This window comes from Chiloscyllium punctatum, chromosome 9 (genome assembly GCF_047496795.1).
Source record: "Chiloscyllium punctatum isolate Juve2018m chromosome 9, sChiPun1.3, whole genome shotgun sequence".
NCBI lineage: Eukaryota > Metazoa > Chordata > Chondrichthyes > Orectolobiformes > Hemiscylliidae > Chiloscyllium > Chiloscyllium punctatum.
Genome location: NC_092747.1, coordinates 14743304 through 14887482, shown reverse-complemented (window position 1 = coordinate 14887482; position 144179 = coordinate 14743304). Strand labels below are relative to the sequence as shown.

The following is a 144179-nucleotide window of genomic DNA, read 5'->3' as shown; positions in this document are numbered from 1 at the left end:
TCCTATTCATATACCCATCCAGATGCCTTTTAAATGTTGCAATTGTACCAGCCTTCACCACTTCCTCTGGCAGCTCATTCCGTAGGCGCACCACTGTCTGCGTGGAAAAAGTGCCCTTTAGATCTCTTTTATATCTTTCCCCTCTCACCTTAAACCTATGTTGTGTAATTCTGGATCCCCCCACCCAAGGGAAAAGACCTGGTCTATTTACCCTATCCATGCCCCTCATGATTTTATAAGCCTCTATACAGTCACCCTTCAGCCTCCGACGCTCCAGGGAAAACAGTCCCAGCCTGTTCAGTCTTAAGTCTTCCGACCCTGGCAACATCCTTGTAAAGCTTTTCTGAACCCTTTCAAGTTTTACAACATCTTTCCAGTAGGAAGGAGACCAGAATTGTACACAACATTCCAACAGTGGTCTAACCAATGTCCTGTACAGTTGCAACATGACCTCCCAACTGCTGTGCTCTATACTCTGACCAATAAAGGAAAGCATACCAAACGCCTTCTTCACTATCCTATCTACCTGCAACTTCACTTTCAAGGAGCTATGAACCTGCACTCCAAGGTCTCTTTGTTCAGTAACACTCCCAAGGACCTTACCATTAAGTGTATATGTCCTGCCCTGATTTGCTTTGCCACAATGCAACACCTCGCATTTATCTAAACTATAGTCCATCTGCCACTCCTTAGCCCATTTGGCCCATCTAATCAAGATCCTGTTGTAATCTGAGGTACCCTTCATTACTGTCCACTACACCTCCAATGGTGTCATCTGCACATTTACTAACTGCACCTCTTTTGCTCACATCCAAATCATTTATATAAATGACGAAAAGTAGTGGACCCAGCACCAATCCTTGTGGCACTCCACTGGTCACAGGCCTCCAGTCTGAAAAACTAAACTCCACCACCACCCTCTGTCTTCTACCTTGGAGCCAGTTCTGTATCCAAATGGCTAGTTCTTCTGTATTCCATGAGATCTAACCTTGCTAATCAGTCTCCCATGGGGGAACCTTGTCGAATGCCTTAATGAAGTCCATATAGATCACATCTATTGCTCTGCCCTCATCAATCTTCTTTGTTACTTCTTCAAAAAACTCAATCAAGTTCATGAAAGATGATTTCCCACGCACAAAGCCATGTTGACTATCCCGAATCAGTCCTTGACTTTCCAAATACATTAAATCCTGTCCCTCAGGATTCTTTCCAACAACTTGCCCACCACCGATGTCAGGCTCACTGGTCGATAGTTCCCTGGCTTGTCCTTACCACCTTTCTTAAATAGTGGTGCCACGTTTGCCAACCTCCAGTCTCCGGCACCTCACCTGTGACTATTGATGATACAAATATCTCAGTAAGAGGCCCAGCAATTACTTCCTTAGCTTCCCATAGAGTTCTGGGGTTCACCTGATCAGGTCTTGGGCATTTATCCGCCGTTATGTGTTTCAAGCCATCCAGTAATTCTTCCTTTGTAATATGGACATTTTTCAAGATGTCACCATCAATGTCCCTACACTCTATATCTTCCATGTCCTTTTCCACAGTAAATACTGATGCAAATACTCATTTAGTATCTTCCCCCATCTCCTGCGGCTCCACACAAAGGCCACCTTACTGATCTTTGAGGGGCCCTATTCTCTCCCTAGTTACCCTTCATCCTTAATGTATTTGTAAAATCTCCTTAACCCCATTTGCCAAAGCTCTCACATATCCTCTTTTTGCCATCCTGATTTCCTTCTTAAGTAGTAAAGTTGAGAGGAAGGCTAAATACAGAAAATTCAGAAGATGTAAAAGCAAATATAAGTAACACTGAGGGATTAATGGAAAAGGACCAGAAGCTAATATAAAAAGGAAATTAAAAGCTAATGGTCCCCAGCAACACAGATTCCAGCCTTCAACCAATTTGATTCACTCCAAGTGAAACATTCCAACTTCAAGAAACAGTTGGAAGCACTGGATATTGCAAAGGCTAAGGGCCTTTACAACATTCTGGTAATATACTGAAGGCTGTGAAGGCTTTCCCTTTGTCATACTGGAAGCTCCGTGACTTGTCACATGCCTAGCTATTTATACCGCAAGATCAGAGTGAAAAGCACGATTAAAACGTGATGTCTTTTTCCCCATCCCATGCATTGAACAATTTTAAAAATTTAAATATTTTGGAAGGACAAATCACAGAGACAGTGACAGTTTGTTTTTTTAACAACTGACTATAAGCAGCCACCACATGTGTGTTTTCTACCAATTCTCAGTGTGTGACCATCATCGTCAAGTCCAATATTTAGTGCCCACGCCTAGGTGCCCTGAGAGAGCATGATAGTGGGTCTTGTTCTGGCAGAGGGGGCTTTACAAATGTCCCCAGCCTCAACCCTGATGAAAACCCAGAATGTAAGAGCAAAGGTACGCATTTGGAACAAATTTCAGCCAAAGGTGCCAACCAGATGATCTGTCTCAGCTTCCTCCAGAGGTTCCCAGCATCACAAATGCCAATCATTAACCAATTTGATTCACTCCACCTGCCTCAGCTGATGCATGCACTCCAAACTCTCTGTGTACCTCAACACTGCTCAGGGTCCTTCTAGTTATTATACATTCCCTTGCCTTGTTTGTTCTTCCCAAATCACAACAACATACTCCTCTGGACTGAGTTCAACTTGTAACTCTTTTAGCCACCTAAGCCTATGGAAACCTTTGCACAGGGATGGATGCAGCTATGTGACTCATATTTGGATCATTTGCAAACTCCTTCATCGAGCCAACAATATCAAGTGCCATGTATGTACCTGAATACAGCATACTGAATGGTAGAAAGAAAATTATGAAGCAATTTTATAACTCCGTCCATGGAAGCCAATAAACTTGAGTCAAACAATCTGGGCATGATTTGGTAACATTTCATGATACTTGTTAGAAGATTGATGAACAACTGCAAGATGTAACCTAGTATCCCATTCTTTATATTGGCTGGGGATGCAATGCTTAGTATTACCTGTAATAATGCCAGTTAAATGTCAATGTGTGATAGTAAGCAGTGTGCGTGACTGTGGTAAAGTGAAGGCAACAGTCATTATTTCTGATCTGACTTCCTTTTCCTGCAGGCCATTATTGTACAAACCAACTCTCCTCTGCAAAGAACCCACATTGGTCACGTTCACCGTCACAGATCATAGCTATCATGTTAGATCAGGAGTAGGCAATTTTGAGTTTCTTCTATGGTGAGTGGAATTTGCTATCTAGTTAGAGTTAGAGACATACAGCATGTCCATGCCAATCAGATATCCTAAATTTATCTAGCCCCATTAGCCAGCATTTGGCCCATATCCCTTCAAATCCTTCCTATTCATAGACAAATCCAGATGTCTTTTAAATGTTGTAATCATACCAACCTCCACCACTTCCTCCTATTCACTCATTCTATACACGCATCAAAAGTCGAGAAAGTTAAATCACATTTATTACACTCTCTCACACTAGCCCCTTGTATCCTTACTCTCCACTTTCTTTTTGAAATTCTTCAGTTTGGTTATGCACCTATAGGCTTATCGAACCATGGTTTCTGGATTCGGACAAAACTCTGCCTTTAAACATCTATGATTGAATTTTAAGATTTTAAAAACAGAGACACTTCTTCCCCTACCTCGCTCCCTATTTTAAATAACTCAATTACACATCCAACTCAGGTTGACACGTGGTTTGGGCTAAATAGTCTCATTCTGCTCCTACAACTTATTGTTTTGAGAAAATGTGTAGCTCAGGTCGAGTTTCTGGATGTAGATTTGCTCACTGAGCTGGAAGGTTCATTTTCAGATGTTTTGTCACCCTACTAACATTTTCGGTGGGCCTCTGGGTGAAGCACTGCTGATAATTCCTGCTTTCTATTTAATTGTTTAGGTTTCTTTGGGTTGATTATGTAATTTCCCGTTCTTTTTCTCAGGGGGTGGTAGATGGGGTCTAACTTGATGTGTTTGTTGATAGAATTCCGGTTGGAATGTTATGCTTCTAGGAATTCTCATGCGTGTCTCTGTTTGGCTTGTCCTAGGATGGATGTGTTGTCCCTAGTATCACTAGTATCCTTACATACAGATGAGAAAGGACACCACTTCGATTGGGACAATACATCGATCCTAGGACAAGCCAGACAGAAACATGCATGAGAATTCCTAGAAGCATGGCATTCTAACTGGAACTCTTATCAACAAGCACATCGAGTTAGACCCCCATCTACCACCTCCCTGAGAAAAAGAACAGGAAATGGCATCACCACTGGAAATGACATCATCAACCCAAACAAACCCAAACATATAAATAGTAATCAGGAATCATCAGCAGTGCTTCACCGGGAAGCCCACTGAAGATGTTACCAAGTAGGGTGACGAAACATCTGGAATTGAACCTTCCAGTTCAGCGAGCAAACCTACATCCAGAACTTATCGTATCTAAGGGAAGGGAGTTTGTGGGCAATAATTATCTAATAAGAAGCCAACTTTTTGTTTTAAAATTCACCACCAAATCACCCACTCTATACCAACTGAACAAAAGAACAATTGATTAACCTCACCAGAGGCAGCGCAGAAACAACACAAAACAAACATCAGAGGGGAAACCCAAGGGAGGGGATAACCAAAATATTGTGGGAGGTCCCCGTGGTGCCCACTTCTCTCTCAAAGTTTTGAGGATGTTGGCATGTGCCCTCTCGAAGGGCATCCAAGCATAAACGTGGGACTAAGGCAGGAGTCAGGAACTATGCCCCTGTCTCGTCTTCAGCCCATTGCCTGGAAATGATGGAAGCTTATTCTTTAAAATAAACCAGCAGCAAATCACCCACTTGACAAATTAAACGAATACTTCACAAGCACTGCTCAGAAGGGATGGTGTAACAACAAGGAGAAAGTGAGGACTGCAGATGCTGGAAATGAGACTCCCACCTTCATCTACTTATTATATTCTCAGCTACCCTTCCCCAGCCCATCCACCCTCTCCCATTTATCTCACCGCCCCCTTGGGCCACCCCCCTCATTCCTGATATAGGGCTTATGCTTGAAATGTCGACTCTCCTGTTCCTTGGATGCTGCCTGACCGGCTGTGCTTTTCTAGCACCACACTCTTCGATGGTGTAACAGCTTCCAAAGATAGGGAGAGTAAAAGAAGAGAGAGGGGACTAAATTAGGTGAAGTTTCAGGGGGAAATGAACCACTCCACCCCAGCACGGTGCTCACCCATGAGCACAGCCCAGTCCATCACACAAACCAGCCTTCCATGCAATGACTTCATGTGTAGCTCCTGCTGCCTTGGAAAAGCAGCCAACTCAATCAAAGACCCCTCCCAGCCCAGTTATACACTCTTCCATTCTCTTGCATCAGGCAGAGATATAAAAATTTGAAAACACATCTAAATAGATTCAAGAACAGCTTCCTCCACTGCAGTAATCAGACTTTTGAACAGACTTCTCAAATTTAAATGCTAATCTCTCTGTCTGCACCTTCTCTGCGGCTGTAACACTATATTCTGCACTCTGTTTCACTAACCGGATGCACTTTGTATGGTATAATCTGCCTATCGAGCACACAAAACAGCACTTTTCACTGTATTCCTGTACATGCGACAACAATAAATCAATTAACCTCTCCGACAGGACTGGAGGCCACCACATGCTCCTTCTCCTGAGCCAGGCTAATGAAACCTGGCACCGGATGGGCCATTCTCCCTAAGGTGGAGTAAGATAAGTGCAATTCTCGACCTCACCTCCCCCAGCTGGAGCAGATAGGGGAGGAGGCCCTCACTGGCCTATAGGATAGGACATTCAATATCTCAATCCTCCAAATGATCAACCAGTAGGTATGTCCTGTCCATGAGGAGCTCCTTCTCGAGTGCCAGGTGCACTGCCTGTTCGGTTCTAAGGACATAGTCCCACTTCCCAAACATTTTAGATGTGGCAACAATAGCTGCTAGGCCAACAAAGGCCACCGATGCTTTCATGCACACCTCCATGGTCATGTCAGAGTGAGCATACCTTCTCAACCCATGGTTTTTGGTCATCATGTGGAAAGGTAATGGACCTGCTGGACACTAAGGGACTGAGGACGCTGCTGTGACCCTCCCCCACCCTCACACTGGTGCCAGTGATTACAGCGTTGCGAGTTCTTGCAGAGGCAAAGTTACCCCAGTTCTTAAACCGAATGTCCAACAAGTACCTGCATTTGATCAACTCTGGAGCTGGAGGCCGTAAGAACTGCAGATGCTGGAAGTCTGAATCAATAGATGTGACGCTGGAAACGCACAGCAGTTCAGACAGCATCCGAGCAGCAGGAAAGTCAACGTTTTGGCCCAAAAGTAGTAAATGATGGGTGCAGAATAAACCAATGGGAGAGAAGAACAGTTGGACAGACAAAGGAGTGAATAAACAAAGGAGCTTGGAACACTAGCCACAGATTGACATATCCAACAATGATGAAATGATTCACATTGTCATTACCCAAAGTATTCTGCTTTCTCTGTTTACCCTATCATCACATGTTTGTTTCCTTGGAGAATGGCCTGTTCGAAGAATTTTGCAGACTGTAAAAAACAGACATGTGCCTTTTTTTTTAAAACTCACTTGTGTCCAGTGCAGGCCATTTGGTGTAGGTACAGTCACAATGCTGTTCGGGAGGGAATGCTCCTGTGTTGACCAAGGAAGGGTGAGCTTCAACGCAGGGCCTTGTAGAGCACAAAGAGTGATGGTGGTAGTTGTTGGGCACTCATCCAGCACATCTCAGCTGGAGCCCCTCAGGGTAGATATTTTCTCGATGAACCTGTTCAGCAATGCTTTGACACCCCTCTGGAGCAGGTAGAATTTGAAATCAGGCCTTTTCTTGCCCAGAGGTAGAGACACTACCAGCACACCACAAGTGCCCTATTCCTCAGGGTTTTTAAAAAACTTACCTATTTTTCCAATCAACCTGTTCAGAAATATTATTATACACATTTAGAGAAGGTGGGACTTGAACCCACGTCTCCAGTTCCTCAGGGTAGTGTCCTGGGGCCAACCATCTTCAGCTGCTTCACCAATCTTTCCTCCTTTATAAAAAGCCACTGTCACATGGTTTGTTCTGTTGGTTCTATGTACTGCTTTTCCTGTTGGTCATAGGAGGACTGGAGGCACTGTTTTTGAGACCCTGTTTCTTTATAGTTTTTGGGTTTTTTTAAACTGTTAACTGTTAGTGTCAATTTGTATAAGGTTGACTAAAAAAGTAAAGGCCACTGACCATGATTCTTTTGTCAGGAGTCAGGCATCTTATGGACACTTGCAAGTCCACATTTATTCATCAAGTAAAGTGCACAGGGTACACAGAATGGAACAGTAGAATACAGTGTTACAGCAATGCGACCGAATTGCATGGAATGCTTGTAGCCGCACAAAAAGAGGTAAAAAATTGAAAGCATGATGGGTGGGGAACAGGAAAGATGAGTCATAGGCAGAAAGTAGAATGGAAAAGAAATCTGACTCCAACTCAACGTCTGCATGCATTTCTTCTGCAGTTTCAGGTTGCGGCTGAACATTTCTGCCATTTCCAACAGGGGCAGCAAAACCAACAGTGCTGAAATTCAGCAACAATTTAACTGAAAAAGGATGACCAACATAAAAACAAAATAATTTCTGCTACACAGATATATGAAAAGTATTTGAATAGAGGTTTAAATGAAAAGTCATCACCTTCAATTGATCAAGAATGAGGGGACCCAAGATTTAAAATGATTTGCAGAAGTAGCAAATGAGATGGAAGAAGAAACCTTCTTGCACAGTGAGCAGCTCTTATCTGGAATACACTGCCTGAAAGTGTGGTAGAGACTGTCATAGGCAAACAAGACGGCACTGGATTATTATTTTAATAGAAATAATGTGGAAGGTTATGTGGAAAAGGCATGAGAAATGGCACAATTTAAGATGCTCGATCAGAGAGCCAGTACCCAAACAGCCAGCTGAATAGCCTCTATCTACAGTGTGATATAATAATGGACTTGGTGCCTTCCTATTGCTCACAGCATCATGGAAATTATTAGCTGTAACCAGGGCAAGGCTTTGGCCAGGACTTTGGCACTAGGATCAGATTCCAAGCCCCAAACTTGCACTGTGTCACCAACAGTCAGCTGACATAACAGGGGAGATGACAGCCTCATGGTATTATCGGTGAACTACTAATCCAGAGAGTCAGGTAATGTTCTAGGGGCCCAGATTCAAATCCCACCATGGCAGATAGTGTGATATAAATTCAATATTAAGAAAAATCTGGAGTTTAGAGTCTAATGGTGACCAAGAATCCATTGTCGGGAAAAGCCTAACCTGTTCACTAATGTTGTTCAGGGAAGGAAACTGCCACCCTTATCTGGTCTGGCCTACAGCAATATGGTTGACTCTTAACTGCCCTCTGGACAATATGTAATGGCCTTGCCGGCAACTCCCACATCCCCTGAATGAATAAAACAAACTAACATTTATCATAATGAGCAATATAGGGTAAACTAGGGAAACAGCATCCCAGCTGGAAAAAAGACTATTAATCTAGACAAACAAAAGAATTGCAGATTCTGGAAATGATGAAGAAAACAGAAATTGCTGCTGCATCTGCTGGGTTTTTCCAGCACCTGTGGTGAGAAAGCAGAGTTAACATGAGGGGCAGACAAGGGTGGTGTTGTTGTCTGGCGTACTGACCTCTATATTGCAGAGGCTGAGTGCCAGCTCTCAATACGTCCTCCAATCTTCCTCGGAGCTTGACCCCACCATGGAACACCAGGTTACTGTCCACAACAGCCTCATTTCATCTGGTGATCTTCCCCCGCTCCTCACAGCCTCCAAAGCTCAGTCTTACCCAACTCCGCATAGCTCACTTCTACCTCCGCCTTTCCAAAATCCAAAAACAGGTCTGTCCAGGCCAACCATTTGTGTCTGCCTGCTCCTGCCCAACAAAGCTCTTCTCTTCCTATCACAACTTCCCTTTCTACCTACATCCACAATTCCTCTGACATTTTCTATCCGTTTGCAGGTTCCAGCTGCCTCCTCTTTATCCTGGACATGCAGTCCCTTTACACACCCATCCCCCACCAGGATGGTCTCAGGGCTCTACATTTCTTCCTGGAAAAAGGCCTGAACCATCCCCACCCATTCTGCCTGGCCGAGCTCATCCTAACCCTAAACAACTTCTCTTAATTCCTTTCACTTTCTTCAGGTCAAAGGTGTGGCCATGGGTACCCACATGAACCCCTGTTATGCCTGTCTCTTTGTGGTTACGGGAAACATTCCTTGTTCCAGTCCTATTTCAGCCCCCACCCAAAACTCTTTCTCTAAGATAATCAATGATATCACCAGTGCTGCTTCCCTCTCTTGTCCAGCATTGGAAAGGTTTCTCTATTTCACTTCCAATTTCTACCCTGTTCTCACCATCATCTGGTCCATCGCTTGTCGAGGTCAGTCCACCAGACAACATCAGCACCATCTTTGTCGGCCCTTATTGTTAACTCTAGCTTTTCCCAGTGTCTGTGGAGAGATTTAGCATGTGTGGCAGCGATTTCTGTTTTGTAATTTCTAGCATCCAAAGTTCTTTTGGGTTTTTTAAATCCTTCTTTCCTCGACATCTCTGCATCCATTTCTGGGGACAGGTTGGCCACCAATATCCACTACAAACCCACTAGCTTTCACAATTACCATCCTCCCACCCTACTTCCTGAAAAAAACCCTATTCTATTATCTTAGGTCCTCCATCTCCATCACATCTGTTCTGATGGTGCTCCTCAACCTTCTCTGCTTCAAAGGACACAACTCAAGCCTATCCAGCTTCTCTTCAATCACTGAAATGTTCCACCCCAGGCAACATTCTGATGTTTCTCCTTCGCACTCCCTCCAGTGTAATCACATTCTTCCTATAGTGTGCTGACCAGAACTGCACACAGTACTTCAGCTGTGGCCTATTTGAAGTTCTGTACAGCTCCAACATGACCTCTCTGCTCTTACAATCTATGCCACATCGGTGCACCAAATCACCATTGGGTCAAGTACAATTCGCATTGAAATGGAAATTTGTACATTTCACAAAAAGAGCAGAGGAAAGGTACTAATAACAGAGAATAATCTCCATAGAGTGCAGGGTTTCTAGCATTACCAAGAGAAACAAAATGAGATTAACAAGTACAATATCACAGTGCTGGAAATATGGAAACCCATTGAAAACATGGTGAAGATTAGATTAGATTCCCTACAGTATGGAAACAGGCCTTTCGGCCCAACAAGTCCACACTGACCCTCTGAAAAGTAACCCACCCAGACTCATTCCCCATATATACCCCTGACTAATGCACCTAACACTATGGGCTTCACAGGAGGCTCCCAAGCACTAAGGATGTCACCTAGACAGGGGACGAAACGTCTGCAACACAAATTCCCAGCTCGGCAAACAGAACCACAACAACGAGCACCCGAGCTACAAATCTTCTCACAAACTCTGAATGGGCAATTTAACATGGCCAATTCACCTGACCTGCACATCTTTGGATTGCGGGAGGAAACTGGAGTATCCAGAGGAAACCCGCGCAGACACGGGCAGAATGTGCAAACTCCACACAGCCGCCTGAGGCAGGAATCGAACCCAGTTCCCTGGTGTGAGGCAGCAGTGCTAATCACTGGGCCATGGTGCTGCCCCACATACATCAGCATCTGCAGCACAGTCAGGTCACTTTAGAGATTCAGTCTAACACTAGAGCGAAGAAATAGGTTAACACAAAAGGTATAGGCTTCTCTGCAGTCCATCTCTTTCTCACTCAGTCACAAAGCTGCTTCTCAGCTTCGGTCAGCATTAAAGGCGACCTTATTGAAATAAAGGATGATCATGGGGCTTGACAGTGGGATGTGGAAAGGGCTTTCTCCCTCTTGACAGTCTCAGACCAGGGGTCATCATCTCAGAATTAGGGGTTACATATGAAGATGAGGGGGAACTTCTTCTGTCAGAGCATAGTCAACCTGTGGAACTTCTCACCACCGAGGGCTATTGAGATTGGGACGCTAAGTATATTCAAGGGCAGAATAAAGAAATGTAGTCAATAAGCAAGTCAAAAGTTTTGTGGAGAATGCAGCAAAATGGACAGAAGGATTCTTTGCAAACTCAGTGGCCCAAATAGCCTCTTTCTGCTCTGACCACCTATGGTTTGATCTGCTTAGTTACATCCAGGTGTTGCCCACGAGTCCCCCTTCTTCACTATCGAAACATTGGCACTGGTTGAAACTGTATGAGAGACTGAGGTCAGCTTGATTTAGCCGGAACACTCTGCTTCCTGAGTGAAATGGTTTTGGATTCAAACCCCATTCTGGAATGAATGGTTGACTGCAGCGCTGAGTAAGTGCTGCATTGTTAAAAGGTGCTGTCATTTAAATAAGACCTGAACTTGAGGGCTGTCAGTACTTTTCAGATGGATGTAAAACATCCTTTGACACTCTTGGAAGAACAACAGGATACTGTCACAGGACCGTAGACAACTTCATCTCAGCAAATACTCCTGCAGAGGCTATCAATGAATTTGTGATCGGATGGGAGCCTACTGTGTGATAGGCTGTAACTTGCCTATATTCCAACATTTCAAAAGAATTTTATTGACTATTATCCTTTACGGTCTTCTAAGGTGATAAATGGCACATTAGAATTGGAAGTCCTTTTTTCCCCTCACTTTTCTAGCTTTGTTCTTCACCCCTTCTATTCCCTAATCGATGCTTTTAAGATTGTGGTTGTGTCATTGGATTTGGCATCCAGAAGCAGGGGTAAATAGTCTGAGGATGCAGGCCCCAATCCAAAGGGCAACTAAAACACTGAATCCCATTCGTTAGCAAATTCAATTGATTAATAAAGAATTGAAAGTTAATCTCAGCCATGGTAAGTCATAGAGGTTTAGTATGTGGAAAATGTCCTAGAGACTACGACAGTGAAAACTAAACCACTTAAACTATTCTAACCCTATATTTCAGCATTTGGCCCATAGCCTTGTGTGCCTGGGCCATGACGGTTGTTGAAAACCCCACCTTGTTCACTAATGACCTCTTGGTAAGGAAATCATCCATCTTAATCTGGTCTGGCCTGTGTGTGACTCCAGAGGCCTTTGTGGTTGTCTCTTCACTAGGCCCCCCGAAATATGGCCTAGCAAGCCACACAGATGAAGGCCAATTGATTAGATTACGACAGTATGGAAACAGGCCCTTCAGCTCAACCAGTCCATACCGACCCTCCAAAGAGTAACCCACCCAGACCCATTTCCCTCTGACTAATGCACCTAACACAAAGGCAATTTAGCATGGCCAATTCACCTGACCTGCACATCTTTGGACTGTGGGAGGAAACCGGAGCACCCGGAGGAAACCCACGCTGACACAGGGAGAATGTGCAAACTCCACATAGACAGTCGCACAAAGCTGGAATTGAACCTGAGACCCTGGTGCTGTGAGGCAGCAGCAAACCACTGAGCCACCATGCCGCCCACTAGGATGAGCAACTAATACTGGATTTGACAGAGTAACTCACATCCCATGATTTAACAAAAAAAACCGTCTCCCTGCTGACTCACATCAACTTATCATAAACAGTGCTGCATGCGTCTGTAGTGATTGGAACAAGGTGGACCGAATAGAAGATGCACTCCCTGACTGGGGCTGTTAACCTGGTCCAATCAGGGAGCCTTGGCTGACAGATATAAGCAGGAGTGCTTCACTGTGTCTCACACCTGCACACACACAACATGGGTGCTGGGGAACAAAAATAAGAACTACCGCAGTTAGGCAGTAGTGTGGTGGGTTTAATATATTAAAAAAGTGTCAGAGGTTCCGCTCACTCTAGAAAAAAAATTAATAAAATAAACAGGAGGGTCAGGGATTCTAAAAAAAAATAAGCAGGAGTGTGACTGGGAGCTGGGTGGTCAATGACTAGCCTGGAGGAAAGTAGGCCTGGGGAGGGTCAGTCAGTACTGGGGGGGCGGAGGGGGTGCGGAGAGCATAAGGCTGATGACTGCCCTGTAGGAAGGCTTGCCAAGGACGGTTTCATCAGTATGTTGTGCGGACAGGTGTCAGTTAGGCAGTAGTATGGGGGAAAATTTTAAAAAATATATAAACAGGAGTGTCAGGGGTTCTGCTCACTCTGAGAGCTGGCTCTGAGCTAGCTAGGACAATGTCATGTACTGTGCATGTGTAAATGAAGGGTCACTTGGTGACAGGATACCGGCCTTTTTGGAGTTATCTCAGTGTTCTCACCCCCAATCCCATTCTCTTGCATTCCACTAATTCCTTGTGATTCTGCAAGCTCACACCCACGCTTCTCATCCTGGCTATCAAATTCATCTGTCACCTTGCTACACCCAACATTAAGAGGTCATCTTCAACCCCATGTGCTTCCTGTAATGCTGGACTGCTTCCACCCTTTTAAAACCAGTGACCATCTCCCAAAAGGAACATCAAATTCAAAAGATTGCAAAACATTAGCACTGTGGTAAAAACAATGACTGCAGATGCTGGAAACCAGATTCTGGATTAGTGGTGCTGGAAGAGCACAGCAGTTCAGGCAGCATCCGAGGAGTTCCTCCTACCTTCTCATTTCCAGAGCGTGCGTGATTCTGCTATGCCCATCCATATCCTTTTTTGCCATCCATCTTTTGCTTCTTTCATCTTCTTTTTGTCATTTAACTTCCTTCTAGCTGGGTGGCCTTCGTATACCTTACTCCCACTGTCCCTTCTGCTGGGAGGGGGGCTGCTTAAAATCAGTTACCTCCTTGAGTTTATGGAAAATGTGTCTGAAGTGTTGCTTCTGCAGAAGTCAGATACTCAGAAATCATAAAGACTCAGTGTGCAGAAGTGATAAGACCCAATGTTGCATCAGCAAAAGTAATAAGACTCAGCTATCAAGAGGGGGTTGCACGCTAACAACAGGCCACAGACAGATGTGGTAAGCCAATTAGATTAGCAGCTGCACAGAGCAATACAACTGTCACATATGAGGTAAAAGGGGAGGTACAGGGAGGCTCATAGAAAACTGTATAAATGTGAAATGATATTATTCAGAAGTGTAAGGTAAAAACAATGACTGCAGATGCTGAAAACCAAATACTGGATTAGTGGTGCTGGAAGAGCACAGCAGTTCAGGCAGCGTCCAACGAGCAGCGAAATCGACGTTTCGGGCAAAAGCCCTTCATCAGGAATAAAAGCAGTGAGCCTGAAGCATGGAGAGATAAGCTAGAGGAGGGTGGGGGTGGGGAGAGAGTAGCATAGAGTACAATGGGTGAGTGGGGGAGGAGATGAAGGTGATAGGTCAAGGAGGAGAGGGTGGAGTGGTTATTCAGAAGTGTGTCTATGTGGTCACCCGGGCTTGCAAGAACGTATGAATAAAGACTGCTTCAGAATTTGACTCAGACTAAAATTATTTGGCAGTGAGCTTCGTTTCTCACAAGTTTTGCCTGTTTCAATCTGACACATTAATCTGAAACCTGCTGAGCATTTCCAGACATCTCTGTGTGGATAGTCACTCGCTGCAAATGTGTTGCTGGAAAAGCGCAACAGGTCGGGCAGCATCCAAGGAGCAGGAGAATCGACGTTTCGGGGGCATGAGCCCTTCTTCAGGAAGGAGGACTCATGCCCGAGACGTCGATTCTCTTGCTCCTTGGATGCTGCCTGACCTGCTGCGCTTTTCCAGCAACACATTTTCAGCTCTGATCTCCAGCATCTGCAGTCCTCACTTTCTCCTGGGTAGTCACTTGCTAAACCACTAAACACTGTACTTTTCCATGTGCCTTTTCTACTGATAACAACTGTTATTCTCCCAAGCAAAAAGTATTGATAGTGAGCACCTCACAGGCTAACAAGAGAGAAAAGAGGCCGATCGGGCCGTCGCGACTGTTCTGGTAGTGCTCTTCCAGCACCACTAATCCAGAATCTGGTTTCCAGCATCTGCAGTCATTGTTTTTACCCTGTTTTTACCGAGGACCCAATCAACCAAGAAATGTCCTGAACCCCAATGCTCCAGACATGTCTTTTAAAAGCACTCCTATGAATTATAGTCCAATTCTGACAGGAATCCTCCACTTCTTGCTGAGATCCGCCCCTATGACAGCTTCCCTTAATCTCACACTTTAAAGAGTTCCGGACAAGTTATTTTTAAAAAAATAAAAACCAAACTTTTGCTCCGGCAGCGAGTCAGTTGGAAAATACTTGCAAGTGACTTTAAAAAAAACCTAACCAACAACGCATGTCCGGGGGAAAGGTTACAAAGCTCTTACCGTACGTTCTGACCAAAGCAAATGTCAGGCAGCCAAAGAGGAAATTTTTCACAAGCAACATTTTACAAGAAAGAAAACAAAGGAGAATCAAACAGCACAATAACTTCCGCCAAAATTAACTGACTTTTTAAAAAAATATAAAAATAACTCTTGGAAGGCGAGTCAGAGAGCGTGTGGTTAATTTCTGCAAGAACATGACTCACACGGTGACTCACCAAGCTCCAGGCGATCAACATCACTGACAGCTCAACCCTCCAACCCGAAAGCTCGGCTTTTACTCCAATCGCTGTTTAACTTTAAATCTCAGAGAGGCGACACCCAATTCAATAAAATCCCTGACATGGCCCAGTAGAAATTCACTGTGTGAAGGAGTCTCGCTTCAAAGCAAGTGTGGAGACCTAGTGAGCTGGGCTATTAAAGGGAAAAGACAGGGAATTCGAGAGAAAAAAAAAATCTAGAAATCAGCGGCAAACCACTCAGGAGAGACCGGAGTGGCGGAAAGACTGTAGTAATCACGGTGGCTCTGTGGTTAGCACTGCTGCCTCACAGCACCACGATCCCAGCCCTGGGTGACTGTGTGGAGTTTGCACATTCTCCCCAATGTCTGCGTGGGTTTCCTCTGGGGGCTCCAGTTTCCTCCCACAGTCCAAAGATGTGCAGGTCAGGTGAATTGGCCATGCTAAATTGCCCGTAGTGCTAGGTGTATTAGAGTGAAATGGGTTTGGGTGGGTTACTCTTCGGAGGGTCAGTGTGGACTTGCTGGGCCGAATGGTCCATTTCCACACTGTCGGGAAACTCAGCTGAAAATTGATTGCATCTGATCTGGATGTGTCGGTAACCGAGTAGGACTGGGGTGGACAAAGTTGGAAGTCACACCATACCAGGTTACAAGTCCAACAGTTCTATTTGAAATCATAAGCTTTTGAAGCAGGTAAAGTCTTGGCAACTCAGCAGATGCAAGCCTCGTTGATGAGAGACTGCCTGGGACTTCAGGTGGCGTGGTGGCTTAGTAGTTAGCACTGCCTGATGATCCTTAACAATTTCACCTTTGAATCCTCCCACTTCCTCCAGACCAAAGGCGTAGCCATGGGCACACCTATGGGCCCCAGCTATGCCTGTCTCTTTGTTGGCTATGTAGAACAGTTGATCTTCCGTAATTTCACCGGCACTACTCCCCACCTCTTCCTCCGCTACATTGATGACTGCATTGGCGCCACCTCGTGCTCCCGCGAGGAGGTTAAGCAATTCATCAACTTCACAAACACATTCCACCCTGACCTTAAATTTACCTGGACCATCTCCGACACCTCGCTCCCCTTCCTGGACCTCTCCATCTCCATTAGTGACGACCGACTTGACACTGACATTTTTTACAAACCCACCGACTCCCATAGCTACCTGGATTACACCTCTTCCCATCCTATCTCTTGCAAAAATGCCATCCCGTATTCCCAATTTCTCCGCCTCCGCCGTATCTGCTCCCAGGAGGACCAGTTCCACCACAGAACACACCAGATGGCCTCCTTCTTTAGAGACCACAATTTCCCTTCCCACATGGTTAAAGATGCCCTCCAACGCATCTCGTCCACATCCCGTACCTCCGCCCTCAGACCCCACCCCTCCAACCGTAACAAGGACAGAACACCCCTGGTGCTCACCTTCCACCCTACAAACCTTCGCATAAACCAAATCATCCGCCAACATTTCCGCCACCTCCAAAAAGACCCCACCACCAGGGATATATTTCCCTCCCCACCCCTTTCCGCCTTCCGCAAAGACCGTTCCCTCCATGACTATCTGGTCAGGTCCACACCCCCCTACGACCCACCCTCCCATTCTGGCACTTTCCCCTGCCACCGCAGGAACTGTAAAACCTGTGCCCACACCTCCTCCCTCACCTCTATCCATGGCCCTAAAGGAGCCTTCCACATCCATCAAAGTTTCACCTGCACATCCACTAATATCATTTATTGTATCCGTTGCTCCCGATGTGGTCTCCTCTACATTGGGGAGACTGGGCGCCTCCTAGCAGAGCGCTTTAGGGAACATCTCCGAGACACACGCACCAATCAACCAAACCGCCCCGTGGCCCAACATTTCAACTCCCCCTCCCACTCTGCCGAGGACATGGAGGTCCTGGGCCTCCTTCACCGCCGCTCCCTCACCACCAGACGCCTGGAGGAAGAACGCCTCATCTTCCGCCTCGGAACACTTCAACCCCAGGGCATCAATGTGGACTTCAACAGCTTCCTCATTTCCCCTTCCCCCACCTCATCCTAGTTTCAAACTTCCAGCTCAGCACTGTCTCCTTGACTTGTCCGGACTTGTCCGACCTGCCTATCTTCTTTTCCACCTATCCACTCCACCCTCTCCTCCTTGACGTATCACCTTCATCTCCTCCCCCACTCACCCATTGTACTCTATGCTACTCTCTCCCCACCCCCACCCTCCTCTAGCTTATCTCTCCATGCTTCAGGCTCACTGCCTTTATTCCTGATGAAGGGCTTTTGCCCGAAACGTCGATTTCGCTGCTCGTTGGATGCTGCCTGAACTGCTGTGCTCTTCCAGCACCACTAATCCAGTATTTGGTTTTCAGCCTCTGCAGTCATTGTTTTTACCCTGCCTGATGATCTGTCAGGAACCCGGGTTAGATTCCAGCCTTGGGCACGTTCTCCCCACGTCTGTAGGTTCCCTTCGGGTTCTCCAGTTTCTTCCCACAGACCAAAGATGTGCGGGTCAGCTGGGTTGGCCATGGGAAATACGAGGTTACAGTTGGGGGACTGGGTCTAGATCAGGGTGGGATGCTCTTCAATGGGTTGGTGTGGACTCGATGGGCCGAATGGCCTGCTTGCACACTGTAGGGATTGCATGATTCAAGGACCAGCATGGGGATCTTGTACAGCCATCCCAATGTCTGAGCCAAGCAACCCAAGTCTCACTTCTTCCACATATTACAAGATCTCTGAATGGGTTGATTAGGAAAATACACACAAAGGGGTGACAGATGTTTGAAATTCACTGCCTCAAATGGCAGTGGATGCGAGATCAGTTGTTAATTTTAAACATGAGATGGGTAAATTTTGTTAAGCAAAGGTATTAAGGATATGAGCCAAAGGCAGGTGTGTGGAGTTGAGCCACAGATTAGCCATGAATTCATTGAATGGTAGGAACAGACTGAAGGGGCTGAATTGTCTTCTCCTGTTTCCTTACTCGTCCTGAAGATATTTTACTTTGACTTTTTCTGCAAGTGGAAAGTGAGTTTAGAAATCTGGTTTATAGTTAAGGTGATTTTCAGTTGAGGTGGTGTTAATTCTGCTAGCTGAGTTGTTTGGAGTTAAAATAAGGAATTTGGGGAAGTGGAGAGCTTGCTTTGGTGGTGGTGCATTTTGTGTATACTATAGCAAGTTGAAAATCACACACCAGGTTATAGTCCAACAGGTATAATTGGAAGCACATTAGCTTTCAGAGCACCGCTCCTTCGTCAGGTGGTTGTGGAGGACACAACTGTAAGGCACAGAATTTATAGCAAATATTTACAGTGTGATGTAATTGAAATTATACATTGAAAAATGCCTTGATTGTCTGTTGAGTCTTTCATCTGTTGGAATACCATGATAGTTTCACTTCTTTCATATGTAAATCACAAAACCTTTTTTTTTAAAGTTGCATTCTCAGTTCAATATTGTTCAATACCTGTTCAATATTGTCTACCTAACATCAATTGTTACAGCTAACCTGAGAATGCAACTTTTTAAAAAAAGGTTTTGTGATTTACACATGAAAGAAGTGAAACTATCATGGTATTCCAACAGATGAAAGACTCAACAGACAATCAAGGCATTTTTCAATGTATAATTTCAGTTACATCACACTGTAAATATTTGCTATAAATTCTGTGCCTTACAATTCTGTCCTCCACAACCACCTGATGAAGGAGCGACGCTCCAAAAGCTAGTGTGCTTCCAATTAAACCTGTTGGACTATAACCTGGTGTTGTGTGATTTTTAACTTTGTGCACCCCAGTCCAACATCAGAATCTCCAAATCATAGCAAGTTGATAAGTTTATTTTTTAAAATATACCTCTGAAACAAACACAGAGAACATTAGTTCTGAAGAAGTCAGGCCAGACTCTAAACGTTAACTCTGTTTCTTGCTATACGGATGCAGCCAGACCTGCTGAGTTTCTCCATCTCTGTGCTCGTTTCAGATTTCCAGCATCAGCTGTATTTAATTTTAAATATAATTGTTTGAAGGAGGTGAACATCGCTGGTTAGACCAGCATTTGTTGCCCATTCCTCAAGGTGCTTGAGAAGATTGGGGTTAGCCAACTTGTTTGACTCCCTGCAGTTCCCAGGTGTGACAACACCCACAGTTAGGGAGGGAGTTCCACGATTTGGACCCAGCATCACTGAAGGAACAGCAGCATAGATCTGAGTCAGGACAGTGAGTGGTTTAAGGGAAACCTGCAGCTGATGGTGATCGCATTTACCGACTATCCTTCTATGTAGCAGAGGTCACGAGTTGAGAACGTGCGGTTAAACAAGCCTTAACAATTAGGAAACATCAGGACCGTTAGTAGATATGCACAGGAAGGCTACATAATCACAGAGAGAGAAAGGCCATCATCACCATCCATCCAGAAATAGGAACATTGAAGCAGCATCCAATCACAGCAACAATAATCAGACATTCTGCAATATGGAAAATCTCCCTGGTGTGTCTTGCCCACAGTAAGGAGGACAAATCCAATCTGGTTAATTACTACCCCATCAGTCAACTCTTGATCATCCTTAAAGAGGTGGGAGGGATTATTGACAATGTTAGCCATGATGTGGAGGTGCCAGTGTTGGACTGGGGTGGACAAAGTTAAAAATCACACAACACCAGGGTATCATCCAACAGATTTATTTGGAAGAACAAACATTTGGAGTGCTGCTCCTTTGTCAGGTAGCTAGTGGAGCAGGATCATAGCACACAAGAATTTATAGGAAAAGATCAAAGTGTCATACTCTGATGCAATGTATTGAACAAACCTAGATTAAATCTTTAATCACTGAGAATGGGGATGCAAGTTTTGATTCATTAATATATAAATCCCAGAACTTCTCTCAAGTCACATTCCCTTTCCTGAAGAAGGGCTGATGCCCGAAACGTCGATTCTCCTGTTCCTTGGATGCTGCCTGACCTGCTGCGCTTTTCCAGCAACACATTTTCAGTCCACATTCCCAAGATAACAAGGTTTTATTTTTAAAAAGTGACATTTCAGGTCAGACCTCAAAATTCAAGCTGTGAGGCTGGAGTCTGTCTGTATCCCAATCTTGAGTCAGACTGGTTCTATTTCCAAAGTAGGAATTTATAAAATGCCAGCAAGGTTAAGCCACCTGCTTGTAGAGTTGGTGTACAAGATGGTCGAGGAGTTTGCGAGAGGTGTGATAGCAAAATCTCTCAGTGTAGACTGTGTTGTAAGTCAATTTGGGTGGATTCGTGATCCGTAGTCCTCTTGGGATATTTCCTGCTTCCTTGTATTTCTGAAGAAACCTGATGTTTGTGTCGATATGCACAATCTTTTTAGAGATCTTCTCCACTTTGAGATGGCAGTTGGTGGTGTCAATGGTAGCCATGATGTGGAGATCCTGGTGTTGGACACGGGTGGACAAAATTAAAAATCACACAACACCAGGGTATCATCCAACAGATTTATTTGGAAGAACAAACATTTGGAGTGCTGCTCCTTTGTCAGGTAGCTAGTGAGGCAGGACCACCGGACACAGAATTTATAGTCAAAAATCAAAGTGCCATACAACTGATGTGATGTATTGAACAAACCTAGATTGCTGTAAAATCTTTAATTACTGAGAATGGGGATGCAGGTTTCAGTTCATGAATATGTAAATCCCAGAACTTCTTTGAGGTCAGATTCCTGAGATAACCTAAGGTTTTATAAAAAGGTGACAACTCAGCTCAGATCATGCATTGAAGGTGTGAGGTTAGAGCTTAGAGTGTGGTGCTGGAAAAACACAGCAGGTCAGGCAGCATCCAAGGAGTAGGAGAGTTGATGTTTCGGACATAGGTCCTTCATCAGGATGAGGCTTGTGGGTCGATGGAGCTGAGAGATTAATGGGAGGGGTGTGGGGTTGAGGGGAAGGTAGCTGAGAATACGATGGGTAGGTGAAGCTGAGTGAGAAGGTGATAGGTTGGAGAGGAGGGTGGAGCGGATGTATGGGATAGGTCAGGAGGGCAGCTCAAAGTTGGAGGCTTGGGACTAGGATAATGTGGGGGAGTGGAGGGGGGGGGGGGGGGTGGAGGTGGGGGCGGTAGTCCTAAGCCTCCAATTTAGCACTGCCCTCCTGACCTGACCATCACCTTTCCATCTCTCTGCTCCACCCTCCTCTCCAATCTATCACCTTCTCCCTCACCTTCATCTACCTATTGCATTCTCAGCTACCTTCCCCCAACCCCACCCTCCTACCATTTATCTCTCAGTACCACCCACCCCCCCATCCCACAATCTTCATTCTTGATGAAGGACTTGTGCGCAAAACATCGATTCTCCTGCTCCTCGGATGCTGCCTGACCTGCTGTGCTTTTCTAGCACCAGACTCTCGACTCTGATCTCCATTTGCAGTCCTCACTTTCTCCTAGTGAGGTTAGAGTCTGTCTATATTCCAACCTTGAGTCAAACTGATTCTATTTTCAAAGTAGGAATTTATAAAATGTCACATGGATTGTCTGTCTACAGATTGTGTGCTTTTTGAACAAAATAGAATGTATCTGCAAATAAAAATCTGCAAATACATAATAACCTCATAGATTTACATGTGTGTGTGTATGCCTGTGTGTGAGAGAGAGAGAGTCTGTGTGAGGGTGATCATGTGTAAGATTATGTGTGTATGTTTGCTCGTGTGTGACAGTGTATAGTGTAGTGGGGTCACCTGTACTGTGACATGAACCCAAGATCTCGGTTCAGGCCATCCTCATGGGTACTGAACTTGATTATCAGCCTCTGCCCTGCGACTCTGCGTTGTTGCGTATCCTGAAGTCCGCCTTCGATGATGGTCACCCGAAGGTCCGAGGACGAATGTCCCTGACCACTGAAGCGTTCCCCGACTGAGAGAGAACTTCCCTGTCTGGCGATTGTTGCACAGTGATTATTCAACCATTGTCATTGTGTCTGCTTGGTCTCGCCAATGTTCCCATGCCTCAGGTCATTCAATAGGGTATTCTTCATTGTCCATGGAGAATACTATATGGAGAAACTATACCATGGTCTTCACAGCCTGCAACCCATTGTCGATGAGGATGAGCACCTCGCCAAGACCTTCCCCATGCCGCCACTTCTCACTTTTAAACAACCATCAAACCTTAAACAAATCATTGTGCTCAGCAAAATGCCCAGCCTTCAGGACAACATCGATCATAACACCGTACAACTCTGTCATGGCGACCACTGCAAGATGTGTCAGAGTGTCGACACGGACACCACCATTACACACAGAGACACCACCCATCATGTACACGGCGGTACTCATGTGACTCAGCCAACGTAGTCTATCTCATACGCTGTAGCAAGGGTACCTCAATATTCCAATGTGGTCTGACCAGAGCCTTATACAGCCTCAGCAAAACATCTCTGGCATTCTAACCCTCTTGAAATGAAAGTAAACATTCGATTTGCCTTCCTGCCAACTGAACCTTGAGCTTAGAACATCACAGCGCAGTACAGGCCCTTTTTCTCTCAATATTGTGCCGACCTGTGGTACCAATCTGAAGCCCATCTATCCCTCACTCTTCCATTTTCATCCATATGTTTATCCAATGTCCATTTAAATGCCCTTAAATTTGGCAAGTCTACTGCTGTTGCAGGCTCTCTGAATAAAGAACCTACCTCTGACATTTGTCTTATATCCATCATCCCTCAATTTAAAGCTATGTCCCCTCATATTAGCCATCACCATCTAAGGAAAAAGGCTCTCACTGTCTGCCCTATCCAACCCTCTGATTATATGTCTCAATTAAGTCACCTCTCAACCTTCTTCTCTCTAACAAAAACAGCCTCAAGTCCCTCAGCCTTTCCTCACAAAACCTTCACTCCATACCAGGCAACATACTAGTAAATCACCTCTGAACCTCTTCCAAAGCTTTCACATCCCTCCTATAGTGCGGTGACCAGAACCGTACATAATACTCCAAATGTGGCCGCACCAGAGTTTTGTACAGCTGCAGCATGACCTCATGGCTCCAAAACTCAATCCCTCTATCAATAAAAGCAAACACACCGTATGCCTGCTTAACAACCCTATCAACCTGGGTGGCAACTTTCAGGGATCTATGTAAATGGACACTGAGATCTTTCTGCTCTTCTACACCACCAATAATCTTACCATTAGCCCAGTACTCTGCATTCCTGTTATTCCTTCCAAAGTGAATCACCTCGCACTTTTCCGCATTAAACTCCATTTGCCACATCTCAGCCCAGCTCTGTGGCTTACCTATGTCCCTCTATAACCTGCAACATCCTTCAGCACTGTCCACAATTCCACCAACATTAGTGTCACCCATAAATTTACTAACCCATTCTTCTATATCCTCTTCCAGGTCATTTATAAAAATGACAAACAGCAGTGGACCAAAAACAGATCCTTGTGGAACACCATTAGTAATTGAACTCCAGGATGAACATTTCCCATCAATTACCACCCTCTGAATTCTTTCAGCAAGCCAATTACTGATCCAAACCACTAAATCACCCTCAATTCCATGCCTCCGTATTTTGTGCAATAGCCTACTGTGGGGAACCTTATCAAACGCCTTACTGAAATCCATAAACACCACATCAACCACTTTACCCTCATCCACCTATTTGTTCACCTTCTCAAAGAACTCAATAATATTTGTGAGGCACAACCTACCCTTCACAAAACCATGTTGACTATCTTTAATCAACTTATTCCTTTCTAGATGATTATAAATCCTATCTCTTTCAACCTTTTCTAACACTTTACCCACAACTGAAGTAAGGCTCACTGGTCTATACTTACCTGTGTTGGCTCTACTCCACTTCCTAAACAAGGGGACAACATTTGCTATCCTCTAGCCTTCTGGCAGTATTCCTGTAGACAATGATGACATAAAGATCAAAGTCAAAGGCTCTTCAATCTCATCCCTGGCTTCCCTGAGAATCCTAGAATAAATCCCATCCGGCCCAGGGGACTTATCTATTTTCACACTTTCCCGAATTGCTAACACCTTGTCCCGGTGAACCTCAATCCCATTTAGGCTAGTACCCTCAATATTCTCCTCAACAACATTGTCTTTTTCTAGTGTAAATACCGACTAAAAATATTCATTTAGTGCTTCTCCTATCTCCTCCAACTCCATGCACATCTTCCCACTACTGTCCTTGACTGCCCCTAATCTTACTCTCGTCATTTGTTTATTCCTGATATTGCTATAAAAAGCTTTAGGCTTTTCCTTGATCTTATCAGCCAACAACTTCTCATGTCCTCTCTTGGCCCTTCTTAATTCTCTCTTTAGATCTTTTCTGGATAACTTGTAACTCTCAAGCACCCAACTGAGCCATCACGTCTCATCCTAACATAAGCCTTCTTCTTCCTCTTGACAAGAGACTCAACTTCCTTCGTAAATCACAGTTCCTTCGCTCGACCACTTCCTCCCTGCCTGACTGGTACATACTTATCAAGGACACTCAGTAGCTATTCCTTGAATAAACTCCACATTTCTATTGTGCCCACCCCCTACAGTTTCCTTCCCCATCCTATGCATCCTAAATCTTGCCTAATTGCATCATAATTGTCTTTCCCCCCAGCAATAATTCTTGGTCTGTGGTATATACCTATCCCTTTCCATCACTGAAGTAAACATAATCGAATTGTGATCACTATCACCAAAGTGCTCACCTACCTCCAAATCTAACACCTGGCTGGGTCCATTACCCAGTACCAAATCTAATGTGGTCTCACCCCTTTTTGGCCTGACTACGTACTATGTCAGGAAATCATCCTGCACACATTGGACAAAAACTGACCCATCTAAAGTACTTGAACTATCTTATCTTTGTCAATACTTGTAAAGTTAAAGTCCTCCAGAACAACTACCCCATTACTCTCACTCCTATCCAGAATCACCTTTGCAATCTTTTCCTCTACTATTCGGAGGCCTATAGAAAGCTCCCAATAGGGTGACCTCTCCTTTCCTGTTTCTAACGTCAGCTCATACTATCTCAGTAGATAAGTCCTCAAACGTCCTTTCTGCCACCGTAATACTGTCCTTGACTAATAATGCCACACCTCCCCCTCTTTTACCATCTTCTCTGTTCTTTCCGAAACCTGCAGATTAACCTTATGGGAATCCTGAACTAGGCTGTTTAAGTCCTTTGTATTTCAGATTTCCAAAGCCTTTTCCCATTTAAAAAACAGTCTTTATCTCCTTTCTTCCTACCAAGGTCATAACCTCACACTTCCCCACATTGTATTCCATCTGCCATTTTGCCCACTCTCCTAGCCTGTTCATATCCTTCTGCAGCCTTGCCACTTGCTTAACACTACCTGTCCCTCTACCTATCTTTGTGTCGTCTGCAAACTTAACAATAACGCCATCAATTCCTTTGTCCAGATTGTGAATATATAATGTGAATAGTTGTGGTCCCAACACTGACCTCTACAGAACTGTACTATTCATTGCTAGCTAGCCTGTTACTCCCATGACACGTGATCAGATGGATGGATAACAAAGTGGGTGCTCTGTTATTCATTTGAAACAAAGGAAATCATAGAATCCCTACAGTGTGGAAGCAGGCCATTCAGCCCATTAAGTCTACCAGGCATAGTTATAGAATCCTGACAGTGCAGAAGGAGGCCATTCAGTCCATACCAACCCTCCAAAGAGCATCCACCAAATATCAACTCTATCCTTGTAACCCTGCCTTTCCCACAGCTAATCCTTCTAGACAATACACTATGGAAATTCAGTGTGACCAATCCATTTAACCTGCACACCTTTGGATTGTGGGAGGAAACCTGAGCACTTGGAGGAAACTCAGGCAGACACGGGGAGAATGTGCAAGCACCACACAGGCAGTCACTCATGGCTGGAATTGCAGCCAACTCCCTGGCGCTGCAGGCGGCAGTGCTAACTACTGAGCTGCCCATGGAGCTCTGAATGGTTTAGTGCACATGTAGGCTGACATATTTATTAATAGCTGAGCACAATCCCTCTGGCCTTGTGCTGAGGCTTGGTTGGTGGGCAGGCAAATAAATCATTGAAGGGGCAAATGCACTCTGACCCTTGGGGAAATGGAACTGGCTGCAAGGAAGAGAAGAAATAAAAGGGGGTAATTGAGGACCTTGAGATGAATGGACGGCTTTGAATATTTGACTGGTCTCCTTGTGTGGCTCCTTTGTAAAGTTCACCAATCACCAGAGTCAAATTTTGAGAGACGTTTCACCACGCCTTAACCAAAAGCAGATGTTGAAAAGAAGACCACACCGGAGCTGAATAAAAGGAGCACATTCACTAGATAGATATCATCAAGTAGATCAACGGCTGCTGGTTTTGTGGTGGTTGAAAAGATCATGCAATGCGGAAAGCTGTTCACAAATGGTGCCTGTGCAAGATAATGCTTTATTGAAGTTTCAAAACAGCTGCAGTTATTTTTGGAAGCAGAAATGAAATTATTTGCAAATTAAAGACCTATTTTTGTTTACAAAGGCTGTAAAGGATGGCACAGTGAAAATGGCCACATGTTTATATATAGCCAGCAAGCTGTGGATATAAATTCAGCTCTCATGTAAGTGTTTTTAGCTTGAAATTTGGGAGAAGGAAGTTGAGAAGCTAAGTGGACAACATAGGTTTCCAATCCTGCTCAAAACTGAAAATGACAATGCATTGTCTAATGAAAGAATGACTCAATCAGAAAAAATCCAACAGCAAAAACTGCACTTCTATTCAAGGCTTTTTTTTTACATTTCAGGCCTAAAGTTAATTAAATTGAGTTAATGATGTTAATTAAATGACCTGAGTCATTTTTTAAACTTTTACCAATACTGAAGGAAGCATCATTCACTTCCCAGTTGACATCTTCAAAATGTAGTTGATGATCTTTATTCACTGATTTAATTTGTGTACACTGATGAGATTTTTTAAATAATGTGGCTTAACAACGTAACTGTCTCTCTCTTAAAAATCACACAACACCAGGTTGACAATCACCTGATGAAGGAGCAGTGCTTCAAAGCTCATCTCTCCAAATAAACCTAATTAGATTAGATTCCCTGCAGTGTGGAAACAGGCCCGTCGGCCCAACCAGTCCTTACCGACCCTCTGAAGAGTAACTCACCCAGACCCATCTCCCTCGTGCACCTTGCACAATGGGCAATTTAGCACAGCCAATTCACCTAACCTGCACATCTTTCGACTATGGGAGGAAACCCACACAGACACAGGGAAAATGTGCAAATTCCACACAGAGAACCGCCTGAGGCCAGAATTGAACCTGGGACCGTGGTGCAGCAGTGCTGACCACTGAGCCACTATACTGTTGGACTATAACCTACTGTTGTGTGATTTTTAACTTTGTCTACACCCATTGAGCACTGACACAACAAATCATATCTCTTTTGTCATTTTTTTATTATTGACTAATATAAGAATGCATTTTTGTTTATTCATTTAATGGCTCTTCTAATCATTAAGCTTGTAAATCCCTCAGTTAAATGATTACATGGGTGGAGACTTGTGTGGAGCATAAACACTGATGTAGACAAGTTAGACCAACTTACTTGTTCTTACACTGTCAAGTTAATTCTGTTCATTTTGCCTCTCATTCTCAGACGCAAGAAGGCTTAACTATTTACATGTGTTTAACCAACACAACCTAACACACCCTCTGGGATGACTTCAGAATGTTACTTAACTGCCTTCGGTTAAGAGGCACTGATTGCTTCCTTCTTATAGGCAGGATGTATTTATCCCCATATTGAAAAGCTGTGAGTTTCAAAAGATTTAAGCCATGTCAACCAAATTGAATCTTATTTGGTCAGTTGCCAAGATGTCTTTTGACTCTGTAAAATAAAGTTGGTGAAACAACATTTGACTGTTTAATTTCTAAAGTTTTTCTGTGAGTGTTTCCATGTCAAATAATAAGGGTAATGTATCCTGATGTGGGGTTGCAGTTGTTTAACCAATCTCTGCACTTTATTAGATTGGAAAGTCAGGGTGGGGCAGGCTTAATTTATTTCAGCTTAGCACTAAACACATTGCTTTCCAGGTCACATGCCTGTTATTCTCCCAGTGATAAATTTGGACTCGTGCCTTGGGCAACTCTCCTGAACAAAGTTATTGTTTTGTTATATATCCGTGGTTACTCACCCAACTCGACAGGGAGAGAGGTGGTGGAGTCTGATTGTCTTTTGTAATTAAATATCACCACCCAGGCTGAAGAAAAGTATTTCCAAAGACTCATACTTTTAATCATTGTTCAACAAATACTGCTGGGTGACACGGGGGAGGGGCTTACAATAAAACCACAAATTGTAGGAGTAAAGGTTCAGCCCATCAGGTTTGCAATGAGACCATGACCGATTTGATAATCCTCAACTCCACTTTGCTGCCTTTTACCCATAAACCTTTGAATCCCTTACTGATTAAAAATCTGTCTCTCTCAGTCTTCAATATACTTAACAATCCATCCTCTACAACAAAGAATTCCATCGATTCACTACCCTCTGAGAAAAGATTCATTCTCATCTCAGTTTTAAATGTGCGACTGCTTATTCTGAGATTGTGCTGTCTGGCCCTAGATCATCCCACAAGGGGAATCAACCTTCTGTATTTACTCTGCCAAGTCCCCTAAGAATCTAATGTTTCAATAAGGTTGTCTCTCATTCTTTTGAATTCCAATGAACACAGGCACAATCTACTCAACGTTTCTACATAAGATGGTCCCTTTTTACCTGGGATCACCTGCTGATCGACCTCTGGACTGCCTCCAATGCCAGTATATATCTTTCCTGATAAGGAGCCAAAAACTATTCTTGTATTCCAGTTGTGATCTGACTCGTATCTTGTATAATTTTAGCAAAACCTCCCTACTTTTATATTTATTCCCCTTGAAATAGAGGCCAATATTCTTTTTACCTTCCCTTTTACCCACTGAACTTGGATGCGAGCTTTTGTGAATCGTGGAGAACTCTCAAATCCCACTGTTCTGTAGCTTTCTGCAATCCTTCTCAATTTAAAATGTATTCAGCTCCTCTATTCTTCCTGCCAAGATGCATAACTTTACACAGAGTCATGCAGAATGGAAACAGAACCTTCAGGGTCAAACATAATCCTAAACTAAATTTTGGCCCATATCTCTCCAAACCTTTCCTATTCATGTATCTATCCAAATATCTAATAAACATTGCCAATGTACTCGCGTCCACCACTCCTCAGGAAATTTATTCCACAAGCAAACCAACCTCTGTGTAAATAATTTGCCTCTTATGCCTATTTTAACTCTCCTCTCACCTTAAAAATGTGCCCCCAGTCTTGAAATCCCCCATCCTAGGGAAAAGAGAACTACTATTAACTCTATCCATATATCTCACTATTTTATAAACTTCTATCAGGTTGCCTCAGTGAAAAACATTCCAGCCTATACAACTTTCTTTTTAACAGCTTTCTTTTTAAGTCAAACCTTCCATACTCATCAACATCCTGGTATATCTCTTCTGAACCCTCTCCAACTTGATAATATCCTTCCTGTAACTGGGTAACCAGAAATGGACACAGTACTCCAGAAGGGGCCTCACCAATGTCCTGTAAAACCTCAGCATGACTTCCCAGCTCCTATATTCAAAGAACTGTCACAGGTGAGGTGCCTGTGGAGGTTGGCAAACGTGGTGCCATTGTTTAAGAAGGGCGGTAAAGACAAGCCAGGGAAGTATAGACTAGTGAGCCTGACCTCAGTGGTGGGCAAGTTGTTGGAAGGAATCCTGAGGGACAGGATGTGCATGTATTTGGAAAGATAAGGACAGATTCAGGATGGTCAACATGGCTTTGTGCGTGGGAAGTCATGTCTCACAAACTTGATTGAGATTTTTGAAGAAGTAACAAAGAAGATTGATGAGGGCAGAGCAGTAGATGTGATCTATATGGACATCAGTAAGGCGTTCGACAAGGTTCCCCATGGGAGACTGATTAGCAAGGTTAGGTCTCATGGAATACAGGGAGAACTAGTCATTTGAATACAGAACTGGCTCAAAGGTAGAAGTCAGAGGGTGGTGGTGGATGGTTGTTTTTCAGACTGGAGGCCTGTGACCAGTGGAGTGCCACAAGGATCGGTGCTGGGCCCTCTACCTTTTGTCATTTACATAAATGATTTGGATGCGAGCATAAGAGGTACAGTTAGTAAGTTTGCAGATGACACCAAAATTGGAGGTGTAGTGGACAGCGAAGAGGGTTACCTCAGATTACAACAGGATCTTGACCAGATGGACCAATGGACTGAGAAGTGGCAGCTGGAGTTTAATTCAGATAAATGAGAGGTGCTGCATTTTGGGAAAGCAAATCTTAGCAGGACTCATACACTTAATGGTAAGGTCCTAGGGAGTGTTGCTGAACAAAGAGACCTTGGAGTGCAGGTTCATAGTGCCTTGATACTGGAGTCGCAGATAGATAGGATAGTGAAGAAGGTGTTTGGTATGCTTTCCTTTATTGGTCAGAGTATTGAGTACAGGAGTTGGGAGGTCATGTTGCGGCTATACAGGACATTGGTTAGGCCACTGTTGGAATATTGCGTGCAATTCTGTTCTCCTTCCTATCAGAAAGATGTTTTGAAACTCGAAAGGGTTCAGAAAAGATTTACAAGGATGTTGCCAGGGTTGGAGAATCTGAGCTACAGGGAGAGGCTGAACAGGCTGAGGCTGTTTTCTCTGGAGCGTCGGAGGCTGAGGGGAGACCTTACAGAGGTTTACAAGATTATGAGGGGCATGGATAGGATAAATAGACAAAGTCTTTTCCCTGGGGTCGGGGAGTCCAGAACTAGAGGGCATATGTTTAGTGTGAGAGGGGAAAGATATAAAAGAGACCTGAGGGGCAATGTTTTCATCCAGAGGGTGGTACGTGTATGGAATGAGCTGCCAGAGGATGTGGTGGAGGCTGGTACAATTGCAACATTTAAGAGGCATTTGGATGGGTATATGAATAGGAAGGGTTTGGAAGGAAATGGGCCGGGTGCTGGCAGGTGGGACTAGATTGGGTTGGGATATCTGGTCGGCATGGACAAGTTGGACCGAATGGTCTCTTTCCATGCTGTACATCTCTATGACTCTATAACTGAGCAATAAAGGCAAGCATGTTAAACACCATTTTAACCAGCCAGTCTATTTGTGAAGCAAACTTCAAAAAATTATGTACCTGGGCCCCAAGTTCTATAACACTACCTAAGGCCCTTTCATTAATTGTATAACCCCTACCCTTATTTGTTGTACCAAAATGCAATACTTCACACTTATCCAGATTGAACTCCATCTGCCATTTTTCAGCCCACTGACCCATTTGATCAAGATTCCTTTGCAATCTTAGAAAATCTTCTTCACTATCTACTATGCCATCAATGTTGATGTAATCTTCAAACTTACTAATCATATTCTCATCCAAATCATTTACATAAATGACAAATGAAAGAGGACCCAGAATCGATCCCTGTGGATTACTGCTGGTCACGGGCCTTCAGTCTGAAAAGCAAACCTCCACTACTACTCTGTCTCCTGCTGTTAAGCCAATTATGTATCCAATTGGTAAGCTCACCCTGAATCCCATGTGACCTAAGTTTGTAAATTAGTCTACAATGCAGAACCTTGTCAAAGGCTTTACTGAAGTCCAAATAAACAAAGTCGACTGCTCTGCCATCATCACTTTTTTCTGCACTATAGGTCATCTGCCATGTTTTTGTCCATTTGTATAACTTATCTCTACCCCTGTTGGTGTTATCCTCACCACTTCCTTTCCCACCTGTTTTTGTGTAATCCACAACCTTGAATGTCACACATTCACTTTTCTCATTCAATTCATTAATGTAATTATAAATAGTTTTGACCAAGTTTTGATCCCTGTAGCAGTCTACTAATTACGCATTGGTATCCTGAAAATATCCCCATTATCCCAGCTTTCATTCTTTTATTATAGTGTGGCATAGAACAAGGACAGGATTAGGCTGTGTTTTCTACTGTCTACCTTTAAATAGTTACCTGAACACTGAACCAGTAAGCTATTACGTTAATGCGAAAGGCACCAGTCAAATCTTTAATTACCTTTGATCGGGAAACTATTTGTGGACCACAGTCTATTTCTACAGACTATCCAATTCCTAATTAGAATCTTTAGATTAGATTCCCTACAGTGTGAAACTAGGCCACTTGGCCCAACAAGTGCACACCGACCCTCCAAATAGTAACCCACCCAGACCCATTTCCCTCTTACTAATGCACCTAACACTATGGGTAATTTAGCATGGCCAAGCCATCTGACCTGCACATCCTTGGATTGTTTGAGGTAACCATACAGACACAGGGACATTGTGCAAACTCCACACAGTTGCCCAAGGCTGGAATCGAACCCAGGTCCCTGGCGCTGTAGGATTCATGCTAACCATTGAGCCACCGTATAAACCTTATAGAGGTTTATAAAATCATGAGGGACATGGTAGGGTAAATAGACAAGGTATTTTCCCTGGGATGGGGGAGTCCAGAAAGGCATAGATTTGAGGTGAGAGGGAAAAGATTTAAAAGGGACCTAACAGGTAACTTTTTGTGCAGAGGGTGGTGCATGTATGGAATGAACTGCCAGAGGAATTGAAGGCTGGTACAATTACAATATTTAAGAGGTATCTGGATGTGTGTATGAATAGGAAGGGTTTAAAGGAACACGGACCAAGTGCTGGCAAATGGGACTGGATTAATTTAGGATATTTGGTTGAGATGAACGAGTTGGAGTGAAGTGTCTGTTTCCATGCTATACACCTCTATGACTGTAAATCAGTGATATGCCCTGTGTGAATTATATTAACATTTGACACATGAACAGGAGGCAAATGGAGGGATAGAAACCATGCATGGGCAATAGGTAGTGGGTGTAAATAAAGATTAGGATTTCGTACAGGCTTGGTGGGTCAAAGAGCCTGTTCCTGTGTTGTATTGTATTATTGTTTGTTAAGTCTCTCATCTTTTAGAATGAATGTGTCATTTTCAATATATCATTTCAGTTGCATCACACTGTAAACTTTTGCTATAAATTCTGTGTCTTACAATCTTATACTCCATAACCACCTGATGAAGGAGCAGTGCTCTGAAATCTAGTGCTTCCAAATAAACCTGTTGGACTGTAACCTGGTGTTGTGAGATTTTTTTTTAACTTTGTACACCCCAGTCCAACACTGGCATCTCCAAATCATTTCTCAAGATGAAACAGAAAGATTCAGTAAGACATTCAGAATTATAACTTCAAGTGCTAATAAACACAAATTCTTTTATTTTCTTTCTAGACCCCCTGTACTCCCTGTGCATGCATGCTGGTCTTAAATGAACAAAATGTACAATGCAATTTTCAATAGAAGACATGAACATTCAATAGAGAATTAAATACATACATGGAAGAGCAGGTGGTAAGTATTGAGACCAATGGCATATATGTCTCAAAGCGAAGATAACATGTGCTTTATGACTGCACTGAATACAGTTTAGTGGTGTAAGTGTGCTGACCTCTACCAAAGGGTAGGGGAATAGGTCTGGGTGGGTTAATCCTTGGAGGGTCGGTATGGACTTGTTGGGCCAAATGGTCTGTTTCCACACTATAGGGATTCTATGAACCTATAGTGGTCTACAAAGACCATTCATGGTACAGTTCAACAGGCTGATCTGTGAAGCCTTCCATAGTTCTCTAAAGGGGAAAAAATGTTCATGAATATATGTGAAGGATATCCCCACCTTGCCAAATCACTAACTTTGAAGACAAGTCATAAAACAACCAGCTCAATTTCTTTATTAATAGTTCAGTGGGAGGGAGTTAAGGTGGAGATTTAATTTTTTTAAAGGATGACTCTGTATTTGGGAACCTGCCTTCAGTTTGTAATCTTTGTTCTGGAAAGCATTGTTTGTGTCGTGCAGGCGAAGACATAATGGAACGCCACATATATGTTCACTGTGCTGAGATGGTAGTGTGATAAAGAACAAGAAGAAAGAGCAATACAGCATAGAAACAGGCCCTTCAGCCCTCCAAGTCTGCGCCTACACATTTTGAGAAGACCTCTTGGTCCTCACTAGGAGAAAGAAAATCCTGTGATATACATTTATGATATACATTTCTTAACCACTCTATGTCCCAAAGTGTTTCACAGTCAATGAAATATATTTCAAATAGTGCAGGAAATGCAGAAGCCAATTTCAGCAAAGCAAGCTCCTACTGACTTCAATGCGATAATGAACAAATAACCTGTTGTAGACATGCTGGTTACGGATGATGAATATGGGTGAGGACTTTGGGATAACTCACACATTCTACTTTCTACATTCACCTGAAAAGCAAAGAAGCTAGGGCTCCAGTTTAACAAGTCATTCAAAAGATGGTATGTTCAAAAGTGCAGAACTCCCTTGCTACTGCAATAAAATGTACATTCAAGCCTCTAGAAATAAGGCTGAAACCTGTAAGATTCTAGTTCAGATTAAGAAAATGTGACCCACTGATCTACAACTTTGCTTGTGCATGGACTTGTGCACAGCAGGGTGGAACTGCAAACGTTCACTCAATGAGCTAGGGAGGACTTTCAACCCAATGGTTATATGCTGCTATACTAGCCTTGGGATGATGGTGACAGAGTCTTAATGTCACTGGACTACTAATGGAGAAGCCCAGGTTGGTGTTCAGGGGCCATGTATTCAAATCACTCAGAGATAACTAGACAAATTGGAGTTCAATCAAAATCTGGAGTGAAAAGCTGGACTAATAGCAACTACATAGCCAATAAAAACAAAGCTGGTACATTAATGTCCTATCAGGTAGGAAATCTGCCCTCTTTACCTGGTCTATCCTACATGTGACTCCAGACAATGGGTGGTGGTAATGTCACTGGGAAAATAGTAATCCAGGACCCCAGGCTAATATCCTGTCCAAATCTCACATAGCAGATGCTGAAAATTGAATTTAATATAAAAAACAGCTAGTTGTCATTAAGAACCTGGTTCACTAACATCCTTTCCTGAGTTGGCTTATACGTGACTCCAGATCCAAATCAATGTGGTTTACTCTTAGCTATCCTCAGGACAATTAGGAATGGATATTCGTAGCTAGCAACACCTTGACTCCTTGAACAAACTGACAAAAAAAAGTGGTTGACTCATAATTACCCTCTAAGATGTCTCTCAAGTCTAGGGCAATTAAGGATGAACAATAAATGCTGGCATAACGGGTGATACCCATATTTCATGAACAAAGAAAAAAAGAAACATTTTGCAATCATTACAATAACATCTGAAATTCAACATCAAATATGTACAAAGAGGGATCTCGCAAAAGCAATGTGAAACTGTCTAGATATCTGGTTTATTGTCATTTTACTGCAATAAAAACTCAAACTCAATCAAAATCCTGGGGGTTACAATTGACCCAAAACTGAACTGTACTAGCCATATAAACACTGGCTACAAGAGCAGGTCAGAGGTTTGGAATCCTACGATGGGTAACTGACCAAAACCTGCCCACCATCCTCGAGACACAGAGTCAGGAATGTGGTGGAATGCTCCTCACAAACATTCTCTCCCTCCAACACTGATTCAGTAACAACAATGTTTACGATTTGTAAGGTGCACTGCAGAAATTTTCCAAGGCTCCTCAGATAGTACCTTCCAAGCCCATGACCACTTTCACTGAGAAGGACAAGGGCAGCAGGTATTTGGAAACACCATAACTGCAAGTTTCCCTCTGAGCTACTCACCATCCTGACTTGGAAATAGATTGCTATTCCTTCACTGTTGCTGGGCCAAAATCCTGAATCTCTCTTTGTAACAGGACTATTTGTATACCTACACCAAATGCACTGCAGCAGTTCAACAGGACAGCTCACCACCCATCTTCTCAAGGGCAATAAATGCCAAACCAGATATTGAAGCCCACATCCTCTGAATGAATAAAAGGAACTGTTATTGTTGAGAGTATGTATGGATCAAGGGAAAGCTCTTATTTCTTCAAATGACCATCAGATCTTTTACACCAACTTAGGGAGAGAGTGACATTGATTTAACATTGCGTTTGACAATGCAACCACTGTCAGAGGGGGATTCAAACCTTCAAACATTTGATTCTAAGTCAAGAATGTTGCTGACTGAGTTATAGCTGATAACTGAGGAAGTTGAGTAGTGTGGTGGTGGGATAAACGTGTGTTGGGATGAGGAGTTTGATGCAATTTCTCCAGAGTGTTTGGAATCAGACATGCACACATCCGTGGAGGGGCGATGACTACGTTTTTGCTCATCATGTGGGAACATCATCCGTAATTCTTCATGAGGTGGAGCGGAAGGGGTGTTGCACTCACTGGAACTTCGGCCTCAACTCGGATGGAAACTTGATCAGGATCAATCACAATTCCTTCATCATCACTGAGTCAATCTCCTGGAATTCCTTACCCACACACCATTACGGTGAAGTAACCCACCAGCAGCCCAGTGCCACTTTGCCTGATTCATGTTGGCATTTAACCAAAGAGCAAAACATATAGGCTACAAATTTGGCATTTTTGCTACAGATTTGTCAAGAGCTCCAAGAATCAAAGGTGCCTGAAATTAGCCCATTTATTCCATTATTTCTATATTAATTCCACACTACAATAATGGACACACTTCAAAAGTATTTAATTTGTATTATAAAGCACTTTGGAATTTCCTAAGGTTATAAGGGACAATGTATAAGGGCCAACACTGGCTGAACTAAGTGAATGCCATCAGATGTCATTATTAAATGTGTCTTGTCAGTTTCCATGGTAACCAGCTGCAGGGAGGGACCAGAATAGTTTTCAGTTTGTGACGCAGCTCCACTTTTGCTGCAGGGAAGTGACTCATCGGTTTTTGGTATTCCATCACCCAACTGGGAGCTTCATTTCACAACAACAAGCATAAACTTGAATGCTCACATTCTCAGGTTCTTTGTGTTGATTATCAGTGCAGAGTGTGACTGGACTTCATTCTTAAAGCAGGGGAGACTCTCACCTCGTGGTTTTGTTTTCCAACGCTGGTGCATTTTATGATTCTTTGCCAGGGCTGAGTTTTGATAGTACCCTGACCTCACAGTCACAAGATTCCCTGCTCAAATCCGACTTGGAAGAAATAAACACAATATTGCTTGCTGATGCATGTACGAATTGGGATTTTTCAGAATATTATTGAATTAGCAGGCACATCATGAAGAACCACTTGGCAGAAAGCTGTTTCTATGTTCTTGGGGGAGAAAAAACATTTCCAATCCCTAGCAGTCATTGACCAAGGCAAGACTGGGGTAGTCATGAAAGAGAATGGTGAGAATGGGGTGTCTTTGTAGTACATTTATCTGTGCAAATCCCTTGTAGGAGTTAATGATCGCACCTATTGTATCAATTGGGTTTCTGCTGGATCGTTCTTGAATGTTTTGGATAGATTCACTGCCACCAATCCTTGTTGCAGGTACCAGTAAAAGCTACAGATACCATGTGGGGGAAAGAAGCCCACATGAAGTCTTCAATAGAAGAGAAACTCCATCTTGAGGAACAATACATACTTTTGTAATATATGACTCAGCAACTAGTTAATTTACATTAGAGATACATCACAGAATCACAGAATTGTTACAATGCAAAATGAGGCCATTCAGCCCATAGTGTTTGCACTCATTCTGTAACCTCGTGACAACTCTCGAACTTCAAATAATGTTGATCTTGATAATGTTGATCTTGCTTTGTGTACATCCTGGGCAGCCATAATCTTGCATGTCCGTATGATCTTGTTTGTTATAATCTGCTAGCAAAACAAAACTTTTCACTGAACTTAGGTACATGTGGCTATAATAAACAAAATAATGCAAATAACCTCTTGCCTTTTCCTCATATTACCTGCACACCATTACTACCCAATAATTATTCAACTCCATTCCCTCTTGAATGCCTCAATGGAACCTGCCTCCAACACATTTCCAAGCAGTGCATTTCAAATCTTTCTCCTCTCACCTTAAAAGTATGTCCCCCAAGTCTTGAAATCCCCACCTTTGGGGAAAAGACACCTGTCATTCACCTTATCTATACCCCTCATTATTTTGTAACCCTCTATAAGGTCACCTCTCAATTCGTTAGCAAGTCAGTTGACCCAAATATCGTACTGGCCACACCGTAATGTGGTTGGTTTGATGACCATGACAGTGAGGGGAGGGGCAGAGGTGAGCAGGCCCATTTAAGAAGAATGGGAAGGAAGGGAGACACAATGTTAGGACGGCCCCCTGTATTTCCAAGATTTCACTCATCCTTTGCCCTGCCTCGAGAGGCCTACAAAACCACATTCCACCACAATTCGTGCTCCCCAGCACTGAGCTACTCATGCCCCCAATTCTACTCCTGTCCATTTAGCAGGCCACCCTCATTTACGTCTCGGCTCCCCATCTAACGTAGCTGGCTACTCTCAGTTACTTAGCTGGCCATTCCCTTCGATGGCTCTACCCCATGCATATCTCGCTTGGATGGCTGCTCAGATTCATGTCCCACATAGGTGGTCACCCACACCCACACCCCACCCACACCCCATTTAGTTGGCCACCTCCATTTATACACCCCTCCAACCTAGCTAGCCATCCCCACTTAGCCCAATCCCCACTCCAATTAACTGGCCACCATTTGTGAACTCATGGAGGGTCAGGGAGGGGGTTTTGCAGATGGGGAGTATACCCGCACCCTCTCCCAGGTGAAATTCTGCACTGTGGACCACTTCGTGCACAGCAGCTCAAGGAACGATTTAGTGCACACCTTCAAAATAATGTGGGTGTTGATCAGAAACAATGAGGAGAGGCTTTTCTAGTACATTGAGAGTGTGGTACTGGGAAAGTACAGCAGGTCAGGCAGCATCTGAGGAGCAGGAGAATTGACGTTTTAGGTATAAACCTTTCATCAGAATGTCTGATGAAGGGCTTGCGCCCAAAACATCAATTCTCCTGCTCTTCAGATGCTGCCTGACCTGCTGTGCTTTTCCAGCACTACACTCTCGACTCTGATCTCCAGCATCTGCAGTCCCCACTTACTCCTATACCCAGTACATTGCAAAGATCCACTTCCAATATCACAGGAGTTACTCATCAGCAGACACAGGTTTAAGGTGATTGGTGGAAAAAAAACCACAGGAGATGACACATGAGAAATAAAGGCCTACACAGCGATTTGCTGTGACCTGAAATTCCCTGTCTAAAAGAACAGTAGAGGCACCACTCCATTACAGCAATTAGTCAGGAATCAGATAGCTCGAATTGGAAAAATTTGCAAAGTTGTGAGGAAAGAGCAGAAGAGGATCTAATTGGAGAAGTCTACTAAGACGATGGGCCGAATGATATCTTTCGATGCTGCATCAGTCAATAACTCTTGGATTTTCAAAAATATCCTCCAGCAGGAAAGATGCAAAACATGTCACAGGGTGACTTGTATGTGGCTGCTGCATCTGTCTTTGTTTTCTGCTGAGTTTTCAGTACAATTACCATGATTCATACTCTGTGCAAAAGGGCAATGTATCTGGGAGCCATCTGTCAGTAGCAAGGAAGTAAAAAAGCAAGCAGATGACCTCTCTGTAAAAACCAAATGAACTGCAGATACTGTAAATCAGAAACAAAAACACAGGTTGCTGGAAAAGCTCAGCTGTCTGGCAGCATCTGTGAAGAGAAATCAGAGTTAATGTTTCAGGTCCAGTGGCCCTTCCTCAGAACTTGTTTGCTCATATGGACACACTTTAAAGATGTGTGTTCATAGAAAGTTTTTGCCCTTCCTAACTCCTCTCATCTGTGTCTGAACCTGTATTAAATACAAAATTGGAAAAGAAACTCATTAGCTAATTCGCAAACTCATTAGCTAACTCCCAACTGCCCTGGATTACAATTTGTCAACTGTGGGTTGGAGGTAGCTTAGCACCTGTGGATTTATTCGAATTAATTTAATGCACAGAGTTTAAACATCAGACAACTGTGTTTAAATAATGGGTAAAGGGATTTTTGCACAGACTCATTTAACCACTGTGCTGCACAAGTAAATTAAGATCCTTGGGTGAGTGGCAAACAAATTATGTCATTGAAAGTTCCAGGCCCAAAATTGTTTCACATTTTCTGACACACCTCTGGCAGACATCGAAAGATAATTACGCATTGTCCATATACACCACTGTTGACACCATTCTCCATTAGAAAGAGAGAAAGAGAGAGAGAGAAAAAAGAGAGAGAGAGAGAAAATCTGTTTAGCATAACTAGAGAGCCATAACTCCACAAGTGTGGGTCAAGGTGGAGAGACAGGTCTTCTATGAATTACCAAGCCATTGTAGGAATTGACTACAAATTATTGGCTCTATTCTGCACCAAACACTAAAATTCCTTCATAAAAAAGAACTGCGGGTGCTGAAAGTCAGAAAAAAAAACAGAAGTTGCTGGTAAAGCTCAGCAGGTCTGGCATCTCTGAAGAGAAATCAGAGTTAATGTTTCGGGTCTTGTGACCCTTCCTCAGAACTGTTCCTCAGACCCTTCTGTTACTGAAAAATCTTTAACAGTTCATGGGGTGGGCCTAAACAAACATCAGGACAATCTGGGAGCCAGCCCACTTTGGATCTTTTGATTGGCTTTACATGGGACAAAATCTTGAATTGCTAATGAATGCCCTGACCTTAAAACAAATGTCCAGTAATGTTTATTGCAAATGGTAGCACTAGTTTCCTGATAGCAGTCTTGTCTCTGAGGTTATGGAAACAACTCTCACTCCAGGATTTGATCACACTCATTTAGGTAAGCATTCCAATGCTATACTGAGGGAAAGCTTCACTGTCAGAGGTTCTGTCAGTTGGCTGAGATATTAAACCAAGGTCCTGCCTACTCTTTCAGTTGGGCAAAAATGATCCCACATCACCATTTCAAAGAGGATGAGGGACATTGCTCCTGATATACCATTCACTCTTCAACCTTCCCTTTATGAATGTAAGGGTGTGGTCAGCTCAGTCGGCTGGTTTGTTGAGAGAGTGTTGCCAAAAGAATGGATTCAGTTCTCTCACCTACTGAGGTTACTAGGAAGAGCTCTATTTCTCCACCTTAACCCTTCCCTCAGGTTAAACTCACCACTAGTTGCCACTCTCTCTCTCTCTCTCTAATGATGTGAAGGTGCCGGTGTTGTACTGGGGTGGACAAAGTTAAAAATCACACAACACCAGGTTATAGTTCAACAGGTTTATTTGGAAGCACTAGCTTTCGGAGCACTGCTCCTTCTTTGGAAAAGGATCATAAGACACAGAATTTATTGCAAAGTCCACAGTGTGATGCAACTGAAATGATATATTGAACAAATCTAGATTGCTGTAAGTCTTTCATCTTTTAGAATGGGTTGCAGGTTTCGGTTCATTAATATGTTAATCCCAGAACTTCTTTTAAGTCACATTCTTGAGATAACTTAAGGTTTTATAAAAAAGGTGATATCTCAGCTCAGACAATGCATTAAATGTGCATGGTCAGAGTCTATGTGTATTCCAATCTTGAGTCAGTCTGGTTCTATTTCCAAAATAGGAATTTATAAAATATTGTGAATGCATGGAATGCGTTGCCAGCGGTGGTGATGGAAGCAGAGTCATTGGGGACATTTAAGTGACTGCTGGACGTGCACATGGATAGCAGTGAATATGTTCTATTACATGGATTGACAGCCTGCAGATTGTGTGCTTTTTGAGCAAAATAGACTGTATCTGCAAATATAATTCTGCAAATGCAGATTCACCCCATAGACTTATATGTCTGTACGTCCATGAGAGACAGAGTGTGAGTGTGTGCACATGTGTATATGCATGTGAATGTGAGCGCACATGAGAGTATATGTTTGCATGTGTGTATGCTTGGTAAAGAGTGTGTGTGCGTGTGATGGAGTATATGCCTGTGAGAGGGTGTGTGTGTGTGTGTGGGTGTGAGTGTGGGGGATGTATGTGTGTTTTTATGAGGTAAAAACAATGACTGCAGATGCTGAAAACCAAATTCTGGATTTGAATGGTGCTGAAAGAGCAGAGCAGTTCAGGCAGCATCCGAGGAGCAGTAAAATCGAAGTTTCGGGCAAAAGCCCTTCATCATAACAAGGATAGAACGCCCCTGGTGCTCACCTTCCACCCTACCAACCTTCGCATAAACCAAATCATCCACTGAGATTTCCGCCTCCTCCAAACGGACCCCACCACCAGGGATATATTTCCCTCCCCACCCCTTTCCGCCTTCCACAAAGACCGCTCCCTCCGTGACTACCTGGTCAGGTCCACGCCCCCCTACAACCCACCCTCCCATCCTGGCACCTTCCTCTGCCACCGCAGGAATTGCAAAACCTGTGCCCACACCTCCTCACTCACCTCTATCCAAGGCCCTAAAGGAGACTTTCACATCCACCAAAGTTTTACCTGCACATCCACCAATATCATTTATTGTATCCGTTGCTCCCGATGCGGTCTAATCTACATTGGGGAGACTGGGCGCCTCCTAGCAGAGCGCTTTAGGGAACATCTCCGGGACGCCCGCACCAATCAACCACACCACCCTGTGGTCCAACATTTCAACTCCCCCCCCACTCTGCTGAGGACATGGAGGTCCTGGGCCTCCTTCACCGCCGATCCCTCACCACCCGACGCCTGGAGAAAGAATGCCTCATCTTCCACCTCGGAACACTTCAACCCCAGGGCATCAATGTGGACTTCAACAGTTTCCTCATTTCCCCTTCCCCCACCTCACCCCAGTTCCAAACTTCCAGCTCAGCACTGTCCCCATGACTTGTCCTATCTGTCTATCTTCTTTTCCACCTATCCCCTCTACCCTCCTCCCTGACCTATCATCTTCATCCCCTCCCCCACTCACCTATTGTACTCTATGCTACTTTCTCCCCACCCTCCTCTCATTTATCTCTCCACCCTTCAGGCACTCTGTCTGTCTTCCTGATGAAGGGCTTTAGTCCGAAACATCGATTTTATTGCTCCTCGGATGCTGCCTGAACTGCTGTGCTTTTCCAGCACAATTTGAATCCAGAATGTGAGTTTTTATGAGAGAGAGCGTGTGTATGGGAGATGGTTTGCATGAGTCTGTGAATATATAAGAGTGTGTGTGCACACACTCTCTCACACGCACTCACTTTCACACACTCACATGTACACAGTCACTCTCTCTCTCTCTCTTTCCTGGACATACACATACACATAAGTCTATGGAGTGAATTTGTATTTGCAGAATTGTACTTTCAGATACAATCTATTTTGCTCAAAAAGCACACAATCAGCAGGCAGTCAATGCAGACAGTCAATCCAAGTAACTTTCTGTAAGTTCCTACTTTGGAAATGGAACCACTCTGACTCAGGATTGGGATACAGACAGACTCAAACCTCACAGCTTTAGTGAGTTGTCTGGGTTGAGATCTCATCTTTTTTTTTATCAAACCTTAAGTTATTTCAAGAATGTGACTTAGAGTCATAGAGTCATAGAGATGTACAGCATGGAAATGGAGCCTTTGGTTAAATCCATCCAAGACGACCAGATATCCCAACCTAATCTCGTCCCATTTGTCAGCATTTGGCCCATAAGCCTCTAAACCTTTCCTATTCAGATACCCATCCAGATGCCTTTTAAGTGGTTGTAATTGTACCAGCCTCCACCACTTCCTCTGGCAACTCATTACATACACACACCACCCTCTATGTGAAAAAGCTGCCCCTTAGGTCCCTTTTATATATTTCCCCTGTCACCCTAAACCTATGTCCTCTAGTTCTGGACTCCCCCACCCCAGGTGCCTATTTATCCTATCAATGTCCCTCATGATTTTATAAACCTCCATAAGGTCACCCCTCAGCCTCCGACGCTCCAGGGAAAACAGCCCCAGCCTGTTCAGCCTCTCCCTATAGCTCAAATCCTTCAACCCTGGCAACATCCTTGTAAATCTTTTCTGATCCCTTTAAAGACTTAAAAGAAGTTACACAATGGTTAGCACTGCTGCCTCACAGTGCCAGAGACCTGGGTTCAATTCCTGCCTCAGGCAACTGACTGTGTGGAGTTTGCACATTCTCCCCGTATCTGCGTGGATTTCCTCCGGGTGCTCCGGTTTCCTCCCACAGTCCAAAGATGTGCAGGTCAGGTGAATTGGCCATGATAAATTGCCCGTAGTGTTAGGTGCAGGGGTAAATGTAGGGGAATGGGTCTGGGTGAGTTGCGCTTCGGCGGGTCGGTGTGGACTTGTTGGGCCGAAGGGCCTGTTTCCACACTTTTAGTATCTAATCTAAAGTTCTGGAATTTACATATTAATGAACTGAAACATGCAACCCATTCTAAAAGATGAAAGACTTAACTGAAATCAAGGTTTGTTCAATATATTGTTTTAATTGTATGACACTGTAATCTTTTGCTATAAATTCTGAGTCTTATGATCCTTTTCCAAATCTACCTGATAAAGGAGTAGTGCTCCGAAAGCTTGTGCTTCCAAATAAACCGGTTGGACTATAACTTGGTGTCATGTGATTTTTAACTCTCTCTCTAATGAGAGGTTAACCCTTTGATCCAGTAGCAATACAGTGAGTTGCCAGGGTTGGAGGGTTTGAGCTATAGGAGGAGGCTGAATAGACTGGGGCTGTTTTCCCTGGAGCATCGGAGACTGAGGGGTGACCTTATAGAAGTTTATAAAATCTTGAGGGACATGGATAGGGCAAATAGCCAAGATCTTTTCTCCAGGATAGGGGAGTCCAAAACTAGAGGGCATAGGCTTAAGCCAAAAGAAAAAGATTGCAAAGGGACCCAAGGAGCAACTTCATCACCCAGAAGGTGGTGTGTTTACGGAATGAGCTGCCAGAGGAGGTGATGGAGGCTGGTAGGATTATAACATTTAAATAGGAAAGTATATGAATAGGAAAGGTTTGTCCTGTACAACTGCATTATGACGTCCCAACTCGTATACTCAATGCCCTGACCAGTGAACCAAGCGTACTAAACATGTTCACCGCCCTGACTACCCGTAACTCCACTTTCAAGGAATTATGCACCTGCACCCCTTGGACTCTTTGTTCAGCAATACACCCCAGGGCCCTATCATTAAGTGTATAAGATCTGCCCTGGCTCGCCTTACCAAAATGCAACACCTTGCTGTTATCTAAATTAAACTCCATCTGCCACTCCTTGGCCCATTTGATCAAGATCCTGTTGTAACCTAAGGTCACCTCCTTCTTTGTCCACTACACCATTTACGTTGGTATCATCTGCAAGCTTAATAATCATGCCACCTTATATTCACATCCAAATCATTTGCATAAATGATGAAAAGCAGTGGACCCAGCGCCAATCTTTCCAGCACACCATGGATATGAACGGATCCTTCTGTACTGCTTATTTTAAGAAGACATTCTTCCTTTCAAGGTGACAACCATGGGGTGCTAAAAACAACAATGCATGGCCAAAATATGAAACCATTGTTGGGGATTTCTCAACGTTAACATTGAAGGTGCAATAACCAAAGTTTACAGAACTTTCTGTGTTCATCTCTTGAAGTCAGCTTCATGGCAGTTGTACACCTACTCCAGTGATCTCACTCATGACTTAAAACAAACATTACTCCTGTGAGGACTTAGGGGATGGCATGTGCACCAATGTTATCATTTTGATCATCAGTTAGGCTCCAGCTGAATGCCAGGCTGATTTGCTAGCTCCTTCTCAAAACTTGCTGTTGATCTCTTGATTTGAGCTATAGGGAGAGGCTGAATAGACTGGGGCTGTTTTCCCTGGAGCGTAGGAGGCTGAGGGGTGAGGTTTATAAAATCATGGGGGGCATGGATAGGATAAATAGAAAAGGTCTTTTCCCTGGGGTCGGGGAGTCCATAACTACTGGACATAGGTTTAGGGTGGGAGGGGGCCTAAGGGGCAACCTTTTCACACAGATGGTGATGCATGTATGGAACAAGCTGCCAAAGGAAGTGGTGGAGGCTGGTACAATGACAACATTTAAAAGGCATCTGGATGGGTGTATGAATAGGAAGGGTTTTGAGGGATATGGGCCGGGTGCTGGCAAATGGGACTAGATTAGGTTAGGATATCTAGTTGGCATGGACAAGTTGGACCAAAGGGTCTGTTTCCATGCTGTACATCTCAATGAATATGACTCTATATTTGTTTGTTTTTTGCCTAGCATGTGCATTTTGAAAAGTTTGAGCTCAGCCCTACCAGAATTAGGAATTATCTAACAGGGAGGAACCAACACTGAAAGTAGACCTTTCTAAAGTGTCAGTGCTGGAACTGCAGCCATTCCAACCACAATGCAGCACTGAAGAAACGTATTTGACAGACACCACTAACAATACAACTTAAGGTGTTCTGAACTTCTGCTATTGCCATCTTAATTCACACTAATTCCCATTCACCTGGAATACCTGTCTGCATTGACTATATTGGCTCTGGACTGACAACATTAATATTCGCACGCTCATGTTCAACTTTCTCCAACTTCCTTCAAGATGGCAGCACTGGCATGGTAGGCCCGTCCGTTCCAGACCAACCACATTCTTTTCTTCTTCTCTCTCTCCTTCTAATCTTTTTTACTTACTGGAGTTCTGGAGGGAGAGGCAGCAACAGTGATGGCATTGGAGTGATGTTGGCTGGAGATCTGGTGCTGGAAAGTGGCTCTGGGCCTGGGCTCAGTGTGGTTAGAGGAGCCCAAAGTGTCAGTGAGGGAGGGTACCCCAGCATCTGCAGTGTTGGGAGCAGGAAACCCGAGGTTTCCTGGAGAGTGGGTCAAAGCGGAGGAAACCGAACCCTTGCCGAGAGTACACTTAAGAAAGACTGTCGACCTTTTACCTTAATTCCTTTATTTTTCTACTTAATACTAGGAAGGACCATAATGTTAACTTTCAACCCTTTTTAAAAATTTTTCTACTTGTATTATGAATAATGATAATGCTTTATTTTTAACTTTGATTCTCCACGTTACTATTGTACCTAAGGTTTTTTTATTTAGAAACCTTCATACTTAAAATGGCGCCATGTATGGTGACATTATACACTTTTCACTGTAGTCCTGTACTTCTGTACTTGAGTACACGTGACAATAAAGCTTAAATCAAATTAAATGTCTTGTCTGTTTCTATCATTGTAATCAGCATTAGCTATAAAATTCTTCAAGGCTGGCTCCTCCAATTCTTTAGCACTTTTGCACATCCAGTTTAAGCTGCCCCACAGACAGTGGCCCTGCTTTCAGCTGCCTAGAGTCAAAGCTCTAGAATTCCTATCATAAACTTCACTTTCCTGCCCTTTCCCTCCTTCTGGAACACATTCCTTAAACGCTACCTTGTATACAAGTCATTTCTTTCCACATTGAAGGCACTACATAAATGCAGATGGTTGATGTTATATGACTTAAAGAGTGAAGTAGGATATTTATGAGACCTAATCTGACAGAATGATAGACTGATTCAGTATATTATCCTCTCCCTCGCCCATCACCATGCCATACTTGTTTTCAGTAAGTTGAAAATGGGGAGTGACTTCAAACAATTCAAAGGGATTTATTTTCAGTAATAACACTACAAAAATAGCCTGGCTGAACTGGAGGCAATCCTCCAGAGGTCTAATTATTCTGCAATGTCATGTACATAGGGAAATATTACACTGGTCACTTCAACATGGTGACATTGCAAATAGGTTTATGAAACTCTCCTTTGGTCAGTATTTCTGATAAATTTGTGAAAAGGTTGTTTTCAAGAACAACTGATCTTCCCCCACAGTTAACCACTTGTATAGAAATGCATTTTGTGGTGAAAGAAATGGTAGCGATTAATATTACTTTCCTAAACTGCATTTAAAATAATAATTCAAGAAAGGCTGAACTAATGAATATAAGCATGGAAGAAATTGGTCTTCTGGGGGAGAGCTTCGATAGGCATAATAAGCGAATTCTGGTCAGAGGGGAGAGCTAGAGGTTGGGGGGCAGGATGGCCCAAGCTAAACCATAGAGTCATAGAGTCCCTGAAGTGTGGAAACGGGCCACTAGACCCATTGAGCCCACACCAACCTTCCGAATATTATCCCACCAAGACCCACTCCCCTCTCCTTTTCCATCTCACCCTGCATTTCTCATGGCTAACCCACCTAGCCTGTACATCCCTGGACACTCTGGGCAAGTTAGCATGGCCAATCCACCTAACCTGTACATCTTTGGATCTTCCATCACCCACTCTCTCTGCTGGAGTAATGTCTGGTGGGTATCACTAATTGAGTCGGAATCCTGGTTTATCCCTTTCCCTCCTTAGCCCTGTGCAGTGGAGGTGACATTACCCATTCCCAACATTATTGTTGCTGAAATCAGTTATCTTCACACACAGGTTTGAAACTTGGTCCTGTCTCAAAGTACATTTGACATAATATTTTAATTGTACTAAACATAACATAACTAGCCCAGTATGATGTTATTTATTTATAATAGATCGTATATAATTTCTGGGACATAATAGCACTTGATACTGCAATTAGCTAGTCTAGTGAAACTTGGAATGAGATTGTTCATTGTTGTAACACTTACACCCAAATCCAGCTTTAAGACTTCTAATTTTCTATCTCTCCTGAGGTGGCTAATTCTTTTCTTTGGCATCATGTTCCGTGGATCTTGGGCACTCTCAGGTAGCTCACCAATGAATCTAACATTCCTTTTGTGAATCTTGATGGCAGCATTGACAGACTATTGACTACCAGGGGCATTTTTACCAATGCATTTTGAGTTCTAGCAATGTCAGCTGATGGATAGTGAGGGTGAGGGGGTTGGTTAACGAGGGATTTGGTTAGTGAGGCAGTTTGGTACCAACAGTGTAAGTTGAATTCCTGCACCATTTCAGGTTACCACCAAGGATTCTATTTCTCAGCCTCTATCCTCACTTGAGGTCTGGTGATCCTCAGGTTAAAGGGCCACCAGTCATCTCTCTCTCTCATGAGAGAGTAGGACTGTTGTGACATTACCCTTACCTGGCTGGATAATGACCAGAAGCAAGAACATGGTTCACATTCCCTTCTTTAATACGTGGGGTCTGAGACAATTTATTTTGTTCCCAATTGCTACGCTGACTGAGCTCAGCCATCTCCACACAAATGGCAGGTTAATCTTAGGATGGATTGACAGTTTGTTCAACAAAATAACAGATCAAATTTTATTGCATACCAAACTTATTTATCACTTTCCTTCCAAGTTTCTTTCCATTTTCTGAAAACAGTGATTCCTGTTGCAGTAACAAATGCCAATTGCACATAACACAAATATATGTTTTGTCTAGTGTCTTAAGTATGGTTTTACTTTGGATTATTTGACCTTGTGTTGACACAGTCACCTCTAAAGCTCACTCAACACTGGCTTGCAAAAATGTTGCAATTAGATAGCAGTTCAACTTATCCTCTCCCACCACACACTCTTTTCCCTCATATCACCTCCTGCCATTTCATCAAGCTGACCAGTACTGAGCTGGGTGCCAGCCTTAGGTCTCTCCCATCTCTGAGTGAGAAGTTTGTGAGTTCAAGTCCCACACCAGAGACTTAAATCTAGTGCAGGCTAACATATCCGGACAGCACACACAGTGTTTGGTCAAGATCTCCTTGTAAGTGCATTGCCTGCTGTGAGTTTGCCTATGTTACACCAGTGACCACACTCCCCATGTGTGAGAAAATTTGGGACATCCTGAGGATGCAAAAGGTGCTACATGAATTAAATCAGGTTTATTGTCACATGTACTCACATGAGTACAGGGAAAAGTTTACAAGTCTCCATTTACAACGCCATCTTAGGTACAAGGGTACCTTGGTTCGAAGCAGAAAAATAAAGAAGACAAAAAGTTGGAATGCTAAGCATTACAGACCTTCTTGTTAAAAATTAGAAAACAAAGAAGCATAGTTAACATTTCAACTTGACAGTCTATAGGAAGAACGCCTCACCTTCCGCCTCGGAACACTTCAACCCCAGGGCATCAATGTGGACTTCAACAGTTTCCTAATTTCCCCTTCCCCCACCTCACCCTAGTTCCAAACTTCCAGCTCAGCACTGTCCCCATGACTTGTCCTACCTGCCTATCTTCTTTTCCACCTATCCACTCCACCCTCCACCCGCCCCCGACCTAACACCTTAATCCCCTCCCCCACTCACCTATTGTACTCTATGCTACTTTCTCCCCACCCCCACCCTCCTCTAGCTTATCTCTCTACGCTTCAGGCTCACTGCCTTTATCCCTGATGAAGGGCTTTTGCCCGAAATATCAATTTTACTGCTCCTCGGATGCTGCTTGAACTGCTGTGCTCTTCCAACACCACTAATCCAGAATCTGGTTTCCAGCATCTGCAGTCATCACCTAGTCTATAAGCCATGCCAAACTGGGCTCATACTCCTCACGAGGACTCGATTCCTGGGAGTGCTGCTCTCAATTGACCCATATCCCAGTGTCCTGGTAGAAAACAATCAACCCAACAGACACCTAAGATGTACCTTGGCTTTCCTAGAATACTGCCATTCAGTTCAACAGCTTCACAGGAGCACTAGATGAGAAAGTTTAAGAAACTAATTTGCTATTAGTACACTGGGTGATGTGCAGGGTGAGTATTAAACATCTCTCTTTTTGGCCATGCAGGGACAAATTGGTAATGGACCAGTTATACAAAGGTTTAGGCTAATGTTTTAGGGGCATGGGTTCAAATTCTGCCATGGGCAGTTGATGGAATGACCCTGACCTTACAGTCACTTGCCTTTTCAATGCATGATCTTGTCTCCATCTTAGGCTTGCTACAATGGTACAGTGAAAGCCCAACACAAACTGAAGAACATTGCCTTATTTTCCACTTCAGCACTTCACAGCACTTTTGGACTCAATGTTGAGTCCAATAACTTCGGAGAATGAACTCCTCCTTTTCTATAACATCCTCCATCTACCCCCATCTCTCTCAGATCAGCTGGCCTACTTCCTACCTTACAGCTCACTTCTCACTCAATAAAAAGCCTGGCATTTAAATAAGACATTTAAAGATTACCATCCCTTTCAAAGTGCTTTGCAATTAATGATGTGGTCCCCCTTCTACAGAAAAGATGTTGTTAAACTTGAGAGGGTGGAGAAAAAACAAAAGTGTCATTGGAATTGGAAGGTTTGAGTCAGAGGGAGAGGCTGGGAGTGTTTTCCCTGGAGCATTGGAGGCTGAGGTGGTGACCTTATAGAGCTTTATAAAATCAGGAGGGGCATGGATAGGGTCAACAGCCAAAGTCTTTTTCCCAGGTTAGGGGAAACCTTAGCTAGAGGGCATAGGTTTAAGGTGAGAGAGAATTTTTAAAGGGGCCTAAGGGGTAACTTTTTCGCGCAGAGGGTGGTGCGTGTATGAAAATGAGCTGCCAGAAGAAGTGGTGGGGGCTGGTATAATTACAACATTTAAAAGACATTTGGATAGGTATATGAATAGGAAGGGTTTAGAGGGGTATGGGCCAAATGCTGGCAAATGGGAGCAGATTAATTCAAGATGATTGGTCTGCATGGACGGGTTGGACCAAAGGATCTGTTTCCATGCTGTACCACTAAGTACATAAAATAATGAGATTTGGGATAAGTGTAGTCTCTGTTGCAATGTATGAAATGTGATCGGTAATTTGTACTCAGCAAATGTCTATGCTGTGATCAATAACCATAGTATCAATTGGACAGAACAGAGGGAAGGATCAATATTGGCCAGGACATCAGAGATAACTCCCTTTCCCTGTTTTGAAATATTACAATCGGATCTTTTGCACCTGAGAGGGCAAATTACAAGTCAGTTTAACATGTTATTCAAGAGACAACACCCTTGAACATGCAGAACTTCCTTAGCACTGCACTGGAGCATCAACTTTTAATCTTGAACTTCATTCTGAAGTAAAACAAAGAGAACAAAGAAAATCTACAGCCCAGGAACAGGCCCTTCGTCCCTCCAAGCCTGAACCGATCCAAATCTACTGTCTAAATGTGTCGACCAAATCCTAAGCATCTGTATCCCTCTACTCCCCACCTACTCATGCACCTGTCCAGATGCATTTTCAACTTCACCAACACATTCCACCCTGACCTTAAATTTACCTGGACCATCTCTGACACCTCCCTCCCCTTCCTGGACTTCTCCATCCTTCATTTTACAATGAAATCACCCTTCATTCTTCTAAACTCAAGTATGTAGTGTCCCAATCTGTGTAGCCTTTGCTTAAGACAATCCTTCCACAACCATCTTATGAAGGAGCAGCGCTCCAAAAGCTAGTGTGCTTCCAATTAAACCTGTTAGACTATAACCTGGTGTTGTGTGATTTTTTAACTTTGTACACCCCAGTCCAACACCGGCATCTCCAAATCATGATATCCTTAACAGGGATCATTCTCATGTTTGCTTTCCAAACTGCCTCCAAAGAAATGATATATTTCCTTAAGTAAGGTGACCGGATTTGCTCACAGTACTGTAGATGTGGTTTCACCAACTTGTAAAGTTGCAATCAGTCTTTCCTAACACTTATACTCCAAACCTTTGAAATAAGAACCAACATTCCTTTAACTTTCCTGATTACCTGTTGCACCTTTTTGCATTTCTAACATATTTGGATTTCTAACAGGCATTTCAAGTATCACACATACGTCTAGTTGATAAGTTAAGAAGATAGGGTATTGGCGGTAGTAATTTGGCAGGAATTTAAGATCAGTTAACTGAGAATACCGAGAGTTCGAACAAAGGTGCATTTTCAGGGTGGCACCTTGTAACTGGTGGAGTGTCACAAGCATCAGTGTTAGTGCCACAATTATTTACAAGGTATATTCATGACATGGATGGGGGAAATGACTGGATTGTAGCCAAGATTCACATGTCAGAATAATAGGGGAAAGGCGAGTAGTGAGAGAGTTTGCAGTGGGTTATAAACAGGTTAAGTGAACAGATGAAAACTTAGCAGGTGGAGCATAATGTGAGAAAGTGTGAAGTTATACACTTTGACAGGATGAATAGAAGAGTTGAATATTATTTAAATGGAAAAAGAATGCAGAAAACTGCAGCATGGAGGGATTGGGGGATCCTCATGCTTAAATGGAAAAAACCCTACAAGTTCAATGTGTAATAGGGAAGGCAAATTGAATGTTGGCCTTTATTTCAAAGGGAATAGAATATAAAAGTAGGGAGGGTTTGTTGAAATTATACAAGGCACAGTCAGACCACCAATGGAATACTGTGAACAGTTTTGGTCCCCTATCTAAGGAAAGATCTATTCGTACTGGAGAAGGTACACTGGGCTGGTCCCATATATGGAGGGATTTTCTAATGCAGGAAGAGGTTTAGTAGATGTGATTTGTACTCTTTGGAGTTTTGAAGAATGATCTTTCTTCAACCGATTCTAAGGGGACTTGACAAGGTAGATCCTGACAGGCTGTTTCCCTTGAAGCCATGGACCAGGTGATATGATCTCAGAGTAAGGGGGCACCAGTTAAGACAGAGATAAGGAGGATTTTCTTCTTTCAAAGGGCAATGAATTCATGGAGTTCATGATCACAAAAAGCTGTAGCGGCTGTGACATTAGTATATTCAAATCTGAGATGGACAGATGTGTCAGTAATGGAAACCAAGGGTTATGAAGAAAAAGCAAGAAAGTTTAGGTGAGGAATATCAGATCAGTCATGATATCATTAAATGGCAGAGAAGACTTCAGCTGAATGCTAGATATTGAATATTAGTCAATCACAACAGTGTAACCATTGTGGTAAAATCCATCTGATTCACTTCAGAGAAGGAAATCTGCCACCCTTACCTGTTCTGGCCTGTGTGACTCCAGGTGCACAGCAATGTGGTTGAGTATTAACTCCTCTCTGAAATGACCTGGCAAGCTACTCAGTTGTATCAAACTGCTATGAAGCCTGGATGGGAACAAAACCAAATAATCAACCTTGGCACCAACAATGACAAACAGAGCCCAGAGAAACTGCAGAATTGTCCTCACCAACATCTGGGGGCTTGTGCCAAATTTGGGAAGAATTGTCCTACAGATTAATCAAGCCTTATGTAATCATACTCATGAAAATGTCCCACTAGCAGGTGAGGCCCAGCAGATTGTTGGCACCATGTTATACAGTTGGGAAGGTGTTGCTCTGGGAGTCTTCAACGTTTATATTGTAACCTGTGAATTCACACAGCACCAAGTTAAACATCGGCAAGGGAAGCTCCTGCTGATTATTACCTGTATCATTGAGGAACTGCTTAGGGTGTCAAGGGCACAAAATGTACTCTGATAATCTCTATCATCAAGTGTGGCTCAGTAGCACTGCTACCAGCAGAGCTGGCTGAATCCTAAAGGGCAATACTGCTAGACTGCATATGTGGTAGGTGGTGAGGAAATCAATAAGAGGAAAAATCTACTCGCCCTCTTCCTCACCAATCTTTCTGTCACCAACACATCTGCCCATGACTGTATGGATAGGAGTGAGCACTGCACTGTCCTGGTGGACACACATTGAGGATAGATTAGAGTGGTGCTGGAAAAGCACAGCAGGTCAGGCAGCATTTGAGGAGCAGGAAAATCGACATTTTGGGAAAAAGCCCTTCATCGGGAATGAGGCCCTCCATTGTGTTGTGCAGCACTACCATTATGCTAATTCAAACAGATACAATAGACTGGGCTGAGCAATCCCAGAGCAACAGATCAACGCTCTACAGCCCTTCCATACCCAGTTATGAATGGTGGACATTTAAACAACTAACAGAAAATGGAGTGTCAACAAATATTGCCATCCTCAATGGTGGGGGATCCCAGCACAAAATCAAGACTGAATTATTCACATAATTTTCAGCCTGAAGTGTGAAGTAGATGATCCATCTTAGTCTCCTCTTGAGATCCTCAGCATCACAGATGACAGTCTTTAGCCAATTTGATTCATTCATGTGACATCCATAAATAGCTCAAGCCATATGACAACAAGAAGCTAACAGTCCCCAATAACATTACAGTAACAATAGTGAAGACTTTTGGTCCAGTACTAACCATACCCTTAGTCACCTGTTCCAGTACAGCTACAACAGTGGCAACTACCTGCCAGTGTGGAAAATTGCTCAGGTTAATCTTCTGCGCAATCCAACACAACCAATCAGTCGACTTTTGATGATCCGTAAAGTGATGAAAACTGTTATTGATAGCACTTGCTCAGCAATAACCTGCACGGTAACAACCAGTTTAGGTTCCTCCAGGACCACTCAGCTTCTGACTCCATTATAGCTTGGCCCAAGTATGGAAGAATGACCTGAAATCCAGAGATGAGGTTCAAATGACTGCCCTTGACATCAATGCAGCATTTGAATGAGCGTAGATTCAAGAAATTCTAACAAACGTAGAGTCAATGGGAAGCAGAAGAATACTCTCGGCTGATTCCAAAATGCTTAGCACAAAGGAAAATGTGGTTGTCAGAGATCAGTCACTTCAACCTGAGGTTGTCTCTGCAGGAGTTCCTCAGTGTAGTGTCCTGGGCCTGGCTTCCTTCAGCTGCTTCATCAATAACCTTCCTTCCAGTGCAAGGGTAAAAGTGGAGATGCTCACTGTCAGTTACACAATGTTTAGCGCCATTCGCAAAGTCTCAGATACAGAAGCAATCCATGTCCATATTTCGATAGACCTGACTAAAATCCAGGCTTTTGCTGGTAAATGGCACCACCCAAGTGTAAAGCAAGAACCATTTACAATGTAAGAGAATCTCATCATCACTCTCATCATCACTCCTTGTTGTTCAATGGCAATATCATCAATGAATGCTCCACCATCAACATCTTGGGAGATTGCTATTGACCAGAAACTGAACTGGATCACCCATTTAAATATTGTGGCTACAGGAATGTGTCAGAGGTTAGGAATTCTGCAGTGACTAATTCACCTCCCAAAGCCTGTCCACTGTCTGGAAGCACAAGTCAGGAGCATGATCTGTCATTAAGCGACCATGGGCCCAAAGGTGGATATTCTACAACTATAGAAAGCAGAGCTGATAGAAAATTGGCCAAACTAAATTAAAAAGCAACCAGCAGGTTTCAGCTACAGTGAAAAAGTGAAAAACAAGGTCAAAGAGGTCACAAAGATGCAAGGGGATCCAGCTACAACCAGCCTGAGGATGGCGTTTTGCAGAATTATTGATCAGATGTTCTGGCAACTTGACTTCCAGCTGATGTCTGAGGATGTGCATTTTATACCTCCCTGGCATGGCAACTCAAGGGAAGGCTGGAAACATGATCCCACTAGATCCCTTCTCCCCATTAGACCCTGCTCTTGAACCTATTGGCCAAAGGCAACAGAACATTCTGGAAAGTCTGGGAGGAAGGGGATAAAAACAAAGACCTGGAAGCCACCCCATCAATGAATGCTTGTCAGAGTCATCGCAGAAAATGGTGCAGCAACTCAACAAAACCTAGGAGAAGTTCCACTCTGACTTCTGAGACCCACTACTGTGGAAGAGAGCTGCAGCCTTACGTCGGAGGGGATGAAGAGTCCAATGGCTGTTGCAGGCTGTTACATGACTGTTGCAGGTAATATCCTTTTTCAGATGGAAAGAGCTTGACAGAGAGTAAATATTGTGAAAATATGTGGAATACTCACAAAGGTTTTTAATAAGGCATATTTTTAATTAAATCAAGTTGAACTGCAAACTGGACTCTGTGTCTCTTTGTTCACCTCACCTAAAAGAATGCCTGTGCGAAATGTTACGAATGCATAAACTAATTGAAGTGTCCAAAGCACAGACAACAGCTATACTGTCCAGTTGCCTAGGTGGCTGCACATCCAACAACAGTGAAGAAGCTTGGCCCCATCCAACACAAAGCAGCCCACTTGACTTAGCACCACCTTTGACATTCATTCCCCTCACCACTGATGCACAATGATAGAGTTGTGTATCATCTAAGATGCACTTCAGTAAAACACTGAGATTCCATTGACAACACCTTCTAAACCTGTGATCTGTACTATCTGAACAACAAGAGCAATAGATGCATGAAAAAATGACCACCTTCAAGATCTCTTCAAGGTACACCCACCACCCTGACTTGGAAGTATATCACTGCCTCTTCACTCTTGCTGGGTTAAGATGTTAACCTTCCTGCTATAGGAGGGTTGAAATGATTCAGAAATGATTTACAAGGATGTTGCAAGAGTTGGAGAGTTTGAGCTATAGGGAGAGGCAGAATAGACTGGGGCTGTTTCCCTGGAGTGTCGGAGGCTGAGGGGTGACTTTATAGAGATTTATAAAATCAAGAGATTTATAAAATCAGGAGGGGCTTGGATAAGGTAATAAGGATTTTTTCCCTGGGGTGGGGGGGGGGTCCAGAATGAGGGGGCACAGGTTTAGGGTGAGAGGGGAAAGATTTCAAAGGGACCTAAGGGGCAACTTTTTCATGCAGAGGGTTGAGGGTGTATGGAAAGAGCTGCCAGAGGAAGTGGTGGAGACTGGTACAATTATAACATTTAAAAGGCACTTGGATGGGTATATGAATAGGAAGGGTTTAGAGGGATATGGTCCATGTTCTGGCAAATGGGACGATTTAAGTTAGGATATGTGGTTGGCATGGATGGTTGGACTGAAGTTTCTGTGCTGTATATCCCTATGACTCTTTGTTAGAATACTCTTCCTAACAGCGTTGTGATGTGCCTAAACTCCAAGGACTACAGTGCTTTAAAAAAAAAGCTCACCTCCACCTTTTCAGGGGCAATTCGGGATGGGAAATAAATGCTGACCTCGCCAGTGACACCCGTAGATTTCATAGAATCCCTACAGCATGGAAACAGGCCCCTCAGCCCAACAGATCCACACTGACCCTTCCAAAGAGTAATCCACCCAGACCCATTCCACCTACCCTATATTTACCCCTGACTAATGCACCTAGCCTCCACACATCTCTGAACACTATGGGCAATTTAGCATAGCCAACTCACCTAACCTACTTATCTTTGGATTGTGGGAGGAAACCAGAGCACCCGGAGGAAACCCATGCAGACGCACGGAAAATGTGCAAACTCCACACAGACAGTCACCTGAGGCTGGAATCAAACCCAGGTCCCAGCAGCAGTGCTAACCACTGAGCCACCGTGCCCAGATCCCATGAACATATTTTTAAAAAATGAGAGTCACATTAAAAGACAAGGCTAAAACTTCAGTGTTACCCAAGGAAGTGCTGTACTGTTGGATGAGCTGTCTCCCAGATGGAAGTTAAACTGAAATCCCATTTGCCAGTTCCAGTAAATGTAAAAATCCAGTGACACAATTTCAATAAGTGCAGGGACTGCTTCCTGGTGTCCAGGCAAATATCTACTCCTCAACCAAAATGACAAAAATAAACAGATTATCTGGTCATTAACACATCATTGATCACATTCATATTTAAAATAAGATGTTGGTAGAATCCAGATGTTAGTCTGATGAGCTGTCACAAAAGGAGCAGAAGGACCGAGTGATCTGATGGAGCGAGATAATGAATTGGCTCCAGTGATGCCATTTGAAGCCGAGAATGCAAAATAAAAAGAATGGAACGCATTTAGCAAAATCAGAGAAATTGGCAATGAAAATACCAGATCACAAGCATGCAAGCAGTGAGGAAGAAAGTCCAAGTTAGAGGAGGATATGGATGGATTAGACAGATTGACAGATCAGTGGGAGATGGAATTTAATCCTGATAAGTGTGATGTGATGTGTTTCGGAAGAAGTAACAAGTCCAGGAGTACTCAATAAATGACAGGACATGAGGAAGTTCAGAGGTACAGAGGGATCTTGGGGGTCCTTGTCCATGAAGGCAGTAGGTACAGGTAATAGAGTAGCTAAGAAGTCAAAAGTGTCACTTGTCTTCATCAGTAATGGCATAGACAATAAGAACAGGGAGGTTATATTGGGGCTGTACGAGACCCTAAGACCAAAGGAAATAGGAATAAAGTTAGGCCATTTGGCCTATCAATCTGCTCTGCCATTCAGTCATTGCTGATATGTTTCTCAACCCCACTCTCCTGCCTTGTCCCATTGATCCCCTTACTCATTAAGATCCTATCTATCTCTGTCTTAAATACACTCAATGACTCGGCCTCCACAGTCCTTTGTGGCAATGAATCCCACAGATTCACCACCCTCTCTGGCTGAAGAAATTCCTCTTCTCAGTTCTCAGTGAAAGGCTAGTCCCTTCACTCTGAATCTGTGTTCTCAGGTCCTGGAGTGGAAACATCTTCTCTAATCCAATCTACGCAGATGTCTCAGTATTCTGTAAGTTTTGATGACATCCCCCCTCATCCTTCTAAACTCCATCAAGTATATACCCAGAGTCATCAATCGTTCCGAATACAATAACAACTTTGGTTAAGTAACAGCTAGCGTACTGTGTGCAGGTCTGGTCGCCACACTATAGAGAGGATATGATTGCACTGGAGGGGATGCAGAGCAGATTCACCACAATAGAATCATAGATGCATAGAGATGTTCAGCACAGAAACAGACCCTTTGGTCCAACTCATCCATACCAACCAAATATCCTAAATTAATCTCGTCCCATTTTGCCAGCACTTGGCCCATATCCCTCTAAACCTTTCCTATTCATAGGGCAGTTTCACTACAAAGAGAAGCTGGATAGACTTAGGATGTTTTCTTTAGAGCAGAAAAGGCTACTAGGGGACCTAATTAAAGTTTAAACAATTGAGGGGCACAGATAGAGTGGATACAAAGCAACTATTCCCCTTAGTTAAATGTTCAACAAGGGGGCATAACTTTAAAGTGAAAGCCTTAGAGGTGATTTGAGGAATTTATTTTCATTCAAAGAGTGGTGGGAATCTGGAATGCACGAGCTGGGAGGGTAGGTGAGGCAGGAAAATATGCAACCTTTAAAAAGTACTTAAAAAGTCAGAAAATTCAAGACTTCAGGCCAAATGGGCGTGAGCTGCATGGTGGCACAGTGGTTAGCACTGCTGCCTCACAGCGCCAGAGACCTGGGTTCAGTTCCCACCTCAGACGACTCTGTGTGGAGTTTGCACATTCTCCCTGTGTCTGTGTGGGTTTCCTCTGGGTCCTCTGGTTTCCACCCACAATCCAAAAATGTGCAGGTTAGGTGAATTGGCCATGCTAAATTGCCTGTAGTGTTAGATGAAGAGGGGAATGGGTCTGGGTGGGTTGTGCTTTGGTGGGTTGGTGTGGACTTGATGGGCCAAAGGGCCTGTTTCCACACTGTAAGTAATCTAATCTAAAAATCCTATAAAGTGGGACTAGTGTAGATATTTCATTGGTGCAGACTTGATAGGCCGAAGGGCCTCTTGTACTGCACGATTCTAAGACTCTTTAAGAAGAAATGTTAGGTAATTATTAGTAAAGGTGTAATGGGGGCAATCATAAAGAATCATAAAAAAAAGTGGTCATATGATGTGCACAGTGGACTGGAGTTGGGAATATTGCCAACCTTATGAAGTATTAGTTTGAACGTTTGTCAGGTTATAAGGCAATACTGATAACTTTGATTCTGGGGAGTGTTATAAAATGGGAGATATCAACCAGCCCTCCTTGTAACCACACCAACCTTTCCCTTTCTGTGGAAGTCAATTAAATAATGCTTCACAACTGTTGCACTGGCAGCTTTATTTGTTCAGGTGCCACCCAGTTACCGGTAACTGAGCTGTAAAAATTGGGGAAATCTAAGGTCTGATCCTTAGTCTATGTTAAATCGGCTGAGATCAAACACAATAATGTTGATGGGCAGGGATTGCGACAATTAAACACATTGAGTTGGTATCGGATTTGGGATTCAATCTGCAAAAGCATTTAAAAATCCTGTGAGCCACGCTGAGAAATGGCAGCTATTATTCATAATGCTAGTGTCAACCAACTAGTTGTAGGCTTGGAACTACAGAATATGTTCAGGATAAAGAATCAATGCCTTAAATAAATTGTCTGTAAATCGCTTTGGAACATCTTGAGGTTATGAAAGGCACTATCTAAATGCAAGTTTTTCTTTTAGAATCCTTTTTCTCTTCAAGGTGATGACTGCTTATTTCCAAATATTTGAGAAGGGCTAAATGATGAAACTATGTGGATGTGTTGGATAGATGAGGCCTGTATTCGGTAGTTTGAAGAAGATTAAAGGGTTATCTGATTGAGGTACTTAAGATGATTAAAGGATTTGAAAGGGCTGATGGAAATAAATTGTTTTCTCTGTTGGGTGAGTTGGGTGGGGTGGAGGGGGAAAAGAATCTAGGAGTGAACTCAACTAAAATATTGGAGCCACGATGATCAGAATGATGTGAGAAAGCATTCCCTCACACAAAGGAAAGTCAAAATCTAGAGTTCTCGGTACCAAAATGTCTGGTGCATTTGGGGATCAATTGGAAATGTCAAAACTGAGATAGGGAGATATTTAAATAAAAAACAATGAAGGAAATATGTTGTCCTGACTAGTCTGGTTGACATATGACTTAAGATCCATAGCAATATGATTGACTCTTAACTAACCTCTGAAATGGCCTAGCAAGCCATTCAGTTCAAGGGAAAATTAGTGATGGATTACAATTGCTGACCTTGACAGTGGTGCCTATATTACGTGAAGGAATGTGTAAACTCACACCATGCACACTAGAGCCAATCTTAACTTTAACAGTCTTATCAAAGGTTTTGGCAGTGTCAATAAGAGGACTAAAACTGCCAAATCAATAATCATTTGTCTGACCTGCACCTGCACCAACCTGATCTACTAACTCTGTTTCTCACTCTACAGGTGCTGCTGGACTTTTGCTTTATGTTCTTGTTTCATATTATCCCAGCATCTTTGCTTTGCTGTTGTGCTGATTAATTTCTGTTAAACAAGGGCATCTTAACGATTATGGAACCAAGGCAGGCAAATGGGGTTAAGATAGGGAACAGCCATCAACTAATTAAATGGTAGAAAAGGCTTAATTTGGATGGGATTGATGGTGTGGTGGGACAAGACTTGTACTTTAGAATTCCTGCACACTTGCTTCTTCCTTTTACCTGTATACCAGTTATTCTCAAATTGTGGAGGCCCATGAGAGCCCAGCAGGTGAGTTGATGCAAAATTTAACTCTTGGACATACAATACCATGCCTAAGCTAAGATCAGGCCAGAACCTTTATCTGTATCACACAGAGCACACCACTCCAAGGAGAATAGTCCTAACTTCTTCAATCTATCCTGAAAACTGAAATTTCTTATCCCTGGCTTCTTCATCCTTTTTGAAAGGAGCACGTCCTTTCTGTACCCTAAGCTGTACACAAAACGCCAGTTGTGCTCTAACAAGTGTCTGACACACGATCAACATCATCTCCTCGCTCTAGTTAATGGATCCTGTCTCTACAGTGAGCGGTCATTTCGACAGGCAGTTAGGACTAGTTCCTGTGCGCATGGCATGAGTTTACTCATTCCTTCATGTGATGTGGGTATCACTGTTAAGGTAAGCATTTGTAACCCATCCCTAGTTTTCCCTTGAACTGAATGGCTTACTAAATCATTTCAGAGGATAATTAAGAGTCGATCACATTGCTGTGGATCTTAAGTCATATGTCAGTCAGACCAGAAAAGGACAGCACACTTCCTTCCTTATCGGGCATTATTCATAATCCAAAATGATTTTGACAACAACGTATGATCTCTGTTAGGGTCACCATTACTGAGACAAGCTTTCAATTCCAGATCTTTGTTAATTGAATGCAAATTCCACTAGCAGCTCTGCTGGTATCCAAACCCACGCCTCCAGAGCATAAATCTAGGTCTCTGGATTAATGAGTCCAATTATACTGTCATTCCATTATTGTTTCCCCCTAAGCTATTACGTGATGAACATTAATACTACATTATTTGAAATATTCCATTAAAAATGGAGGGTTTGAGTTATAAAGGAAGACTGGATAGGTTGCGACTTTTTTCACTGGAGTGTAGGAGGTTGAGAGGTGACCTTATAGAGGTTTATGAAATCATGAGGGGTACAGATAGGGTTAATGGTAGATGTCTTTTCCTTAGGATGGCAGATTTCAACACTAGGGGGCAGATTTCTAAGGTGACGGAAGAAAAACTAAAAAGACACGAGGGGCAATGTTTTTACACAGAGGGTGGTTCGCATGGGGACTGAACTTCCTGAGAAAATGATGGATGCCGCCACAGTTACAATATTTAAAAGACACTTAGACAAGTACATGAATAGGAAAGTTTTGGAGGGATGTGGGCTAGGAGCAGGAGGTGGGATCAGTTTAGTTTGGGATTGTATCAGGCATGGACCAAAGGGTCTGTTTCAATGCTGTATAACTCTATGCTATTAAATCATCACAGTAATCTTCTTCTGAGAAATATTATTTATTTTACACTTATATTCATCACCCAAAATCAATAGTATTATAAATCTTACTAATGGAACTACATTGTTGTGGCTTGTGCTTTAAGTGAGGTGATGGGACAATGGGAATGTCATCCACAGACTCTTGGGGTCAAGAGTTCAAATCTGATCTGAGTAGCTGATGGATTCCTATAATGATTGTTGTAAAAATGTCTCCACTTCTCTAATAGGAGAAAATGAGGACTGCAGATGCTGGAGATCAGAGTCAAAAAGTGAGGTCTGGAAAAGTTGAGCCAGTCAGGCACCATTGGAGGAGCAGGAAAGTCGATGTTTCGAGCATAAGATCTTCATTAGGAATGACATTCCTGATGAAGAGCTTATGCTTGAAATGTTGACTCTTCTGCTCCTTGGATGCTGCCTGACTGGCTGTGTTTTTCCAGACCTCACTTTTTGACTCCAGTTCTCTAATGGTCAGGCAGTATCCAAGGACAGGAGAATCGACGTTTCGGGCATCAGCCCTTCTTCAGGAATCCTGAAATGTCGATTCTCCTGCTCCTTGGATGCTGCCTGACCTTCTGCACTTTTCCAGCAACACATTTTCCAGCTCTGATCTCCAGCATCTGCAGTCCTCACTTTCTCCTCCAGTTCTCTAATGTCCTTTAAGGAAGTCTGTTGTTTTACATGGTCTGACCTATGATTTCAGACGCATGGTAGTTGATTCTGAACTTCCTTCTGAAATGGCTAATCTCTGGATTCCAATAATTAGAACTAGGAGGTGATGTTGAACAAAACACTTGTTAGACTGGAGAATTGTGTATTGCTCTGGGTGCAACGTCATAGGAAGGATGTGAATGCATCGGAGAGAAGCAGGTTACAAGAATGTTTCCAGGCTTATGAAACTTCAGTTATGAGGATAGGTTGAAGAAATTGAGTCTATTCTCTTTGGGAGTTGAGAAAAGGTTTGATATACTTTTTCAAAGTCATGGGTAGCCTGGATAGAGTAGATAAAAAGAAACTGTTTCCACTCATAAAAGGAACAACAAAAAGAGGGCATCGATACAAAGTGATCTGCAAAAGACGCAAGGAGATAATTTTTTACTCAGCGACTAGTTAGGGTACGGAATGTAATGCCTGGAAGTGTGGTGGAAATGGTTCAATTGTGGCATTCAAAAGGAATAGGATGATTATTTGAATAAAACTGTTATGCAAGTGTATGAAGGAAAACCAGGAGGTTGGAAATAGGTAGTGATGTTTATTTGAAGAACCAGTGTTGACACCATGAGCCAAATGGCCACCCACAATAATTCTGTAAGATGCTGATGCCTGTCAGGCATACCCACATTGCATTAAAGAATAAATTTTGAATTAAAAAAAAGTCTCGAGATATTAATTAAAAATGTTCATTAAATATTCTGCATTTATTAGTGAAAATGCAGTAACATATCTGTAGTTTCCACTAATTTTGTTGTATTATTCTGATGTCTAGAAAAGTGATGTTCTCAAATGAGGCATTTGAGGGAGGATTGGATAGTGCAGGAATATGAGAAGGCAGAAGATTGGCACTAGATTTTAAAAAGCCTGATTAGGGACTGGTGTGGATACAAAGGGTTAAAAAAAGCCTTCTTCTGCACCCTGAAAATTGGGATTCTGTTATTTTAAAGTACCACATGAATGCTCTTGGGATATACCCTAAATGACTCATCGGCTGTCTGTAGACTATTTTGCTCTGCTTCAGTAGACTTTGGAGATGGCAAATAAATGATATCTATTACTGACATGTATCTGTTCCAGCAGTTTGTTAGGGCCATAAGACTATAGAGCATAAGGAATAGGTGTAGACCATTGGGCTCCTTGAGCCTGCTCTGCAATTCAATAGAATCATGGCTGATCCAACATTTCTCGCATCCGCCTTCCTGCCTTTCCACTACTTATTAAGAATCTATCTACCTCAGCCTTAAATTTTCATCAGGACGCTGCCCGAACTCTACTCTGTGGCAAGGATTTCCAAAGACTCAGTCCTCTGAGAGAAGAAATTCCTTATTTCAGTCTTAAATTAGTGTCCCTTCATTCTGAGACTATTCCCTGTAACCCTAGATTCTCCCATGATGGGAAAGATCCTCTCAGCATTTATCCTGTTTAGGCCTCTTAGGAATACTATCCATTTCAATGAGATCAACTCTCATTCTTCCAAACACCAGGGCCTAGAATCCCAATTTTCGTTCTTCTAAATAATAATGTCTAGAGTCCCAAATTGTTTAGCCTTTGCTTATAAGACAATCCCTCCACACTGGGATCATCCTAGTCATCATTGTCTGAACTGCCTTAAATGAAATAATACTTTCTCTTTAAATATGGGAACCTAACCTACTCACTCCTCTTATACTCCAACCCCCTTGAAATAAAGACCAACATTCCATTAGCCTTCCTGACTACCTACCTCACATTTGTCCTAGCCTCCTAGGACAAGTACCCCCAAGTCCCTTTACATTACAGCCTACCACAGTGATGATCCATTGAGATAATACTCTCTCATTTATTTCTCCCTTCTAAAACGAACTACAAATTGAACACCCTGAGTTGGCAGCGCAATCAAGGTGGGGTCAGGACGTTTCCCCAAAGGGGGAGGCCAGCAGTGACCCCGCCCCTTCACCGACGGGGAGCACCACCCCCATTCCCACGGTTGGCCAAACTGAGAGACACTTGGATCATTCATTGGAGTAGGTCGTTGTCAATCAAATGGATCGACAGTTCCCAATGACTCACCCTCCTCCCCACCCTTGAAGGAGGAGCCTTATTGAAGAATTTCACTCACATTTAAAGCAGGGGAGACTAGGGTAATGCTACTTTATAAATAGGTGCTTAGTATCAAAAAAGGGGGGGTGGAAAAGTTTTCAGTGAAGTTGTCAGAGAAGAAAAGTTCTGTAACTAGGGTCTCTTGAGAGGAATTTTTATTTTTTTTCTCCAAGAACTTTTCGCTTGCCTTCAGGAGAACCATGTTCCCTTCAAGAGTTGTCCTGTTCTTCGGTTTGGCTTTTGTCTTTGTTGGAACGAAAGGTAAAACATTTTTCTTGATCTCCGCTCGTTAGTTTGTGGTGGTGTTTTTGAAAACAAAATACGTTTCGAGGCAGCCCTCTTGGGTGGATCGAATCCAGTGTTAATGGAAGGAATCTCATGTATTCTCCCTTCTGAACTGTCCCTTATTTTTGTGCCTTTCGTCCCTTTTATGTTTGTGCGAGGTTTTTAAATTTGGTGCTCGCCCTAACTTAACTCATCAAGCTGAACGAAATTCTCATCTGACGCCCCAAATGAAAACTCAACTGCAGAGTGAGAGCTTTAAGAACTAATAAACTGTAATATAAACTCTCTTTTACGGTTTCCTCCGCATACTTTTTAAAACTTGCTCACGTGCAAAATTCTAGTTTACTTTTGAGACGGGCAGATTTTCCTCTTGACAAGTTTCATGAAGGGACTTGTGCGAGTGAAGATATTTGCCGACCGGCGCTCACCGTTTCCGTTCAGTGATTCACTTCTATTTAAATTAAATAGGTCTGTGCGCCAACCTTCTCTTCTCTTCCCCCCCCCCCCCCCCCCCCTAAAACATCATCATTTTATTCTTCCGTGGATATCAGTGGTCCGGCAGTTGTTGCTCATCCCGAATTGCCCTGGAGAGCATGAGCTTATGCTTAATGTACAACTATTAATGCTATTATTAGCCAATACTTGTTTTGTATAACAATAATTGCTGGTGAAACTCAGCAAGTCTGGCAGGGTCTGTGGGAAGAAAGCAGAGAAGGTTTTGAGTCCAGTGACTTCACTGATATCTGTGGGGAGGGGTGGGGTGAGGAAATGGTATTTATGTTGAAGTCTAGGCTGGGGGGGGGGGGGGGAGAAGTGGGAGCAGTGAAATGGCAAGGTAGAGCCCAGAGAGAGACATATGAAGGGGAAGGATAAACAAGAGAATAATGGGTGGTGAGTCAAGGCAGAAGATAAGCTGAATGAGTGATTGAGTATTAAGAGTAGCAGAGAATGGGTAATCTTGTGCTAAAAGCAAATGGTGTAATGTGGTTTGTTTTTGAAAGCAAAATATTTTTTGAGGCAGCCTTCTTGGGCAGATTGAATCCAGTGTTAATGGAAGGAATTTCATGCACTCTCCCTTCTGAACCGTCCCTTATTTTTGTGCCTTTCGCCCCTTTTTATGTTTGTGCGAGGTTTTTAAAGAGGTGTAATTGTGGGTGAAAAATGGGTTGGCTGAGCCAAAAGCAAACCATGCCACATCAGGTCAGGCAGCATTTGAGGAGCAGGAGAATCGGGAATCATTCCTGACGAAACATCGATTCTTCTGCTCCTCGATTTGCTGCCTGACCTGCTGTGCTTTTCCAGCAACACACTCTGACTCTGATCTCCAGTATCTGCAGACCTCACTTTCTCCATGCCACATCAGGGCTAAGTGTGGGATGGGTTTTTAAAAAAGATGGAATTTGGCTCGAAAGTTATTGAATGCAATGTTGAATCCCATACAATTATATGATTTAAGATGCATCTAGATAGGTATATGAAGGGGAAGGTTTAGAGAGATATGGGCCTATTAATGTATCTGGTCACCATGGTTGAGTTGGACTGAAGGGTCTGTTTCTGTGCTGTACAACTCTGGCTCTGAGATGCTAGTGGAATTTTGCCAGAATTTCTTTCAGTCCTCCAGCGTCCACCATTTGTTTTATTTTTGAATTGTACACAGGTATACAGATTTTCTTGGGCTGTCTGTGTTTGCTATGGTTGGAAATAACCGCACACCTGATTATTGCTTTTTATTACCCATTTGAGGCCTTTAACTTTGACAGTGTGTGTGGCCAACTTTCTTCCAACACAGTGGTGTTTTTTTTATTTTTAAGTAAGTAAATGAAATGTAAAATATTCAGCTGCAGTAATCTGAAACCACAATTAAATACATGCACACTTTGCAGCAGTAGATTTTCAGTTTTGCAGGAACTGTTCATACCATGTTTTAGTAACTTGATTCAGTAAGCCATCTCAGGCCAAGTGAGTTGGTGCAATGGTTATAAAACAGGACAAGCCATCTAGAGTTTTGGGTTAATAATCCACTGAGCACAAACGTCACATTTTTATGAATAAAACTTGATATTTGTTTTTGAAATCTAAATTAAAATGTAGACATCCTAATAGTTCGTTTTTTTTTAAAAAAAAGTGTTTTTTAAACAACAAAAAACAAATTGCTGGAAAAGTTCTGCAGGTCTGGCAGCATCTATGTAGAGAAAGCTGAGTTAACATTTCAGGTTGAGGGACCTTTCCTTAGATATAGGTTATATAGGGATTGAGGAATCTCCAAAGATGAATGTGGCCTAGGGTGGATATTGTGTATTCTCAGCTAACTGCAATGCAGTCTGTACTGAACTAGCCAACCTCATCAGAGTAAGTGGGACACTTTTTTTTTGGCTGTTTTGTAATCAACAGTGCATGGAATAATTTACTACAGCTGAAGGGAACTAGGCTTTTGCTTGCCCTACAGTTCACAAATCAACTGGTGCTCTGGTTTCCTCCCACAGTCCAAAGATGTGCAAGTTGGGTGGATTGGCAATGCTAAATTACCCATAATGTTCAGGGATGTGTAGGTTAGGTGTGTTAACCATGGAAGAGATTTACAGGGATAGGTTCAGGGGATGGGTCTGGGTGGGATACTTGAAGGGTTAGTGTTGGGCTGAAAGGCCTGTTTCCACACTGAGAATTCTATGTAAAAGAGAACTTTAAAAATCTTTCATTAGTTTGTCCTGTGTGGCTGCTTCTATATTAATGGCAGTTGACTGACATCAAAAGCTACTCAGTCTTTGACTTTATTGGAAAAAGGACATGGGAGTAAATATTTACTTTCCTATTGGTTCTCATATCCTTGGCATTTATATTTCATTTTTATTATTTATCGTATTTAAATTGAACATGTAGTCTACAATTTTGCCTTCAAGATTTTTTTTCAAGTGTGATGTATGAATACAGGTACAAAAGTCATAGTGTTTTCTTGAACAAGTGCTAATTTTGTAAACCATGGGCATATCAATTGAGCATTGCTTTGCAAACTGAAGTGTCATGTAGATTTAAGTTTCCACATCACCGAACACAATGTGTTTTTTAAAAAAAAAAAATTGTTGGATAGCCTTCAGTGTTTTCTAGGCCAATGCATAACAACAGTTTGAGGGGTGAATCCATTGGATATTTACCAAATAATGGGACAAAAGTGTTTGAGCCATTATCAATAAATGCCTCCCCTCTAAGCCACAGGAAATGCAGTCTCCAAATCTATGTTGCGACGTGAAGGGTAACTGGATGCAAAATATTAACTCTGCTTTCCTTCCACGGATGTTACCTGAGCTGTTGAGGTTTTCCAGCAATTTGAGTTACTAGTTTTTAATTTGTAAGCAATTCCAGACAATGCTGTCCAAGAGGGTGGTCACGTGAAGCTGATGAAAACTTGGCTAATTCACTTGGAAATGTCTTTTGGAAACGAGGTGGTGTCTGCAGCTGCCTGTAGGATGTGTCATTCTATCCCCATTGTTCACTTTTTTCCTCGTGTTCAGAGAGGACTTGGAAACCGAGGAATACAGAATATTTGGTCTTTTTTAAAAACATGGAGTGATTTGAAGAGTGTACTTGAAATGTTTTCGTTATAGTTTCAGAATAATTTAGGCAGTTGATTGTTTAGTGCCCTCTATCTTCAAGTCCTTAATGATTAACACAAATGATCTTCAAGATGTTGTGGCTGCATTTTGAAATACGACACAGCAATCTGTTTCAGTGATAAGATTAAAACTTAGAATATTGAGCAATGGCATGAGAGTTCTAACAAACATGGGACTGGTGAGAGTCAGAAGCTAGAGGTGTACAGCACAGAAACAGACCTTTCAGTTCAACTCCTCCATGATGCCCAGATGTCCTAACTTAATCTAGTGTCATTTGGACCATCCCTCAAAACCCTTCCTGTTCATGTACCCATCTAGATGCCTTTTAAATGTTGTATTCATACCAACCTATAACACTTCCTCTGGCGGCTCATTCCACACACTCACCACCCTCAACATGAAAGAAGTTGCCCCTCAGATCCCTTTTGAAATCTTTCCCCTCTCCCCTTAAACCTATGCTGTTTAGTTTTGGACTTCTGTACCTTGGGGAGAAAATACCTTATCTATTCACCCATCCATGTCCCTCATGATGTTATAAACCTCTTTTTAAGGTCATTACTCCAGGGGAAAATAGCCCCAGACCCTCCCTATAGCCCAAACTCTCCAACCCTGGCAACATACCTGTAAATCTTTTCTGAACCCTTTCAAGTTTAACAACATTCTCCCTGTAACAGGGAGATCAGACTTGGATACAGTATTCCAAAAGTGGCCTAACCAATGTTGATTTGAATGTTCGCAAGTGGTGGTATTGAGGGTTCTAATAAGGCAATCGTAAGTAAGCAGGACGAATGCAGGGCCACACATTGTAACATGCAATGATGAACAGTCAAAACATACCCACGGCTTTGAGGTGTACAGCTTGAATCACGTTAGGACTTGCAATCTACTTCAAACTTAAGTTCCACAAGGATCAAGAATATGGAACTGCTAAGGGCTTTTGGATGAAAATTTTTCCAGTAGCGTGTGATTCCTTGGACTTGGTCAGCTGTGACTTGACTGTTAATGACTGAAAGCACAAGTAACATTGAATGGAAGTCAAAGCTTTTAAGACATAAGATGAGGTTTGTTGCTTTGATTGCTGGATAAGCCTACTTTGGAAGAGAGAGGGTGAAATGCTGGACAGGGCCTATGATGTTTTTCCAAGACATCCTTAGTGTGTCAGTAAAATGAAGAGGTCTGAAGTGCCTCAAAGACAAATGCCTCTCTCTCTCTCACTCTCCTGAAAATACAAGAAGCTTTTCAACAGAAAGCTGCACAGATTTCTCTGAAGTATTTTCAGGAACCTCAAAGTTCCCAAACATCAGCATCTCTGCCAAGTTCATAAACTCTGAAAGCTGAACTACTGCTTGTTAAAGATCTTATACTACAGAGGTTCAGGAAGACAGCTTATCACCACCATCTTGAGCAACCACAGATAGGCAATAAATACTGACTGGGTTAACAACATTCGTATGAATCAATTTTAGACCAAGCAGCAGTGTGAAACAGTTGGGTTCACCTGTTGATCAAATTGTGATATGGTAGTTGAACCTGCCGGAGGGAGCTGTCTTCTCCTGTTGACAACACTGATAAGTTATAACTAATTTAGTCAACCTGTTATTATGACACACTTCTGGAGTAGCTGAGACTTAAACCTAGGTTTAAAGAAAAACTTGTATCAGAATTGCCAGAGATTTTACCATTCAGGAGGAGACACTACTTCAACCCAAGCCTTTCCTACCAAAGGTAGGAATGCTGTCACTGTCAGAACGCAAAACGTTACAGTGCAGTACAGGCCCTTCAGCCCTTGATGTTGTGCTGACCTGTGAAATTAGTCTGCCTGTCTAACCAACACTGTTAAATTAATATTGGACATACATATGGATAATGTAACATCACAGTCTACTACTATTGCTTACAGCCAGGTCATTCTCTATGCCCTTGTTACTGAGTAACAAAACCGCCTTGGACATCTGTCCTATATCAATCACCCCTCAATTTAAAGCGATGTCCCCTTGTGCTAGTAGTCATCATTTGAGGAAAAATGCACTCACTATCTGCTATTAAGCCTCTATCTTAAATGTCTCAATTAGGTCACACTCAGCCTTCTCTCTAATGAAAACAGCCTCAGTTCCCATGCCTTTCCTTGTAAGACCTTTCTTCCATACCAGGCAACATCCAAGTAAATCTCCTCTGAACCCTTTCCAAAGCTTCCTCATCCTTTCTATAATGCGGTGAACAGAACTGTGTGCAATACTCCAGGTGCGACCTCACCAGTGTCTTGTACAGCTGCAGCATGACCTCATGGCTCTGAAATTCGATGCCCCTACCATCCACCTCAAAAATCCTATCAACCTGGGTGGCAACTTTCAGGGGTAATCTGCCTGGACACTGAGATTTCTGTTCATCTCCACTACCAACAATTTTACCATTAGCTAATACTCTGCATTCCTGTTAGTACTTCTGAAGTGAACTACCTCACTTTCCTGCATTAAACTCCATTTGCCACTTCTCAACCTAGCTCTGCGTCTTGTGTCCCTCAGTAATCCACAACATCCTTTGGCACTATCCACAACTCTGTCTACCTTTTTAGTGTTATCCACCAATTTACTGACCCATCCTTCTATGTCCTCATAGAGATCATTTTTATAAATGACGAACAGCAGTGGCCCCAAAACAGCACTGGTAATTGCCTTGCCCCAAGTTATACCTCTTTCCCTGATATACCTTTCCCTGATATACCTATCCCTGCCCATTGCTATTGTAAACATAACTGAATTGTGGTCGCTATCACCAAAGTGCTCACCTACCTCCAAATCTAACACCTGGCTGGGTTCATTCCCCAGTACCAAATCCAATATGGCATCGTCCCTTGTTGGCCTGTTGACAAACTGTATCAGAAAATCCTCTTGCACACATTGAACAAAATCTGACCATCTAAACTGGAATTATAGTATTCCCAGTCAATATTGGGGAAGTTAAAGTCCCCCATAACTGTTGTGTGCCCTGTGAATCATCCATGCAACAAGCTTAGTCTTACGGGCATAAATAGACCCAAGTCATTTGCTCACTGTGCAAGCTTGATGTTAAATTAGGTAATGTCAAAGGAATACTGGTTATCCTGTCTTGTTTTATATCAATAAACTTGAATGAGTCTAACATTGATACTTTGGTCCTGGAAAGTGCCCAGTCTTTGTCTGACTACCCACTCCGTTGCGCTCACTAGTGACACACCAGCATTCCATGAAAGAATAAAGAAAAACCATGAACACAAATTACTGGAGAAACTCTGGTCTGGCAACATCTGTGGAGAGACCAATGAGCATTTAAATTGAGTCCAGACACCCTTCAGAACTGACAGCAGCTAGGAAAAGCTGATATGTATATATGCTGTTTATGGGAAATGGCAGGGATGAAGGGGAAGGTGAATAGGTGATGAGGGAGCACAGTGTGAGATAAAGGAATTGTTGATAGCAAACCAGGGAGGAAGAGAAGCTGGATAGTAGGAGCTATGAGAAGTTGGAAAATGATTTGGCCATACTGAAAGCAACCCCATGTGGAGGGAGGATGGATAATAGACATGGAACGCAGTGATCAAACTCCCAAATGTTGTTGAAACCGTAAGGTCACCAAGCAGCTGATGAGGCAATGGGAAACTCTGGGTTATTTTTCCAGATAGGTGTTACACAAAGCAGTTACCCAGTCTGCTTTTCATCCCCTATGAGGAGGAGATGGAAACTTAAAGGAAAAATCTGCTCTGAAAACAATAGCAATTATCTTTCAACTCCAGCAAAATAGACATTAACATTTGCATGATATTAACCCTTAGTCACTACAATTTTTGTAATGCATGGTACTTTAGCTGTTTAAGCAACTTCTGCATACAAAATAATTGAGGTAATCATTCTGTCTGCTTGTCTGGAGCAACAAGCCTGCTTCCAGCTACCTGGATTACACCTCTTCCCACCCTACCTCCTGCAAAAGTACTATCCCGTATTCCCAATGCCTCCGCTGCATCTGCTCCCAGGAGGACCAGTTCCACCACAGAACACATCCGATGGCCTCCTTTAGAAACCACAATTTCCCTTCTCAAATGGTTGAAGATGCCCTCCAATGCATCTCATTCACATCCCGTAATTCCGTCCTCAAACCCCACCCCTTCAACCGTATCAAGGACAGAACCCCCGGTCCTCACTTTCCATCCTACCAATCTTCACATTAACCACATCATCCGCCTATGTTTCCACCAGCTCCAAACAGGAATTGCAAAACCTGTGCCCACACCACCTCCCTCACCACCATCCAAGGCCCCAAAGGAGTCTTCCACATCCGTCAAAGTTTTACCTGCATATCCACGAATGTCATTTATTGTATCCATTGCTCCCGATGCAGTCTCCTCTACACTGGGGAGACTGGACGCTTCCTAGCAGAGTGCTTCAGGGAACATCTCTGGGACACCCGCACCAATCAACCACAACACCCTGTGGCCCAACATTTCAATTCCCCGTCCCACTCCGCTGAGGACCTGCAGGTTCTGGGCAGCTTCCACTGCCGCTCCCTCACCACTTGACACCTGGAGGAAGAATGCCTCATCTTCTGCCTCAGAAGACTTCAACCCCAGGGCAACAATGTGGACTTCACCAGTTTCTTCATTTCCCCTCTCCTGTCCCCCACCTTACCCAAGTTCCAACCTGCCAGCTCAGCACTGTCCTCGTGTCTTGTCCTACCTGCCAATCTCCCTTTCCATCTATCTGCTCCACCCTCCTGTGACCTAACACCTCCATCCCCACTTCCATCCACCTATTGTACTCTTTGCTACCTTCTTCCCGAGCCGCCTTCTCCCCTCTCCCCACCCCCCAACCACTTATCTCTCCACCCTGCAGACTTCCTGCCTCGATTCCTAAAGAAGGGCTTTTGCCCGAAACATCAATTTTAAAACATATATTCCTGCTTCTCTGATGCTGCCTGACCTGCTGTGCTTTTCCAGCACCACTCTGCTTCCAGAAAGATCCAAATTGCCCTCAAGATGAAAGCTTAAAAGCCTTTTTAAATGTGCTGGAGGCCTGAAAGCATTTAAGACTGCTGTATTCATTTGCTTCTTGATATACAATAAATTGAACTTGCTGATCAAGTTAATGCTCTCATTCATATCACACTTGGGGAATCCATATTTTCATAAGCCTTTTACAAAGGGTGTGCCCATCTGAGGGCATTCCCCAGGGCAGGCTGGAACCAAGCTGGCTTCCTGCTCCTTGGTAGTGGCAGCCCAACTTGTGCAAAAAAGTTGCACTTGGACCATTTTCTATCATTTTTAACCAACATTTGGATAGCACTCCCATGGTGTGGGGAGGATGTCAACCCGATCAGGCTTTGTGGGCAACAAAGCAAGAGCTAAATGCTCCAGTGACTGGGCCACAGGGGCTGAAGGCTGTGCCCATGCCCATTTAAATGCTTTGTGAAGGGCTTTTCCTCCAACCCCTGGCTTGTGGCATTATCTAGAAGTCTTTACCTGGAATTGCTGACCTGAAGCCTTGGGAACTCATCCGTCACACTTTTTAAAAAAAATACGGTGCCTCGAAGGTTACCTCTTGAAATGCTACACTGTCAGCATGGGTGGGACTGGGGCCCTGACCTGTGGTGTTGGTTTCCTGGCATTTTTAGAGAAAAAAAATCTAGATAAGGCCAATTAATTAATGGCATGTTATCATGGGAAGGAGAGGACAAAAACATTAAAAGTGATGAGATACATTCTTTATAGGTAAGAAAATCAGTGACACTACCAATTCTGGGCTAAACTTGTGGTTGTTTCATAGGTATAGAAATGTGCAGCATGGAAACAGACCCTTTGGTCTAACTCAACTGTACTAGCCAGATATCCTTAATTTACTAGTCTAATTTGATAGCATTTGGCCCATATACCTCCAAACCCTTCCTATTTGTATGGCTAATCAGATACCTTCTTAAATGCTGTAATTGTGCCAGCCTCCAATTTCTCTGTTTGCCACACGCACCACCCTCTGTGTGATAAAATTTTCCCCTTTGATCCATTTTAAATCTTTCTCCTCTCACCTTAAACCCATGCCCCCTCTAGTTTTGGACACTCCTAACCTGGGAAAAAGGCCTTGGTTATTCACCGTATCCATGGCCCTCCTGATTTTTATAAACTTCTACAAGATCACCCCTCAGCCTCTGACATTACAGAAAATAGCCCCACCTATTCAGCCCCTCCATATAGTTCAAACCTTCTAACCCTGGCAACAATCTCTGTAAATCTTTTCTGAACCCTTTCAAATTTAATAACATTGTTCCAATAGGAGGGAGACTAGAATTTAATGAAGTATTCAGAAGTGGCCTAACCAATGTCCTGTACAGCTGCAACATGACCTCCCAACTCAATGAAGGAAAGTGTACTAAATGCCACCTTCATTACCCTGTCTGTGATTTCACCTTTCAAGGACCTGCACTCAAAGGTCTTTGTTTGGCAACATTCCCTAAAACCCTACCATTAAGTGTATAACGAAAGCAGGAGTTGCTGGAAAAGCTCAGCAGGTCTGGTAGCACCTGTGACAAGAAATTGGTTAATGTTTTGGATCTGTGGCCCTTTCTCAAAATTGAGGAACAGATTCTGCCAGACCTGCTAAGTTTTGCCAAAACTTCTCCTTTTGTTTCTGATTTACAACATCCATAATTCTTTTGTGTTTAAGTGTAAATCCTGCCCTGATTTGCCTGACCAAAATGCAATACTCTGGTATGCTGGGGGAAAGGCAGGGAAATAGGTATAGTAGTTCAAATACACATCTTCAGCAAACAGTTTTAAGTTATTTGTGAACTTCATGAACTTTGAGAGAGAATATCACAATATACTGAATCCTATCCTAGCCCTTGCTGGCTTGCTGTGTTCTTCCGGCCTCCTGCTTGTCTATCTTGTCAGTCAGTAGCAGAACTGCACATCATACTCCGTTGTGCCCTAGCTAAAGTTTTATACTGTCCCAACATGAACTCCTGCTTTCATAATCTATACCACAACTGATTTGAAGGCAAGTGCTTTTTGACTAACTATTAACTTTCCCTGCCCTATGGATATGCACCAAGATCCCTCTGTTCCTCTGAACCTCCTAGCATCCTGCTGTCCATTGAGTCCTCCTTTTTCTTCCAAAGTGCATCAGCTCACAATTATCAGGGTTAAATTCTATGTGCTACTGATCTGCCTATTTGACCTATCCATTTGTATCTTCCTGTATCCTAAGACACCTTCCTCAGATCCAGCTAGTTAATCTCCTCTTTTGGGCAGTACATTCCAGATTCAAATCCAGAGCTTCTTGAACTGTTGTGACCCTCCTGAGAGTTGCCAGTGAAAAGCCTTGGGTTGTGACCTCTGACTTAGCAAGGGCTCACAGTGGAACTCCAACCAGGCACTAACTTGGTGATGCTCCTTTTTAAGTGTGCTGACTTTATTACTGGTCAAACTGACAGATCTTATAGGTTTGTATCCTTTCCTTGGAGGTGCTGATGTTGGACTGGGATGGACAAAGTTTTAAAAAATCACACCAGGTTATTGTCCAACAGGTTTATTCGAAAGTGCTAGCTTTCAGAGCCCTGCTCCTTCAGTGACCTGATTAAGGAGCAGTGCTCTGAAAGCTTGTACTTCCACGTAAACCTATTGGACTATAGCATGGTGTTGTGACTTTTAGCTAACAAATGATGGGAAAATAAATTATTTATCTTAATTTGAAAGGTCTATGGGTAAAATAGCTTTTCCTGTAACCTCCCCACCCCACACCTCACTCTTCCTCCAGGGTTTAACAATCAAGAGCTACATGATCTATTTTTTTGAATTTAAAAAACGTTTTGTCAAAATTCTTATGAGCCTTGAATATTTAAACTCCTTGTGTTTTGATTTGATTTTGTTATTGTCACATATACCTAAGTACAGTGAAAAGTAACGTTTTGCTAGCTATGGAGGCAAATCGCACCATACAAAGTGCATCAGGCTAACCAAACAGAGTGCAGAATAGTGTTACAGGTGAGGGAGACAGAATTAACATTTGAGGTCTGTTCAAAACTCTGAAATCATTTTTGAATCTATTCACAAGTGTATTCAAACTTCTATCAATGGAAGAGAGTATAGGTGGGATGGAATGGCATCTTTGTGTTGGTTGCTTTCCCCAGGCTGCAGGAAATATAGATGAAATCATAGAGATGTACTGCATGGAAACAGACCCTACGGTCCAACTTGTCCCTGTCATCCTAACCAATTCTAGTCCCATTTGCCAGTACTTGGCCTATATCCCTATAAACCCTTCCTATTCATATACCTATCCCGATGTTTTTTAAATGCTGCAATTGTACCAGCCTCCTCCACTTCCTCTAGCAGCTCATTCCACACCTGTAGAATCTGTGTGGAAGAAGTTGCCCCTTAAGTCCCTTTTTACATCTTTCCTCTCCCCCTAAACCTATGCCCTCTAGTTCTGTGATGCATCCAGATAGAATGCTTTCTATGGGCTATCTATAAAAATTGGTAAGCATCCATGAGGGCATGCTGGATTTCCTTCTCTGCCTGAGGGGGGTAGAGAGGTTGTTGTGCTTTCTTCACTGACGACATGGGTGAACCAGGACAGATTGATGATCATCACTCCAGGAACTTGATGTCTACCTTTGTAATCTTTATCATGGTGTTGAATTCTCTGATTGCATTATTGCAACTATATACTGGGTATTGACGTCCCATTCAAGACCATAAAGCAGTGAGTGTTTGTTATGGCCAGCATTTTTGACTTGCTCTTGAAAACAGTATTGCCTCCATGAGCCATTACAATCCATGCCATTCAGGCACATGGAGAACTTATTTACGAAGAAGTTTTGAGGATTTGATCAGTGACTCTGAAGACTAATTGATATTTTCAAGCCACTGTGGTCAGCAAGTTGTCTGGAAACATGCAGTTGGTAGTGCTGTCTTTCTGTCCTTCTAGATGGTAGAGGCTATGGGTTTGGAAGGTGGTCTTCTAGGAATCTGGAACAGTTACTGTAGAGCATCTTGGATATGGAAGACTCTGTACATCCTTGAAGTAAGGAGTGAATGTTTAAGGTAATCAGCCTGCACTTTCCTTGGAGTTAAGCTGTCTGAATGTTTGGAACTGTCAATCAAGGTGAATGGAGAGCATATTGTCACATTCCTAGTTTCTGTGTTTGTAAATGGTGGTCATGTTTGTGTAAATTTCCACCTTTTTGGACCTGCTTTTGTAATCATTGTGGCTGGTTCAGCTTATTTTCTGGTCAATGATAACCCCTTGGGTGTTTAATGTGTGGGATTCACTATTGGCGATGCCATTAAATCTCAAGGAGACCATAGGTTTCTCTTGTTGGAGATGGTCAATGTGTTGAGCGATTGTGGATATGACTTGCTGAATGTGCACTATTCCCTAGTAATGCTATTTCTGTTGGAGGTGACCAAAACGATGGGTCACTAGGGCTACTGGCTAAACCATTCCAATCTTGCTGTTAGCAAGCAGTGGTAAGTTCTTGCATTGGAATTTGACCACTGCATAACAAAAGCTCCTTTTTTCACAGCAAAGTGAATTTGGATGCTGCTACGGGAGTCTTCCTAAAGGAGGGGTCTGAAGTCTGTCAAGTATGCAATGATGGGACATCAATGAATATGACATACTTCCACTTGGTTCTTTTGTACTTATGTTTTTGACTTGAAGTAACTTAGAAATTATGTTGGCAACCTTTCAACCATAGCATGTATTTAAGTTTTTGGGAGTATTGTGCTTAAGCCTGTAATAAATATTTAAAGTTAATTTTCCAGTTTATAGGAAATATTTTCATGCAGCTTTCAATTTGATAGCATGTCATTGTATCATGAGCGGATGTGTTGTAGCAAAAAATCTATCAAGGCTAATGCATTATTGAAAGCTTGCATTCATTACCAGTGTTCAGCTGAATCAATATTTTAATAGGCTGTTATAGTGCTGCAGGTTGTAGTGTTTTAGATGCAAATGTAAAATACTTCATACTGAGCTGATCTTGTAAACTTTTTCCTTCTTCCAAAACAATGTTCTCTGAGGCACTTCAGCCCAGCAATCGGGTGTTTGTTTTTGTGTCCATTTAGTTCAGAGTTGCTAATTAATTGTATAGTAACCCAGCCCACACAATGCTATACTTTCACACTATCCATATGGAAATGCTAAATGGAGCACTAGTAAAGCCAGTTGCAGCTTGTCATGGTAACTATGAGGCATCAACTGGGTGTGGAGCCAGACTGGAACCTCTAATTTGTGGCTTACCTGTCTGATATCTTTTTGAAATTGAGTCTGGAGTTAAAAAAAAATTGAAATGCTATTTTCCATTCTTGCAACCTACTTTTAATTGTGTTTTATTTGTGTCTTTTTGGTACAGAGGCTATTTCCCCATTTTAGTTCATGTCAGCTCTGAGCAATCCAGTCAGTCCCATTTCCCTTGCTCTGTCCCCACAGTACTACTTTCCTTTGATTTTTCCACAAAGAATTGGATGGATATTGTCTCCACTTCCACTGTCAATCCCTTGACAGAGTTCCAAGTTATTTATGACTCTCTCTCCACTTTTTAAAAAAAAAGTTCTTCCTGTAATTTTTCTCCCTGTATTTCTTGCCCGAATTCAAGGGTTGTCTCCTGTGGTCTTTGTATCATATGGGAGTAGCTTTTTCTTTGTCTGCTGAAGTCCTTTCAGTGTTGTATTTCTGTCTGTCAAATTTTCTTTTTTTACAAGATGGTAGGTTTAAGTCTTCTCAATGAGTAGGTGGGCTTTCATTCAATGTAATGAATAATTATCAATGAATAATTCAAAAATAAGTTGGATAGCCACTTGAAAGTAGTTTGGCTGTGCTGGAGCAGGGACAGAATGTTTCATTTAAGTGGCCTCAGCTGAATGGCTTCCTTCTGTCAACCTCCTTTTTTCTTGAACAATGGGACTACGTTTTCAGCTTCCAGTCTGGTTCTGGAAGCTTGGATTGTTTTATTTTGTTGAACAGAATCAGTATTTTGATTTATCTCTCTAATTCCTTTTGTTCAAGGTATCTACTATCTGCCTGTGTTTAGCATAATTAATTTCTCCAGTGCATTGTATTTGCTAATGTTTTAATGGCGTTAAGTTCCTCACTGTCATTGGTGTCTTTGTCTTTGTTTCCCAGTATTTCCTGTGCAAGCTTTTGGTTTCGACAATGGAAATAAACAGCATTTGTTTTAGAAAAAGAAACCTGAAATGGGGAACAAAGTACTGGAGAAACTCAGCAGGTCTGGCAGCATCTGTAGAGAGGGAAAATCCTCTGTTCTAAAATTTGATATGAAACTTTAAATGTTAACTGTTACAACATTTTTCTCTACCCAGGTGATGCCAGACCTGCTGAGATTCTCGAGCAATTTCGGACTTCCAGTATTTTTGTTTTGTTTTAGTTGCATCATTGAGTGTGAATGTCACTGGCCAGGTTCGCATTTATTGCCCAGAGAACAGTCGAGTCTAACACATGCTGTGGATCTGAAGTCAAGTGGAGGCCAGGTCAGGGAAGGATAACAGATTTCCATTCCTTAAGGATGATTTTGAACTAATGGGCTTTTTGAGACAAGAGCTGCCAATGTTTACACTCGCTCTTCAAATTTACTGTGAATTCAAGTATAGCTCCAATCGGATTCAAATCCAGGTCCCCTGAGTTGTACGTGGTATTCTGGATGTGTAATTACCGCTCTTTTTTTTTCCCTCCAGCTCCCTAATCTGTTTAACATCTGTGCCATTTCTGAATTTATCTTAATTTCTCATCTCCACTTCTAATTATAGAGAACCAATTATTTTTGAGGCAATGACAAAAAGCATAGCCAAAGTGTGATTGAAAGCCTGGTGAATTTGTGATAAGTATGGTTGAAAGTGTAAGGGGGTGTAATTAAAGTATAAAGAATGTGGACATAGAGGTGATTGAGAGGGGAAATGTTTAAAAATTCACTGGTTTGAAATATTGGAAGGGTGTCGTGAAACTTGAAAGGGTTCAGAAAAGATTTACAAGGAAGTTGCTAGGGTTGGAGGATTTGAGCTATAGGGAGAGGCTGAATAGGCTGGGGCTATTTTCCCTGGGGCGTCAAAGACTGAGAGGTGACCTTAGAGGTTTATAAAATCATGAGGGGGAAATAGATATGCTCTTTTCCTTGGAGTGGAAAGTGAGAATTAGAGGGCATACGTTTAGGCTGAGGTTTAAAAAGAACTGAAGGGGCAACTTTTTCACTGTTTACACTTGCAACATTTACGACAGAGGGTGGTGCATGTGTGGAATGAGCTGCCAGAGGAAATAGAGGAGGCTGGTACAATTAACAGCATTTAAAAGGCATCTGGATGTGTATCTAAGTAGGAAAGGTTTAGAGGGATACCCCACCCCCACCCTCCTCTAGCTTATCTCTCCATGCTTCAGGCTCACTGCCTTTTATTCCTGATGAAGGGCTTTTGGCCGAAACGTCAATTTTGCTGCTTGGATGCTGCCTGAACTGCTGTGTTCTTCCAGCACCACTAATCCAAATCTGGTTTCCAGCATCTGCAGTCATTGTTTTTACCTTGGAGGGATAAGGGCCAAGTACTGGCAAATGGGCCTAATTTAAATTATGATGTCTGGTCAGCATGGATGAGTTGGACTGAAGGGTCCATTTCTGTGCTGAACATCAGACTCTGACTATCTTTGTGCTAACTGGCAGTATTATCTTGCTCTCATGTGGTGCTGGGATAGCATAGCAGGTTAGATAGCATCTGAGGAGCAGTGTTTTGGGCATAAGCCATTCATCACTTGCCACACTCTCTTGACTCTGACCTCCGGCACCTGCAGTCCTTCCTTTCTCCTAGTAGTATTATGCTGCCCTTTATTCTTGTATGTGACTGTAGTACCACCTGATGCATGTGGTTCACAGTAAACACTACGTTCTGTATTTTACAAATTTGTTCCCATCTAATTTTCAGTTACGTTCAGCACATCATTGATAGCCTGCAATAGCCTGGTGCTTACTGTTCAGTACTTCTGGTTGGTGAGCAGGTGGTGGGGTGTGAATGCTGACTTCCTGCAGCTATTGTTTGGGTGAAAACATTTTGTAACTAACTCTGCTTTCACACATATGCTTGATTAATTTGCTCATGTTTAGAATTTTTCTAGTAAAAGAATTTAAAGGGAGACGTGAAGACCTTTGTTTGACAGGAGACTGATTAGCAAGGTTAGATCTGTGGATTACAGGGAGAACTAGCCATTTGGATACAGAACTGGCTCAAAGGTAGAAGACAAGGTGGGGGTGGTGGTGGTGGTGGAGGGTTGTTTTTCTGACTGGAGGCCTGTGACCAGAGGAGTGCCACAGGGATCAGTGCTAGGCCCTCTACTTTTTGTCATTTACATAAATGATTTGGATGTGAGCATAATAGGTACAATTAGTAAGTTTGCAGATGACACCAAAATTGGAGGTGGAGTGGACAGTGAAGAGGGTTACCTCAGGTTACAGCAGGGTCTGGACCAGATGGGCCAATAGGCTGAGAAGTCGTAGATTGAGTTTTTAATTTAGATAAATGTGAGGTGCTGCATTTTGGGAAAGCAAATCTTAGCAGGACTTATACACCTTAATGGTAAGGTCATAGGGAGTGTTGCTGAACAAAGAGACCTTGGAATGCAGGTTCATAGCCCCTTGAAAGTGGAGTCACAGGTAGATAGGATAGTGAAGAAGGCGTTTGGTATGCTTTCCTTTATTGGTCAGAGTATTGAGTACAGGAATTGGGAGGTCATGTTGCAGCTGTACAGGACATTGGTTAGACCACCATTGGAATATTGCGTGCAATTCTGTTCTTCCTATCGGAAAGATGTGGTGAAACTTGAAAGGGTTCAGAAAAGATTTACAAGGATGTTGCCAGGGTTGGAGGATTTGAGCTATAGGGAGAGGCTGAACAGGCTGGGGCTACCAACCTTCGCATAAACCAAATCATCCGCCGACATTTCCGTCACCTCCAAACAGACCCCACCACCAGGGATATATTTCCCTCCCCACCCCTTTCTGCCTTCCGCAAAGACCGTTCCCTCCGTGACTACCTGGTCAGGTCCACACCCCCCTACGACCCACCCTCCAATCCTGGCACTTTCCCCTGCCACCGCAGGGACTGTAAAACCTGCACCCACACCACCTCCCTCACCTCTATCCAAGGCCCTAAAGGAGCCTTCCACATCCATCAAAGTTTTACTTGCACATCCACTAATATCATTTATTGTATCCGTTGCTCCCGATGCGGTCTCCTCTACATTGGGGAGACTGGGCGCCTCCTTGCAGAGCGCTTTAGGGAACATCTCCGGGACACCCGCACCAGTCAACCATACTGCCTTGTGGCCCAACATTTCAACTCCCCCCTCCCATTCTGCCGAGAACATGGAGGTCCTGGGCCTCTTTCACTGCTGCTCCCTCACCACCAGATGCCTGGAGGAAGAACACCTTATCTTCCACCTCAGAACACTTCAACCCCAGGGCATCAATGTGGACTTCAACAGTTTCCTCATTTCCCCTTCCCCCACCTCACCCTATATCTAAACTTCCAGCTCAGCACTGTCCCCATGACTTGTCTGGACTTGTCCTACCTGCCTATCTCCTTTTCCACCTATCCACTCCACCCTCTCCTCACTGACCTATCACCTTCATCCCCTCCCCCCCCCCCCCCCCCCCCCCCCCCCCCCACTCACCCATTGTACTCTATGCTACTTTCTCCCCACCCCTACCCTCCTCTGGCTTATCTCTCCACGCTTCAGGCTCACTGCCTTTATTCCTGATGAAGGGCTTTTGCCCGAAATGTCGATTTTGAAGCTACTTGGATGCTGCCTGAACTGCTGTGCTCTTCCAATACCACTAATCCAGAAACTGAAGGGTCTGTTTCCATGCTGTACATCTCTGACTCTGTGACCAACCCACTGGCAGGAATATGTGCCACAATGTGTTTTTGATGTTGAACTGCTGTCTCATGGGATAGTTGTCCTTTGAAGTGCCGGAAAAGGATTGTCTGTTCTTTTTGAGGTTTCTCATTAGATGCAATTTGCGCACACAGACTTCTGCAAACAGTTAAAATTTATTAAAGCTTGTACAAGCTAGGTGATCCCCTTTGATTCTCTTCACAGGCGTGTGAAGTAGTCTGAGATCCTGAACAAAGAAAATACACCCCCTTTATGCAGGTCAGTTGGTCATGATCAGATACTCTGGCCACTCTCCCACAGTCACATGCCAATCAAGACAACACCCAGTCACTCCCTCAGTCACGTTACCACAGGTACAATGGTAGGGTGAGACCATCCTCCGAGGGAATGTAAATACCCTAATCCTGGGGAGTTGTGATGCAGATGATTTCCTGATTCCTCAAGACAATGCAGGTGCAACATACCAAGCTTCAGAGGATGGCTAAAAGCATTTCTGAATGGAAGCAGTTGAAAGTTTTTTTTAAATTTGAAAATTGGGGGGAGTAGTAGCAAATGACTGTCTAACTGGAGTCGGGGTGATTGTTCTTGTCTGACTGTCATCCCCACCCACTTCCAGAATGTTCACTCAGTGCAGTTTAACTCTTTTAATATTACATTAATGTCCAGAGATATTCCCATTTAATCTCTTAACAATTTGCTCAAGTCTGATTGTTATTAACCTTGCAGTCATGTTTGCCCAAGGAATGAGCTTCTGATCTAACTTGTACCATTTACTGAGGACACTTATTTCCACTGCTTAAATTTGCTTGACTTCATTCCTTTCTCAACCCCTGCACTATTAAACCCTCACTCAAGCCCTTTTACCTTGAGACTTGACTGTTCCTTTGCATATTTGCTGGATGTACATCTTTTTTATATAGATATTTTTAGAAATTTAACATTTTTACAAGTTTACAAAAATAAACAAAACTCTCATTGATATACAATTAAATCAAATATACAATAGCCAAAATTTAACAAAAGAGGGAAAAAAAAACAAAACTCAACTGTCTACTAATCTAACCTACAACTAACCAGAGTGTATATTTAAATCTCTTGCATGCTCGGAATGTGTTAACATCAGATGTAATAAAACCCATATTCGTGCGGGATTCCTCTAAGAGGCCCCGGACCAGCCAGGTTTGTAATCTAAATTAAATAAAAGCCCTTGTTGGGATAGCCGGAATATCTGTATGTCATTCAAGAAAGGCTGCCATATTTTATAAAATAATTCGGTCTTTCGGTGCACCATATTTGTAAGGAAGTAAAGGGGAATACATTCCATAATTAATCTGTGTGCCAATTTGAAAGTCCAGGGCGGCCCTCAGCCACCCAGCTCACCAAAATATTTTTTCTTGCGCAGAAAGAGCGAATATAAAAGTCTCTTCCCGTACATGTCCAGGGAGGGAAAGTTCGAAAAGCCCAAAAGGAGAGATACAGGGTCCACTTTAATTTCCGTTCCTAAAATTTGTCAGGGTACTTGCTACTTTAGTCCAATGCCTATGGACCTGTCATAAGATCTGTAGATAATGTACAAGAGTGCCCACCTCTATTTTGCATTTGGGACACATTGGAGATGCTCCTGCCTTAAATCTTGCCAATCGAACCGGTGCTATATGGGCCCTATGAAGTATCTTCAGCTGGATAGCCTGGGTTCTGTTACAAATAGTAATTCTTCTAGCATTTTCCCAAATATCATTCCACGTTTCTATAGAGATTTCTAGTCCCAAGTCCTGATCCCATGTTTTAAGCAGATTGTCCATATCTCCTGATACTTCATCATGTAGTAAATGATAAATAGTGCTGACGGAAGATACCCCCACTGGTCGTAGGACACTACATTCTCTATCTGATTTATAAAGACTGTTTTCGATTGGAAGTATCGAAAGAGGTCTCAATTAGGTAATCCGAATTTCGGACGCAGCTGTTCAAAAGACATCAGGACCCCATCCTTAAATAGGTCCCCTAGACATGAGATACCCCTGGATCTCCACACTTTAAAAGTGGCATCTGTAAATCCTGGTTGGAATCCCAATGCTCCCACTATCGGTGCATAGGGGGATGTTTTTTATGTGAATTACCCTCATTTTGCTGCATTATATTCCAAGCCTTAATTGTGTTTAGTATTATAGGGTTTTTACAGTTATCTGTAATGATTTTCCTCTTGTCTGAAAATAAAAGGTTAATAAGTGGGTATTTTACTTGAGAGGCCTCTATGTCCAACCAGGTTGTGGATCAGACAAGACCCAATCAATCAGCTATGTAACTTAATAAGGAACTTCCCAGATTTTAGGAAATATCAGTTAAGTCCAATCCTCCCCTTGTCTGGAAGCTGTAGCTTCTTCAGCTTAATGAGGGGCCGTCTATCCTTCCAGATAAAGGAACCCAGCCAGCCATATAGTTTACGTAGAGCCACCCTCAGCAGCATCACCGGAAGCATTCTCATAGGGTATAGGAGACGGGGCAGGACATTCATTTTAATTAGTGCTATTCTACCCAACCAGGAAATTGGAAGGTCTCCCCATTGCTGGAGGTCCTGCCTTATCCTTTCCAGTAAATGCACAAAATTAGCCTTATACAACTGACCAAATACTGGAGTAATAAAAATGCCTAAATATAAGAAGCCCTCCAGGGACCAACGAAAGGGAAAAGGGGATCCGTCCACTAAGTGGGGTATCATAGCAAGGCCACCCATTGGCATAGCCTCCGATTTTGAGAAATTAATTTTATAGCCTGAGAATGTGGTAAATGAATTAATAACTTGGATTAGGCGAGGTATGGACATCAGAGGATTACTGAGGAATAGAAGAACATCATCTGCATAAAGAGTAATTTTATGTTTACCTGTACCAATCCTTGGGGCCGTTATATTAGGGTCAGCTCATATAGCTTCTGCTAGTGGTTCAATTATTAGCGTAAATAACAATGGCGAGAGAGGACATCCCTGATGGCAGCCCCTACCCACACTGAAGCTATCTGGACCTAATCCATTGGTGATCACTATACAATGTTGAGACCCGTTTGGTAAACACCTGTCCAACGCCAAACCTTTCCAATGTGTAAAACAAATATGACCATTCAACCCTGTCAAATGCCTTTTCCGTGTATTATGAAACTACTACTCCTGGTATCTTTCCCTGATGACAAGCTTGAATCCTATTCAAAACCCTTCTAATGTTATTGGATGATCTACAGCCCTTAATAAACCCCATCTGATCCTCCTTTATAATATGTGGCAGTACCCTTTCCAGTCTGTGCTAACATTTTAGAAAGGATTTTAAAATCTACATTTAGCAGGGATATTGGTCTGTATGACGTACAATCTTCTGGATCCTTTCCTTTTTTAAGAATAAGAGATATTTGCCTCTTTCAGTGAAGGTGGGAGACAGCTCTGACTATATGCATAGTTATACATGTCCATAAGTGGACCAGCCAATATTTCTGTAAAATCTTTATAGAATTCAGCTTGAAAACCATCTGGGCCCGGTGCCTTACCGCTCTGAAGTTGCTTAATTGCATCAAGTATTTCTTTGACTGTTAGAGGAGCATTTAGGACCGATACCTGTTCCGGAGTTAGGCCCGGAAAGGTCAAATTTTTTTAAAATGACTGCATCCTCCTAGTCAATCTTCACAATCCTGCGATTTATACAACTCAGAATAAAATTCTCTAAAGATCGCATTAATCTTTTTATGATCATGAGTCAAAATACCCGTACTTTCCTTGATAGACGTAATAGTCTGAGGGGCCTTTTTTTTTTCTTTGCAAGAAATGCTAAGTATCCACCCGGTTTGTCGCCATATTCATATAACCTTTTGTTTTGCAAATAATATTTCCCTCTTAGCCGTTTGAATAAGCGTAGTGTTTAGAGCTGTCCTAACAGCCGTAATCCTTTGCAATTTAATAATAGAAGGTCTATCAGTGTATACTGTTTCAGCTGCTTTTAAGCGAGCTTCAAACAGACGCTGTTGTTTTCCCTTCAATTTTTTCTGGGTCGCTGAGTAGGAAATGATCAAACCTCACGTGTAAGCTTTGATGGTCTCCCACATCATTGATGGGTCACTAGCCGTACCTGAATTAATTTCTAAAAAAGTTTAAAATTCTTGAGAGAAGTACTTTACAAATTTACTATCTTTCCTTAGGAAGGGGTCCATACGCCAATGCCGAGGGGATGTCCCATTGTTCCTCACCTTAGTTTCCATATATACAGCAGCGTGGTCGGAAATTGCTATACTACCTATTTTACAGGATGATATAGAATTGAAAAAAACATATCAATTCTGGTATGACATTTTATGTGGATTGGAGTAGAAAGAAAAATCTCTGGCCTGTGGATGAAGACATCTCCATACATCTACTAATCCTAATTCTTTGTTCAGATCCATCAATTGTCTAGATCTGGGAGATACTCCTGCAGTACTCTTGGGAATCCTATCTATTTCCGGATCCATAATACAATTAAAGTCTCCCCCATAATTGTATGACGGGCACCAAAAGCCATCAATTTTGAAAAGGCTTCCATTATAAATTTAAAGGGGTGTGCCGGGGGACAGTACAAATTTAAAATCCCATATTCCTCTCCATTTATGAGGGCTTTAATCAAAATATATCGTCCAGATTCGTCTTTTATCTGATTTAGGATTTTGAAAGGGAAATTCCAAACAAGAACAACTCCCTTGCTTTTTGAGCTAAAAGAAGGAAAGGCCTGATCAAATCCACCCTCTCGTAATTTCAAGTGTTCTTTATCCGACAGGTGTGTCTCCTGTAGGAGGGCTATATCAACTCTTTCTTTCTTAAGATTTGATAATATTTTCTTCCTTTTGACTGGAGAATTACTCCCCTTGACATTCCAGGTGCATCACTTAACCAATTGATCAACCATAATCATCTGGGCAAATGAGACACCCCTCTGGATAGGAAACCCTATCCAGAACATCCCAAGCATAGAGTATATAAAATTTACAAAAATAAAGGCTCTAATACACTCAACAGTATAATAAAAACTATTTTTAAATTTTAAAAAAATATAAAACATATCTAAGTGGAGGTTTTCCCCCTTGTTCCCAGGGGGTGTCACTTCCTCTCCAAAAGTCCATCATATCCTCTCCCAACCAATGCCCCACCCTTGACCCGGGTGCTGCTCAATAAAATGAGGAGAATTCAGATATAATACAAAGCTAGAGTTAAGTGAGCACCCTACCCCCACCCATACCAACACCTGGATATATTTGGTAATGTTAATACCATATATAAATATATAAGTATAAAATTACAACCTCAACAAATAATATTTAAATATAATAATACAAACATATACATAAAATAATAAAAGAAAACAACCCCGGGCGGGGGGGGGGGGAAAGAAGAAAATCAAATCCCTCTCCCCACCCCCCCATGATAACATTAAACAGTAAGGTAAGAAAAAAAAAAGGGGGGAGATATAAACCAAAGCGAGGGGGAAGGCAAACCAACATCCATTATCTCTTACAGTTTATCTAAGAGAGTCCAAGAATTCCTTAGCCTCTTCTGGCGATCTGAAGTTATACACAGATCCTTCATGGTTAAAGCGTAGCGTCGTTGGGTAGCGTAAGAAGTACTGAATATTTAAGTCCCTTAAACACTTCTTCGCCTCGTTGAATGCCTTCCTCTTTCGGACCAGAACTGGAGAAAAGTCCTGGAATAACATGATCTTGGATCCTTTATAGATCATAGCTTGGGGGTCTTTTCCAAGATTTCTAGGAGTATCTGCCTCTCCCTATAGCTCTGCAGCCGGAACAGGAACGGGCGTGGGTGCTGGTTCAAGCCGGGCCCGCATATTGCGACCTGGTATGCCCATTCTGCCCTTACCCAGCCTGATCCAGCTTCCAGATTTAAAAGATGTGGCAGCCACTGCTCGGAATGCTAGCCTTCCTCTTCCCGTTCGGGAAGACCCAGCAAACGAATATTTTTTCGACTACCTCGATTATCGAGGTCATCAATATGATTCTAAGGTCCGGACTCGCTGTTCGAGAGTCCGGACCTGATCCACGGCCGATTGTGCTGTAGTTCTGGAGGTCGTGGCCTTTAACTCCGCCCCTCCAACTCGGTGCTCGATTTCCTGGATGTCTCGGTCAAGTGACTCTCATTGATTTCTGGATTCTTCAATACATCGATCTTCCATCCAGTTTGGAGATCATTTCCACAAGGCTTGTCACTGTAGGTAAGTCCCCCGGGGTGGCTGTGGACGCCTCTGCTTTAGCTGGAGAGGCTGGGGGAGGGGGTCCTGCTTGCTAAGAGCTGCGGGCTCCCTTCCATTTGGTCATTTTTACTAAATATTAGATTGTTTAAATTTAATATTAAACAGCTATTATGAATGATTTGGTGAGTGTGGTGGGGGAGGGTGACCCACTTTACCCAAGTCTTGAGAGGAGCACTATAGACTCAGATTTACTGGGTCGCCGCCATCTTGGATCCCCCCGGACTTGCGCATCTTAAGTCTGGAAACTGAATGCCCTCAAATTCCAACTGTCATAATCTGCAGCAAACTCCATTCACCTATTAACAACTGACCAACATTGACTTCTGTTCAAGCAATGTTTTTGATTTTCCTTTATTCCAAAGGATTGTCATCTTTGTTCGCAGCCATGCCTTTAGTTGCCTAGGCCACTTTGGTCTTGTACATCATTCTAACATCCCTCAACCTTACTTTTGTCTTTAAGACGCTCTTTAGCACGTAGCTCTTTGACACCTACCTCCTCACAAAGCTTTTGATCACCTGTCCTAGTATCCCCTGATGTGGCTTAGTGTCACACTTGGCTTTTTAAGACTTTTGCCACACATCATAGGAGATTTTATAATGTTAAAGATGCTTTATTAATATATTTCCCACTTTGAATCCATATATAGATGTTCAAGCATCACAAGATCACTAATTGTACAAATGCTGAATCTTAAATCCTTAAAGTCGAATTTGGTGGGTTCACTCACCAGTCTACAGTTTAACCAGATTTTGTTTGCTTTCCACCTTTTAACTCTTGGTATCCATTCAGGTGCAGGTACATGAATACTTTATTTTCTGTTGGTCTCCCCTCTGAAACATTGGAAGGGTGACCTGATTCCTGTACTGAGACATGAATTTCAGTCAGTCTAATTCTGAAGCAGTCTTTATTCATATGGTCATGCAAACTGGGTGTACCTCCTTTAATGATCACCCAATTAGGAGGTTACATTACCATTTATACAGTTCAATTGAGTCTCTCGGTATTCCCACCTTTTACTTCATATCTGATAGTTGTATTGCTCTGTGCAGTTGCTAATTTAATCTGCTTACCACATCTGTCTGTGGCCTGTGTTTGTGTGCAACCACCTCCCTTGATAGCTGAGTCTTATTGCTTTTGCTGACGCAACACTGGGTCTTATTTGGTCATCGTGTCCATACTAACACTCTCTGTGCATGACAGTTGCAACTGTCATGTCAATACATCTGTTTCTACCAGTCGACCATCTCCCTTTACGGTTAGTTATTTATTAGTATACACCCACGTGATTCCGCCTTGTGATTTTTGCAGAAGCAAGATACACTACTTATAACCTTTTTTGTGCAAGCGTGTCTAGCTTGACATATATTTTCCTCACCCCCCACTCCATATGACTTAGCCTTATGATTGTTGCAGAAGCAACAACCATCACAAGGGCCCCTCACATCTACTGTTTCTAATATCCATCAACATTTATGAACTCCTTTTTATTGCATATGTGTTTTTGCTTTTTGGTTTGAGTTCTTAGTTACATCTAAATGCAAAAATGTTTGACCTCTGCATTAAAACTTCATAATCTCATATTCCTCCCTTCCTTACCTCAACATTTTCCCATTTCTGGGGGTAACCTGGCCACCGATATCCACTCCCAAATCCACTGACCTCTTTTGGTTATGACTATACAACCTGCTTCTTAAAGACTCCATTCTATTCTCCCAGTTTCACCACTTTTTTTTGTTTTTGTTACGTGTTCCAATGATACCAGCTTCTACTGGTGACTTCTGAAATGTCACCTCCTTCCTCCCACCTGAGGATTGACCACCTTTGTGTCAGGCAAGGCTGTGGGCCCTGTCAACCACATCTCCCACACTTTGTCCCTCACCTCCCTGTCTTCCCTTCAACAACAGCAATAGGGTTCCTCTGGTTCTCACTAATCACCCTGCCAGCATCATAGTCCAAAGGATCATGAGCTCCCATTGATGCCACTGTCAGATGCACATTCCCCTCCCCTTCCTTGTCAGCCTTCTGCAGGGGCCATTCCCTCTGGGATACCTTGGCACACTCCTCTGACATGTCCCTGTGGCACCTTCCCATGCAATTGCAGAAAGTCCAAGTACTCTTTTTTTTCAGTCCCCCATTATCCAAGACTTCAGATACACTTTCTAGGTGAAGTGATTTACCTGCACTTTGCTCAATCTAGCGTACTGTATTCACTGCTCTCAGCACTATATAATCTCTACAGGGGAGATGAAACACCGATTAGGTGAGTCAGTCAAGAAGCTTAAGGGCGATGATGTGTAAAAGCAAATTGCTACAAGGTGGGTTGCAGACAGGTGAACTTTGCATGAACTCAACATGGAGAAAGTGAGGACTGCAGATGCTGAAGATCAGCTGAAAACGTGTTGCTGGAAAAGCGCAGCAAGTCAGGCAGCATCCAAGGCAGATTCCTGAAGAAGGGCTCATGTCAGAAACGTTGATTCTCCTGTTCCTTGGATGCTGCCTGACCTCCTGCGCTTTTCCAGCAACACATTTTCAGCTATGAACTTGACATGGGAGAGCTGAAAGGCAATTCAGGAAAGCATTATCTAGCATCTAGAGGCAGCCAAAGTTATTTGTGCATGTATATGTTAATTGAAGTTGTCAAAATGTGTCATCACCCAATTGTTGTAACTGTACAGTTGCAAAGAAAGTCTGTGAAATTTGAATTAATTTAAGCTCATGCAGCATGTATCAGGGCTTTGCAATGGCAATAACACATCGCCAGTCGAGTCACTGTTGTAATTCAGGAAAAGTTTACGAATGATTATCTGAAAAGATGTACCCCTTATATAAGGACAATATATGTATCATTACTGTAATAGTGTAAATGATCCCACATCCCAAACCAAATATCTTTTGATTTTTTGAAATTTGAAAATTGCTCCTAGGAAATGGGTATGATGGAGTAGGCCATCCAGCTGCTTTGCCATCTGATCACGGCTAATCGTTGACTTATATCCATCAGGAAAGTGGAATTTTCCGATGCCTTGCTTTGATTCTTGGTGTTCGAAGCTATATCCGCATGACCCCAGTGCCCTCTAGATAGAGAATCCCAAAGACACTCAGCCTGCTGAATGAAGAAATTTCTCTTCCTCACATATCCAAAACACAATTGTTCATGTTGAGACTATGTCCCTATTTGTAGACATGGTGAGGTGGGGGAGGAGAGGAATCTATCTCTAGGCATCTAACCTGTCCAACTGTACCAGAAGTTTGTTTCATTTGAGATGGTCAGATTCATACAGCACAGAAACAGGCCCTTTTGTCCCAACTTGTCCATGCTACCTAGGGTTCCTAAACGGAACTAGTTCCATTTGCTGGTTTTGGCCCATATCCCTCTCAACCCTCTTCCTATCAATGTGCCTGTCCACCTTTTACCAATTCCTCTGGCAGCTCATTCCATATGCAGACATCTGCAAAAACAAATTTCACCTCTGGTCTCTCTTTTTTTAAGTCTTGACCTCTCGCCTTAAACCTGTGCCATCTAGTTTTTGGACTCCCTACTCTGGTGAAAAGACCTTGGCTATTCACCTTGTCTATGCCCCTTAATTTTATAAACCTCTAAGCTCACGCCCTCTGCTTTCTATGTTCCATTGGGGAACAAGACCCATCCTGTCTAGTGTCTCCTTTATAACTCAAACCTTCTCTGGCATCTTTGGAAAGTATGCAAAGCATATTTACAGTTTAATTTTTCCAGTAGCAGGGCAACCAGTTGTACACAGTACTCCAAAATGTGGCCTCTCCAATGTCTTGTGCAACCGTAAAATGACATCTCCACTCCTGCAGTGAATGATCTGACCGATTTTTGAAGGCAAGCATGCCAAATGCTGCCTTCACCATTTTTTCTACCTGGGATGCTACTTTCAAAGATCTATGTACCTCTACCTCCACCTTGAGGTTTTCTTTGTTCAACACTCCCCAGGGCAATACCATTAACTGTCAGTCTTGCTTTGCTTTGCCAAAAGTGCAACAGCTTGCATTTATCTAAATTAAACTCAATCTGCTATCCCTCAGTCCACTGGTCGAGTTGATCAATGTCTTGTTGTACTCTTGGATAACCACTTTCACAGGCCACCATACCACCAATTTTGGTGTTATCTGCATACTTAGTATGCAGATTCTATATTCTCATCTAAATCATTTATATAAATGATGAATAAGTGAACCCAGCACTAATCCCTGTGGCATATGGCTTGTCACAAGCCTCCAGTCTGAACAACTGCCTACTACCACTGTCTCCTACCGTCAAGCCAATTTTGTATTCAATTGGCTAGCTCTCCTTGAATCCTGTGATCTGATCTATTGGAAGTGAAGCACAGGCCTCAGTGGTTAGCATTGCTTCCTCACAGCACCAGGGACCTGGGTTTGATTCCAGCCTCTGACTGTGGAGTTTGCACATTCTCCCAGAGTCTATTTCCTCCAGGTGCTCTGGTTTCCTCTCTCAGCCCAAAGATGTGTAGTTTAGGTGAGCTGGCCATGCTAAATTGTCCATGGTGTTCCAGGGATATGTAGGTTAGGTGCCTTAGTCAGGGGTAAATACAGGATAATAGGGCAGGGTTACTCCACGGAGGGTCGCTGTGGACTTGTTGGGCCGAATGGCCTGTTTCTGCACTGTAAGGATTCTATGAAGTGGAAACTGACAGCATCCACCACTTTGCCTTTATCTATCATCTTGGCCACCTTTCCAAAAGAAAACAAACTTGAGACATGGTTTCCTACCCCTAAGTCCATGCTGACTATCCCTAATCAGTCCTTGCATCTCCAAATTCTGTCCATCAGAATCTCCAAAACTTACCCACACTGACATCAGGCTCACCAGTCTATAGTTCCCTAGCTTCCTTCAGTATTGGCACATTAGCTACCACCAAGTGCACCCCACCCGCCCCCACATCATCTTCTGTCTTGTCAATGAAATGAATATCTCTGCTAGGGTGCTTCCCACAATGACTGGGATACTCTTGATCAGATCGCAGGGATTTATTTATCTTCATACATTTTAGGACTACTAGTATCTCCTTTTCCTTCCTGTGGATGTTATTTCCCAGAGTTCCATAGCTTCCATCTCATTTCTCCACAGTAAATATTGACATGAAATGTTCATTTAGGATCGACTACCCCCCCCCCCCCGCCCTCCCCTTTTTCATGTGGTTCCTTGATATTGTTGACCTTTTTTAAGGGTCCTATTCTCTCCCTGGTTATTCTTTTTGTCCTTTTTAATAAATCATTGAAAGATGTGCAGGTTAGGTGGATTGGCAATGCTAAATTGCCCATAGTCAAGTGGGGTGCTAGAAAAGCACAGTAGGTCAGGCAGCATCCAAGGGATAGGAGAATCGATGTTTTGGGCAAGATCCCTTCAGGAATGAAATTGCCCATAGTGACCAGGGATGTGTGGGTTGGCCATGTGAAATGTGGAGTTATGGGGATATTTTATGGGGGTGTGGGTCTAGGTCTAGTTGGAATGTTCTTTGAGTCAGTGTGGACCCAACTGGCCTGGATGGCATGCTTTCACCATGACTCTTGTAGAACTTGCTGAGGATTCTTAATACCCTATCTGCTGGAGTTATCTCTTGCCCCTTTTTAACCCACTTGATTTCCCACTTGCGTGTACTCCAGTGTCCCCTACCCTCAAGGAACATGCTGGGCCCTGAACTCTTATTCTCTTGCTTTTGAAAGTCTTCCCTTGCCAGATGTTCTCTTCTGAGCGAACAACCCCACCCAATTAACTTTGGGAAGTTCATTTTGAAATCATCAAATGGATAAGTTCTCATTCTTCTCTACTCCATAGAGTATTGCCCCATTGTGCTCTATCTCTTTGCAAGGCAAGCTGTATTTTCAGAAATCCCTGTGCAGTAAGCTTTTTTGTCTGCATCGCCTCCTTGGTGGTACACTGCACATTTACAAGCGCAGGTTAAGTCAACGATGGTAGCTTCTGAATTCCAGCCTTTCTGGAATCCAGCTTTAATGTTTAAGATCTATGTTGGGATCTGCTGCAAGCATTTCCTGCCTGTTGTCATGGATTGGCTGTTGCTCCCTTGTGTAAATAATAATTGAAATTACAACATGAGTTTTTTGTCTTTCAGGGCAAGATGGTTTTGACCTTGCTGATGCTTTCAAAGACGATCCCACTAAGGCTCCAGGTGTGTTTAAATATATAACTTTATCATGAATCTATAATGAGTGTTTTAAATACATTGATGTAGCATTATTATTCCCAGTTGAAGATGGCTTGGACACTACACTGCAAGAAGGGATTGCACATGACTTCGGCTTGTTTTGATGCCATCGAATAAATCGGCAAGTTTCCTGTTTTGCATGATCATGAAGCAAAACACTAGGGAAGTGTTTTCTTGTCCCTCATAGTGTTTAATTCAAGTCTGAAGAGACAAAGGAATAGCAACTTACACTTGATCATATGTTAACTTTGACACGTGGAAATCTCATTCTAAGGTTCACTGGGAATGGCGTGTCGCCTCTTATAAATGTATGGTAATTCAGATCATCTGATAAATGTAATCAAAGTGCACAAGTTAGCCTGTGATGACAACGCAATCACAACTGAGGAAACTTAGTGGAAATATCTGCCTGATGGATCCCTGTCCTTGCTTAACAAGAATACAAGAATGGGTGATAGATGGTAGAGCAACTATTTTGAAAGCCCATTAGAGATCCTTGGATGCAATCATGTAAAACAAGAATTTAGAATGCTTGTTTTTTATTTGAATGGATTGAGTCCTTCAAGGAACCCACACAACTTCACTGAAGGAAGACAAAGGTGGTTGTTGTCGTCGTCGGCTGATTTACCTGAGGTAGATCCTTCAGCTATTAAGGCAGGAGAGTGCCTATGATGACATTAGTTTTGTACTGTGGTCCCAGTGACTGAGTGCAGCCCGTAATTGTGTCTCCAGGTCTCTCGGACTGGCTTCAGAGTCCATTCTGTACAATTGAGCACTTCCTGTGTTATAAATCAGGGTGTTTGTTTTCAGGTAAGATGTTAAATAGAGTTCTTGCTTCCCTGTTGCACCTGTCCATGTGGATGTTGAAATTCCCATTAGAGTATCTGAAGAATTGAGTAATGCTCTTGAATGGTTTCTAACTCTTTTAAACCAATGCCATCAGAAGCCAGTATTTTCCTGTCATCCCTCCATTACTGAAACAATCAGTAAAATAGATGGTCCATTTGCTTATGCAAGTCCCTTAGTATGGGGTTATAATTATTTTGAAAGGTGTGGGCAATCCCAATATAAATGTCACTTGTTGTTAAATTGTGAATTGAGTATGCTGGTAGAGTGCTACTTGAATATGGTGATACCACCCACATTGGATATATTGTGGAGGAACCAGTCATTAGCAATTAGTCAGTTTCATCTTTGTTTGCTCAGAGGATGTGGGTGTCTCTGGCAGGATCAGTATCACTTGCTCATCCCTAATTGCCATTGAACTAAGTGGCTTGCTAGGTCCTTTCAGTATCAACCACAGTGCAGTAGGTCTGGAGATGGGTAGGTCAGACCAGTTATGGATGGCATATTGCCTTTAAAAGGCAATCAGTGGACTAAACCAGTTTTTCAATAGTCGGTTAAAATTTCTCAAGGCAGCCATTAATGAGCCTAACTTGGATTTCAGAGGCTGAACAGGCTGGGACTGTTTTTCCCTGGCGCGTCGGAGGCTGAGGGGTCACCTTATAGAGGGGCATGGAATAGGGTAAATGGGCAAAGTCTTTTCCATGGGGTTAGGAGTCCAGGGCATAGGTTTAGGATGAGGGGGGAAGATGCAAGAGACCTAAGGGGCAATGTTTTCACGCAGAAGGTGATTGTGTATGGAATGAGCCACCAGAAGAAGTGGTGGAGGCTGGTACAATTGCAACATTTAAGAGGCATTTGGATGGGTATATGAATAGGAAGGGTTTGGAGGGATATGGACAGGGTGCTGGCAGGTGGGACTAGATTGGGTTGGGATATCTGGTCTGCATGGACAGGTTGGACCGAAGGGTCTCTTTCCATGCTATATATCTCTGACTCTGACCAGCTGCTACAATGCTGGGTTTTGAACCAGTGTATCTCAGGTATGATCCTGGACCTCAGGACTGCTAATCTAATGGCACTACAACAATGTCACCATCTCTCCAAGTGATGGTGTAACATTTTTTTCTGCAGTCCTTCAGGGGCACACCGATCACCTGTGGCTTCAAATGTTTGCTGTGGTTGATGGTAGATAATAAGACCAAATCTTAGTCGGTAAGAATATCACATTGAACAGTATGCTAAGTAACTGAAGGTGCGTTGATGTTTGTTTTTGTCTTACGTTTGCTAAAAAATTAAATGTTCTAAATGTAGCAAAAGGATTCTAGATTGCTATATGCAGTGTCTTTTCTCCTTTACAAATTGTTGTGAAGCAATACAGAATATGTGAAATGTTACTTTACCTTGAGTCTCTCTGCTCTTTTTCATATCAGAAGTCCACAATGGGGAAAATGCTTTCCAAACCCACTCAATAGCTGAAATATTTGACAATATTTTCTGCAAATGTCCTTGAGTGAGTATTTCTCACAGTAAAAATTCTTGTTCTAATTGCACATTTATCCTCTCTTGCAGCTGATGATTCTAATTTTCCAGATGTTGGTGAGTTGTTTATAAATGCCTTTTTATGTGGGAATGTTTTAATTAAGAATATTTTTCCTTCTGAAGACGACTCTGTAATATAGGTTAAGTCAAAAAGGATAATGTTTTGTTTTGTGTTGACTTGGCAGTTTTCTTTGACCAGATTCAAGAACAGAACTGAATATGTATATGGTCATGATTTTGGAGGTGCTGATGTTGGACTGGGGTGTCCAAACTTTAACGCTATATTCTTAAGTGAACTTAACTTTTAAAGTTCTTGGATTTACATATGAAAGAACTGGAACCAAAATGGTCATTCTAAACAATGAGACACTTAACAAACAATCCAGGTCTCTTTCAATATATAACTTCAGTTGCATCACACTGTAAACTGGTATAAATTCTGTCAAATGATCTTATACTCCACACCACCTGAAGAAGAAGCAGTGCTCTGAAAGCTACGGCTTCCAAATAACCTGTTGGACTATAACCTGGTGTTGAGTTTTAACTTTGAACATATAAGGAGAATCGTTTCAAGGATTTGACTTCATGATTACACATGTCCTAAACCATGAATTAGCTCTGAGTAATGTAGTGCTTTTTGCTTAACGTGAACATGTTGTTATCATTATATCTATTAATTAAAATAACTATTTAAAGCTAACTTTCAAATGGTGGTTTTATCCCAACATCTTCATATTAAAAATGTTTTCTATATGACTGCAAATATGGCAAAATCTTTCAGGTGATGATCTGCATCACCCTTTTGCTGAGCTGCCTATATTTTCTAAAGTATTCACAAGTTAGACCAACTCTCTTCCCTTTCCCAGAAGAAATCCAAGTATTAATTGTAGGTTTCTGTCGAATCTTCTTGTTCATGTAGAGATCCATAATATAATCTACATCCCTTATTTTACAAAATATCTTGAAAATTCACACATGAAAACTGCCTAAAGGCTGTCTGAAAATACAAAATGGATTGTATTCTGGTCAGTTTGTTTAGCCAGACCATCACCAATGCAACATCAGTTGAAATGTTTTTAAATCATGCTCCTCTTCCTTGTTATAAATCTGTATTAGCTATTTAGCTAGAGCTCCATGTTTAAGGACATGGGCAATCTGAGCAAGCACGTGCCAGACCAGACCACTCCTTGAGCTAACTTTTATTAGTAAGATCATGGTTGATCTCCAAACTATTTTATACCTTTTTTAGAAGGTAATCAAGGGATCATGGAAGATATTTCAGGATGGTAATCAGTATAACTTGACAGTATCACTGAACAAAATTACCAAAAATGCAATCTCTCCTTGAGTGCAGCTTAATGCTGCTCATTGCGGAATTTGACCAAACTCTACTCCAGTTGTCACAGTGAGGATCACTTAACTGCCCTGTCTCTTTTGCCTATACCCCAGCTTAAGGACACGAGTTATTTGCAACCAGAATTGACTAACCCTGCACAGTGCAAGGCATGTGAAAACTTGCATAAGGTTGTCTTATTCCTACTTAATTTTCCTGATCTTTATTCCGATCTTCTAACCCTTTTTTGTTTATTTTGTAGATTTAGATTTTGACGATCCCAAGGCTCCTGAAACCCCAAAGAATCACGATAACAATCGTAAGTTCATGTGTGACTCCCACAAGGCACCTGTAAGCTATTTCAGGATCCATCTGTTTTTCTTTCTCTTCATAATTTCTTAAGGAAAGAACTTCATGACTGGAGAGCTTGAGGCCCTTTCCCTCCAGTGAAATAGTTGTTAAAGCTATGTTTACTGTTGCAATGTAGGAAATTTAAGCAGCAGGTTTGTCCATTGCTGCCTCAAAAGGAGTGGGGCAATTGGAAACATTCCCTCTGGTTAGGGAGTAAATATGGGCAGGGGACAGATTCCTCTGCTATTCAAGTCATGCTGTGAAACCACCTTTCTTTCCATCTAAATTCTGGATTCCTACAGTGCAGCAACCCCTTAAATCTGTGATGCCAACCTAAACCATTTCCTGAAATCCCTGGTGAAGTCTTTAATGCACAACCTCCTGCTCCAGAGGCAAATGTACCAACACCTGAGCCTTGACCTATGTTAAGTTTTTTTTTGTAGAGGAAGCCAGAGAGGAAATTGTGGAGCTGTCTTGCTTTTGATCGTTATCATTGTCTACCAGAATAGTACTAGAAGACTGGAGGATAGCAAATGTTATCCTCCCCTTCAAGGATGGGAGTAGAGACAACCCTGGTAATTATACACCAGTGATCCTTACTTCAGTTGTAGGTGAAGTGTTGGAAAAGGTTACAAGAAAGAGGATTTATGATCATCTAGAGAAATAAGTTGACTAAGGACTGTCAACATGGTTTTGTGAAGGCTAGTTCATGCCTTTCAAACCTTGAGTTCTTTGAGATGGTGACCAAACAAGTGGATGAGGGTAAAGTAGTTGATGTGGTGGTATGTGAATTTCAGTGAGGTGTTTGATCAGGCTTTCCATGGTAGGCTATTGTACAAAATATGGAGGCATGGGATTGAGGGTGATTTAGTGGTTTGAATAAAAAAAATGGCTACCTGAAAGAAGGCAGAGGATGGTGGTTGATGGGAAATGTTCATCCTGGAGGTCAGTTACTAGTGGTGTACTGCAGGGATCTGTTTTTTGTCCACTGCTGTCTGTCATTTTCATTAAAAATGACCTGGATGAAGACTTAGAAGAATGGGTTAGTAAATTTGCAGATGAGACAAGGTCGGTGAAGTAGTGGGCAGTGCTGAAGGAGGGTGCAGGTTAGAGGGACATAAGCTGCAGAGCTGGGCTAAGAGGTGGCAAATGGAGTTTAATGCAGAAAAATGAGGTGATTCACTTTGGAAGGAACAACAGGACTGCAGAGTACTGGGCTAATGGTAAGATTCTTGGTAGTGTAGAAGAGCAGAGAGATCTGTGTCCATGTACAAAATGTTTCCCTTCTGATTTCTGATAGTTGCCACCCAAGTTGATAGGGTTATTAAGAAGGCATACGGTATGTTAGCTTTTATTGGTAGTGGGATTGGATTTTGGAGCTACCAGATCATGCTGCAACTGTACAAAACTCTATGGCTGCACTTGGAATATTGCGTACAGTTCTGGTCACCGCATTATAGGAAGGATGTGGAAGCTTTGAAAAGGGTTCAGAAGAGATTTACTAGGATGTTGCCTGTTATGGAGGGAAGGCCTTAGAGGAAAGGCTGAGGGACTTGAGGCTGTTTTCATTAAAGATTTGGAGTGTGACTTACGAGATAACCAGAGGGTTAGATAGTGGACAGCGAGAGCCTTTTTCCTTGGATGGTGATGACTAGCATAAGAGAACATAGCTTTAAAATGAGGGGTGATAAATATAGGACAGATGTCACAAGTAGTTTATTTACTCAGTAGTAGGGGCATTGAATGCATTGCCTGCAATAATAGTAGACTTGCCAACCTCCAAGGCATTTAAATGGTCAGTGGATAGACGTATGGATGAGAATGGAATAGTGTAGAATAGATGGGCTTCAGATTGTTGCGCTGACCTGTGGAACCATTGAAGGCCTGGACTGAACTGTAATGTTCTGTCTTCTAAAAGAGTAGTTGAGGTGTGGGGTAGACATCTCATGCCATTATAAAATGAGGTAGGTTTGAGGGGCTGATCAGCCTCCTGTTGTGTGTGTGTGTGTGTGTATATATATTTTTTTGGAGATATTTCTTTTGTTCTTGTGATTTTTGTTTTTAAATTCAGCACCAATATGGTGTTTTAAGCAAACTTTTTTGTTCTGCATTTGAGAGGGTGATAGCTTTGTCATTGTAATAACACCTTTTTAGATTTCTTATTTTAAAGAAAAAGAACCAATGCACCTGATGAAATTAGAATTGAAATGTTAGTGTTTTCTGTCCACTAATGTTGCCAGACTTGTTTCTTTCGTATGTTTGTTTCAGATTCCCAATGCTAAAACAATTCTTTATTTCATTCGCTCCTAGTATTGTAGATAGATGCAAGATAACTCCATCTGATTGAAGAAAGTTATGTTGACTAATAACTTGATGCATGTGAAAGTCTGATCCTTGCGTGGATACCTTGATTCAGTATTCAAACAATCTGTTAACTTTTTGTCTCATTTTTTTCCCCCAGCTGATGAATTTGATTTAAATGATGCCATTGATGGCGTAGGTAAGCATCACTATTTTACAAATTGTTTGGTATGATAGAATGTAATTTACCTTTCCAGTAACACTGGCTTAACCTTGGGCAAGCACGCAATTATAAAATATTAAAATTTGAATTGCTTCAATTGGGCAGGATGAATTCTACTCTGATTTTAAATCTTCTGTATTTGTGAAGGTTTAAAGCGTTCAGTAGCCTAGTCTTGTATGGTATGTAATTAATGTGAACATACAGGAGGGAGTGAATTTCAACTATAAGTTGTGTTTGAGTTTCAAACAGTTAATAAAACAGGCAACCTTTTTCTCATTGTTTAGGGCTACCTTCAAATAAAAAATATTGAAGATACAAATTTGTGTAGTTAGTAGTCACTAAATCTCCTTTTTTAAAATTTGAAATAAGTCTTGATATGTTTGCCTCAACAGCCCATTCAACTGGTCTAGTCTGTTTTTAAATTCTGAAGGGTCACTTGCAGGTAGTGAGTATTGCAGATGCTAGGAAGTTGGTTGATAAAGCATGAAGCTGGAAAAAGTACAAGTCAAGCAACATCAGAACAGCAGGAGAGTTCATGTTTCAGGCAGGATCCTTCAGGACTGTCAACGTCTTACTGAAGGATCCTGCCTGAAATGTTGACTCTCCTGCTGTTCTTGTGCTACTTGACCTGTGCTTTTCCCAGCTCTGTGCTTTATGAACTCTCTGAAGAAGGGTCACGCTAACTCAGATTTCTATCCGCAAATGCTGAGTTTTTTGAGCAATTTCTGTTTTTATTTACAGCATCCACAGTTCTTCTAGTACAGATCTTTTTAGTGCTGCTATTAATTCCCATCATGTCTGTACTCAGTAGTTGGAGTGGTATCCCTGTTATCCGCTTCTTTGATGTCAGTCCAACACTGAGCTGGGTTTCAGAGCTCATGGCTCCATTGTGGGTAGTTTGCTCACGAGGTTTGGGGGGGGACATAATGCCTTGAATTTTTGTCTTTTGTATGTCAGTGGGTAATTCATTCACTCCCAGCTTTATCATAGATATTTAGAAGGTGTGGATGTGTGCATTTCTTATGTGATCCTTGGTAATTAAGGGATCAGCCTTGTTCTATTCTGTGCTCAAAAGTATGAAAACTATTGACCATGGCCAAATACACTTTTATAGAATGTTTCAAAACACATTGTAATCTGTCCTTGACCAGTGATGGGTTTCAAACCTCAACCAGTATTTTTGCTCTTGTAACAGACAAGTTTACTCCAACGATGCTTCCGAAGAAGCCAGCTAATGGTGATCCAGGTAATGAAATAGTTTCTGATCCAGCAAATTATCTTTCTTTTTTGAAGAAAGGTTACACTATCTTCAAAATTCTGGAATGGTTTTAACTACTACTTGGTGGCTCAGTGGTTAGTACTGCTGCATCACAGCACCAGGGTCCCAGGTTTAATTCCAGCCTCTGGCAACTGTGTGGAGTTTGCACGTTCGCCCAGTGTCTACGTGGGAGCTCTGGTTTCCTCCCACAATCCAAAGATGTGCAGGTCCGGTGAACTGACCATGCTAAATTGCCCATCCCATTAGGGAAATGGGTGGGTTACTCTTCGGAGGGTTGGTGTGGACTGATTGGGCCGAAGGGCCTGTTTCCACAATGTAGAGAATATAATGTAATCTTGGAGCGAAATTAGCACTGCCTCATGGTAAAAGGAAAACATGCCCTGTCAAGCTCTTTAAGCATTTTGTTTTAACAATAAATTATGATATCTTTTAATATAATAAATACCCACAGTACTTCACAAGTGATTTGTAATTGTAAAGTATTGGGCACCTAACCACAAGGATATTAGCCTGGCTTTCACTCACTTAGTATGCTGAACTAGACACTAGAACCAACACCTAGTGACTCCCCTGCCTATACCTAGGACAACTTGTATCTCTAGCGACTCAAGATGCCCCCACCCATCACCTCCATTTATCTTTCTACGCACACTGCCAACTTGCCTCAAATGTGCCATGGGAAGATCTCAGGGGTGATGTTGAAGAAATTAAGTTCTAAAATATTTCATACAGACTTTAACGTGAACAAAATTCTCATTCATGAAAACCATTTAAATGCAGTTAAATCCTGTCAAGTACTTAGTCCCTTACAAAAAAATTGTGTTCATAAACCCACAACAAAGACTCTTAATCCTTTTATACTCTGGGGTGCTGACCAGTAAATGTTCAGCCCATCTATAATGACAAAAGGTCCTGGAAGGTAGCCCAGCACTAATACTGTTATAATTACATCACTTTGGATTGTCAACAAATAGCTATTTAAATTGGTAGTTTTTTTCTTTGAAAAACTGTCTGCCTATGACTGAGCTAAATTTTAGTTTTTTATAAGACTGGCAGTTTAAATGACTTGACAGTTCTACAGTCTTTATCTGCATTTCACAAGTATTTGCTATGATTCCTAAAGTTTTCTAGCTCCCACACAATGAAGTTCTTGCTGCAGTGAAGGTGTTTTCCATTTGAGCTCTGCCTTGTATTGAAAACAGCTAGAATTGTGTATTGGACTTTAAGTAAAGCCAGCTTTGTTACTTTGCTGGAGTTGAGTAGCTGCTGTGGATGTTGCTGGAGAAAATCTATTGGAGCTATCTGCTATTTATATCAAGATCTTTCTAAATTGTCATGTGTTTATAATGTAGTCATTTAGCTCAGTTGCCTGCACGGCTAGTTTGCAATGTAAAGGGATGCCAACAACATGGGATCAATTCCCACACAGGCTGCACTTAAGATGAAGGGTTCCCCTTCTCCACCCTTTCCTCACCTGAGATGTGGTGACCCACAGGACAAAATATTGGTCATCTCTCTAATGAGAAAGCAACCCTGGCAAGACCATGGTAGCTTAACTTTATAGCATTTATGGTTCTTTCTGAAATATTCTTGTCTTTTTTTCAATGAAAAGAATACATTGCAGTGTCGTGAAGATGTTCAGTAACTGTCCAGCATGATAAACAAGTTTTTTAAAGTTTATCAGGCAGGTTTCTGTGCTATAAAAGTTCTGTCAAGAGATGTGGCAAGGCAATAGCTGAACCGATGAGTATAAAACATTTGACTTAAACTGTTACTGTTCAACAGCTGAGGCAATATTCTTGAGCTTAATTGCTATGTCAGATTTGTTTTAATGAGCTAAAAGGACCTAGTTTGGATGTCACACTGGTTTGTGATAGACCTGTCAGAAAGTGAAGGGAGTGGAACTTCATGTTTGGAGCACGTGTTTCCTCAGCTTCTAGGAACAAGATACTCTTATTGCTTTTAATTTTGCAGATCGGCAGTTTGGGGACATGGACCTCGTAGATATTGCAGGTGGTGCTTATAGCCCTGACAAGATCATCCCTAAAGGTAATGCTCAAGTCTTTACTGGGTTTTCCCATAATGTGCAAATACTTGAATAAATAGGTCACTTTCAGACTGTCAAATTGTTAGATAAGATGGTGAAAGCTATGTGTTAAGTCCTCAACTAATTACAGAATGTCTGCACAGTTGTATTCTACTGATTTTTGAATGAAGAGATTGGCTGCATGCTTTGAAGCCAAGACAAAACTGTCTTCTAATATGACACCAGTCAATTGTTTTAGGTAACAATGCCATCAGTTTATCACTGCTATTTAACCTCTGCACTGGAGACAGCCATTGGTAGCCTTTTCTAATGTCTGGCTTTAGCTGCATAGTATAGGCCCACTCTCCTTCATTCTATGCTGCGAAATGTTGACTCATTTGAAAATGTTTGCTGAAGGTGGCAATAGAGACCATAACACTATTATAAAAGTAATGCTAAATTAATTAGGTGTGTTTTTTGTATTTGTGTAGCTTGTTTTGTTTGGGATAGTGTGGCGATCATGGATCGATGTGAATGGGGACAGAAGCTGTGGAAATGCACAGATTGAAGATGTGCCCTCTCACTGGGAGCATCAAATTTTTTTTTTAAATTAGCACATTAACTTTCAAAGATGAGCTCTGACATGGCCAGCCCAATAAGTGAGGAAGCAGCAAAGAGTTTACAAGCTGCAATCGGGGCTCTGGTTCAGAGATTATGGCATACTGTGTAAAGTTCCCCTCGTAAATTTCTGAATTTTTAAAAATCCTTTAACATCAAAATTTGTTGTTCCTCTGTTTGAAAATGCATGTCTTGTGCCTATTCAAAAGTTTTTTTTTTGTTTTGTAAGTAAACTAATTTTAACTGTTTGCATCTCTGCTCCCTTCTTACCCTGTAATTCCTAACTTTCTACTTTGCCTTCCCCCCCCCCCCCCCCCTCCCCCCTCCCCCCCCTCCCCCCTCCCCCCTTCCCCTTAAAACACACTCAAACTAACAACTTTTTTATTTTAATCTTTTTCAGGTGAAAATCAGGAAAGTGGTCAAGGTACAGCTATTATGTTAATACTGAATCAAAACCATCCATTTTAAAGACCAATCCAATGAGATTGCAGTTCAGACAACTTGAGCCCACTTCAGATGTTGGGATCTATTTGCTGGAAGCACTCAATTTTATTTCAGCTTCTTGAAGCATTTGCAAGTTGATCTCCTCCAAACGCACATTTGGTCAACATCAAAGTGATTGACAAAGCAGATTCTGGGAAGAAATCATTGTGCCCAGTGCAGGTCATAAGACCTGATTTGTATGGTCATGTCAAACATTTGTTCTATATGGAGTAATTTTCACATCTCTGGGACATCCCAAAGTGATTAAACATGCTTCCATCTTGTTTGAGCAGCGACTTGAGACTGAGGCATCCACTGGAAGGGTGGGGTTAAAATGCAGCAAGAATGGATTAATAAATTCATCCCTTCTTCCCTCCCTGCCCATGGAGGGAGGTGCGCTCCCCAAGAGCACACTAGTCAATTTGTTTGCCTCTGCCATCCCCGATCTTAATGTTCCCATTGTGAACAGCAGCTTGTGGCTTCGGTTTCATTTTGAAATGGTGGGGGGGGAAAGCCCAGCACTAATGACTCATCTGTTTGCCATAGCAACACATCCACATGCTCTGTCCTTATGCAAACTGGTTTGTGTCTGGCTGTGGTCTTCAAATCAGGAATGCAGAGGACAGCCACAGGGACTGCTGTCCATTCAGCAGCATCTTGACTTTGTGCCTGGTTCAGTACTCTTAATGGCTAATCAATTTTAGCTCTACTGGCTTTATGAATCAGTCATTGTGGCAGTGGAAAAAAGCAGTCAGTCAGTATCAGAGGAGCAGGAGTCGACATTTCGGGCATTCCTAAACGTCAATTCCCCTGCTCCTCGGATGCCCCCTGACTGGCTGTGCTTTTCCAGCACCATGCTTTTCAATTCTGATTTCCATCATCTGCAGTCCTCACTTTCTCCTGGCTTTATGGATCAGTGTGCTTATTGTTTGGCACAAACTTGAGTTTACACAAAGTTGTCCAATTAAAAACAATAAGAAATAGGAATGGGAACAGGCCATATGTACCCTTCAGACTGCTGTGCCATCCAATATCCAATAGATTGTGGTTGAGTTGGCATTCCTCCTGCCTACTTTCCTGGTCTTTCCCCATAAAACATTTTGATTCCTCTACTGATCCAGACTCCATATCTTAACCTATAAACAGATGCAATTACTTTGTCCCTCTGTGGTGAGGAGTTCCAAAGGCAAACAATCCTTTGTCAGAAGAAATTCCTCCTCAATTCGGTCTTAAATTGGTACCCTTTTTTTCCCTCAGTGGACTGTGCCCTCAATCCTTAGAGGGAGCTGCTATGGTGGCTTCAAATGTTATACTTTGCTGCCATCTTGTGGATCTGACACTTCCCTTGGGGCAAGAATTCTCTCAAAGTATTTAATAGATGGAAACATTTTGAGGAATCGTTGAACTTTTTCTCAAAAACCTCCTTTCAGATGGTGGCAATGGTACTCTTACTGGTATTATCACTGGTGTCTTGCTGGCTGTGGGCGGTGGAGTATCCAGTTATATCCTCTACCAGAAGAAGAAGCTATGTTTCTCTTTGACAGGTGAGATGGTTTTGGAATTTGCAAATTAATTGGTGGCTAACTAATCCTTAACTGTTTGAGAAGCAGAAGATTCTAGCAGAGCAACAAAATTAATTTGGATGTTACACATGGGTTAGGGAGGTGTTTGAGGGACTTTAAAAGCTGACAGATATGAAATGTGGACATGTAATGGTGTTGAACAGCTCTGACTCTATAATAAAGAATAGGTGTAAATTCCAATGGGTTGTTTTTTTAGCTTTCTGCCTGATGGAAAGAGATGCAAATGCATGATTCTGAAAAGTATAACCATGCTGTTATCCACATTAAGTGGATTAACTTGCTCACACTGACTTGCCAGGGAATTCGGGTGAATTTGAGAACGTAGCAAAGGGGTAGGTTTATCAAGTCCATCGTATCCATTCTACCATTAGGTTAGATTCTGGCTAGTTGGCTGTCTCAAGCCATGTCCTCACTATCTCCATACCCTTTGATGTCATTTTGTCCCCAGAAGTCTGTTGGTTTCTGACTTGAGCAATGAATTAACTTCCAGAACCCTGAAGAGTGGAGAATTCTCAAGATTCTTCAACCTCCATGCAAAATAGTTCCTACTCCATTCAGTCTTGGTTCAGCCCCATGTTTTTATATTTCCCAGCTAGGGGAATCCTCCCATCAGACCCTGTAAGTTTGAGTTGACCCCTCTAATCTTGTACACGCCAGAGTACACAGACCCAGTTTCCTCCATTTCTCCTCTGTAATATAACCTGTCTGGTCTGGTGAATTTTTCTTGCATTCTCCCTAAGCCATGACTACCTTGCCATGAGAGACAGAAATAGCCCATTCAGCCCATCTGTGTCATTTAATGGCTGATCTGGATCCTTAACTTTCTTTTCCTGTCTTTTTCCCTATAACCTTGATTTCATGACTGATTAAATATCCATCTATCTCTGCCTTAATGGCCTAGCTTCAACAGTCCTCTCTGATAAAGGATTTCGCAGATTAATTCCTGAAGATTCTAAAGGTGGACACCATAGTCCAGGTGAAGTCTCATCACAGTTCATTACAGCTGCAGCAAGACATCTCTGTTCCTGAACTTGAATCAACTTGCATTGAAGACTGTCATACCATTTGACTTCCTAATTGTTTACATTTATATTGTTTAGGATTCATGGACAAGGATATGTGGGTCAAGAGTAGTGGTGCTGGAAAAGCACAGCAGTTTTTTACACTTTTTTTCAAAATTCTCTGGGGTGATGGCATTGCTGGCTGGGCCAGCATTTATTCTCATCCCTAACTGCTCGGAGGGCAGTTGTGAGAGTCAGCCATGTTGCTGTGGGTCTGGAGTCATGTGTAGGTCAGACCAGATAAGGATAGATGATTTCTTACCATAAAGGATATTCGTGAACCAGATAATTTTCTTTTTCCAACAGTGGAGTCTTCATTTGACTCTGAATTCCAGCTTTTTATTGCTGTCTTTTTTTTATTGCCACAGAAGGCTGTGAATGTATTTGGGTCATTTGAGTGTATTTTAAGACTGAAAGGGGTTCTTGATTGTCAAAGGGACTAGGTGGGAGAATGGGGATGAGAAACTGATCAGCCATGATTGAATGGCAGAACAGATTGTATGGGCCGAATGGCCTAATTTCTGCTGTCTTATGGTCGGATTCTAACCTGGGTCCTCCCGAACATTAACTGGTCTCTGGATTAATAGTCCAGCAACTAATACCACTAGGCCATTATCTGTCCCAGCTAAAAACTCTGCAGAATTGCACATGGGGTGGGGCTGTAGCTTTGATGACAGGAACTGTTGAACTGATGTCTTTTCCATTCAGCAGGATCCCTCCTAACCATTCCATCATTCCCAGTACTCGTGGAGAGATTTGGAATGGGGAATTTTGTTTGTCTTGGAGCTGAGTTTAAAACCAAACTGTCAGAATATTTATTGAATGGGATAGTAGCAAAGAAATAAATTACTGTTTTTATAAAAGATATCTTAAGCATGTTAATTTGACACAGACATATCGTATTAAATAATGTAAGGTCAGGTGAACACACTTGCTCAATGATGTAGGTTGAAATTCATCTTAAAGGAGGAAAGGGGTTGCAGAAGATAAAAATATTAGGGAGGGAATTATGATGGGCAAGTCAATGCATAGTTACAATTGGTGGGACTCATTAGAGGTGGGAAAGGTGGGGCATGGAAGGATTTGACGACAAAGGAAACTTTAAAATTAATGCAATGCTAAACTGAGTCAGCAAGCACAGGATGATGAGTGAATGGTTCTTGATGCATGTTAGGGCATGAGCAATGGAATTTTGAATGACTTTAGTTGAGAGGAGGATAAGAATGAGCGAGGCCAACTAGAAGTCTGGAAGAACTGAGTCAAGTGAGAACCAGTTGTTGTTTGTTGTTTTCCCCTGAACTAACCAAACATATGGGAAATAAAACAGAACTACTTCACAACACTCAACTTGTCCTCTTTTTAAATTTTTTTTATTACCAGGGAACTCAACTGAGCAGAACACCAAGCAAGAGAATGTACGTGGTCAGCGAGAGGACCCCCAGTGTATGTATTCAGTTTTGCAGTCCAGTATAACAGCATAACTTTCTTTTCTGAAATGTTAATCTATTTCAAACTGGAATAATACACCTATGATTAATTTAAGTCAGTCTCTTTTTTTTCACCTTTTTTTTCCCCATTCTTCCTGAGAGCTGGAACTGGTCTTTTGTTTTTTTGGGGTTCAGCCTGACTCCTGTGTCTGGGATTCACTTATTGGAAGCCCAGCTTCACTTATGGTCTCTCATTTTGAGTGTGAAGCAGTTGAATGATTGATTGACTGATTTGATTGTCATTTAGAAATGTCAAGATTACTGACTGTGTGCTGGCTTATTCTCTCCCCTCCTCTTTTCACCCCCCCCCCCCCCCCACTTCTGAAGGTACATATCTATGTCTAGGCTTTATGGGTGCTGTGCACCCTAATCTGTTGAAGTGGATTTAACTTTTTAGTTTGTTGGAAGGTCCAAAGGTGAAGGAAACAAGGAAGGGGGATACAGAACTTCCATCACTGCATTGAAAATACAGATCATAGAGCCTCTCAACACTGTCCAAGAATAAACAAGCTTCCACAGCAGGAGTTCAAGGTTCAGCTGCTCATTGCCAATACCTCTTGCCAGTGGCATGTGCCACACTCCATGCCTCTGTTTAGCCATGCCATTGGGCTTTCCTGAAAGTATTGGCTGGCACATTGCAATAATCTTGTCTCTCAAGTAGAAATCTAAGCATTCAGCAGAGATTGTGCTAGGAGCATTAAATGGCCTGCATAATTTTGTCAAGAAGTATTGTTTTTCTGCTTTTAATCAACCTGTCCAGGTGTTATGAAGTTCTAGTGCAGGTGGGACTTCAACCCAGGCCTTCTACCTCCAGAGGAAGGTGCAGTACCAATGCTCCTCAAGAGCCAACACTCGTTCTCACCATTTTGATTTGGATTCATCTTAATTGCCCACAGTGTTAGGTGCGTTAGTCAAGGGTAAATATAGGGTAGGGGGTTAAATATATAGATGGGTTACTCTTTGGAGGATCGGTGTGGAATTGTTTGACTGAAGGGTCTGTTTCCATACTGTAGGAATCTAATCTAATCTAAATTCCTCTGAATGTAGAAGGTTAACGGTGATTTGATTTGGTGTTTAAGTTAAAGGAGTTAGTCAGTCGATGAAAATAACTCTTTCATTGTCTGAGAACAAGAGCATGTAACGCAGTAGTGAGTTGGGCTAATCATGGGGATGTCGGGAAGCTCCTCTTCAATCAAATGGCGGTAGACACCTAAAGCTCCTACACAATCAAGAGCTGAGGCTCGACTCTACTGAAATTGGAGATGAGAGATTTTTAACAAGTAAGGTTATTAGGAGGGACACAAGGCAAGTTGGTTGAATTATATTATGGATTAGCTGCGATCTATTTGAATGACAGAACAAGCTTGTAGGGCTAGATGATCTGCACCAATTTTCTTATGAATTGGAATCTAGAGAATGTAGCAGATTGGGGAATATCTGGTCCTACATTCAGCTTGGAGCAAATGGTCTGAAGTTCATAATATTTTTCCAGTGTTTGGTCCCAGCAACAAATGTTCAGGTCAATAAACATTAAATGTTAAGGAAAATGTATCTTTTTTTTAAAAAATTCTGTTCCATCGTCACATTTAAAACTGAAACAAGTAATTACTTGCACTTTATAGTACTGTGGGGGCAGTAATCCAAAATAGGGTCACTCCCAGTTTTGCCCTAGGAAGGAAGCAGCTAAAATTACAGGTGGTCCTGACTTATGAATATCTGAAGATATGAGATCCCACTAGTATTAAGTTAGTTTTTTCAACTTCAGTTGTCTTGTATTTACAAATGACTACTGTATTATTTTTCTAACTGATGTACAAATCAATTAATGTATGTACTTAAATGAAACCCATTTCTAACCTGAGGACTCCCTGTATGTAAATACAATGTGGGACCTACTGTCCTGGGTCTGACGTAAATCAAGTGGTATTCTGAAGCAGCTAATCAATTGAACTTTTTCAAGTTACCACATGGTTCGATCATTCCTCCACTTATAAGGGACTCTTGAGGATTGATATTAATATATTATGACTTGCAGCATTTAATGCATCTAATGTATATTAGAGCTTTTTTGCTTAGCCCATAGTTACACAGCATGTGTTAACATACCATTATCTGCATTAAGCTGATGTGGCAAAAGGATGGTTCAGAAATGGCCCGTAATGCAGCTATTTCTGTTCTGCCTTTTCTAAGCCCAGCACTATTTGAGTTTGCTCTAATCACACTAGGTCTGATAGAGCTGACTCTGGTGAGGCCAGGGCTGTATTTGCTCCTTGACCTGTCAACGGTGATCTTGATGTACAAGCAGAATTGCCATCACTACCTTGAACCTCTTGTCAGCCATGGCGAGTTTGTGTGAGACTTTTTTTTTCCTTTCCTTGAAGGGGAATTTCTGATTTCCAGTGCAGTGATGTTTTTTTTTCTCTCTCCACTTCCTGCACCTACTTCTGACTTTATTTTTGTCTCAGAACATGAAAATCTGACCCTAATTATCTGACCCTAATCCCAAGTGTGGCATTGACTTCTGGCTTTTTTCCTCTGCACCAAGTTAGGTGTGGACAGTAGCTGAGCTGAAGGTCAAACTGATGGACTGGGCCATTGTAATGTTGCTGTGGAGTAGTGGAAACTGGTTGCCAGTGAAGGGTGTGTTTGGCCAACCTGCTCATAGGAAGGACCTGATCATGTTCTCTTGGATGCGTGAAGTCTTCACATTTGCAGATACCACTCAGGACTGGCTTCACCTGTTGCTCACCTGATTGGCTGGCTGAGCTATGACAACCTACATGCTGCTGCTGCTGTCGCGCCCCCCCCCTAAAAAAACCAAAAAAAAAACTGCTGAATGGGATTTGAACCATACCCTCTGATCCAGAGTTAGGGATACTACCCACTACATCACACCACCACCTCCTGTGCAGTGAATTGTATAGATCATCCAGAAAATTCAGTGGAGTTTTTATTCAATAGTATTTATTGCAAAGCCATTAATCAAGTCTTTATTTTTGTTTTGCAGCTTACAGTACTCTTTTGCAAACACAGCCTGTTGGGAGTAACTAGAAGACAGTGGACAGCAAAGAAACCAGAAGCTAACACTTGTCCAATATTTCTGTTCTCCTACAGATTTTGTTCCTATCTTTAGTGTTGAGCGATTTTAACTGTTGATTTTCAATTGGTTTTCTTATATCCCTGTATTTTCCAGTGTGGATTCGAATGAGAAACTTGACCTAAAATCTTTGTTTAACTAACTTACAAAAGTGCCAAACCTTGCCTTTTCATCAAAATGAAACTTAGACACAGACATTGCCATTCTGTTACAGCTGTAAATTAGTTAAACATACTTGAGCTTTTTGGTAGAAATTTTCAATCTTGGATATAACTAAGTCCACTCCTGTGTGCTAAAAATCAATCTACCATTGTAGAGCAAATAATGACTTGTATTTTTGAACAACATTTTGATCGAAGTTTGAGCGCACTACCAAGTGACAAACATTTTTTAAAAAACTTATGCCTTGACATAGTTAATGTTGGAGTTTTGTGACTTGCACAAAAAAAAACCTGGTGTTTTTAACTGAGTTTTTATTGCTGGTGAATGTCATTCAGAATTTTTTTTGTAAAATGCTTCTGTAAGACTTGCAGTGTTGTGCATTTTTATGCTATGGTTATTGAGTAGAAACTTGGAGGTTTTTTAAATAATTATTTTGTTCTTGTGCACCACCTCCCCTTGGAGAGGGTGGGGTTTTGGGTGTTGGGGGGTGGGGGGGGGGTGGGTTGCTGTTAAGCAAACATAATGGGGAGGGGTGACAATGTGTGCTTGTACAGATTTTTTTTTCTTTGTAGCCTACAACCCCCATTTTACCCAGTGACTTCAAATATTAAATATGGTAAATTAGAATGTTAAAGTGTGAATTTTTACTATTGTACTTAACATCACCATTTAATTTTGCACAGAGCTGAAACTTAGATTTAGATTAGATTACTTACAGTGTGGAAACAGGCCCTTCGGCCCAACAAGTCCACACCGCCCCGCCGAAGCGCAACCCACCCATACGTCTACCCCTTACCTACACTACGGACAATTTAGGATGGCCAATTCACCTGACCTGCACATCTTTGGACTGTGGGAGGAAACCGGAGCACCCGGAGGAAACCCACGCAGACACAGGGAGAACGTGCAAACTCCACACAGTCAGTCGCCTGAGGCAGGAATTGAACCCGGGTCTCTGGCGCTGTGAGGCAGCAGTGCTAACCACTGTGCCACCCAAACTTCGTGTGAAGTATCCTACGTAACAGCAGATAAGTTTCAAAGTAACTTCGACAAAGCACTGATCTTCAACCTGCAACTACAAGAGTGGATGGTTCAATTCTTTTGATCTTAGAAATTTAGAATGAACTCTAGTTTGTGAATGAATTTGGGTGGGAAGTGTAAATTACAGTTGCAGACAGAAACTGGTGTGTTCCAGTGATTGTGCTCCCTTTGCAGTACCCAGAGTAATCCTTTTTTAACGTCTTTGAAGTTTTATCTAGTTCTTTGCTCCAGTCTTGGTGTCTGTAGATCCAGTTAATTGTAGAGACACTGCTTGGGAATGTAACATCTCAGTGGCATCAAACTGGCTTGCAACGATATGGACATCAGTGGAAATTCATAGTAACCTTGTGTTGCAATATTCCAGGATCTTGGCCACTGAATAGAAACTGGATTGGTGGTAGCTATGGCTCCCAATATCATGCCTTGCTTCCACTGTGCTTGCAATCTTTAGAAGGTGCTGCCATCATCTTCCACCCGGAGTTGGCTGCACAGGCTCTGAAGCTTGGAATGTTGTGTGCTAATCAGCTATACTTTCGGGTCACTAAGTATCAGACAGCATCTCTGAGCACCTGGGACTGTTGCAGCTCGACTCTGTTCTGGAGATTCCGGAGTCTTTGTCAGTGTGCCATATCCCTGCATGAGGGAGTGTTTACCTTGTCAATCAAACTGAAGTTGCTCAGTCTGGCCCCACTTCAAGATGCACAATGTTAATATGTGAAATAACCAGAAAACCTAAGAGCTTATTTCCCAATCTCCTACAAACCTTCAAACACCAAGGAAATACAATAAAGACAGGACCCTTAGCAGCATTGATATATGGTGATATCTTGGAGTGCAAGTCCATAGCTCCCTGAAAGTGGCAACACAAGTGGACAAGGTAGTGTATGGCATGCTTACCTTCATAGAGTCAGGGTGTTGAGTTTTTTTAAAAAAAAAGTTGGCAGTCACATTGTTGCTGTATATAACTTTTTTTTAGGCCTTGTTTGGAGTCTTGTGTGCAGTTTTAGTCACCATATTATAGGAAGGATTGGAGGCTTTGGAGAGGGTGCAAAGTAGGTCTATCAACATGTTTCCTGGATTGGAGTGTATTAGCTATAAGCAGAGGTTGGATTGTTTTTTGCTGGAGCATCGGAGGCTGAAGGGCAACATGATAGTGTATATAAAACTGACATGTTTTTTCCCCCCCCCCCCCCCCCCCCCACCCCAGGATGGAAACATCAGATACTAGGGGCCATACCTCTAAAGTGAGAGGGGAAAAGTTTAAAGGCGAGGCAAGTTTTTTTTTAGAAAGAGGACAGTAGGTGCCTCGAATGCATTGCCTGGGAGATAATAGAAACACCGTGGCAAAAGGTTGAGACATTTAGAGACCGAAATAGGCAGGGAATAAAGGGGTACAAACAATATGCAGGCAGATAGAATTAGAATGGTATCATGGTTAACACAGACACTGAACTGAAGGGCTGATTCTGTCTTCTATTATTCCATCTATTTATGAAAAGCCCAAACAAAGATCTCAGAACTGAAAATTAACACTTCCTTATTGTCAGATGTCCCTTTTTTTTTTGTAAGCAGAAAATTTTTTATTGGCAATTGCTTTACTTAGAGATTAAACTTTCATTAGAAATGCAAATTTGGCATTTTTGTCTATAAGGATTGGAACTCCATTGAATGGGACCACATTACAGCCAATCAAAATGATTGGAAGAGAGTTGTTGTCTAGGTGGGGAAAGAGATTGCTGAAGGAGGAACTGTTAGGGGAGAGGGTTTTGCATTGCTGTATTTCACATATGGAACTAATAACATGTTACAATTTGTGTGTATGTAAACTTTTGCTGCAATAAGTGATTAAATCACACTCTGAACCTAATTGTTTAATCTGATTCACAAAAAACAAACATCTTTTCAGGAAAATAGATGTTTAGGTCATGTTTTTGGGTTCTAAATCTGCAGAAATATTCTTCCCTGGATTTTGGTACCATGCATTGGAAATAAGTTGCCTTGTTAATATACTCCTGTTTTGCAGTGCAGTGAGATGCCATCTGTGTAGGTTCAATTCCCACACCTAAGGCTACCATGAAGGGCTCCCTTTGCCTGAGATTTGATTACCCTCATGTTAAACTACCCACCAGTCATCTCTCCAATAAGAGAACATTCTTGGTAAGACGATGGCAACTTAGCCTTTTATTCCTGTGTACACTCAAATGCAGGACATTAATCAGGAATGGATGTGTATTGACTTGAGGGACACTAATTGCCATTTCAAAAATGCTGCTTTTATCTCAAACTTTTCTATTATAAATTATACCCAATTCATCCCACTTTAACAATATTCATTATTACAGATTTGAGCCTGTTGCTTTACCCAGGCATTAATGCTGTCACTGTTTAGAGAAGTCCTCTTCATCTGCTTCCACAGTAGCCAGTGTGCCTCAATAGGTTGTGGGTTATATAGACCAAATATGTGGCCCCTTTCTTGTACAATAACAGGCCATGTGAAATGGCAGCAGCTGCAGACCATTTTGATCTATTCTTCTCCAAATTTGTGGGATTTGGAGAGAAGTGGGCATCACTCTCGTGTGCTCTCCCTCAGTCTTTTGATGTTAGCATTGCCCTTAGTAGGCTTTGTTTGTTAATTATTCAGTTGGCCACATGTGTGGTTGACTTTGAGTGATTTTGATGGTGGGAAGGCTCTGTTGTGTGTGACACTTCTGGATAGAAGAGGAAAAAACAAGATTGAGAGTTTGAGATGGGCGCCACAGGGGGGAGAGCTTTATTTACATCCCTGCCCAACTACATTTTGATTTAGCCCTTTCCTGCTCTCCATATCTTGCCCTCGCTTCTGATGAGGTCTGAAGTCACATGACAGCAAATTGTAGTCCAATAAGTTTATTTGAAATCCCAAGCTTTCGGAGCATTGCTCCTTTGTCCACTGAAGAGAAGCACCGAATTTTACAGGCAGACTGATCATTCTTTTCTCCACTGCAAGCCAACACTGGCACGTCCCAAATCACATCTGAGGATTTGCATTGTGCATTATGGGCTTTTTGTCATACTTCATTGAATGCATAGATGATTACAGGTGTTAGGAAAAAGAACAGGGTGAAGGGGGAGCATCTTGGTTATTTTTGTATTGGGAGTTGTTCAGTTGTGTGTAATAGACCTTGGGAGTATAGAAATTAAAATGTTTTAAAGGTGGGCACTGTGGGAGATGGTGCTTTATTTCCCCACTCCAGATTCATTTTGATTTGGCCTCTTCCTAGACCTCTTTGCCTATAAGCATTTAATTGGATTCATGGGTGATTTTTTTTACTGGTGGTTAGTAATTGAGGGGGAAAAATGTCATGGTGACTCAGATAAATGACTTTCCGACCACTGCGGTCACTTCTAGATCTGAAAAGTTGGTGTGGGGGGGGGGGGGGGGGGGGGGTGTAGAAACAGCATGTGCAGAAATCAGATTAGGGATTCTTTCTATCTTCTTTCCTCCCCTCTTCTTTCCTTCACCCCCACCCCCTCTCACCTTTTTTGGTCTGTATTGTCCTTTTGAAGAGAATACATTTTTCAGTTGAAAACACTGGTGATTGATAGTGGATAATAGACATTAAATAATATGGGTGATTTAAGAGTCCATAGAGAAGGACAGCATAGAAATAGACCCTTCAAAGCAACCAGTCCATGCTGACCAGAATCCCAACCCAATCTAGTCCCACCTGCCAGCACCTGGCCCATATCCCTTCAAACCCTTCCTATTCATATACCCATCCAAATGCCTCTTAAATGTTGCAATTGTACCAGCCTCCACCACTTCTTCTGGTGGCTCATTCCATACACATACCACCATCTGCGTGAAAACACTGCCCCTTACGTCTTTTATATCTTACCCCTCTCCCTAAACCTATGCCCTCTAGTTCCGGACTCCCCAACCCCCGGGAAAAGACTTTGTCTATTTATCCGATCCATGCCCCTCATAATTTTGTAAGCCTCTATAAGGTCACCCCTCAGTCTCCGACACTTCAGGGAAAAACAGCCCCAGCATGTTCAGCCTCTCCCTATAGCTCATCCTTGTAAATCTTTTCTGAACCCTTTCAAGATTCACAACATCTTTCTGATAGGAAGGAGACCAGAATTGCATGCAATATTCCAACAGTGCCCTAACCAATGTCCAGTACAGTCGCAACATGACCTCCCAACTCATGTACTCAATACTCTGACCAATAAAGGAAAGCATTCCAAACGCTGCCTTCACTATCCTAATTTGGCAGGGGGATGGGATCCGGACTTGTAGTCCAGCAAGTAAGCTAGCTGTGTGTCAGGATGTCCAAGACTGTAGGGAGGCTGTGGAGAAGGTAGCACTGACAGGGACTACTTGCGGACACCGAGATGGGCTCAAGTGCGTATACTTCAACGCAAGGAGTATCAGAAATAAGGTGGGTGAACTTAAGGCGTGGATCGGTACCTGGGACTACGATGTTGTGGCCATCACGGAAACATGGATAGATGAGGGACAGGAATGGCTGTTGGAGGTTCCTGGTTACAGATGTTTCAGTAAGATTAGGGAGGGTGGTAAAAAAGGAGGGGGGGTGGCATTGCTAATTAGAAATGGTATAACTGCTGCAGAAAGGAAGTTTGAGGGGGATCTGCCTCTGGAGGTAGTATGGGCTGAAGTCAGAAATAGGAAAGGTGCAGTCACCTTGTTGGGAGTTTACTATAGGCCCCCCAATAGCAGCAGAGATGTGGAGGAACAGATTGGGAAACAGATTTTGGAAAGGTGCAGAAGCCACAGGGTCGTAGTCATGGGCGACTTCAACTTCCCAAATATTGATTGGAAGCTCTTTAGATCAAGTAGATTGGACGGGGCGGTGTTTGTACAGTGTGTCCAGGAAGCTTTTCTAACGCAGTATGTAGATTGTCCAACCAGAGGGGAGGCCATATTGGATTTGGTACTCTGTAATGAACCAGGACAAGTGGTGGGCTTGTTTAGTGGGTGAACATTTTGGTGATGGTGACCACAATTCTGTGACTTTCACCTTGGTTATGGAGAGAGATAGGTGCGCACAACAAGGAAGATTTTACAATTGGGGGAAGGGAAATTACGATGCTGTAAGACAGGATTTGAGGAGCATACGTTGGGAGCATAGGCTGTCAGGGAAGGATGTGGTGGAAATGTGGAACTTTTTCAAGGAGCAGATACGATGTGTCCTTGATATGTATGTACCGATCAGGCAGGAAAGAAATGGTCGTGTGAGGGAGCCTTGGTTGACGAGGGAGGTTGAATGTCTAGTAAAGAGGAAGAAGGAGGCTTACATAAGGTTGAGGAAACAGGGTTCAGACAGAGCAGTGGAGGGATACAGGATAGCCAGAAGGGACCTGAAAGGGATTAGGAGAGCTAAGAGAGGGCATGAAAAATCCTTGGCGGATAGGATCAAGGATAACCCCAAGGCATTCTATGCGTATGTGAGAAACCTGAGAATGACGAGAACAAGGGTAGGTCCGATCAAGGACAGTGGTGGGAGACTGTGTATTGAGTCGGAAGAGATAGGAGAGGTCTTGAACAAGTACTTCTCTTCAGTATTTACGAACGAGAGGGACCGTATTGTTGATGAGGGGAGTGTGAAACTGACTGATAAGCTAGAAGAGATACCTGTTAGGAAGGAAGATGTGTTGGACATTTTGAACAACTTGAGGATAGACAAGTCCCCCGGGCCTGACGGGATATATCCTAGGATTATGTGGGAAGCAAGAGAGGAAATTGCAGTACCGTTAGCAATGATCTCGTCTTCACTGGCAACGGGGGTGGTACCAGGGGACTGGAGAGTAGCGAATGTTGTGCCCCTGTTCAAAAAAGGGAATAGGGATAACCCCGGGAATTACAGGCCAGTTAGTCTTACTTCGGTGGTAGGCAAAGTAATGGAAAGGGTACTGAGGGATAGGATTTACGAGTATCTGGAAAGACACTGCTTGATTAGGGACAGCCAGCACGGATTTGTGAAGGGTAGGTCTTGCCTTACAAGTCTTATTGAATTCTTCGAGGAGGTGACCAAGCATGTGGATGAGGGTAGAGCAGTGGATGTAGTGTACATGGATTTTAGTAAGGCATTTGATAAGGTTCCCCATGGTAGGCTTATGCGGAAAGTCAGGAGGCATGGGATAGAGGGAAATTTGGCCAATTGGATAGAAAACTGGCTAACCGGTCGAAGGCAGAGAGTGGTGGTAGATGGTAAATATTCAGCCTGGAGCCCAGTTACAAGTGGAGTTCCGCAGGGATCAGTTCTGGGTCCTCTGCTGTTTGTAATTTTTATTAATGACTTAGATGAGGGAGTCGAAGGGTGGGTCAGTAAATTTGCAGATGATACGAAGATAGGTGGAGTTGTGGACAGTGAGGAGGGCTGTTGTCGACTGCAGAGGGACTTAGATATGATGCAGAGCTGGGCTGAGGAGTGGCAGATGGAGTTCAACCCTGCCAAGTGTGAGGTGGTCCATTTTGGAAGAACAAATAAGAATGCGGAATACAGGGTTAATGGTAGGGTTCTTGGTCAGGTGGAGGAACAGAGGGATCTTGGGGTCTATGTACATAGATCTTTGAAGGTTGCCACTCAGGTGGATAGAGTTTGTAAGAAGGCCTATGGAGTATTATCGTTCATTAGCAGAGGGATTGAATTCAAGAGTCGTGAAGTGATGTTGCAGCTGTACAGGACTTTGGTTAGGCCACAGTTGGAGTACTGTGTGCAGTTCTGGTCGCCTCACTTTAGGAAAGATGTGGAAGCTTTGGAGAGGATGCAGAGAAGATTTACCAGGATGTTGCCTGGAATGGAGAGTAGGTCGTACGAGGATAGGTTGAGAGTTCTTGGCCTTTTCTCGTTGGAACGGCGAAGGATGAGGGGTGACTTGATAGAGGTTTATAAGATGATCAGAGGAATAGATAGAGTAGACAGTCAGAAACTTTTTCCCCGGGTACAACAGTGTTACAAGGGGACATAAATTTAAGGTGAAGGGTGGAAGGTATAGGGGAGATGTCAGCGGTGGGTTCTTTACCCAGAGAGTGGTGGGGGCATGGAATGCGCTGCCCGTGGGAGTGGTAGAGTCGGAATCATTGGTGACCTTTAAGCGGCATTTGGATAGGTACATGGATGGGTGCTTAATCTAGGATAGAAGTTCGGCACAACATTGTGGGCCGAAGGGCCTGTTCTGTGCTGTATTGTTCTATGTTCTATATCCTATCTACCAGCGACTCCACTTTCAAGGAACTATGAGCCTGCGGTCCAAGGTCTCTTTTTTTTTCAGCATCACTCCCTAAGTACCTTACCGTTAAGTTCTGGACTAGTGGTGCTGGAAGAGCACAGCAGTTCAGGCAGCATCCAACGAGCAGTGAAATCGACGTTTCGGGCAAAAGCCCTTCAGGAATAAAGGCAGTGAGCCTGAAGCGTGGAGAAATAAGCTAGAGGAGGGTGGGGGTGGGGAGAGAGTAGCATAGAGTACAATGAGTGAGGGAGGGGATGAAGGTAATAGGTCAAGGAGGAGAGGGTGGAGTGGATAGGTGGAAAAGGAGCGAGGCAGGTCGGACAAGTCAAGGAGACAGTGCTGAGCTGGAAGTTTGAAACGAGGATGAGGTGGGGGAAGGGGAAATGAGGAAACTGTTGAAGTCCACATTGATGCCCTGGGGTTGAAGTGTTCTGAGGCGGAAGCTGAGGCGTTCTTCCTCAAGGTGTCTGGTGGTGAAGGAGGCCCAGGAGGCAGAAAAAGTGCCAGAATGGGAGGGTGGGTCGTAGGGGGGGGTGTGGACTTGACCAGGTAGTCACGGAAGGAACGGTCTTTGCGGAAGGCGGAAAGGAGTGGGGAGGGAAATATATCCCTGGTGGTGGCGTCTTTTTGGAAGTGGCGGGAATGTCGGCGGATGATTTGGTTGATGCGAAGGTTGGTAGGGTGGAAGGTGAGCACCAGGGGCGTTCTGTCCTTGTTACGGTTGGAGGGGTGGGGTCTGAGGGCGGAGGTGCAGGATGTGGACGAGATGCGTTGGAGGGCATCTTTAACCACGTGGGAAGGGAAATTTGGTTTCCAGCATCTGCAGTTATTGTTTTTACCTTACTGTTAAGTGATTTGTCCTGGTAAGATTTGCTTTCCCAAAATGCAGCACCTCTCATTTATCAGAATTAAACTCCATCTGCCACTTCTCAGCCCATTGGCTCATCTGGTCCAGATCCTGTTTGTAATCTGAGGTAACCCTCTTCGCTGTCCATGACCCCTCCAATTTTGGTGTCATCTGCAAACTTACTAACTGTACCCCTTATGCTTGCATCCAAATAATTTATCTAAATAACAAAAAGAGGGCCCAGCACTGATCCTTGTGGCACTCCACTGGTCACAGTCCTCCAGTCTGAAAAACAACCCTCCACTACCACCCTCTGTCTTCTTCCTTTGAGCCAGTTCTGTATCCAAATGGCTAGTTCTCCCTGTATTCCATGAGATCTAACCTTGCTAATCAGTCTCCCATGGGGAACCTTGTCGAACGCCTTACTTAAGTACATATAGATCACATTTACTGTTCTGCCCTCAATCTTCTTTGTTACTTCTTCAAAAAACTCAATCAAGTTTGTGAGACATGATTTCCCATGCGCAAAGCCATGTTGATTATCCCTAATCAGTCCTTGCCTTTCCAAATACATGTACATCCTGTCTCTCAGGATTCCCTCCAACAACTTGCCCATGACAGAGGTCAGGCTCACCGGTCTATAGTTCCCTGCCTGGTCTTACTGCCCTTCTTAAACAATGGCACCATGTTTGCTAACCTCAAGTCTTCCAGCACCTCACGTGTGACTATTGATACAAATATCTCAGCATGAAGCCCAGAAATCCCTTCTCTAGCTTCCCACAGAGTTCTCGGGTACACATGATCAGGTCCTGGGGATTTATCCACCTTTTTAACCATTTCAAAACATCCAACACTTCCTCCTCTGTAATCTGGACGTTTTGCAAGATGTCGTCATAGAACATAGAAAAATACAGCGCAGTACAGGCCCTTTGGCCCTCTGTTGCGCCGATCCAAGCCCACCTAACCTATACTAGCCCACTATCCTCCATATGCCTATCCAATGCCTGTTTAAATGCCCATAAAGAGGGAGAGTCCACCACTGCTACTGGCAGGGCATTCCATGAACTCACGACTCGCTGAGTAAAGAATCTACCCCTAACATCTGTCCTATACCTACCACCCCTTAATTTAAAGTTATGCCCCCTCATAATAGCTGACTCCACATGTGGAAAAAAGTTCTCACTGTCAACCCTATCTAAACCCCTAATCATCTTGTGCACCTCTACCAAGTCACCCCTAAACCTTCTTTTCTCCAATGAAAACAGCTCCAAGTACCTCAGCCTTTCCTCATACAATCTTCCTACCATACCAGGCAACATCCTGGTAAACTTCTCTGCACCCGTTCCAGTGCCTCCACATCCTTCCTATAATATGGCGACTAAAGCTGCACACAATACTCCAGATGCGGCCGCACCAGAGTCTTATACAACTACAACATTACCTCAGGACTCCGGAACTCGATTCCTCTACCAATCAAAGCCAGTACGCCATATGTCGCCTTCACCGCACTATTTACCTGGGTGGCAACTTTCAGTGATCTGTGTACATGGACACCAAGATCCCTCTGCTCTTCCACACTACCAAGTATCTGACCATTAGCCCAGTACCCCATCATCTTGTTACTCTTACCAAAGTGAATCACTTCACATTTACCTACATTGAACTCCATTTGCCACCTTTCTGCCCAGCTCTGCAGCTTATCTATATCCTGCTGTAACTTGACACATCCTTCCTCACTGTCAACAACTCCACCAACTTTCGTATCATCTGCAAACTTGGTCACCCAATCTTCTAGCCCCTCCTCCAGGTCATTTATAAAAATGACAAATGGCAATGGTCCCAAAACTGATCCTTGTGGAACACCACTCGTAACTGCACTCCAAGATGAACCTTTACCATCAACTACTACCCTCTGTCTCCTTCCAGCTAGCCAATTCCTAATCCAAACCTCCAACTCACCCTCAATGCCATACCTCCGTATTTTTTGCAGTAGCCTACCATGGGGAACCTTATCAAACGCCTTACTAAAATCCATATACACCACATCTACCGCTTTACCCTCCTCCACCTCCTTAGTCACCACCTCGAAGAACTCAATAAGGTTTGTGAGGCATGACCTGCCCTTCACAAAACCATGCTGACTATCCTTGATCACATTTATTCCTATCCAGATGTTCATAAATCCTATCCCTTACAATTCTCTCTAAGACTTTGCCCACAACAGAAGTGAGACTCAATGGCCTTTCGTTACTAGGGTTATCCCTACTCCCCTTCTTGAACAAGGGAATCACATTTGCTATCCTCCAGTCTTCTGGCACTATTCCTGTACTCGAGGACATAAAAATCAAGGCCAATGGCTCTGCAATCTCCTCCCTTGCTTCCCAGAGAATCCTAGGATAAATGCCATCAGGCCCAGGGGAGTTATCTATTTTCACCCTTTCCAGAATTTCCAACACCCCTTCCCTACATACCTCAAAGCCATCCATTCTAATTAATTGTTGCTGATGTGAATATTGAGTCACAATGTCCTGTTCCTGAGTGAATACTGACGAAAAGTGTTCTCTTCAACCTCCACACGCAACTTCCCACTACTATCCCTGACTGGACCTATTCCTACCCTAGTCATTCTTTTATTCCTGACATACCTATAGAAAGCCTTTGGGTTTTCCCTAATCCTACCAATGAAGGACTTTTCATGTCCCCTCCTTGCTGCATTTGGCTCTCTTCAGATCCTTCCTGGCTACCTTATAACTCTCTCAATTGCCCTAATTGAACCTTCATGCCTCATCTTTACATAGGCTGCCCTCTTCCCTTTAACAAGGGATTCCAATTCCTTATTAAACTACGACTCCCTCACAAGACCCTTTACTCCCTGCCTGACAGGTACATACTTATCAAGGACACTCAATAGTTGCTCCTTGAACAAGCTCCACATATTGATTGCACCCTTCCCTTGAAGCCTACTTTTCCAAGGCACGCATCCTAAGTCCTGCCTCACCGCATCATAATTTCCCTGCCCCCAGCTATAACTTTTGCCCTGCAGTGCACACTTATCCTTCTCCATCACGAGAGTAAAAGTCACCGAATTGTGGTCACTGTCCCCGAAGTGCTCACCTACCTCCAATTCTAACACCTGGCCTGGTTCATTACCCAGAACCAAATCCAGTATAGTCTCACCTCTTGTTGGCCTGTCTACATATTGTGTCAGGAAACCCTCCTGCACACATTGGACAAACATCGACCCATCTAACGAACTCGAGCTATAGCTTTCCCAGTCAATATCAGGAAAGTTAAAGACCCCCTTAACAACCACCCTATTGCTTTCACTCTTCTCCTGAATCATCTTCGCAATCCTTTCTTCTATGTCTCTAAGACTATTAGGCCTGTGGAAAACTCCTAACAGGGTGACCTCACCTTTCCTATTCCTAACCTCAGACCAAATTACCTCAGATGGTGAGTCTTCATCCATTGTCCTTTCCACTGCTGTAATACTATGTTTGACAAGCAATGCCACACCTCTCCCTCTTTTACCCCCACCTCTGACCCTACTAATACATTTAAACCCTGGAACCTGCAACAGCCAATTCTGTCCCTGTTCTACCCATGTCTCTGTAATGGCCACAACATCGAAGTCCCAGGTACCAACCCATGCTGCAAGTTCACCCCCAAAGAGCACTAGCAAACCTTCCCAAGGGTTACTGGTGCCCCTCAGGTTCAGGTGTAGACCATCCTGTTTATAGAGGTCCCACCCTCCCCAGAAAGAACCCCAGTTATCCAGAAACCAGAATCCCTCCCTCCTGCACCATCCCTGTAGCCACGCATTTAACTCTTCTCTCTCCCTATTCCTCAACTCTCTATTAGGTGGCACGGGTAACAAACCAGAGACAACAACTCTGTTTGTTCTAACTCTGAGCTTCCAACCTAGCTCCCTGAAAGCCTGCCTAACATCCTCAGCCCTCCTCCTACCTATGTCATTGGTGCCAATGTGGACCACAACTTTAGGCTGCTCCCCCTCCCCCTTAAGGACCCGGAAAACGCGATCAGAGACGTCACGTACCCTTGCACCTGGGAGGCAACATACCAAACGGGAGTGTCTCTCGCCCCCACAAAACCGCCTATCTGTGCCCCGAACTATTGAGTCCCCAATAACTATTGCTCTGCTCTTCTCCACCCTTCCCTTCTGAGCAACGGAACCCCATTGCTTACTCCTGGTAAGTCATTCCCTCCTTTCCTCCCCCCCCCCCCCCCCCCCCAAACAAGTATCCAAAACGGTATACTTGTTCTTGAGGGAACGGCTGCAGGGGGTCCCTGCACTGGCTGCTTCCTCCCAGTCCCCCTCACTGTCACCCATCTGTCTGTAATCTTTGGAGTTACTACTTCCCTGAAGCTCCAATCTATGACCCCCTCTGCCTCCCGAATGATCTTAAGTTCATCCAACTCCAGCTCCAGTTCCCTAACACGGTCTTGGAGGAGCTGGAGATGGGTGCACTTCCTGCAAGTGTAATCAGCAGGGACGACCATGGCATCCCTCACCTCAAACATGTTGCAAGAGGAACATTGCACTGCCTTCACTGCCATCCCTCTAAAAGCAACCTTTTTTAAAAAAAAACTAGGTCTAAAGAATAGAACAAGCAAAATGCAGCACTTACCTACTTACCACAACGGGTCTTATTATTAGGTTAGAGGAGGAGGGCAGGTGAGAGGCACTACCTCTCTAGTGCCTCTGGTTCCTCTCCTGCGCGCTTTTATAGGGAAAAAAAACTTACCCAGGTAAGCTAGCGCTACACCAGCTTCCGGGTCCGCTCCGCACTGTTTTTAAAAAAAACTTTCAAATTTAAACCGATAAACAAACGTCACCGAGCCTTCAAGCAGCCACTGCCAAACAGCCCTTACCTGCTCTGCTGAGAGAGAGTGAGCATCTATTTCCCTACAGTCCATATCTTCCATATCTTCCATATCCTTTTCCAAAGTAAATACTAATGCAAAATATTCATTTCGTATCTCCCCCATTTTCTGTGGATCCACAAAGGCCACCTTGCTGATCTTGGAGGGGCCCTATTCTCTCCCTAGTTACCCTTTTGTCCTTAATATATTTCATAAAAAAACCCTTTGGATTCTCCTTAATTCTAATGCCAAAGCTACTACCCTTGAGGACCTCCTTTTTTTAAATTTCTGCGTAACTCTCTCTAATCTCCCTTCAGAGTCTCAACCTTTTCCCTTCCAATGACGACCTGCTGGCCCTCTTCCCCGTGGAAACATTCTACTTTTTCTGAGGAGAGAATTTTTTTTTAAAAAGTTGTGTGTAAGAGCAATTCTGGATGTGAGCACATGGAACATATCCTTCTTGGAACATGCTGGAAAAGCTCTGCAGCTGTGAAGGAAAAATCAGAGTTAATGTTTCGCGTCCAGTGACCATTCCTCAGAACTACCACTGCACCACAAGAGCCCTAGTTCAGCTCTAACCTGCAGCTCTCGGAGTCAGGACTAGGAGGGTATACTGCCATCATTACATTTAATTCCATCATGTCCTAATTACTATTGTGAATGACTGACAGTACATTGGAGACCATGATCAGTGGTTTGTGATATAACAACACGATAATGAGTTAGCCCTTTGGCATGGAGGCTTGTAAGTTGTTGTTGTTACAAAGTATGAATTATAACCACACTTTCTTGCCCTGAGGTAGGGACACTTCACAGTGCCATAAGACCTCAATCCTCCTCTGTTTTCTTGCAAATGACTGCATTTATGAAAAGCAACATGGCAATGAAAATCAAAATTCCACAGGAATTGCTAACTTTAAATTGGAATATTATTCAGGGGTGAATTCTATATTTATGCCTCCCAGAAAAAAACATTTTTCACATAACTGCAATGTCACATATAAGAGAGCTAGAACTTGAACCCAGTCCTTCTGGTGTAGAGATAGGGACAATACCACTGTACATCAATGGACCAATCCTCCATGTTGGATATTTTTAACCAGCCTGTAATGACACATATCTGGAGCAAGAAAAAGTAATAGTACCATTACACTACAAGTCTAATTAGAAATATTTGAGGTATACTGGTTCAGTACAAAGGCTTTAATTCAGATGAAAAATAAACTGCAGCTTTGAATTGGATATCAGTCCCTTTACAGGGAGGAGCAGAAATATGAGACAATGGAACAGCCACGGAAATTGAGATTGCAGAGACTGGAAGTTGTTTGTTTCAAAATAAATCTGAACAGTTTTGATTGCTTTGTTGCTGTGTTTCAAAATCATATGTCTGTCCTAGCAGTGAGATTTAATTGATGATCTTTAGGTGAGTCGGGCGATATTATTATGAAGATTTGTAAACCGAATTAATCAGAGACCATACTGTTGTTGGCATTGCTGATGAATCCTTGTCAAACTTCCTGCAGTCTAATGAAGACCTCATGCCAAATAAAGCCTTACGGTGATGAGAGAAGGAGATGTCAGGACATAGAGCAATCCTAAGAGGGGAATGGATACCTTGATACAGGAGATCCATGGCATCTTTTATAGATCCTTATCATGGATCCCACAACTGCTAGCTGAGAAAGTGTCAGATGCCATGAAACCCTGTCAGTGCTGTGTCTTCAAAAAACCTCACCGGTAAGAACAGTGTCCTGCAAACAAAATGGAATGCTCTCTGTAAGAATGATGAGTAGTTTAGAAGATCTGCTCTGACAACTCTTTTTCTACTTTTAAAAGTCTCAAAGGAAAACCCTTCATACATAAAGCTATCAATGAAATGGCTTCAGATGAAGGTTATTCCAAATTAAATAGATTCCTTAATAAGGTCAATAGCCTTAATCATCCATTCTGGAACACAGACATAAATATCAATGGTTGCATTGCAAACTTTAAATTAGTCACCTGTGCTAGTGTAACTGTGTCATCAGGAGAAAGTGAGAACTACAGATGCTGGAGATTAAAGCCAAGAGTGTGGTGCTAGGAAATCACAGCGGATCAGGCAGCATCCAAGGAGCAGGAGAATTGATGTTTCAAGCATCAGCCCTTCATCAGGAGCTGTGTTATCAGATAAGGAACCTTGTGTGTCAATGCATTGTTCTGCAGTGAATAAAAATCCAGTGAGACATCCTCCAGAAGGAACTGATTAAAGGTCATAGGTATGCTATAAGTAACACTCCAGTACAGGGAAAAGAAATTATATGCTAGGAACATTTCATTTGCTACATTATGAAAATTTTCTATTTTAAACAAAAGCATTAATTCGATTTTATTCTTATTCGGAAGACACATAATTTCATCAAATTTGGAGGGCTAAAAGCGGCTATGAAATGTTCTAGGCCAGCTGAGTTAAGGAGAATCCCAAGACATTTTCTATATATAATAGGAGCAAGTGCTAGGGAAAGAGTAAGCCCACTCAAGAGTAAAGGAGAGAGGTCATAGATAGAACCCTTAAAGTGTGGAAACAGGCCATTTGGCCCTTCTGAATAGTATCCCAATCAGACCCACCCCCTACATAAACCCTGTATCCCCCCTCCCCCTCCCCTCCATTTCCCATGTCTAACTCACCTGGCCTGCATATTCTTGGACACTATGGACAATTTCACATGATCAATCCACTTGACTTGCAAATCTTTGGACTGTGGGAGGAAACCAGAGCACCTGGAGGAAACCCGCACAGATATGGAGAAATGTGCAAACTCCACACAGACTGTCAGCCAAGGCTGGAATTGAGCCTAGGCCCCTATCACTGTGAGGCAGCGGTGCTCACCATCGAGCCACCATGCCACTCCTATGTGTGGAGCTGGAGGAAATGGATGAGTTCCTTAATGAGTACTTTACATCAGTATTCACCAAAGAGAGGGATGTGAGGGGTGTTGAGGTTAGGGAAGGTGTGTGAATGCTCTCAGACAAGTCAACATAATGAAGGATGAAGGGGGTCTTGAAATGTTTTAAGGTAGACATGTCCCCAGGGCCAGATGGGATCTATCCCAGGATACTGTGGGAGACAAGGCAGGAAATAACTGGAGCCTTAACAGATATCTGCATCTTCTTTGGCCTCAGGCAAATTTCAAGGAACTGGAGAATGGCTAATGCTGTTTCTTTGTTTAATAAGGGAAACAGAGATGATCTAGGTAATTATAGACAGGTGAGCATGATGTCAGTGTTTGGGAAGCTGTTGGAGAAGATACTAAGACACAGGATTTATTCACATTTGGAAGCGAACTGACTTATTAGTGATAGGCAGCATGGCTTTGTGTTGGGAAGTTAATGTCTCAACAACTTGATTGAGTTTTTTGAGGAGGTGACAAGAATGATTGATTAATGAGGGAAGGACAGTGGATGTTGTATAGATAGACTTCAGTAAGGCATTTGATAAGGTACCCCATGGCAGGCAGGTACAAAAGTAGAGGCACGTGGAATCCAGGGTGAGCTGGCTGGATGGGATACAAAACTGGCTTGACCTTGAAGATAGAGCATAGCTGTGGCAGGATGTTACAGAATCGAGATAGTAACTAATGGTGTTCTGCAGGGATCAATGCTGGGACCTTTGCTTATAATACATAAAAATTATCTGGAGAAAAATGTATGTGGTTTGATTAGTAAGTTTGTGGATGGCACTAAAATTGGCAGAGTTGCAGTTAGTGAAGAGGGTTGTCAAAGGATACAGCAGATCGATTGCAAATTTGGGCAGAGAAAGGGCAGATGTGGTTTAATCTGTTCAAATATGAGATGATGCATTTTGAAAGGTCAAACACATGTGAATTATACAATAAATGGCAGAACCTTTAGGAACATTGACATACAGAGGGATCTGGGCATACAGGTCCACAGATCCCTGAAAATGGCAAAAAAGGTGGATACATTCGTGTAGACTTGACTAAATTCATTTGCATGATAGCAAGAGAAATTCATCCAATTTCTTAAGTAGGTGAATGTTCAGCAATGTTATCTAAGAGTAAAATGTTCACAAAACATACCATGAACATTGGCTTTTGGAAAGGTCCTTTGCATAAGCAGTCAAGTTTACCAACAATCTTCATAATTCCATTTAGAAGATTTTATTTGAATGATTTAACGCAATGTTATCACTAAAAATTCTCCAAAGGACAACGTCAGTTGTACAATACACTGAGTAATATGGCACATCAGTGACAGTTGGTCCATGGTATTTCTAATGAAGAACACAGCCTGAGAGTGATGGCAAGTTTGGATCATGTACAGGAAGAAGACCTTAAGACTTAGACACTCAAATGAAAGGTGTGAATTCTCAAAAATGTTCACTTATTTTGAACACAGTGAGTAGCAAGACCGTCTTGGCAGACCTAAGAGAAAATAAGGACTGCAGATGCTGGAGGTCAGAGTTGAAAGGGTGGTGCTGGATAAGCATAGGCAAGTCAGGCAGCATCCGAGGAGCAGGGGAATTGATGTTTCGGGCAGAAGCTCTGAAATGTCGATTCTCCTGCTCCTCGGATACTGCCTGACATGCTGTGCTTATCTAGCACCACACTCTCATCTTGGCAGACCTGCAAACGACAAGAATCATTAGTGAATTCCTGACTCCTACATCAGTCCAAGCTGATTTCTCGGAATGGTTAATCAGCTGAGAAAAAATTCCATTAAATTTGGCTTCAAGTCACAGAACCTTTACAGCAACTTCATAAAGAAAGGCCAGTCATGATAGATCCATAGAGTCACAGAGATGTACATTATGGAAACAGACTCTTTGATCCAACTTGCCCAGATATTCTAAATAAATCTATCCCCATTTGCCGGCATTTGGCCCATATCCCTCTAAACCCTTTCTATTCATGTACCCATCCAGATGCCTTTGAAATGTAATTGTACCAGCCTCCTCCACTTCCTCTAGCAGCTCATACCATACACTCACCACCCTCTGCATGAAAAAGTTGCCCCTTAGCTCCTTTTTAAATCTTTCCCCTCTCACCTTAAGCCTAAACTCTCTAGTTTTGGACTCTCCTCACCTGGGGAAAAGCCTTCACTATTCACCCTATCCACATCCCTCATGATTATATAAACTTCAATAAGGTCACCTCAATCTTAAATATACACAAGGACTCGGTCCCTACAGCTGTCTGTGGCTCAAAGTTTCAAAGACTCTCAACCCTCTGAGAAGTTCCTCCTCACCTCTGTTTTAAATTGGCACCCTTTACTCTGAGACTATGTTTTCTGGTCTGAGACTGCAAGATGAGAGGGAACATCTTCTCAGCATTTACCCTGTCAAGCTTCTTCAGAATCTGATTGGCTTCAGTGCAATCACCTGTCATTGTACTAAACTCGACGATATTGGAATGCAAATCACGCACAGGCATTTTTAAGGATCTAGGAATTGCTGGTTTCACCAGATGTCTTACCACATTACAATACTTCATTATCAAACATCAGCACAGCAGATGCTGCAGGTTTAAGCGCAGACCTTTTTCAAGAATAGCCAGCTGGATGTTTCATTTAATTGTACATCAGTGCAGCACTGTCAGATAGGCAGTGTATGCAAAGAAACTCTGTCACTCACATGGGCTTTCAAATATTTGTTAGACTATATCATTGGTCTGGAAGTGGATTTGGCACAGACCACAATGCTTTAATTTCCTTACTTGAGGAGAAACCGACAGGAATTTCACCATGAATACCGAGAGACCTATTGAGATTGATGTGATTTGTTTATGAAATTGTAGGTGTACAGGATAAATTGCAAACAGTAGCAGCTGTATTCTCCAGAGCAAACACTGGCTTTCCTACACATTGTTAACTTAATTAAAGCAATTAAGTTATTCTCTCAGTCTACTTCAATACAATGGCCAGCAAGTCTAAACAAAAACACAAGCAACAATGTCATGCACAGAATGGAAACTGAGGAATGCATCTGATTTTATCAACATGACACACAATGTTGGCCAGTGGTATCATCAGGAAAACTTTACTTAAAAACTGAAAATGATTCACTCTCATCTGCAATATTACAGCCTGATAAGGTACCACAATTTCACCGCAGGAAGACATCTTGGAGAAGGTGCATTGTGGGTATCACAAAGCACAGGCTCCATCTTTCATGCAATGAATTTTGCAAGATATTGGAGGAATGATCTCAAATTGCTAATTTTGTATAGAACAGCAACAAGGCAAAGAAATATCTTATGGAAAGCAAGAAGCTAATAATGACATTGAAATAGTATACCAAAGTTATTAGAAGGTCAAAAAGCATGATATGTGATCAAATAAAAGTCATTTGGCTGATATCAGTTATGGAGAGACTGTCTGGTGAGGAGAAATTGAGCCTATCCTCATTGGAATGTAGAAGAATTTTTTAAAATTATTCATTTATAAGAAGGGGGTGTCATTGGCTAGACCTGTATCTATTGCCCATCCATAGTTGGATTGTCCAGAAGGCAATTAGAGTCAACTGGTTTGCTGTTCCTGCCAGACAAGGTAAGGATGGCAGTTTCCTTCCCTTAAGGTCATTATGGATCCAGATGAGATTTTCCTGACAATCAACAATGGTTTCATGAACATCATTAGAGGCTTAATTTCAGATTTTTATTGAATTCAAATTCGACCATCTATCATGGCAAGATTCGTACACAGGCCCCCCAGACCATCAGCTGGATGTCTGGATTAACAGTCCAGCAACGGTACCATTGCCTTCCTTGAGAAGTGAACTTATTGAAACATACTGATTTTTAAGGGATTTCACAGGGTGGATTGTTTCCCCTCGTGGAAGAGTGTAGAATCAGAAAGCCTAATCTCAGAAAAAGAGGTTGCCCATTTATGACAGAGGTAAGGAAGAAATTTCTCCTCTCAGATGAATCTGAATCTGTCAAATTCTTTTACCCTGTCAATGCTGAGTCATTAAGTATACTCAAGGCAGAGATGGACAGATTTTTAATCAGTGAGGGAATCAAAGGTTTTGGGTCAAAAGCCACAAAGTGGAGTTGAGGGCTGTCAGATCAGCTATAATCTCATTGGATCAGCTAAATGGTCTAGTTCTGCTCTTCTTCCTTATTGTCTTATGTCAGAGAGTAGTAGGAGTATGGAATGCTTTGCCTGCAACGGTAATAGATTCGCCAACTTTAAGTGCATTTAAGTCGTCATTGGACAAGCATATGGACGTACATGGAATAGTGCAGGTTAGATGGGCTTCAGATTGGTATGACTGGTTGATGCAACATCGAGGGCCGAAGGGCCTGTACTGCACTGTAATGTTCTATGTTCTATGAGACTTAATCATTCCATGATGACAATTTATAGATAGTATCTTGTGTCATGTATAAAAGATACGCTATCAGTAAAATCTTATTTGAATAAGTGAAAGATGTCAACCAGTTACCATAATTAAAATCACTGGAAATTCAACCTGAAATGGTGAATAGAAATGACCTCACAGAAAGCCTAACTGAAATCAAAAGAAAAACTATTGATCTTCTGGTCTGAAGATAGAAAGGAGAAATGGCGAATGCCAGAAATCACAAACAAAAATGGAAATTGTAGGAAAAACCCAGCACCTGTGGAGGGAAAGCAGAGTTAATGTCAATATTGAGTAAAGGGCTGAAAGAGCTAGAGGTGATGACAGATCTTTGATTGACATTGACTAAAGGGTGAAATGGAAAGCAGAATTAAGGTCAGATCAGATCATTCAAGATCTTATTGACAAGTGGAGCAGAGTGGAGGGACTGTATAGTTTACTCCTGCTCTTATTCTGAAGCTTGTCATGGACTAGGCTCTACCACTCAAAACATTCTTAAGTAGGCAGCCCAGACCGTAACTTTGCAATTTGTTTCAGTAAGTGTACAGTGAAAATTACCTGGAGTAAGTTGACTACCAGGTTTTAAAACAGACAAAAATTTATTCACAAATGAAACACAAAGAACAGACGATAGAATACCCACAGAACTCAATCTATCCAAACTAGACTTCATTGTGCTGTTCCAAAAATTCACAATTATCCTATTAAACAAACTCCTTAAACATAAAGTAAAACTGAAACAGAGACTTACAGGTCAAAGTTAGAAGGGCAGAAGGAGAGAGCGTCGAGCAGCCTGTTTCCACACAGTCCACGGCTGAACTGACTCAAACAGGACTTCACTGACCACTCCCCTTTCATTACACAAGTCACTTCTAAAACATAAAAGCTTTGGCCTAAAATCTCATCTGTTTATATATAAACAAAAAGGCCTCTCAGTAAACCCTTTCATCTCTGTACCAAACCAGTCGTTTTGGAGCCTAAGCTGTTTTATAACCTCGCTGATAAATCCAAGGACACAGTATCCTTGAGAAAAGGAACAGTTTTTAGAAAAAAGAACCAGCTTTGTGACGTGCTATTATGAGAGGTGTCTCCTGAGTATCCTTTTTCGAATGCAAGTTCAAAATCCTGAAAAGGTTAGTTCTCTTTTGACACAGAACGGAAGCAAATGTGATGGCTCAGTGGTCAGCACTGCTGCCTCACAGCACCAGGGACCCACATTCAATCCCACTGTAGGGTGACTGTGTGGTGTTTACACGTTCTCCCTGTGTCTGCACAGCTTTCCTCTGGGTACGTTGGTTCTCTCCCACAGTCCAAAGACTTGCAGGTTAGGTGGTTGGCCGTGCTAAATTGCCCAGGGCAGGGATAGTGTTTAGGGATATGTAGGATAGCCATGGGGATTACAGGGTCTGGGTGGGATGCTGTTTAGAGTGCTAGTGTGGACCTGAGGGGCCAAATGGCCTGCTTCCACACTGTAGGGATTTCGTGATTGTCTTCTATTCGATAACCATTAAAATGGTTTAGTTGAATAGAATCTCATTATGATTGTAATGATCATTTACGTTTAGATTAGTTAAGCTTAATTAAGTTTAGCTAAGTTATGATTATTGAAGTTTAGCAGCAAAAGTCACTGAAATGACTTCCCTGTTTAGCAGAGTCCTGTGATTATTTTCAATCCACAATCTTGAATAAAGACCACCTCCAAAGACAATGCTGGTTCTTTTACATTCATTCTCAGGACGTGAGTGTGTTTGGTAAGGCCAGCATTCATTTCTTATGACTAACAGCCCTCAAGAACATGTCAGTGAGTTGCCTTCTTGAGCTGCTGCATTCCACAAGGTGTAGGATCACCTACAGCCTATTTAATTGTGTAATGGTTTAGGACAATGGAATGATTGTATTTTTCAGAGGCCAGTTAAGAGTTAGCCACATTGCTATGGGTCTGGAGTCATGTATAGGTTAGACCAGATAAGGATGGTGGAATTCCTTCTTCAAAACACATTACTTATGTGTTTAAAGCACATTACTATTGCTTTAAAACAATCCAGTAAGTTTTATTGTCTTTCTTAATGAGACAGGTATTTTGTTACAAATTGAATATAGATTCTCCATCCAGTAACATGTGGGATTTGAACCCATATCTCCAGAGATTTACCCTGGGCCTCTGGTTTATTAACCCAGTAACATTATAATCCCCATAACTGACCCTTGTTCTGAAACTCGAGTGCTCCAGATAAACACACATTTAAAGAGAAAAGTCTTGAATTTACATGTGGTTATATGATCTCGGCTCTCTCAAAGTGCAGTGCAGTCAAATAAATCTTTCTGAACTGTAGCCGCTGTGGTAATTTAAGAAACAGAAGCCGATTTTCACACAGCGAGGTCTCAGAAAGAGCAGTAGATATTCTGGCCAGATTGGTGGATGATTAAATTTGGGCCATGGTACTGGCAGAAGTCATGTGATCTTCTTTGAACTTGTATACGGAATGTTTCATACTCAACTACGAGAACAGAAAGAGCCTGGGTGTAATGTTTTAGCCGAAAGACAGCACCTCTGTGCTCAGTATTGTGCTGGAGTACAATAGTCTAACACAAGAGGCCATCAAACATTCTCTTCATCCCCTACAAGATGAGATTTCACTTTGTTGCTTTGTTCTCTAGTTTAGCAGCATGTTATTATTTGCAGAGCAGTTGTCCATTCATCTCTCTGTCTGTTTGTGGAATCTTCCTGTGCATTGCAGATGTCAAAACCATTGCTGTGCTTCAAAGCAATCAATTATTTGTCAAGCAATCCTGAAATGTTCGTGAGTAAATTGATTAAGTGCTCTACAAATGCTAGCTTTTTTTTCACCTTATCATTCTTTCCCAACTGACCTTGTGATAGCGAAGAACCAGTACTCAAAGAGATAAGATTGTGTGTTGGTTGATCTCTGCTGAAAATACTTCAAAAGCAGATCATTTCAATTGCTCTAACTCACTCTGGGTATAATTGGCAGGGGATTGTACACTTTGTTATCACAACTATTATTTATTATTTAAAATGGGATTGGAGGGTTTTCTTTTGTAATGGTCATTCCATACAGATTTAATCTCAATTCAATTCTATTGTAAGATTCCTTAAAATAATCTTGTTTTGTAAATTATCTCAGGGCAACTTGGGATCAGTGTGTAATTGCATTGTGTAAGGGTTAATAGAAGTTGATTATATCCAGTGTACTTGTGCACATATTGTGGCTGAAGAAATGATCAACATTATCCACAAGGGTGACTTGGTCACACAGCTCATTGAGACTCATCGCTTGAGCTCGCTCATACAGAATGGCTACTTGGATAAGGATTTGAAAATTGCTAGTTCCTGTGGTAACATTTCCCATCACCATGGAAGCTGAGGAGAAATAATTTTAAAATGTTTTATAGGGTCATAGAGTCAGACAGCACGGAAACAGACCCTTCAGTCCAACCATGCTGAACATAATCCCAAACTAAACTAGTCTTACCTGCCTGCTCCTGGCCAATATCCCTCCAAACATTTCCTATTCATGTAATTAAGTAAGTGTCTTTTGAATGTTGTAATTACGCCCAAATCCACCATTTCTTCGGGAAGTCAATTCCACATGTGAACAACCCTCTGTATATAAAATAAATTCCCCTCATGTCTTTTTTTAAAACTCTCTCCTCTCACCTTAAAATATGCTCCCAAGTCTTGAAATCCCCCATCCTAGAGAAAGGACAACTCCCATTGACCCTGTCTATATCCCTCATGATTTTATAAACCCCTCTAAGGTCACCTCTCAACCTTCTACAACCCACTGAAAGAAGTCAGAGCCTTTCTTTATAACTCATACATTCCATACCCAACAACATCCTGGTAAACCTTCTCTGAACCAATATCCTTAGCTGAACGGTTACTGATCTCACTTCAGTCAGAATATTGTGGGTTCAACTTGTGGCCCAGAAATTTGAGAACAAAATCTCTTGGCTTCAGTCCTGAGTGAGCCACAGATACACCACTGGAGATTCCTTTTGACAAATGAATCATGGAAGGGAAGCCTAATCAAGATGAAGCGAATGACTCCAAGCAATATTCTGAAGAAACAAAAACAGAAATTGCTGGAAAAGCTCAGCAAGTCTGGTAGCATCTGTGCAGAGAAATCAGAGAAATCCTTCCACAGAACCAATATTCTGAAGAAGTGGGATTCTAGTCTGGTGAATATTTATCTCTCAACTAAGATGAGTAAAACAGATGTTATTGTCACATCACTGTGGGAACTTGCAGCATGTACATTGATTGTCAGGCTCCCAAATTAGGGGCTACCTTCAAATAGTACTTCAAAGGCTATCTGTAATATTCTGGGACATCTTAAGGTCATGGCAGGTGCAAAGTGTTATAAAGTTGAAGGTGTGTACTGTACCTTGAAGAGGGAGTGAATTCTGTTTTGCACTGAGAGCTTACAGCACCTGTCATCTGACCAATTAGCATTCTCAGAGTGTACTAGAAAATTGAAAATATGTAACATTTGGCTGTGAAATAGATACCTGAATTGGTTGCTGTTTTGACAACAACTTGAATTTAACCAATCAGTTTAAAATTATGCACCAAGATACCAAAACTCAATTGAATTTGAATTTATTGTTTTTGCCAACATCGAACCAATGAGACATCCGATATTTGGGGTATAAAAGAACAGGCATTTTGAAAGTCAGACAGAGTGACTGCCATCGAGAAGTAACTGCCATTGAGAAAGAATGCCATACAAAAACATGCTCTATCACAGGTATCTTCTTCATATGAAACATCTTCACAGTAAAAGAAGGAAGGCAGCCCAGGGAGATCTTCAGCTGGAAGAAGACAGACACTGAAGACAAGAGCTGCTGTATGGTTTTGAAATTAAGTTGATGTAATTTTGATACGTGTTTTTTAATTGGAACAGTATATTGTTATAGAGTTGAGGCAGATATTAAGTAGTTAGGAGAAAGGGGGGCTTGGAGTTGTAAATGGTTGTTGTTTAATGTTCAACTTTAGAGCTAAGGAATAGATTAATATTATTTTCTTTAAATAGTGTTCATTTACAGAATGAAAAAGTTTTCCAAAGAAGAATATGTTTCAAGGTGAGAGGGGAAAGATTTTAAAAAGACCAAAGAAGCAACGTTTTCGTGCAGAAAGTGATGTGTGTATGGAATGAGCTTCCAGAGGAGATCGTGGAGGCTGGTACAATGACGACATTTAAAAGGCATCTGGATGGGTATATGAATAAGAAAGGTTTAGAGGGACATGGGCCAGTTGCTGGCAAATGGGACTAGATTAGTTCAGGAAATCTGGTCGAGTCAGACCAAAGGGTCTGTTTCTAAACTGTACAACTCTATGACACTAAGCCAGTTTAATTATGAGTTTCAGGTTCTTTACCTTGAATATAGGTTAAAGGGTAGAAATTCTGCGGTAAGTAATTCATCTCCTGACTCCCCAGAGCCTGTCCACCATCTACAAGGTAAGAGTGAGGAGTGGGATAGAATACTCCCCATTGCCCTGGATGAGTGCAGCTCGAACAATACTTAAGACATTCAGCACCATTTAGGACAAGGCAGTCTGTTTGATGGTACCACATTTACATTCATTCTCTTTACCAACAATACACCAGTATATACCAACTACAAGTTGTGAGTGAGTGAGGCTCCTAGACTCTGAAGGGAGATTACAGAGAGTTAGGCAGAAATTTAAAAAGGACGTCCCCAAGGGTAGTAATATCTGGATTACTCCCAGTGCTACGAGCTAGTGAGGGCAGGAATAGGAGGATAGAGCAGATGAATGCATGGCTGAGGAGCTGGTGTATGGGAGAAGGATTCACATTTTTGGATCATTGGAATCTCTTTTGGGGTAGAAGTGACCTGTACAAGAAGGACGGGTTGCACCTAAATTGGAAGGGGACTAATATACTGGCAGGGAAATTTGCTAGAAGTGCTTGGGAGGATTTAAACTAGTAAGGTGGGGGTGGGACCCAGGGAGATAGTGAGGAAAGAGATCGATCTGAGACAGGTACAGCTGAGAACAGAAGTGAGTCAAACAGTCAGGGCAGGTAGGGACAAGGTAGGACTAATAAATTAAACTGCATTTATTTCAATGCAAGGAGCCTAACAGGGAAGGCAGATGAACTCAGGGCATGGTTAGGAACATGGGACTGGGATATCATAGCAATTACAGAAACATGGCTCAGGGATGGGCAGGACTGGCAGCTCAATGTTCCAGGATACAAATGCTACAGGAAGGATAGAAAGGGAGGCAACAGAGGAGGGGAAGTGGCATTTTTGATAAGGGATAGCATTACAGCTGTGCTGGGGGAGGATATTCCCGGAAATACATCCAGGGAAGTTATTTGGGTGGAACTGAGAAATAAGAAAGGGATGATCACCTTATTGGGATTGTATTATAGACCCCTCAATAGTCAGAGGGAAATTGAGAAACAAAGGAGATCTCAGCTATCTGTAAGAATAATAGCGTAGTTA

At 42.5% G+C, this 144179-nt stretch overlaps 1 protein-coding gene and 1 long non-coding RNA gene across 2 annotated transcripts; one reads left to right on the top strand and one right to left on the bottom strand.

Moving 5' to 3' along the window:
- Positions 1-36254: 36254 nt before the first annotated feature.
- LOC140481152 (uncharacterized) lies at positions 36255-138652 on the bottom strand. Its single transcript, XR_011961476.1, has 3 exons — positions 138436-138652; positions 54324-54429; positions 36255-38310 (listed from the first exon to the last, which is right to left on the bottom strand). It is a non-coding gene; the product is annotated as an uncharacterized lncRNA (long non-coding RNA).
- Positions 66623-119227, top strand: cd99 (CD99 molecule). Its single transcript, XM_072576900.1, has 11 exons — positions 66623-66898; positions 97838-97894; positions 100346-100372; positions 101911-101967; positions 104461-104499; positions 105719-105769; positions 107777-107851; positions 108847-108870; positions 110360-110473; positions 112954-113016; positions 116068-119227. The coding sequence occupies exons 1-11, from the start codon at positions 66838-66840 to the stop codon at positions 116109-116111; spliced, it is 612 nt and encodes a 203-aa protein (XP_072433001.1). The 5' UTR covers positions 66623-66837; the 3' UTR covers positions 116112-119227.
- Positions 138653-144179: the final 5527 nt, after the last annotated feature.

What these genes read in the sequence shown, in the direction of transcription:
- cd99 (XM_072576900.1), top strand. Translation starts at nt 66,838, where the DNA reads ATGTTCCCTTCAAGAGTTGTCCTGTTCTTCGGTTTGGCTTTTGTCTTT. An exon ending in GCCAGCTAATGGTGATCCAG is followed by an intron (nt 105,770 to 107,776) that starts GTAATGAAATAG and finishes TTAATTTTGCAG; the next exon opens with ATCGGCAGTTTGGGGACATG. An exon ending in TCAGCGAGAGGACCCCCAGT is followed by an intron (nt 113,017 to 116,067) that starts GTATGTATTCAG and finishes TTTGTTTTGCAG; the next exon opens with CTTACAGTACTCTTTTGCAA.